Source organism: Haliaeetus leucocephalus, unplaced genomic scaffold, assembly GCF_000737465.1.
Source record: "Haliaeetus leucocephalus isolate CR32 unplaced genomic scaffold, Haliaeetus_leucocephalus-4.0 Scaffold819, whole genome shotgun sequence".
In the NCBI taxonomy this organism is placed as follows: domain Eukaryota; kingdom Metazoa; phylum Chordata; class Aves; order Accipitriformes; family Accipitridae; genus Haliaeetus; species Haliaeetus leucocephalus.
This window is the reverse complement of record NW_010973255.1, coordinates 3,449,682-3,593,860: the sequence shown is the minus strand read 5'-3', so window position 1 is coordinate 3,593,860 and position 144,179 is coordinate 3,449,682. Positions and strand designations below refer to the sequence as shown.

The 144,179-nt window shown below is 38.0% G+C and overlaps 1 protein-coding gene across 1 annotated transcript; it reads left to right on the top strand.

Moving 5' to 3' along the window:
- Positions 1–27,884: 27,884 nt before the first annotated feature.
- On the top strand, positions 27,885–143,732 carry ESR1 (estrogen receptor 1). Its single transcript, XM_010581893.1, has 8 exons — positions 27,885–28,514; positions 59,316–59,506; positions 73,352–73,468; positions 90,268–90,603; positions 116,332–116,470; positions 135,048–135,181; positions 141,804–141,987; positions 143,386–143,732. The coding sequence occupies exons 1-8, from the start codon at positions 28,087–28,089 to the stop codon at positions 143,618–143,620; spliced, it is 1,764 nt and encodes a 587-aa protein (XP_010580195.1). The 5' UTR covers positions 27,885–28,086; the 3' UTR covers positions 143,621–143,732.
- The last annotated feature ends 447 nt before the right edge of the window (positions 143,733–144,179 follow it).

The window sequence follows — 144,179 nt, the reverse complement described above, 5'->3', positions numbered from 1 at the left end:
AAAATGGAATTACACCACCAAAAGCTAACTTGATTTGTCTTTAACTTCTCTTATTTCTTTAATTAATCTCGATCCGTTTAAAATATAGAAATAAAAATACAACTCTCTTGCCTTTGGTAGGATTATGGTCACTATTTGGTTACTAAAGCTTATGAAGTTTCTTCCCAATATTACCAGTACTGCCTACAGTCTATTCATCTTAATGCTTCACTACCTCCTGATGCACACTGACTGTCATCTTTTCTCATGACTCTTAGATGTCAGATATGAAAATAATTTGCCCAAGCTTCTTTCTGACTTCCAGCCAGTTATACAACTAGATATTCTGCAGTGATAGACGGAAAGATGGATATATTTTTAGCTCCATTTCCACCACCGTGTCTTACTCATGCAAATAACACCTGTGCATGTTTTAGGGTAATCTGTAGGATTTGCTAAGTAATGGGCAGGAATCCATGCGGATTCATTTTCTAAGAACCTGTGGGATAATAGAAAGTTTGCTCTGTGCTGCTGGGTGCCCTAAGGAGTTATCCCCCAGGAGGGGTATCTGTGGTCTGCCATTTTTTTCAATCCAGTCCCTCTTTGCTTTCATTTAAGTGATGCAGTTACTTCCTATTTTCCAGGGAGAAAGTATAACTCTTCTACTAGTTCTTATCCTTTACTCCTTTCCCCCTTTTTTATTGTGGGTGAGGAACATACTGCTGAATGCTTGGGAAAAAAGTAATGTGGAAGACAGAGTTATCAGACACAAGAAGAGAAATTTAGGACAGAGAATAGGAGAGAGAAGTAAAATACGGCTTGGGTCAGCATGGACATTTTAAAAGATGTCCAGACATCACGGTAGTGAATATATCATGAACACTTATTTAGATAAGTCAAAAAGGACAAGTAAGTGTTAATTTTGCCGGAGCTTTTGTGGGCTAGATCAGCCCTTTTAGTTGTGAGGTGTTTGTGCTCCTGTCCTATGGTATGTTCATGGCTGAGGAGCCCCCAGTTTGGATCTGTGTCTGTCCTGTTAGCTGTATAAAGGCAACGCTTATGATGGGCTGCCATTTTGCTTTCCTGTGCTCAAGGGCTCATGTAGCTGTGTATTGTTATGCCCCTGATTTCACTTCTCTTAACTTAGCACTTGCCCTTGTTTAATTTTAATCATAGTGTTCAGCACTGTTTGCAAACATGAAGCAGTTATGTCTTCTGTCCTCTTGAATGTGAGAATGTCATTATGACCGTGGGTCACTTTGGGCTGCCTGTCACCTGTAGCTGTGGAAATGAGTTACTGTAATCAAGACTGGGTTTAGCTAGGCCCTCAGAAATTAAGTCTGTATTGAGCGATACTCTTGCTTTTGTGGCATTGTTTCTGCCCTTTATGATTGCATGCAAGTTTTGCAAAACTTTTTTGCTCCTGGTAATAATCACTTGGAAGTAGTCTGCAGCTTTTAAATGTTTCCAGAAGAATTTCTTTACTCTTGCTTTAGAGAAGTTTCTCTCCAGGAAGTGCCTCAGGACCTTGTGCGAACATGTCTGGTTTCTACAAAATATTCAGCTAGAGGGAAGACTCTTCCTGTGCTCCAAGGAGAACAGTGTTTACAAGGGTATATCTGCAAGACTGAATTCTGTGGATGATACAGAGACTTAGTGGCATGTTTCCCCTCTAGTTTCAGATTTCTCTGGTTTTGATAAACTAGTTAAAAATACATCATATAACCTTGCTAATTCTTGCCCATATACTTGGCTTTTAAAAAATGCTATTCTCCTATGTGTTTTCATCAATGGATGTAGAACGTTTCTGAACTACTTTTCTCACATATGTAAGATGTGGTCTGCTTAGACCTTGCTGTCCTATAATCCATGAGATCAAAGACATTTGATTTCATCTCTGAAACAGAAGTTAAGTAGTATATTAGGCTAAGCAAACAGTTTGATTCGAATGAACTCCAAGAACAAAAGAATGGCTACACTGGGTCAGATCAAATGTTTATGTAGCATGATGTCCTGTGGTAAAAGTGGATGCATATTTAAGGATATAAGAATAGAATCAATTTATGATAATATTTCCCCAAGAATAATCTTCCAGCATCCAGCAGTTTGCAGCTCGGAGGCTTCCTGAGTTAGTGGCAGTATCTTTCTTTTCCTATGTATTACTAGCAGTGTGAATAAGGGGTGGCCTGGAAGACGAATAGGGTAACAAAGAGCTGGACTGCCAAGTTTTAGTGACTGGTAGTGAAGGAAGGTAGAAAATGGTAGAACCTCCTAATTTTGACATGAAGGAAAACAAGTCAGTACACTGTGCTCAAAACATGGTTGCAAGAGAAACAAGTCATACTGTCAGACTAGACTTCTGTCTGTGTAAGCTTCATAACACCATTCTTAAAACAATTTCAAATGCTAGAGCTTTGCAAATAAGAATAATAGTATTGTTGTGGAAAGGGTGCTATAGGCAGACATCTGCAAGTAAGGTACGTGTTGTTTGTTTATTTATTTATTTATTCTCCTGCCTTAATGAACCACACTCGTGAACTATGAGAATGAAGGTGGCCTCTTGTTTCAGAGGACGGAAGTTCCAGGGTCTCCCACAGCAATTTCTACCTCAGAGACTTTATTTGTCAGAGGCCAGTTAGGCTAGTACACTTGTGCCAATTATCTTTCTCTTAAGAGCCATGGATGGCTACTCTATTTCCCTCTAAACCATAAGGTCGACATTACTGCTAACAACAGTTATTACTACTGTGCTCCAGAATTTAGACGTTTATTTCCATTAAAGAGGCAGTTTCAAAATGGTGTTCACTGGTAAAAAATACCCTTCCAAGTGATATTATACATGGTGTTAATTCAGTATTGTCATTGGGCAGAAGTATCTGCCAAAACCCATTGAAAGTGTTGAGTGAGAAAAAAGTATAGGCTTCAGTCTGTTTCGGACCAACAGTCATCTAATGCAGAAAACACAAAGCTTTCTGATCTCATTGCTCACTCAACAGCTCAAAATCTGCACAAATTCTTACTTTTTATTCCTCTTTTCATCTCAGACTCTTGGCACATATCCAAATACGTTGGCTGACTACCCTCCTCTATGAGGGCTACCTTTTATGCTTGTTAATATTTGCTTTCTCTTTTGGAACCACTGGAAAAGGGTACATTATACAATGTATTTACTAAGGGTTTTTTACTTCAAATTTGCTGTCGCTTCAGACCAATATTCTTAGAGGTTGAAATTTATTTATTCTGTATGTAGGAGGTTCCTCTTACAAACCAGACTTGTCGTTAATAAGTGGTTATCTATCACTTAGCCCCTCCCTGCCCTGTCCAAATGAAAGTTAACATCCATTATTGTTAGAATATACGACTGGCAGAGCCATAGCAATTAGTTTGATAGCTTAGTCCTGAAATGATTTCTCAAATTTTGTAATAATTTCTGTCCTTATACTGATTTTAAAAAACATCTTTACAACATTCAGATTTCCTGCAATACACTGTGATAACAATATCCTACAACTAAATACTCCAAGACAACTTTTCCAGTGGTGAAATCAAAGGTAAGCACAGGTGATTTACATCTACCTATTCCTAATTTGGACAGCTGCCCATTTTCCTATACAAAATAGCTCATCTTATGGCTTTTTTTTTTTTTTTAATTTATAACTCTACTGCTCCAGGGCATACCACTTTCTGCTTCATTGCTTTCCTCCAGTGGATCACCCTCAGAACACTCTACTATGTTGTATTTTCTGCAAATTTGACTACACTAGGAAAGCTAACTGAAATAGTTGTCATCGTTCATTTCATTAAAGCTTTTTAATGGGTGATCTTCCCTACTTAATTCCTGCCCACCCTAGTAAAACTACCTTATTCTGATTTGGCTTAAATAACATGGGATTTTATCCTAGAACAACTGTTCTACATTTATTCTGAGTGGATAAATGTGTCTAAGGGGTTTTATTGTTTGTTTGGTTTTTGTTTTGGTTGTTTTTCCCCCTGAATTTGTACTTCAAGTGGTAGTGGTGATGACGTATATTCAGTGAGTGCCAGCTGTTATACAAATTCCTCCCTTTTGCAGTTTTTCTAGAGAATGTTCTTTTTCTCATTCAAATGGACTACTTTTATAACCAAGATTGCTAGTTCCTGAGTTGTTTCCTAGTCTTCGTTTTTAAGGTCTTAAAAAGTTCTAATTTAAGTTTGAAGCCAAACTACTATTGTCTTCAAAGGGATCAGAATGAATTAGCTTAAAGCAATGTGCTGTTGCACATATGCTTTCCATTCTCAACATTGATTTTTACCACTAGTCATAATGCTCTGTCATAAATGCTGATTCCAGGGGCACTGTAGCAGTAATACACTACTTTGGCTGCTGAAAGCATAAATTCTGGGCAAATTTTTGCATGTCCCAATTCTCTCTTAGTCATTGAGGTATCATTGTGACAATAATGCTTTAGTATAGTCTTCAAAGTAAAAGCCTGCAAACCCTTCAGAGAGTTAGTGAGTTAGGCCAGGAAAGGAGTATGGTAATCAATTTGCCTATCTACAGTGACTCGTAGTGAAGGAGAAGCAAACATATTTGTAGAGAAGCTTGTTCAATCTGATTGCGAATGCTCTTTTTATCCCCTTTTCACTAGGCTTTAATTAGCATGCAAGAAACTCTTCATTCACCTAGATGTTTTGGAGTAGCAGCAGTATTCCTCCGTGTAAAATTGTTTATTTGTACTGGACTGTACAATGATCCATCTGAGTAAATAAAAGTAGATAAGCCCTTAGGTTGTTCTCATATTATCTTTGTGGACCATACCAATGAACTAACTCAAAGTTAGTCTTCTCTAGAGTGGATGATTGCATCCATACCACATAGTGCTGGGACTCCTGCCACCCACGCGGCACTGAGGCACAATTCTTAACATCTTTTATGTCCTGGATAATGAGAGAGTTGTACCAGTGCACCTGAGTGATAAGACGTGCATTTTTTTGCCTGATTGCAGGTGAACAAGATGCAAGTCCTTCTGGGTTCAGGGTAACAGAGCTACTCTGGAAGGGGAAAACTAAACTGAGTATGTATACATGCTGTCTATCTAAAGGGAACCCTACAACAAATGGGGCTGTCAGCTGTGCTTGTGTTTCCTGGGAAACAGCAGAATTTGCAGTCCTTGCCCTGAGCTAGTTGGACTATTCCAGCAGTGATCCCGGGAATGAGATTAGAAGTACTTCACTGCAGCCCATCAGGGAAGCAGGACCTTGAGCGTGAATCATAGAATAAGCCAAGTGAATGTCGTATTTGCACATTTATTATAATCTTATTCTGTGTCTCAGGAAACAATGGTTCTGGAAAGAGCGTTGAGGGAACCAAGCGACCGTGATCTGCCTGTGCAATATTGTGACAAAAAGAGCTAATATAATCCTTGGATGTTGAAACAGGGAAACAGCATGAAGGATTGAGAAGAGTGCTCGAAGTATACCAGCACAGAAAATACTGTTTCATTTGTCTATGATTTTAGAAAATGTTGAAAAGTTGAAAAACAAAGACAAAAAATTACTTGAAATCTGGGAAGTCTAAGAGTGCAGGATCTCTGTTTTATCAGTTTCAAACCTTGATAACAGCTTTAAAGAGTTTTCACAGAAGCTTATGCACAAGCTTAAAGATTTTGCTAAACTGTGTTCGTAGTCATTACACAGTAGCAGTACACCTTTCCTTTTTTTCTGCACCCCTTCTTGTATTTATCAGATACCGATCTTTACAGGACATGATTTACTCTTGTGGATATGAATATTCCAATCAATCTTCCAACAGGGTAAGAGAGGAAGAGAGAACAGATGGAGCTTAAACAGTACAGCCAGATTTTAATTAGCAACTTTGAGTAACCACAATGCTACTAAATTATAATGAACCAGAAATGGATTTTAACTTGCAATATGTATATTTAGATGATGAAGTGGTATGGTTCTGTCTACATTAAGTTTTATAAACATTCAATTTTTGTTCCCAAAGTACTATTGCTCCTGGTATCCTTAGACACACTAGGGAAGGCAAATGTCCAATATTTTTGATGTTGAATCACTTATTCCAACTAGGATGGTAGAAAATGTTATCTGAAATGGTTGCAGAGCTATTGAACTGCATGGTGGCTCCCAACCTGGCTGAATGCTGTGGTGAGGGATGATGTCAGTGATTTGCAGATTTTTAGAATTTCTTTTTTTATATATTGAGAAAAGCCAATTATTATTAATAAGTTAAAATTGTGGCTGGAGTATAGGCAAAAGTTATTTTGTAACAATTGCCAAACAACAAAGTATTATTTTGAACTCAGTACTTTTCTTTTTTTCCTTTTTTCTTTTTTCCACTTGTGCATTCAGAATAAAGAATATTGTATATGGTAGTTTGCCTGGGGCTCTTTCAGTGTACCAGGAGGATTCCTGTATGGAAAATGACTGCTGTTGCTAAGTAGCCACAAGAAGAAAATTGCACAATTGGAAAATATGTCTTAGGGGAAAATATTTTTTATTTTATTATTAAACCACTTAGAGTGGCTCTCAGACTATTTTGACTAATCCTACCACTTCTTAGTGTAGTTTCGTATGGTTCAGCTGCAGATCCTCCAGTGAAATGCTGAGACAGATGACTGGGTTATAGTACAGTGGTATCTTCTCCTATGCTTTTATTTCTGTTTAACAGGAAGCATTTCCATTGATATTTACCAACTCTGAGCAGCAAAGATTGCAGAGTTGGCTGGCAGGAATATCTATTGAATAGTTTTTGGTTTTCAGAAGTTGCCTTTTTTCAGCTCCAGATTTCTTAGTTTTGTTAGAATTTCAGATCCTGCAAAATTACATTGTATGTAGTAGTGGCCTTTGAGTCATACACTTTATTGATGGATGATGTTCAATGAGGAAACCCACATAGACCAAGAAACTAGAAACCATTATCTCTTTTCTATGTTTCAGCCTGCTTTGTTACTAAATTGGTATGTGTTGGACAAACCCTGCAACTTTCCTGTGTTGTATAATGAAAAATATTCCTGACATTTAGTGTTTATAAACAGTTCCAAGTACTGTTTAGTGCTAGCATATAAATTGTACTGTGAGATTGGATGGGGTATTATGCACATATAGGATGTATACGAGATTGGGACATAGGGAAGTGAAAAATTTTGGATGTGTCACGCACAAAAGGGTCATGCATGAAAGTTTTTTATGAATTACTGCAGCCTACTTTTAGTGAGGATAAGTAAATAAACTAGCAGCAAGCTAGCCATTGTTTTTCAAAGTATTACAGTACTGGAGTACTGCTTTTATGATATATCAACCAAGGTTTGCAATTACATGTACAAATATAAAACTAAGCTAAGCTCTTAGTGATGTGGCAGATTTGCTTGAGAATTCCTTTGGTTTTGTCGCTCACCAAAATATTAAAGTTATCCTGGTAGTTTAGGCATAAAAATAACCATTAGTTGAAAATTTGGCAGGAAGCTAGTCATTAGTGAGGGTAAATATTCTGGTGAAAAATAGTTTCTGTTTTTCAGTTGGAGAACTGTAATTCATGTAAACGTAATACCTTAACCCCTTTGCCCGGAAAATATGAGAACACTCTGTAATTGCCTTCCTATGTTTTGCACGGAAGAGTTGCATGTGTTAGTATCATTGTCATCTAGGACTATAATGAGAATGCGGAAACTCTTTGTTTGACCTCACGCTTAGATATGTGTTCAAGGAAGGATGGGTCCAGAGAGGGTTATGAGAAGTATAAATCTTGTTTTGTATCTAATGATTTTGATCTAGTGATCTAATGAGCTTTTTTCCAGATGCTGTCTCTTTCACAGGCAGAAACTTTGCCTTAATGATGGCAAGGGATGGCTGTGTACCCTGTCCCCAGTAGGGTTCTGAGCTTGTTTTTCTCTCTTGGTGCTATGGAGTCTCCATAGCATGTATACTTTGCATGAAGCTGTTTGAGCTTAAATAGACCCCAAGATAAATCACTAGTCTTCCTGTATTCCTGAGGTTGCACATTAAAGTGTTCATCTAAAACTTATTTTGTGAGCTTTATATGAAAGCAGACTTTGAGTAAAGCACAAATAGTTCTGGGAGCAGGACCAAAATGCAAGTTTTTATTTTCCCCAGTGAAATTTCTAACCACCAGGCTACAGTCTTGTTTCTACTCATACTTTCATCACTTAAAAATGAAATAAAATCAAATAAGCAAATAACTTTTGTTACGCTTTCTTTTAGTGTATTGCTGTAAGTGTTAGACATGCTCAGAGCACTCCTTGCAAATTGTCCATAGAGAATTTTAATGCTGTTCTGCCTCTTTTTCATACCCCAGCCTGCCTTAGTCATGGAACTGGGCACCCGGCTGCGAAGGGAGGACAGCTTCAGTGTTGTACCAAAGGAGAAAAGCAATCATAGCCAGGACTTTGCGATAAAGCAGGGGGATAGATGTTTAATGACTCTAGATTCCTCCAGGGGTCTTCAGAGTTGGTTTGATGGGTCTTTTTGGATTCCAGTTTTTGACTTAATGAAGAGAAAGATAGGGACTGAGTGTTAAGTAGTTTTTCCAAAAAGACAATGACCCTTAGACCATGCAGTGAAGCTTCAAGAAACCAGATTCAGAACAAGCAAAAGGAGGTAATTTCTGAAGGCAGTAGGGATTTGTGATTCCCTGACAAAGGTTGTTATGGATCCAAACAGTTTGTACAGTTTGAAGGGAGAATTAAAACAACTTGGAAGATAGTTCCATTGAGGTTTATTGAATAGATAACTGGATTAGGCTCAGCAAATCCTGTGAGCAGAAAACAGAAGCTAGGAGAATATATAGGAGAAATATCATATTTACTTGTCCTGTTCTTTCTCTTCACTGAGCATCCATTTGTAGCCGCTGCTGCTGAAGACAGGATTACAGGGCTACAGGGATCCTGGATCTGGACCAATGTGGCTATTAGATATTTCACATCTCCTCCAGTCCACTTCCAGTCACCTCAGTCTGTTCTGTTTCTAGCTAGTTGTGCTCTTGTAATTAGTTCTGCAGGCCCATTTAGACATTATTGAGTAAAGGTTTCAAATTTAGGTATCAGTTTTCAACTAGTCAGCGTTTTACTTTTCCACAAAGCGCTACCTTTGTATGTCAGATATTCACATGCCTTCATATACTGATTTTGAATCATGTAAGGTTAGTAGATCTGAGCCTCCTTGGTGTCTCCAACACTATGCTTGTATCAGTTTTGGAGAACTGGTAGAGTGATTAAACTTTCTTGTAGTTTGGTTTGAATATCAGGTCTTTCAGTCAGTTGTAGACGATCAGGAAGTCTCCAAAGAAAATATGAATCAGTGTGAATAATTCAATGCAAAACATTGACAGTAGCCTGGAAAAGGAAAATTAATGCTTTTATTCTGCCTTTGATTTGTGAAATGAAAAGTCCACAGAAGAGAGCTCTATGCCAAATTTCAATTTTAACATTATCAAAATTTGCTATTTTTAAAGTAAAATGTGTTGATAATACAAGAAGAATACAAGTTCTCTTTGGAAAGTTAATAGTGGATATATCTCTTTCAGAAACCAAAGCATTCTTGAAAATACTTAACTGTTACTATCCTTTTTTTTAAAGGTGGATAGGTACTATGATGAATTCATGTTTACAAAAGCTGTCTTTAATTTATATGGGGTAGAAGTTAAATATGAATAACGTATTTAAAATTTATTTGTAGTTCCCTACAGGAAGTGGTAATAAAGCATATACTAGAAGAAAGACCTTAATGCCAAATGGAAACACAATCTGCATTGCCTATATCAGACTCTGAACATAGCAGGTCACACTTCACCTGAAAGATATACATAATGAAAGATATACGTAATGAAAGATAAAGGAAAGCCTTTTATCATGCTGGTAGAGAGATTCTTAAGGTGAGTGAACTTCTATAATAAGTAACACTTTTGCCTATGTTTATGGATAAGCTATACTGGCAAATTATTTAGACTCATCTTTTGCTGTTTGCTTTATAAATGTAAAAAGGGCATGAGTAGAAAATTTATAGCTTATGTCCCCCCAAACAGACCTCTTAGAGGTATACACACATATGTATGTATAAATATGGGCCATTGTGCAACTACTGATATACACATATATACACATACATATACCATATATATATACATGCATATATATACATATATACACACACATACTATAGGTGTGTGTATACACACACACGCACACACATATATATATAAAACAATAGAAGCACAATGGCCGACACATAACTGCTTTAGAGATCATAGGTCTCCTCTAACTACCTAGTTATATATGCGAGCCTCATGTAGTGCCTTGGGTATCCTAGAGTGACCCAAATGACATGAAATGGTTACATTTAAGCTACTGGTTTGTGCTGAAAAGGACTGTTGTTAAGTGTTAGGTATAACAGATTGTTAACTGTATGGATTGTATGGTATTTTTTCATGGCTCTGAAGGAACTTCTGTAGTCCCAAAAGCAAGGACTACTAACTTGACCTGGTATTATAACTCAGGAAAGGATACAATTTTGAGGTTTTTGGAAGAATATTTGGAAGTCAGTAAAACAAAGGTATTACGGATTGGCTTGACTATTACTTTAAGTAGTGCTGAGGAAGCCACATATGCAGGCTGGCTCTCCTCACTTATTTCTTCAGACTTCTCGTCAGTACAAGACAGTGATGTAACAAAGCCAAAAATTTGTAGATTCAGAAGTCTATCTTTGGCATTATAAGCTGATCCAGAACTTTGAAGGAAAAAAAAAATTGTTTGTAAACTTTTAGATATGGAAATCTAAGACTATTGAATAACATTTTAACATGTTGAAACTGCTCTAAATCTGTTACACATACAAAAATTTTGCGATGTTTTTTGACTCTGTTCACATCTAAAAGTGCTGACTTCTTCTGGTTTCCCTTAAAATGTGGGTTATTCAAGAGATTAATTTTTCTATCAGCATAATATATAATTACCTAGTGACAGGCTGTCAATGGAGCAAGACCTGAGTATGTAGCTAGAATTAAAAAAGGAGTTCCTGTGGAATTCAAAGATTCTGGAAAGCAAATGAGATGATGCTGGGACAGGCATTACTAGCCACTTAGCTGCAGATATCATCTCTTCAAATGAGCAGAAAGATGCATAACTTTGATAGTGTTTTCAAGCCTTCAGCTTCTGGGAGATGATCAGGCCTCAATTTTGATCAAAATTAATGTTCCTACCATTTCTGTCTTGAAGGCAGTAACCTCTTCTTCTGGAGGCTGATTTCTGTGATGCTACCTGTGCTTCCATATCTCTGAGATCAGATTATAATATCTAAAGTTTCATACTGGGATTGTTCACACTGTTCTCTTCTAATTGATTCTTTCCACATTACGTGTTTAAGAAATGTGAGCCTGTGAAACTTTACCTGCGAAAATACTTCACACTTCAAGTTGGTCATGTGGTAGTTTCAATCAGTAAGGATGTCTTGATGAAGCTGCTTTGCCTTAGGAGAAAGGAAGCTGGTGACATGAAGCTATTAAGTAACTTACCTAAGATATGAAGTAAATGGCTCAGCTGCTTGGATCTCATGCCCTCATATCTGTCCAGTGTAGGCCAGATGTGTTGGCTTGCAAACGCTATTGCAAGATCAGCATGTTTGGGGGTTTTTAGAAAGGGTGAAAAAAATAGTACTTTAGAAGGCTTTGGCTATTTTCAGGATTTTTGTAGAGTGCTAACTGAGCTTCAGGCCCTGTTTTATTTATTACAATGTTTGTAGCTGTAAATTTCTTTCAAGTACTCAACTCTCTGTTGATGGTTTTTAACATATTTAGGTAGAAATAAATAACATACTATAGGATTAGGTAGTTGCTGCCTCTAAACCTTTCCTTGAAATATGATGGGCTTTGATAGAAAGCCTGTTCTATTTTTGCCAAATATGATTTGAAATTTGCTGTATCTATTAAAGGAAGAGAGCGTAAAGTGCAAATGGGTACATTTTGTCGCTGCTCTGTAAAATGAACAAGTTTATCTAGAATGTGTTTAAAATGGTAAGGATATTCTCTTTTCCTTCATGGACTTCCATCCATGAGAGTGAAAAAAGTCAAATGTTCTTGGATAGAGGTGTTATAGCATATCCCTAGCCATTACTGACAATATATGGGAGGTTAAAATAAATGACAGTTCCTTCAAAGCAGAAAAACCGAGCACTTGAAAAAATAAAAATCATTCAACTTTGTTGGAGTTCAGACATTGCTGCTACACGATCTTTTAGGGTGTGTTTTGCTTAGATTTGTAGAATGTAAGCAATCATTGAGAGATTCTTGTCACAAAATTAGTTGTTAATTCTGTCAGTGAGGCTCTGTAACAGCATTTGCTCTTGTATTTCCTCAGAATCAACATTTCAAAGCAGAAATAGGATAAAGTGATACTACCTACCAGCGGATTTTTTTTTTTCTTTTAATAAGAAGGGTCATATTATGTTAACATAGCACTGTTGAAAATGTATTCCTGGATAATCCTATTAACTTTACAGGGATCATTTATTAATTGATTTAACTGAGGACACAGTCATGCTCACCATGCAAATTTGTCAGTTACTTCTTAAGTTTAGATAAAGTCCCTTCACTTTTATCAAGGGCAGTTTTCTGCGGTTTGGATACCTCAGATAAAAGAAGTAACCATCTGCATTCAGCATACATTTCTGTTTTGTCACAGAGCAGAATTAGATTTTTCATAGTGCTTTTATTTTTCACGTAAGAGTATGTTTTATGTTATTTGATCATGAACAATGAACAGCAAGTTAAGAATACTACATGGGGAAGAGAGGGTTGAACTGCCTGGGAAAATAAGCTGGGTCTGAAATGGTGAAACAAGAATTTCCACCAATAAAATTATATGCTGGATATTTTTGGAGCATGGGTCCCACACAGTGAAGTTGGTGATATCTTTACAAGTCATCAGTGGACTGATAAGCAATCATTTTTGTGTATTGCCCAAAATACAACCTGACAACCATTGCAGTCTCTGAGTATACATAGCATCTACACTTGACTTAAAACTGCTGTAATATTGTTAAGCATATTGAAATTACATAATGTGAACGAGTTTAACTTGTGTCTCATTTCTAAAACCGATAAAACTGATTTATGGTATAAGCTCAAGAAAAACACCTATTCAGGTAAATTTCAGGTACGTGCCCTAAAATCATTCTGTCGGTGGATATATTTCAGAACCACACACAGACATTCAGTGGATCAGTCTCTCAAAAATAGTTCACTGAAACATTTGTAAAAGAATACAAACTAATTTTCATCCAGACTAGAACTGTGAATACTGGAGGATAAAATTTTGCATGGAAAGAGTAACTTTCATCTGCTTCCAAATGATTTATTGATGTATGCTATGGGTCAGGACCCAGACTACATAAGAAAAGGCATTCTAGCAGTTTTTAATATCTGAAGACTGAAATGTGGGGATTTTTGTTGGGGTACATTTTAGTGCACAAACTGTTATTTAGGTAGAATTAGAATGCTATGTAATACTCATACTGTTATTTGGAATGCTAAAACATATTGCAGGGATTGCTGGTAAAAGCATAGAAGCAGTCCTCAGTGAGTAGTCATGGGTATTATGCATGTGCTTTCTGGGTAGCACAGATTTTGCAGACTGGAGTTCATATGACATCTTTGGAGCTCTTTCGGTTAATAAGCAGTGACCGTATGATGGTGGAGAGCAAGGACAAGTATTTTTCTCCTTCAGTAGCAGATGCAGGCTTTCAATGGTAGTATGATAATGAATATTCTTGTAATTTGATCTACTCATATTGAATCTTTCTCTGAAAAAATAGAAATATAGGCGTACAGGAATACTGCTATATTAGAGCAAAGTGTTGATCTGTCAGCTGTAGTATTTTGTTTCCAACAGCCTTTTTAATCCTATGTGGAACTACCTTTAACTCTGAAGAAAAAAAATGTCTTAATATTCTTAATATTTTGGATGAACAATTTTTGATCTTTCTGTCACTCAACCTGTAATTATTAGTTATTGAAATCAACAATATGCTTTATTTCACTTTTTAAAATTAAATAGTAGATATTCTAGATATATTTCTCTTCTAGTAAAAAAAAATCAGGACTCAGTGTCACTGTGGAATTGAGTCAAATAATTTTAGTAGTAATTATGTATATTATTCTTTTTCAATGTTGGCCAATTAAAAATATTTAGAAGTCCCATTTAAAAGTGGTTTACCTTGCTGCTTGGTTTTTTTACATAGAAATGTGGAAAAAAAAAAGAACTGAACATCCTCATAAAAACCTGTGAAAAGCAAAATACTTCTTGATCCTTAAGGAGGGACCATCTTTTCTTTTACAAACATTGAATCTTTAGATAAAACAAAATTGTTTGTTAAGGACACTATAGTATAATACAGATAATAGAAAATAAATAAGCCATGTAACAGGTGTATGTAATCCATGGTGTATTTGATTCAATTTCTTCATGACCAATCTGAACGTGTGGTGGACAGATTGCCCTTTGGCAGTTTGAATCCTTTCTGCTTTGGCTTGTTCTCTTTGAGTGCACTTTTAAATTAATCTAAGGGTTAGCTGCTGCTGAACAAGGCGGTCTCCCTCTTCACTCTGGCCGTGTGCTCTTGCAGCTTCTCCTGAGCTGGCTCAAGAGCTGCACCAGTACGATACTTACCTTTCAGAAAACAACCAAAGCTTTTTGTTAATGTCAGTCTCCAGACAGGAAACATGGAAAGAGGTGGGAATGCAAAGGCAGGAGGAGGGATACCATGACTTTTGTCAACAGTTCACTGCTAAATCACTTGCGCTGTATTGCAAAACTATTCTTTTTAAAATCCTGACAAGCATGAAAGATTGACTTTCCAGGCTGGCTTTCAGGAAGTTGAATTCCCTGAACACTGAAACAGGGATCTGTTTCCTCTGTGCCTTGCAAATGGTCCCTTGACCATTTTGGGTCAGAAGTGCCCAGTGACTCACTGTGCATGCTTAAGTCAGGCTGATGCTGCTGGGAGTGAGGCATGCCCAGGCTTTAACAGTCTGCATTGCTCTTGAACTTTGGCACCTAACAAGCAGGTTGCAAACCAATCTTTTGGATGAAACTTAAAATCCAGGGGCTTTAGCTATAAACATAAATCAAATACACCCAAGATTATTCCCAGGCAGCTGGACCAATTGTCCTGGAATAGTTTGCATCTGTGCTAATAGTTTCCATGAAGTGGTGGATGGATGCAAAATAAATAATGAGAATGGTCCTGTAATTTTTTAATGTCTCAAGCTCAGGAATAGTTTGGCATGTGCCAAACAGCACTACTCTAAACTTATTCCAGGGAGTATTGCAACAGTTAATAGTACAACTGCAGAAAGTCTGCAGGTATGTCATATTTTCACTAGAATAGAAGCAGCCTGGAGTTTCATCTACCTGTAGCTTACTAAAGGCAGTACTTCCCTGAGGAAGACGCTTTCAGCATCTTCATTGTCACCTCTTTATTGCTCAGCCACCTCTGATAAGGGTGGCTGACACTGGCCTCTGCATGTTCACCTCCTTGTAGGGGCTCCAGCCTTCCTGGTTGCCATTACCCCTGTCACCACATTGGTTCTGGGCTGTAGTGTGTCACCAGTCCATATAGGTCTAATGATGCCAGGACTATTTGTACTCAGGAGAGGAGAATCAATACAGTGGAGAGTCTACACTTCTGAGCATTTTTGTTCCCTGTCAAGAGGCCTTTCCAAGCATACCTATCCTATTTGAAGAAGTGTAGTAGAAAGAATCGTGCAATATTACTGCCTGAATTAGTTCACGTATTACAAAGTACAAAGACAGTAACTTGGTATACAAAGCAATATAACCATATTGGTGTTATGCCATCTGTGAGACAGGGGATGGTCATCCAGAGCATGGGACCATGCTAGCAGCAGTCTTTCTTCACATTCCAGCGCTCAGACATGTAAAGATAGCTTGGGAGTCTATGTATCAGTTGACTTTACATAGTACAGATCTGCCCTTTCCCTCTGTTATGTTGCACAAGTGATGCATTGCTGAGGTTTTGATTATGGCAAGATCTCATTTAGGAATTATTAGGAATAATCCTATCCCTTAGTTACACAATAAGGACTCAAATTTCTTGATATTTTTCAGGAAAAAAAAATACTTAAAAAATTTAAATTAATTTACCACAAGTGTAAGAGTCTGTGATAGCAGTGTTTGCAGCTGTAACCTCACTGCTTTGGAAAAATGGCAACTAGTTAATACTAACTCTGGTTTTCCTATAGTTTCAAATCAAGTCAAATATCAATATTCTTATGTTGGACATCTCTAATGCCAATCATTGCTGTTCATTCTTTCTGTTTTTCTCATTCATACTAATAGCTAATAACTTTTTCTGTGGCCTGTAGACCATTGTGCTAAATGAGTATGTGGAACCGTGTATTTCACACACCCTTAGGAATAGGAAACCTATTGCTCTCATGGGTTTCTGAACTTATAGGAAAGCCTGTATTGCAAAAGAACCATTGCATTAAATTATTGACTGCTCTGTTTCAGGAAGACCTCCATCTTGTTGCACAAAACAATGAAAATGGTGGAAGAACAAATAAAGATAGGGGAATGCTGAAATAATAAATAACTTTGACCTTTTTTTTCCTTTTTTTTTTTCTTTTTTTCTGTTGGCATCCAGTTACTTCCTTTGATCTTCCCTGCCTTAAACAAGCTAATATCTGCCAAGAGAGTGCAACTGTTACTGAATCACTAAGGTCCTATTTGTTCCGCTTGACAGATGACAATGCATTTTTGTCTTTCTTCAAAAGCATAGAAGTGACTTTGAAAGCTTTCACCAACCAGAAGCCTAGGTTTTTTCCTATCCCGCTTTTCCTTTTTTTTTTTTTTTTCCTTGGGTGGTTTTTTTTTCTCATGTCTTTGAGACAGACTGTACTGCAGATGGTTGTGACACCATTTTCTGTTTGATGCTGGTTAGACAACACTGAAGTTGTATGATTTGGTTGTCGCTCATGATTGTTCTGGCAAGACCTGAAGTGTTCAGCACCAGTAACATATATTGCTGCTTCAGTTACATTGTGGCTAGTTTGTGAGTGTCCTTTGCAATTGCCTACTTTGTAACTCCCTGATTTTTTGAACAATTGTTGTTAGTGCTCATTCTTTAGTTCTGTATAGGTTTTTTGTATTTGCAGTTGTTGAATTGTTTGATAGCTTGATCAAAAGATTTTATATTTAGAGTTTAGAAAACAGACTTCAGTTTTATTAAACAATGCAACCTCATAATGGAAACAAGAGATACATATATATTTGAATTTTATGAAGAAATGGAGAAACTCTTTCTCTAAGGGTGCTATTGTCAGCCACTAGTATAAGCCTGAATATTTAAATCTAGGCTATTAAGTAAACATTCTTTGTTCTAAGTATAGATTGTACTTAGCACAACAAGAACCTAATTTCTGATGGTGATCTTGGGTGCTCCTGAGTACAAAAAATAATCACTATAGAACTGAGAGTTTTGCCTTGCTTTTTGGTTCAGATTCCATTGGCCATGCCTGTAGGTTTGTTAGGTCAGTTTTAAAATTGGACTTCTTCTCTGGAGTAAGGAGTATACGTTATATCACAGAAACAGAATTTTGGAAAGCTTGCAACTTATTCCCAAAGAATGAGATATAACCTCTGTGGCTGTTAATTTTGGACTTCTCTGATGGTCGGAAATGATGGGTGTGTGAGGATCAGAGACTTAGGCCCTGATCCAGAAAAGCACTTAAACTAATTTTTAACTTAGTTCATCACAATCAGTTCCACTGAAGACAGTGACTGATTCATGTTATCATATAAGATACAGTGCAACCTTATTTAGGACTATATATTTAATAAAATCCCTATCATTTTTTTTTCAAATAAAAAATGTAAAAGTATCAGAAAATGTCTTATAAGGACTCATTTCAAGATCTTCCGGGTCCTGCATGTCTTCACTATAACTGTTACAGAAGAAGTTGCTAATTAGCTGCAAAATGCATCTTTTAATATAGATGGTACATTTCTGGTACTTAAATGGAACCATATCTTCTGAGGGAACCTCTTTACCAAGACTTCTCTTCTAGAAGGGCTGAATTTTTGTTAGAATTAAGAAATATTTTGTTAATTGGTGATTGAGAATTTTAAAAAGTATACCAGAACAGAAGACAGCTCCCAGTTACAAAGGCCTGTTGAATGATTCACTCATGACATCTTTCCCTACAACATCTACCACAGTTTTTCTATCTAGAATATTGAATTTGCTGTTTCACTTGGGGTCTGCACAGGATGACTGCAGCCAGTACCTTCCCTGCTGGACATGAAAATTTTTATTGAACGTTTGCTGTCTGACTGCTTTTCTAGAGTATGTTCTAGATAGATGACCAGTGGCAGCAATGAGCCACTCAGATGTGGCTGTAGTTGTTGCTGGACCGATGGTGGCAATAAAAAGCCAGTTCTTGACATCAAGGAGAGAATACAGAAAAATGTACAGCAACACTGATTAGTTCAACAACTGACATCCCTTGTGGACTTTTCCTTTTGGACTTGAGGTTTGTGAGAACAGGCCAAGAAGTAAATTGACACACCTTGCTTGTGTGGCACTGGCAACAGTCCAATGGCTGTGGGATAATCTCTAATTGGGTAGAGAGAAGCTAAAGTACACAAAAGGACTTGATGTGCTGGCTGCAGATTATTCACAGATATATGTAGCCATGCTTGCAATAGCAGAGAAGATTGATTGTGGAATAACTAAAGCAAATCCAATTCTCTGAAGATGCCCAGAAAATGAGGGACTTCTGCTACCAGCATCTGGTAGACAAGAACGGGATGCTGAAGCACCAAGACTTTTCCAAGCCATTTGGGTGAAGAGTTATCTTGGCCTCACGGTCACAGTAAGTATAACTTCTTGAGGTGATAGCTTTAGCCTCACCACAAGGACCTTTCAGTTGGAGGATCAGCTTCTAGGTAGGAAATATGAATGTGTGAGGTGTTAAAACCAAATGTAATATATTTGAATACCATTACTGGAGAGTAATAGAGGGAAGAAACTAGATCATGCCATAATATTGATTCTACCCTGTCTTCTGGTTTGGGGTTAGTCTCTACCTTCTAAATGCTTGGACCTTGGACACTGGTCATTTTGCTGTACATGTCACTGCATCATATGTATGTATGCAAAAACATTGACGGGGGGAATTAGACCCATGGAATGACATTTCAGTATGAGTCTTTTGAGGAAGATGGTCATTTCCATCAAAAGAGGCAGCTGGTTTTGTTTTGTGGAAGCCACAAAAGATGGCTTAGTCTTGGTGACTGTTCAAACATATGTGTGCCATTGACTACTGAGAACAGGTAGGTCCATTACTGGGGCAATGGGCAGCAAAGGTATTTTGGATAAGGACTGGAGCAGTTTACAGAAATGCTGAGAAGGTACAGTGAGGCTAATAGATCCCCCCCCCCCGCATCCAACTCAGATTATGATAAGGAACTGACACTCTAATACATTGATCAGGCCAGTGAGTAGATGAATTGAGGGAAAGGGTAAATTTGTCTATGGAGATTCCTTAATTCCTATCTAATCTAGGGAAAATAGCAGACCAATTAAAAAAGGCAAATGACTTGATGAAAGAGCAGCAGAAGGGTTGAAATCGTGAAATGGGATCTTGATATCAGGCATCTGTGGTGAATGGGAAAATAGGCCATCATTGAAGCAATTAATATCTTCTGAGTATTTTGTTGCAGATCTGTGTATTAGATGCATAGAATCATAAAATAAATTAGAAGGGATATTAAGATGTCACCTAGTCCAAACTCCTCCTCAAAGAAGATATTTTTAGATCAGGTTGCTCAGGGACTTGTCCAATTGAGTATTGGACTCAAAGTTCAGTCTCATCCTCAAAGGACAGGGAGTTCCCAGCATCTCTGGACAGCCTGTTCCAGTATTTGACCACTCTCACAGTAAAAATTTATACTTAATATCTAATCTGAATTTCCCATAGTCCAACTTGTGTCCTATTGCCTCTTGGACTGTTGCTGTGCACCTCCAAGAAAAGTCTGGCTCTGTATTTTCTGTATTCTCTGATCAGATGGTTTTAGATAGCAATAAGGTCTCCCCGAGTCTTTTTTCCTACAATTTGAGCAGGCTCTGCTACCTGAGGCTGTCATATATCCCGACCAGATTGTTTCTTGTACTGGGAGACCCAAAAGGGTGTAAGGGTAACAGGAAGGCCACACATTAATAGGTCTAATTTGAGGCCTCTTCTTTAAGTGTGGAGATTATAAAATGGCCAAGCACTTGTGGTTCTCTTTAGTTCTCCTTCTGTTAGTAAATGTGTCTTGTGAAAAAATGGAGCTGGATCTGTTTTAGGTATCAGTTGCAGTGTAACTTGAAACTAGAGCAAGAGATATGAAAAAAGTAGTCTTATAGTGCGGTATTTGAGAGGAGAGAGCTGAGAGAGTTTACCTGAGGAGAACATCATCATGAATATTTTGCATGCCCATGGGTGCACTTGCACAACAGCACCTGCATGCACACATTTAAACCTGAAGTCTGAGAGGCTCTTGTTGCTCAGTACACAGTCAAGAATTTGGCAGGAAAATGAGTCTTGAGAAATAATACTGTGAGTGAGGCCAATTAATTATGAAATACGACTGATTAGCAAATGGAGCTGACATCCACTAAGCAAACGTGCTGAAACAATGGAAGATGCTGGGGGAAGGGGTGGGGGCAAAGGCAGGGGGAAGAAAAATGTTTGTATGTGTTCCACATGCTCTACCACTCTTCCATGTCAAAACCACGATATTTTTTAATTAATCCTGGTATCTGGAAGATGTTTTTTCCACATAGATTCCTGTATTACTAACATTCAAATTGGTCTGTATAGTTCAACAGAGGTACAAACCATCTTTTAAGTGATCTGAAGAGCTGTGTTATACTGTATGTTATACTAATGGTACTTCATCTGTAGGGGTGGAGTACTGGAGTGTGTGCCACTTAGCCTGAAATCACCCCAGGGGGACTTCAAGGTTAAACTAAATAAAGAATTTACAAGTGTGGAATACAGGCTTCACAGTTACAAATTTATAATGGTATCTAAGAGGCTTCTTCATGCTTTCACGCCTTGAATCTCATAAACAAAACTTGTCAGTTTTGTTAATATCACCACACAAATGGGATTAAGCATGTGTCTCATTTCTGACCATTTTTGGGAGCCCAGACATGGTAATATTTGTTCATTTTGAAGATGTCTCACCCTTAAGCCAATCTCAATAGATACAAAGCTGTCTTCCTTCTGAAGACTTTCAAAGTTTTCTTGCTAGGCTGTTTCCAGAACACTAACTCATGGGGATCAGTCACTCCATTCAATTTGTCTTTGATATAAACAGAACAAATGAATATGAACATGGGATACTAAGCTCCAGTTTTGCATGTTGGAGCTCATTCTTGTTTTTAGATGAAACTAGATCCATGAGAAATAGTCTGTTAAGATGTTGTGTTTGTGATTAAGCAGGGAATGTTGCTTAATGTGAAATCACAGTACTGTTGCTTTTCTACCAGTGAATATCTTCGTTCAGAAGTGGTTAACCTTTTGTGTAGGAAAGTAGAGAAATGTCTTTTTTTATTCTGTTTTGCCGCCTCCGCGAAAACATCTGCTAACTCTTTGAAACATCAGTATTTGCTAATATCTTTTGAGTTTGTCCAGAGTGCTCAGGTATTTTGGCCCGTTTTATGTATGTAGTAAGTCATTTATTCTGAGTTGGGCACAATTATTTAGTCTTATCCTCTCCCATCTTTCTTAGGTACAAAAAACTGAAGAAATGCACAAGACAGTTATATTACAGCATGCCTTCTACTCCTTTAGGAAAGGGTATGTTTCTACATATTGTTTTCTAATGCTGATTTGAAAAGGCAGGTGGTGCCCCATTTTGGTGTCCGGAAATTCAGTCTGTACATCTGGGACTGAAATTCAGTATTATAACTGACACAATAATCTGCATTTAAGCCCAGACTCTTACTCTGCCCTAGAAGAGTAATGAAAGGGGAAAACTTTCTGTATCTATACCAGTCTGGAGGGTAGCACATCATTCACTCTTTTGGGAAGTTTTGTGCCCAGCCTAATCAGGACTAGGATCTGAGAGAGAAGAGAGCAGGCTCAGTCAGGAGAGAACTTTTAGAAATCTTAACTCTTAAAAACTTGCAATTTTTCAAGGACTGAAAAATTGGCCAAAGGTGGATGGACTTTCAGAGGAATAGTAAAAGGCAGTTTTGTGACACAGCTTCAGCTCCCTGCCAGATTCAAAGTTCCTGCTCCAAAATCCTCATCTGCTACAGCAGAAAGGGTTTCTCATTTCAAAAAAGGGTTTCTAGAAATCTTTAAGGAGGGAAAAGCAAAAAAATTTCTTACCAATTGGTTCAGATACTTCCAAATTATTCTCTCTGAGCTCATCACTGACTTGTAAAATTTCCACCTGAATAGCTAAAATCTGATAGTATCATAAATAGCTGTAAACAAAGTCTTAAAATTTAAAGCATCAGAATACTTTACCAAAAGGCTATGCTGACATCCCAGCATAATTTTTCTCTTGATTACACAGCTAATTTCAAAGTATGTAACAGATCTTTTCACACAAAGTATAGGTAAAACTGAAGTTATATTTAAATGTTGTAACTTAATAAACATATGTGTAGAACAATTGTATTCCACAGTTCCCTGTTTGGAATAAGAACTATTTTGAGCAAATGTTCTCAAATTCTCTACCTGCATTTGCCATGTGAAAGCAGAAGGTCCCATTTCAACAGTAAACCCAACCTAAAACATAAATTTAGAATGAAAAATCTTGGGTCCAGCCTTTCAGTGCCATGGCTGGTTTCGGTAAATTATTTGGGGGTAGGGGAAAAAAAAGGTATACATCTTTGTATCAACTTATAAAACTTTAAATGTCAAAAACTCCCAATAACTTGTGTGAAGCACTTATCTCTACTAAGAGCCTAAGGAATTTTTAAACATACCTTTTGCTTTGCCTAGTGGTATCAAGGGCTTTATTTTTTTTTTTTTTTCCAGAGAAGATTTATAAAGCAGTGGGGTAGATGGTGCTGTTCTCCAGCTGTCTATCTTGAGGAGTTTCCTCACTGGACTAAACACAACATAATTTCTCTGTAATGTTACAGTGGAATCTTGGAAAAACATAATGTTCCTCCTGTTATGTGCAATAGATTCTTCTTTAATTGCAGCAGCTAAAAAAAGCTCCTATCTTTATAGCTGTGTAACCAAAGTGACGAAGTTTATGGTCTCTCACTGTCAGCAGGTTTATGGAAAATTTATAGTATATGTTCTAAGTTCTAAGTTTACCATTTTTTGTTGGAATACTTACTAAAACTAGTGCTGAAAAAGCCCAAGATAGGATTAAGAGTTTTGCAATCTTTAAAGATTCCTATAATTTGAATAGTCTTTGTGTAGTGTTTTTACTTTGATCTCCTTTTCCCTAAAACTGTTATTTTATCTTGTCCAGAATCAAGAATCTGTTCAGGCTGTTTCTTCCTCCTTTTCTTTTTTTTTCCTCCATATAAACTGAACGTATTTTGTTACCATTCCCTGACTGACTTTCAGGACTTCTAGTTAATAGAAAATTACTGATGGCACTGGAAATCCCCAAACCTTCTTTTGGTTATTTAGATAAGTTAGAGTAATATTTTTGTTTTTAGTTTTTAGTGATTTTCCAGTTTTGAAGTGAAAATATGTTCATGTTGTCTGTTATAGTAAGAATCCTGAATTTGATTCAGTAACCTCCTGTTTGTAGCTGGTAAGGGTGTTGGACTGATGGTCCAGTTGAGCCAAACTGCACTATGCATGCCTCTGTTAGCTTAATCTGATCGCTCTAGTCATTTGTTAACAACAACAAAGAAAAAGAAGAGAAAAAAGACAGAAATATAAAAACTAGAAGCAAACTGTTCAATGAATTGAAATGAGCAGAACTTGCCTTTAGAAACATATCTAAATATTCTTCAGCTGTAAATGATGCTAATTTAATCACAGAGCCACAGATATGTGATTTAGTTTTAATGTTACTACATTTGGTATTTTATTAGTGTAATTTAGAGTAAATTCCTCACTCTGGAAAATCTGAGTTGGGTACTGGAACTCTGACATATCTAGAAAAGGAAAATAGAAAGTTTGACATTTTAAAAAGGGGAACACAGGATTTCATCAGTCACTTCTATTCATTTAATCAATTCATTTCTCATTTCCAGCTCATGTCTGAATCCTCACCCTTTCAAAAACTCGTTTCTTGAATCAGTCTCACTAAAAATCACTGTGTATGAAGATGCAATTTCTGCTTTGATCTTCCTTGCCAGCATGTCTGTAGTGCTCCTTAGCCACAGTGGCCTGTCCCCTCCTGTTTCTTCAGTATTCCTTAACTGCTATTCTCTCTTTCCTTCTTGTTTCTTCCCTATTTTAACACATGCATATGTACCGTGTATGCATATATCTGGATGGATCAAAGCCAGCATTAATTTTATTTGTATATTCTCAAACTTCAGAAATATAGCAAAAACCCAATCTATACCTGACATAAATTTAGCAAATCTTCAGATTTTGTAGAACCAGTTTCCCTCTATTTATTATGGGTGTCTGAGGAAGACTGGGATAGGCGACTTTCTCCTGTAGAGTGTGCTTGGTAACTCCAAAACAATGTTGGGCCTTCATTTAGGTGAAAGAAATACATAGGGCAGCTTGGTTGCAGTTGAATATACATTAGTGGAGAAATTACCAAATCTGAAAAGGTAGATTTCCCATTGACTATTTTTTGAACAATTCTGGCTAGCTCTGGAAATGACGATGCTGCAGCCAATTCATGGGGTTTTTTTTATTCTCTGTCGTACCTACTCGTGATTTTAAAAAAAAATACACAGTGAATGAGGCAAGCCCTTCTGTATGAGATCTGCATATTTTTAAAAGCATACATGAAGTGGGATTTAGTGAAAACAAATTTTTGCATAAACTCCATGTCCAGTAGTAAAAAGTACCAAATATTATTGTTATATTCTGTACACATTTCCATATTGTGCTCGTAACATGTAAAACGTGACATCTAATAGATCAGAGTGATTAGACTGGGTGGTGGAGTAAGTCCTGGCCTTTAAGCACAGAGTTCAGGTTTTAGAAACTTAGCTCTCATTTTTCTGGGGGGCGGGGCCATAAGCAGATGCATCTAATGCCATCTCTAAAGCAGGGTGAATTAGCAGCATGTGTTAATTTGGAGCAAGCAGGATAGTCATCACCATGCAGGACAAGAAAAATACCCCCCTCTGATAATCTGTTGCATTTCATAGCTTTTTTATATCTAAAAATCCCATATATGGTATGCAGAATCAAAATCTGATTTTTTGCAGTATACACAAATAAAAAATTCAACTTCTTCATGGGATTTGGCTTGACTAACCCCCCCACCTCACCCTCGCCCTTTCTTGTTCTCTTGCTCTTCTTCCACAGAAAAAAGTAAGCCAAGGATGCTACCACAGGGATTCCAAGCCAGCCTCTAAGATCTTGTTGGTGGCACTCACATTTTTTTTTCTTCTGAGATATGTCCCAGGCTGTGTGCTGCACGGATACTGCAGCTTTCTATTGCTGAGCACTTTTAGGGGACAGGACTGTAACTTTCCACACTGGCAGTGTGTTTTAATGCTGTTTGCATATGGCGGAAATTTTAAATATTTGTCTCTCTGAAAACACACAACCCTCCCAAAATAATTAAATGTGTTTTAAAAAACTGCATGCAAGGAGCACTGAGGTTGCACAGGACGTACTCAGAAGTCAACTGTCCGTGTGCACGCTTATATCTTCTGTCTTCTGCATAACTATTATGCTGGAGCATATTATTGCATGTCAATATAGTAATTGTAACATAGCATACATGTTGGATAATGCTTTAAATAAAAAATTTAAAGTCTATTTTGTAAAACACTATAGAAGTGGGTACTTCTTATGGCAGGCAGCTTCACATTCATTCTCAGATTATGCAGTTTAATATGAGATAATGCTTTTTCTATGTATTGCTGAAGCTTGAAATGAAATCTATAAGAGTGACTGACCTTAAATCGTAACTGCCATTCATTTCAGTCTGTGTAGTCCAGCAGACTGGTTGCTGAGAGCTGTGCTTGCTTGCTGTTTTGTGATTCTCTGCAGATGCACATTTGCCCACTATATGCAAACATGCACACGCTCTTTTTTTTCTCTCACACTGTCTGGCATATTTTCAGAATAACTCTTTGAAGACTTTCTGAACTGCTGGGTATGATCGTCTGATTATTATTTTTTTAACTGGTAACATGTTTAGTCCAGTGTTGTTTAAACAAGCTTATCTCTTTGATCAAAGTCTACAATCTGAAATTTGAACAGGGTAGGGAGGGTGGCTGGGTGGGTGAGGAAATCTATCAAGTACATATTTACGTGCGTGCTGCTGTCTTAGCTGTGTGCCTGTGGAGGTAAAAATGTATATTGCTTCAGAATAATCTTGCATATATAAATGACTTTGGCTATTTTAGTAGAAGTTCTGAAAGCATAGTATTATTACTAAAATAAACCCAGTTTTAGTAAACTTTTCTTGAAGCTATTAGTGACCTGCATATTCAGTTTTTCGGTTTCTTGGGTTTTTTGAAGGTTATGCCGAATAACTGTGGAGTTGTTTAAGTATAGCATAGACTTTGCTAGTACTCAAAGCATACTAACTGGAGCCCATATATTAATGTGTTTAAGGTTGGCATTAGCCTATTTCACTGACTGAACCACAGACCACAGCAATAAAGCTAGAGAGCTTGAAACAGTTTCTGGAGGTTTTCATTTAGCTAGTTCAGGAGAACTGGTTTGTGCAAAGTTAAAATTATATGGAATGAGATTGCAAGATGAAGCATGCATGCCACACCTTTTCATTATGTTCTCCCTCTTCCCTTTTTTTTTTTTTCTAAATATAACTTTGAGAGGCATTTCAGTTTATTTTAAAGCTGATCCTATTTGATTATTTTAGATTACTTGATTTTCTAGTCTGATTTCAAAATTCAAGTTTGCTGAGCTTTTGTTTGCAGGACTAGGAAAAAGAATTTCCTGTATTCAATTCATGTATCATGCAATCAAATAATTTTTTCCTAACTTTTAGGATCTTCCTGGGCAAAGTCTGAATGATGCTTTATTTCATCATTTTACAGCCTAAAAAGAAGCAGACTGAAATTTCTAGGCTAATCTAAAGCTTTTCCTTGCTTTCTAATGTTACCATTACACCCTAATAACTTCATGTTTCTATTACTGACGGAACTATATTGTAAATCTTTTCTTCTACATAGATATCATATACACGTTAAATTTGTTAGCTGGTTTTATCGACTGCGGCTTGTTGCACACACACAGAGGCGCACACGCTTGCACGCACACATTCTGCTTTGCCCTGTCTCAGTTACAGCACAGTCCTACTCAGGGTCATTACAATGTACACATTACATATTTCTAGCAAACATGAAAATGAATCAAACAAGAGGAGAGATAAGCACAGATAGATTGGAGCCTGCTGAGGAAATAAAAGGCAGTAATCTGCCTGACCACTGGACTACTCTTCCTGGTTGGATTTAAGTGTTCTTTCCTGTTAGTTGCCGTGGAGCGCTGGCTGCCCCGAAGTGAAAAATTAAACGACTAGTAAGAATGAAGTAACATTTAGTGAGACAATTGTTTGGTATAACTCCAAAACTAATTGTTTCTGAAGTGATGTTTGAACCAACGTCGGCACAAGGCAAGAGCTCCTGGCTCACAGCCAGCACCTTGTAATGCATATTAGTGCAGATGAGGAGTTCCTAAAAGTTAGAGAGAGGGAGAGGGAGGGAGGGAGAGAGAGAGAGAATGTGCGTTTTCAGTGCTCACTCTGCATTTGTTTGTATCCTCCTCCTCGCCGAGATTAGAGGGATACCTGTGTAGTGCTGCTTTATAATGATTTCTGCTGAGCCTCAGAATAGGTTGTGGTATTTTTTTTAGGTGGACTGCCAGCTGCCGATCTCGCTGTTGACAGTAAAAGCAGATATGTTCCTTGCTCACTGCCATTAGCACTGACCATGACTCTTCACACCAAAACCTCTGGAGTTACACTGCTGCACCAGATTCAAGGCACCGAACTGGAGACACTGAGCAGACCTCAGCTGAAGATTCCCCTGGAAAGATCGCTCAGCGACATGTACGTGGAGAGCAACAAGACAGGAGTTTTTAACTACCCCGAAGGGGCCACTTATGATTTTGGTACTACAGCTCCAGTGTACAGCTCTACTACTCTCAGTTATGCCCCTACTTCTGAATCTTTTGGGTCCAGCAGCCTGGCAGGATTTCACTCACTGAACAATGTCCCACCAAGCCCAGTGGTGTTCTTGCAAACAGCGCCTCAGCTTTCACCCTTCATCCATCATCATAGCCAACAGGTACCCTATTACCTTGAGAATGAACAGGGCAGCTTTGGGATGAGGGAAGCTGCTCCTCCGGCCTTCTACAGGTAAATGCTACAGATAATTTTTCTTTCTTCTTTAAGCAGATGAACAGAGAAAATTAGAATGTGGAAATATGTATGCCCTAATCTTTTCTTTTTGTGTAAAGGACCATGTGGTTTAATTGAATCGTCCATGATATCTAAACTATAAAAGAATACCGTAGAATAAAACAAAACCGTAATTCACAGCCCACTGACTGCAAGCTGTAAATTTTGAAAACTGTCCGTAAATGAGAAACAAACTGGATGATGAATATAAATGTTTCCTGGGAAAACATGAAATCATAATTGATTAAAGAATGGCAAACCACCTCCCTGTTGTAATATATTAGAATTACTGTCTGAAGTATACTAAAAAGACTTCCACTGTCACACTTCTGGAGGTGAGTGGTTGTTTGTTCAGCTCTTAGCTGGTAGTAAGAGTATTTTTCTCCTCTGGTTTCCTTTACAGTGTGAGAAGTGGCTTATATAGGAAGTAATTCAGAAGCACAATATCCTTCCTAATCAAACTGTTAAAGTTGACTCAGTGACAGTATTTCAGTCAGTAACCACCTTCATGAGCTATCCTAAGAAGAGCTGTGTACATATTAACCTGCATTTTTCATTGGAGGGTGATATATATTAACCATAAATCTGGCATGTTGCATTTCAAAAGATAAGATTTTGGGGGTTTTTGTATTTTTGTCCCTGAATGGAAGGGTTATTGTTTTTGTCTGGAATAGAAAGATAAAAGTATCTTTGAAGGTGGGGGAGGGAATAATTTTCCTTGGTTTAAATATTTATTGTCAGTTGTGAAAACATTTATGTAATTTTTGAAGTAAGTGATAGAAAGTGATAGAACTGTAGCTTCCAAGAAAATATAGTCATACACACCAAGACCCACAGTGGTAATGTTTGTGCAAGGTTAATAGCATAATTTTGCATCAGCCTGTTATACTGGGCTTCAGAGAAGCAAAGTAAAGAGTTAGGTGTATTTTTTTTTTTCCTAAACTCTGTCTGTATCTGTTTATTGGAGAGATACAGGTGAGTTTGCTAGAAATGGAACGCCTCTGAAAAAATAAAAGCAAGTTGTTTTTTTCCCTGTTGAGGGTCAGACTCTGCCAGACTTACTTGCACAATATAACACTTTACTGTGAACAGCAACGTATGGTCTTAAAGATAGTTTAAGTCAGCCCGACTAAGAATCTGGTAGCAGAATCTGGTCAAAAAACCCAGATGATAGTTGCACTTTTTGCAAACGATTTATTAGTTTTGTGGAGCGGATGGAGTTAAGACTGGTGAAATGGTAGATAACGGCTATGTCAGACTGTCCAATACAGTGATCCGTTAACTGAATTGGTTCAAACAAAATGCATTTTACTGCAACCAAATACAATACCTCTAGGGAGACTGAATACATGTCAGAGCATAAAGATCTTGAATGATTACTAGTGACTTGAGAGTAAAACTGCACTTTGCATTAGATTAAAGGTTTTTTTTACACGAATGTCCCATGCAAACCTATGGTGAAAAGTGTCTAAGCGACCTCAGATATGTAAACAGTGGAGTAGTGAGTTTGTGAAGTTGAAATATACAGACAGAAAATGTACTACAGTTGGGGTATTTTACTTGAGGAGGAATCAAAACCAAGAATCACCTGGAAATACAAGTTGAACTATGGAAATAATGTCCTTTTATTTTTAAACAGTGAATTGAGGTGAGACACTTCAAAATAAAATTAACATACTTTATTAGTTTAACTACTGGAGCAATTGTTTAAGGCCAGTGCTGGATTCCCCATTTCCTGACACTTGTGATGAAGGATGGGCGTCTCCCTTGAAGATGTGTTTTAGCCATATGCAGCTGATGAGGCTTAATGCAGCAGTAATTAGGTGAATTTATGATCTTGGATATGCAGGTGGTTTATCTGTCTATGGTGTTATACAAGTGATTTAATGGTCCCTTCCAGCCATAATTCTGTAAAGCGCGTCTTATGTGGTAATAAGAAACGTGTATCAAAGTGCTTGCTGTGATTATCTTTTGTTAACAGACGTAGTACTGTTGGAATTAAATTGATAAAATCTTTGCCTTTTTTCCTTTTCATTTTTGCAAGATTCTATTTACAAAGTTATCACCCTTACAACATTAAATATTAGGTCTTTATTCTTGTGTTTTGGCACAAATCCAATCACCAATAGGCCGTTAAAAATAATTTGAACAGATGCTCAGCATTTGGGAAATATTTATATATCTAATCATGGGGTTTAAGAACAAATTCTTTGAAAAATATCGTAATGCATGAATTTCCAATTTGCTTTATTCATTTGGCTAATCTCATTGGTTTCAACTGGGTTAGGGCAGAAAAGGGAGCATGGGGCAGTGTAATCTGGCAATGAATAAATTGATGCTGGAGATTGGAAGATGTCTAACTACCAAAATGGTGAGTTTCTGGAACAACCTATCACCAGGATTGGTAAAGGCAAAAATTCTCAAACCGAAGGCCCTAACAAAATTTAAAAAGGATCATGATCCGTTTATGATATGGCTGCCTGCTTCTATAGTAAGTAATGTAACCTAAGACCCAGAAGACTCCTCTGCAATTCTCGTTTAACTTGCTGTGTGACAGAGTCGTGCTGTTTGGCATGTAAGACAGAAATATTTGCATTGCATCATCCTATTATATTCTGGATTTGAGATGCAAATGCTGCATTCAGTGGTACAAGTGCCTAGAACAATAGATAATCGCTGTAGGTTGGAGCTGAAATTATATTTTGTTAATACTTGGATAAAATGTTAAAAATCTTCAGTCACAAAACTCAAAACTTACTGCATGTGATAAGGAAAATTTTAATGTCATTTGATTTTGTTAATAAGTATTCAAAATCGTACTGCCTATAGACATATGTAGCTACAAGTGTATTAATTCTGAAGTTACATTTTATTTCTTTCAGATAATGTTTCCTTTTCCAAAAGGCTTTGTCTCTTATTGCAAAATAATGACAGGCTTCTGTATCTCGCTGAAGAACATAATGATACATAAAGAAAAGAATGACTTTGTAAAGAATACAAACCCCATACCAATCTCCTCATTTCTGGAGTGTCCAAATCATGGGACATCAAAATTTGAGAAAAAAAGAAGGGGCTTAATTCAAATTGTGCTGTCTTTAACTTGACCCCTTTTATGTCTGACCGTGTGGCTGTTTTTATAGGGAGCCAAACTAAAATACCTTTCCCTTATCTTACAATGTCTGTATCTTCCAGTAAAAGGAAGAAGACATAGCACCAGTTATGTTTTTAATTCTCTTCAAATCTCACTTATTTTATTTTCTTGATCATTTTTATAGTAGGGTTTTTTTTTTTAATTATTAAATACTGTCTAATAGTTGATTATTATTACAGGAAATCTTGTAGTCATGGATATTACAGTAAATTAATTGAAAGATTTCTTTTGTTCTTTACTACTGAATTTGAGTTCTGGTCTTTTCTTGGCAGGTTTTTGTTCATTCAGGGAAACACCAAGAAGCCTTTCGGTAGCTAATTTACCTCAGTAAATTCCTACAAGCAACAGCAAAGACGAATCCTTTTTTGATCTGCCAGTGTGTGATGTTCCTGTGTCATCCCATTGACCCTGCACTTCTCAGATCTGAAGTAAAATCGTGCCTGTATTTCAGGCTCTCTGTAGCCTGTGTTTGGTGCTGCTTCCAAATTTGGCCAAAAACCATGTAAAAATGGACTGCACCTACCAGCTACCTGATGAGGGAGTTGTCTGGCAGTCTGTAGTGAGTGACAGAGGCAGGGCAAATCAGTGTACAAACAGAAATACTAGATGAAAAATCATTCATTGCTCCCTCACATTTGGTGGCTAGTTTGTGAGTGTCTTCTAGTACCACAGGCTCTAGGTTTAGATTAATATAATAAAGTATTTATTTAGCTTTAGTCCCAATTATCATACTGAAACTGACTCTGAATAATTTTAAACCTGCTGTTCCAATCAATATGATCACAGCTTTAATTTTTAATGCTTGCTAAAATTGAGAAAGATCACAAATGTAGGTCGATCCCTCTTCTGCTGTAATTTATATATCCATCAGTCTGGAAAACAGTTACTTATCCCAATATGTGTTGTTTTTTTTTACCTTGCCTGATTCATTATGAATCTTTCTAGCTGCTCATGTTGAGTTCTAAACAAGAAGGATTTTTTCAAAATTTAAAATGTTACAGTGAATGCAAAATGCAAAGATAATCTATCTTTTTTTATTGTAGTATGAGGTATTCCAGAACATGGAGTACTATGTAATGTAGTGTTTTGTTTTTTGTTTTGTTTATTTTTCTCTAAAGCATCAATCTGCTCTCAGGGTCCTCTCTTGAACAGTTCAAGTGTTCAGGCAGTTTCTTGAACACTCAGAGCATTCCTGTTTTCAGAGCTTGTACTGATATCTCTGTCAATTTTACAGCAATACATGACTGTAATGAAAGAGACAGGAAAGCATTGAGTTATCCCATTTCTTGGAAATGTTGTAAAGATAAACCTGTTAAATGTTCTGAGATACTCACACATTACAGTTATGAGGGACTTGTACAAACCAACTTTGCTGTTTCTGCAGCTCTTCTTAGAGAATGTGCTGATGTGGATCCTGCTGCAAGTGTGCTTGCACCATAAAGTCGCCAACCCATATTGTTGAGGTGCCTCTACATGTGTTCTGTGCCTCCTTGTGCCCCTGAATAAGGCTGGACAGCACTGGAAAGGGGTAAAGGAGCTGTTATGCCTCCTCATTATCCTCCTTTCTGCCAAGGCACAGAGATGGATCTTATCTGCTCTCTCTGACCTTCCCTTTCAAAGTTTTCTTCTTATTGAAGAAAACTTTCTTCACTTCTGTATTTTTTGCATAAACCACAGACTCAGGAAGTGCTCCATATACCAAGTCCGTTACATGTGGATTTACAGCTTGTGGCTAAAGGCCATAGTTGTTCAGGCAGCTCATGTGGACGGGGTTCATCTGATTAAATGTAGACACCTGGGTCTTTATTCAGTTTTCCACCCCTTAGGCATCTGGTGCCATTTGAGAGGCCATAAGGTCAGATGGAGCTAGCAGATATGACACAGGACCTACTGTATAGCTATACCTTTCTGGAGTAGGAGGTGAGTGTCCGTGAGGGTCATCACCTAGAACACCTCAAATGGCGTGCGGCAGGGACAACAGCATCAAACATTCACATGGACTGCCGCCTTAGTCTGTGGGGACACAGAGAGAAAGAGGCACTGTGAACGCACACATGGTCTCTCTCTGAGGTACCTGATTACAACAGACCAGGTGCATTAGGCTTTAAAAGTGCAAGTTTCTCTTTCTATAACATAAAAGATGGCTAAAGTGACTCATTCTGGTACAGATACTTACTGGATGAAGATGGATGCCCAGTGATGTCCAAAGTTATGTGAAATTAATCCCACCTGTACGCCTCCTGTTTCTAAAGAGTCAAAGTGGTCACCATCTGTAATGTCCCTTCAGCCAGACACTGCAATATGTCCCTTGAGAGGAAGATGGGGAATTGACTCTGTGTCATTGGCCTTGATCCCTCTTGGTCTGAGGCTATTGAAACAACAAACACTGCTGGCCATATCCGCTCTGATAGGGAAAGCATTAGTTGCTGGCACCAGTTCCTTCAGCAATTGCAAAGTGAACATCAAATGCCAGCATTTTTTATTAAACCAACAAGAAAGGCCAACCAGAGCTAAGGCATAGCTCCAAACAAACACAGAGGAGAAGAGTCCTGCAACTGAAGTGCATCCAGTTCTTCTAAGAAATTGAGATTTGGTAATTTTGGTAATTTGATATTGTTGACAATGAAACACTGAAACTAATCATGAGCTCCGTGGTCTGTCTGCAGGGAGTTTTCTGTTATCTATTCATGCATCAGAACTGAAATTAGAGCAGAGATGCTGTTCTTCAACATTCTCATTTAAAATGCTGCTTTCATTGTATTTATTACAGGTGCTGTTTGTAAAATTTGCTGTACAGAGAGAAGTCACATCTGAGGTTGTACACTATCCCTATGTATTTGGGTGGCCTTTCCAGTGAACTGCCAAAGGTCATGATTTACCACAGCTCATTAGGAACTCTGATCAATGTGTCACTGGGCAAGGCAAGGCATTTCTGCTTTTCTGCCAAGCTCAGATTCCAGTTGATGGGAGGGTTCTTACATCATCTGACTCTGTTCCCCTGTACTCGGCACTGGTGAGGCCGTACCTCGAGTCCTGTGTTCAGTTTTGGGCCCCTCACTACAGGAAAGACACTGAGGTGCTGGAGCGTGTCCAGAGAAGGGCAACCAAATTGGTGAGGGGCCTGGAGCACAAGTCTTATGAGGAGCAGCTGAGGGAACTGGGGTTGTTTAGTCTGGAGAAGAGGAGGTTGAGGGGAGACCTTATTGCTCTCTACAACTACCTGAAGGGGGGTTGTAGTGAGGTGGGTGCTGGTCTCTTCTGTCAGGTGGCTGGAGATAGGACAAGAGGAAATGGCCTCAAGTTGAGGCAAGGGAGATTTAGGTTAGATATTAGGAAAAAATTTTTTACTGAGAGGGTTGTCAAACATTGGAATGGGCTGCCCAGGGAAGTGGTTGAGTCACCATCCCTGGAGGTATTCAAAAAGCGAGTGGACAGGGCACTTCAGGACATGGTTTAGTGGGCATGGTTGATGGTTGGACTCAATGATCTTGAAGGTCTTTTCCAACCTAAATGATTCTAAGATATTACTTCTTCTGGTGCACGACTATGAATGTGTGAGATACTGCTTGACATATTTAATCTAGCTCATACTCAGAGTGATACCTGCTAGAGACAAGAAGATCACAAATCTGCAGGATAATTTTCTTCCTTGACAAGATATTGATAACAATATTGGATTCAGGAGTGATCTGGGCATTTTATTTTAACCTTTTACTAGAAAAAGAAAATATGGTCCTCAGAAAACACAGAGCTTAAATATGACCGTCCTTACCATAAACCCTATTTGATAGATGTCCATAACAATTGCAGTGGTTTTCCAACAATTGTAGTGACAGTTGTAACTTATGACACAACAGCCAGCATCTATATAAATGAGAAAAGATGCCTTCCTTTTCCTCACTTCATGGAAGCCATCAGTAATAGTAAAAAATAACAGTAAAGGTTGAAAGTCAGAAGTAACTAAGAGGACTTCTTAAACAAGCAGTTGGTGACTAACCGTGAACAGCCATGCATGTAACCACTTCACGTCTAGTGGGTGGAATTTCAGCCGACAATGACTGTTCAAGAGTGCAGTCCATCTCAAATCAGACAACATGGCCGCAATATGTTGCATTCTGTTTCCATATGCTGCTGTCTCACAACGCTGCCAGGTCTCGAAACCTACCTCCCCAGGACCCAGGCAAGAGCATCTGTGCAGAGTAACTGTTGGATGCTACAGGGGACAGCCTTCTTCTCCCTTTGAGGATGACACACCAGTGAGCATCTAGGTAGCATTGGGCTGCATTTAATGCCCATGCATTTCACTTCCCATTTGTAAGCTATGTGAGTAAGTAGTGTATTTATCCATCTTGATCATCATATCCAAATAAGGAAACTGCTTTTAATTGATTTTCTAGGGAAAAGCAGTATTTCTCCTTTGAAGATTTTTTCAGTGTCTCATCAACCTGTGGTGTAAATGTCTAATTTGATTGCTACTTCCAGTCTTCCCTCCCTCTTATTTTATTCCTTGTTATCATGCAGAAACACTGCTTTGATGACCACAGCATACTTCAGTGCTGATTTGTGCTGCTAAGACATGACTATGGAAAACTTTCTAGGATGCTACAAAGGGGGTGTCAAAGCTAGGAAGAAATGGGAAGAGAAATTTGCTGCAACACTGGAAAAGTCTCAGCTCATGCTAAATAAAAATAGTTAGGAAGATGCTGTGCAGAAAGCAGCAGCTGCAGAAGATGACACAGCATAAAATTTAGACCCCAAATCTTAAATCACAGGACGGGGAAACTCATAATATGCTTTCCAGATAGCCTCCACTGCAGTTTTTACATAAAGTCCTGTTAAAAATTGAATATATACTGCCTACTGCTTTCTTTCTATTTCCCTTTTTTTTGTTGCGTTGTTGTTGTTGGTTTTGTTAGTTTGTTTGTTTTTGTGGTGGGTTTTTTCACTTTAAATGTAATTCAGGTTTGTGAGACAAGATCTATTAATTCATAAATCCATGAAAAATATTCCAGTCTTTAGAAACTTACTTTTTTTTCTTCTTCAAGTTGATCTGTAAACAGATGGAAGCTTAGAAGGTGCTAACTCTAAAAATTGTCATTTAATCTTACTATTGAAAACAAGTACTGTAAAATCTGATCTTTGGCAAAACTAAAATGTCACGTAATACCTTGTCATCTGTGTTTTCAGTTTATAAAGCTACTAAGCATTCTTAAAATATTTTTTTTGCTAAGCCATCTTGATCAAACAGTATCTAGTGATTATTCTGTAACTTGTATCAGCTGGTGTCTAAAGAAAGTTAATTCAAATAAGTGTTCCCTACTTTGGTTATTAGTTACAACTTGAACTTGACAGTAAGATCCCTGTTTCAAATTACACATCACAGAATCCTTGTATCCAGGAAACCATAGTGGTGGCAAAGAATACTATGCCTGAGAGTGTGCACCAAATCTAGGTATCTTTGGGGAGCTAGTATGTCAAAGAACAGCTTTGTCTGTTTGCTTCCATTCTGCAGTAAAATGATACTGCTCCCTCAGCCAAATTGATAAACACAAGCAAAGAAAAAGGTGTATGTTGCCAATATACGAGCTGCTGTAGCACATTCATTACCTTGCGATAGTTTTGGATTGTTTAGAATGTATGGGTTGAAAAGTATTTATAGCTTTGTCTTGCCATGCTATGAGAAATGTAATCCTAATTTTCACCTACAGGGGTATCAATAAGAGATAAAGCAGGCAAATCCTGGAAATGGTGGTTCAGCTGAGTATTAAATATCTGAGAGCATTCTAATTAGGTTCATGGAGAAAGGTAGTGAGATAGAAACCTATATAAAAAAACATAGCTGAAAGTTTTAATGGCAACAGTATCAGAACCAGTACAATGGTAAGAGGCATGTATTAAGAATCTGCCAGGCATATTGCAGCTTAAGGAGTCAAACATTGCTAAAGCAGGCTGTGCATTGATAAGTTAAGTTACTATTAAGTTACTATTCTTGATCCAAGCAATAAAAAAACCCAACCAAATTGGAAAAAAATTTGATTCTGCAGAGAAATTTTTAAACACCCAGGAGCAAAACTCCACTTTATTTACACAGTTTTAGTAACGCTGCTTATTATTAAGTCTGCCTAGCTTCCTCTCTTTTTTGGTTACTTATGTTGTCCAGCTTTGGCTCATATTTTCAGTGTTAGATGGTTGTCTCGGGTAAATTTTTTTTTTTTAACATTTTGACAAAAAGGGCTCAACTTTCTAAGCATCATGAAGGGAAAAGAAAATTTTGCTATACTCATGCACCCCCCCCCTTTCCCTTTTTCATTGGACAGCCTAGACACCTTTGTATTATAGATATAGCTCTGATATTTGGTAGTGTGGGGATGCTGTCAAATCAGGGTTATTTTTGTTTGATTTTTCCCCAGAAAACCTACTCAAATTTAAACTACAAACTCTTGAAGCACCTCACTATTCACAGTGGGATTTTTTTTTGCATTTGATAACTAAATTATATGAAGTTTCATGTGTCGTGCATGCTCCATCCTCTCTCAGTGATTATATATTGACTTGATTGCAAAAGCCTCCTTCTCTGACAAAATGTGTGAGGTTACTTCATTGCACAGCTGCACGGCTTGTGAACGGGACTTTCTCTGCAATTATTACTGTGGGCTGAGATGAGTTACTGGGAGATGAGAATCACAGAGTAATGTAAGTTTGAAGGGGCCTCTGGAGATTATCTGGTCAACACCCTGCTCAAAGCAGGGCTAACTTCAAAGTTAGATCAAGTTGCTCAGGCCCTTATCCAGGTGAGTTTTGTAGATACCTGGGAACTGAGACTCCACATCCACACAGGACAATCCGTTACAGTGCCGAACCACTCTCGCTGTGAAAAACTTTTTCTTAATGTACAATCACAATATGCTTTGCCCAACATTGTGCCAGGTGTCTCTTGTCCTTTCACTGTGTGCCTCCAAGAAGAGTCTGGTTCTGTCTCCTTTGAAGTCTTCCAATATATAGTTGAAGACAGCAAAATCCTGCCTTAGCCTTCTCTTCAGAAGACCAACCAAATTCAGTTCTCTCAGCATCTTCTCATATGTCATTTGTTCCAGCCCCCTCCTCATCTTGGTGGCTGTCCACTGGACTTGCTCAGGTTTGTCAAAGATCGTCTTCAGCTTGGAAGCCCTGAACTGGAAACAGTCTTGCAAGTGCCAAGAAGAGGGGAACAAGCTCTGCTCTCAGTCTCTTGTCTATGTTTATATTAGTACAGCCCAGGAGGTGTTTGGTTTTCCTTGCTGCCAGGGCACACTGCTGACTCCTGTTCAACTTGTCCACCAGCACCCACAGGTCATCCTCTGCAGAGCTGCTTTCCAGCCCCTTCTGTATTTTATGCAGGGGATGATTCCATCCCAGGTGCATGGCTCTGCAGTTTCCAGTGCTGAACTTCATGAGATTCCTGTTGGGCCATTTCTCCAGCGTGTTGAGGTCCTTCTGATTGGCAGTTTTGCTTTGCAGCATATCCACAGCTCTGCTTCCCCCCTCCCCCTTCAGTTTGGTATCAGTCATTAAATTGCTAGGGGTGCAATTTCTCCCTTCATCCCTGTTGTTAATAAAATATTCACCTCAGTATTGATTGCACAGGAGTGCTACTAGTACCTGGCCAAATTTGAACTGCTGATAAAAATCTGCTGAGACTAGCAGTCCAGCCATTTTACACCTACATTATAGTTCACCTGTGCAGCCCATATCTCCCTACATCGGGAATAAGAAAAATGGTCTCTCTTCTGCTTTCACTGTCCTTCTGCTTCATCTGTGTTAGTTCTAAAGAGTTTGGCAAAAGTCACAACAGCAAAACGCAGTAAAAACCTAAGCTTGCAGGATGGGAAGATGGGATGAGGAGTAAATAAAGGTGGTCTCGTCAAAGAACACAATGGGGCCAGTGAAGAAATCTGGTGGATCTGATAAGACAGAAACTTTGAATCTCTGGTGAGGTGCTGTGGCAGGCTGTTGTGAACTGACAGACAACATGGATGAAGAAAAGAGGGAGTGCTCTAGTAGGAGAAAGTAGATATTGTATAAGGACCTGGAAGAGTTTGGGGTGGACCAGAAAAGTAGAGTTGAAGGAGAAACTCCAGAAGGCTGAGCTGGAGATAACGAGTAGAATTTAAAGCTACTTAAGGACTGAGATGAGGATTGGGGACAGGGGCTATGAACAGGACTGAAACAGAACAAGTGCTTGTTGCAGAGCATGGGGAAATAAAAAAGGCTGACAGGGAGAAACAGGGAATATGAAACTGGGCCTGTGTAGAGCTATCTTCCTCCCAACAGGTATGTCCAACTCTTGCATTTTATTCCTGTCTATTACTGATTTACCCAGAAGGTAATGGATTAGCTGGGCTGTTGGTTCATTCAGTAGCCCAAGGGGCAGATATGAGCTTCCATCACTCCTGAAACACCAGCTGCCACTCAGAAGAACTCAGTGAGATCCTGTTTTGGGTGTTGATTGTTTAATTTCTTTAAAGCCTTAGTATTTCTCACGCGTATAAAGTTATGTCAATAAGATTGTAACATCAGCCTTCCCAAAGCTGAAACACGCCAGAACTAAATTTGTGTGCATATATCTTTCTCTGCCTCATGTCCTAACGTGAAATGAAGATACTACTGCTTTTCCACACAGGACCCCTATAAATAAACATTCATTGGCGAGTGTGAAGTGACCAACTGTTATAATGAAGAGTGCTATTGAAAAATCACATGTGGAAAAATGACAAGAATGTTTTCAGAGCAGGCTTGAATAAGAAAGAAGACACGAGGCTACATGTGAGCAAGGGTTAAAACATCTGAAGTATTGAGTAGGTATTCAGTCAGTGAGTATGATTTTGGAAACCAAGAATGGTATTACTAAATACAGTATCTGAAATAGAAAAGAAATCATTTCCGGGCTTGTTAAACACGCATACCCAGCATTTTTCTCAGAAATAATACAGCATAAATATATTTCCATTTCAGTCCTTATATGGAATATGTGTTCAGCTACCTTGTATTTATTTATTTCATAGGTAGGTAAGGGATGACTGCACAGAATCAAGGAGTTAATGTACCAGTTTTTCATGTACTCTAATTTGCTTCTGACATGAGCTCTGAGACATGACTCTCAGTTCATTGTATTCCGTACTTAAGATGAAGGATTCTGCTGGTTTCATTTCAGCAAAGCACTGAAGATCTTACTCTTCAGAGGGAGAGGTGCATTTCAGTACAAAAATCAGTACAAAAGCAACTATTAAATGCTGTCTGTACCACTTTTTTTCCAAAACCATTTAAGAAAATTACCTAGGCCAAGATCGCCTTTTTAAGAAGATCTAAAATGTCGCTGTGTGGCTAGCACCAGCTTCTTTATTATTTATTAAATGGCAGCATTAGGTATTAATAGCTTCAAGCTGTTTTCATGTATGACCCATTTTCTGACTCAGACATGCCTTGTTTCCTCTCTCTCTAATTCACTTTATTGTCAACAAATGTGGATCTGTCTGAAAATGGCAAGCAACCTGAAAGATTCATTGCCTAAGAGACTGGCCCCGCTTCTGCACTGTCCCTCCAGGTTGTTCCAGAAATAAAACCCAGGAGAGCAGAGCAAAATGAGTTGTCTTGTTTATTACAGGGGAGATTCGGCAAGAAATAAGCGAGAACAGGTCTCCAGTAGCTCCATTTCATGACTTCTGATGAGAACCATGTTTAAGTCATGTAGCAGCCTAAAATGAACGGAGTGTGGAGGTGGTCTTTGTAGGGTAGACTTGATACCAGATTACTTGGGGAAAGTCTCCTTGTCCCAGAGAAATTCCTCAGGTCTGTGTCTGCCAACAACTTGGTCCTTTTCTGATGACATCAAGGGGCAGATTTTAAAAAAATAAGGACAAGGTTTGTGTCCTATGGCCAATTCTGAATCCCAGATTCAAAATCAGAGTTTTCATTGCAACTTAATCTATCTGAGTGTGAGAGACATTCAAGACTGTTTTTGTGAGAACTGAGACTCCTTAAAAAGTGTAATGCTAGACATAAGTTAGTCCAGGAAAAATATGCCAAGTAGAAATAAAAAAAAAGAAATACGGATCTAATGGAAAGGAAGTATTTCAGTGCTTAATAAATCTGAAATCACTAGCTTTACTGTACACGTCAATCATCTCAGCATAGTCAAGGAATGGAGGTTTTATTTACTGCACACTGTAAATCATTATGTGGGAATCACTACAGAAATGTTTAGAACAGGTATTTCTGCAACTGGGAAATGAACAGTGTGCTGTCCAGGTTTTTTGTCTGTGTTAGGTTTTACACTAAAATTGTCATGGGGAACAATTAATTGACGCTACTTTTATTCCTTAGATTCCCATTTTGGTACAATCAGCAGTCTCAAGCTATTTTTTTTGCCTGTTTAATCCTTGGATGTTCTGAGCACGTGAGGTACTATGTTTCTACCATTAGACACGTGCGCAGCTGCTCTGTAGAAGGAATGAGACTTGTACAAGATGGTGCAGTAAAAAAATTAATTTATACTTGCAGTCAGAGGTTCTGAGATAACTCTGAAGTTCAGCACAGATTCAGATACACAGAAAATCACATATTCATCCTCATATTGTTAGCTGAAGTCTAATACTGAACTGAATTAGCACCCCATTAGAGAAGAGTAATTCCTATTGAATATAATTTTGCATAGATCTGATCTATAAGCCCATTTCAACCGTAGTTCCCGACCAAATGAATCTGTAATGATGAGAGCATACTGCATCCATAAAAAAAATTGAAATATTATGATTCATTAATTTATCAATGCTACCTTATTACATCCTTGTAGTTACTGCAGCATATTTTTGAGGGGAATTGATGGATTTTTAAAGCAGAAATAAAATATTGCATTAGGAATCTTGCTGCTAAACTTGAAATTACCATTTTTAAACCTTTTTTTTTTTTCAGGATAGTAGTAGCAATTGCTTAAGCTCTTAGGACAGAATTTGAGTCAGCTCAATTTCTTGTCTGAGAATATGCCCTTTTGCTTTTTACATCTGCACATTTATATCAAAGAGTTTAGCTGAATTCCATCTGACAAGTTCAGAAAAATATCTCCTGTCTCCCTAAACAAAAGAGAACCCAAACCATTTGTTAGAAGGTGCTTTGAATATGAATCAAATCTAAACCAAAACCTACCTGCAGGTACCTATTCATACATTGTAAGTTCAACAAAGAGTTGATGCCTGTTGTATTTGGTGGATATTTGTGGGTCTGCAGCGCTGCATCATATCAAGGGTGGGATGCTCTTTGTCTCTTTTTTCCTATGGCTTTTTCTCATCTCCTGACTCACTACCATGTGCAGCAGCAAGCCTTCTCTTATGCACCATGATGCAGAGTTACGTGTACTTACCTTTTCAGAGCCTGCTGCTGTGCGTACACTTGCACTGTTGTTCAGTTCCTGTGGGATGTGTGCTCCAGAGAGTGGAGCTGGAGAGGAGCTGAGCTCTTGGGTAGGAATGCAAAGGGTTCTCCATATTTTATCAGCAAGTGAAAACAGGAATCAAGAAAATGTCTCGTGGCAGTTCCCACTGGGATTTGTGGAGCAGTGCTGAGGCTGGAGAATGAAGACATAATTAAGAAATCTTCAGTCAGAATCTCTGCACTTGCTTTCTTATCTTTCCATTTTACATATTATATTTTCCAAGATAACCTGGTTGAAACTGGTTTTGGATTCTGGATTTGGAAACAGACTGTTATGGGTTAGAATTATTTAGCTTGGTGATCTGTGAATCTATATAAATATGTATGTGAAATCAAGTGACTATGGTTTCAAGCTTGGATACTAATGCTACATGCTTGAATTAAAAAATAAGTACCCGAGATGCTAGATGGAGCCATATGAAGAAAGACAGTATGATTTTAAAACTGTTATTGACATTTCAAAATATTTTTATTAAGGTTAGAACAAAATTAAAACCGAAACAGAAGTAAATCAAAGAATAGAGGCCTTTGGGCAATAATTCAAATATTGACCTATTTGCCTTACAGGATACTTTTGATATACTTTTGAATACATGGGCTGTTTGAAACTCAAACAACCTGGTGTTGTGTCCTGACCTGCTGCTCATTCAGATCACTTTCTGGAAGAGTAATGTCTGAAATATAGAGTGTTGGCGACTTTGGGGACCACTTTGGTGTGAGGAAATGCAAAATCTGTTAGGTTGTTTTGAAGAAAGATGAGTCGTAGCTGCTGGCTAATGCCATGAGGGGCTGAGTGGCTGTGAGGGGATCCTGCCAGCCTTCCCAGAGCAGCGGTGAGGAGGGATGTGCTGCAGTCAGCCGCCAGCCTCAGCCCCACAGAACTGCTGCTTCCCTGGCGAGGCTTGGGCTGGACCACGGTGGATTAATAGGTTTGTCATGCCAAGCTTAGTGTAACATCCACTTCCAACATTCAGCTGTGTGCAACAGAGAATGTTTTGGCTAGAAATGAGTAAATAGATGGTTTTTCTGCCTTAGGTAGCCATTAAAGAATATTATGCAACAAATGGAACTTGAAACCTGGGTGGTTTTTTTTCCACTTTCATTTATGAGAAGCGTGCATATCTGGAAAAGAAAAAAAAGGTAAGATTCAGCAGGGGTTCCTTGTCTAGTACACTGGTATTACGTGTGTACCATGTGAACAGGTAATAATATGTTTTTAAATGTCATGACAGAAGTGCAGCTGCTGTGTCCATAATACTGTACATTTAATTCTGCGTGAATTTGTCTAACTGATAGACTTTTTCCTTCCTTTGTAATTTATAGGGCAGGGAGTAATTACTGTCTACCAATAATAAAAAGTGAGAAGATTAATGAGGTGCTATAACATGGCTCCTCTGAAGCATTTGAGCTTATTTTCTGTTGCTGTGAGGAATAAGAAATGACACAAATAGATGACATGGACTTGCCAAAACAAAATGCAACTTCTTAATGTCTTGAAACAAAATTACCACCAACACAAAAGGCAAGTGCATGGATTCCTCACAGACATAATTTCTTACACTTTGCTGCATAAGTTACCCCAAAAATATGTCAACAAGCAGTTTTGCAAACACATATTATGTGCAGTTGGCTACATGAATGTATTTCCTACCTTTCATGAGCCATGTTCTCTATGCTTACTACTGACTGCCTAGTCAGCATATGCAAATTTATCTGTGAACATTATTTGAATGAATAATTTAGCCACTTTGGGATAATTTAGACAATGTAGATATATAAAACTTACTATTTACTGTTTGATCAGTACTGATGATTGAGGCACCTGCACATGAAGACAGAAAGATCTGCAGTCTACAAGCAGAAAAGAGAAGATACAGAGGAATGAGGAAAAGAACAGTGCAGTTTTTCAGTCTGCTATTTTAATACTTTATACTGTTGTAATTTAACCATTAGTCTGATCAACCGAAAGCTTCCACTTCAAGAGTTTTTCCCCTGCCACATTTCTGGTCACGATTCCTGTGGCTGCATTAGTAAGCCAATGTGACTACACAGCCTGGATCCTTCCTTCTTCACTCTGCATTTTCTGGCCTCCTCCCTTGCTTCAGTTCTTGTGGACTGTGTGTTGAACGGCATTAATTTGCTACTCTGGGCCTAAGTGTCTATCGCCAGAAATGAAGGAAGCGTGAGACCGCCCAGTCTGGCAGCAGTTTGCAGTTACTACTTGGACATAAAGAAAAATAACAGCCTTTGTAGCCTGTAACAGTAAATTTTCAGAAGTGATGTCTAGGGGTTACTTAGAGAGGTGCCGAACACCCGTGACTCTCCTTGAAGGGAAGGAGAGCTGTAGGATCTAAAAAATTTAAAATCAGTTTGAAAATCGGTTTGGCAAGGGTGTCTCAAATTGTATCCTCTATGTAACAATCAGTTCAGGTTCTATTTCTTAATAATTTTATTTGCTCTTTCTTACACTTTCAACTACATTTTTAGCATATGTAATTTTCTGTTTCTGGAGATCCTCTATGACAAATGTAATAGATATTTTATATTTTATTTCACTGTGTGTCAACAGCGCGTGGCCTTATAAAGCTGGCACGCACCGAACAACTAGGCTACCTGGCATTGCCAGACTTCACTGCTCTGTTTCAAACTCTAACGTGTCTATCACACTAATATTCAAAGAATGAATGGGCATGCAAAGTTGAATTCAGCACTTTCCAGAGGACAAGTGTGAGTCAAGTACCTCAGCTGGAGCAATGTTTCCCCACAAACTACCCAGATTTTGTGAGGCATCATATTTCTGTGTATATCTGACTTGCCTCTATTTTGACTGAAAGGACAAACTAAACCATGCTGCTTTGAGGTTTGTGTCATCCCTGCTAGGGTCCAGACGTCTCAAGAATGAAACTTGACATAATTTGTTGTAACAGAGGAAGAAGAGTATACAACAAGCTACAAAGCGTGGGTATTCCGTTGTCCTGACAGCACTAGAGTGCTGTGAACACTTTTAGCAGCCCAACTCTGCAGGTGGAATGTGGCCCTTCTTGTATGCAGTGACTGGTTGGTATGATGTGTTTTCAGACCAGCTATTTGTTTGCCTTCTGTCATGCTTTTGCCACCTGTCCTTTGGTCGGTAACACTCAGCCATGTGCTTTTGGCACCTGTGCTGCACTTGTTATGCTTTCAAGAGTATGACTTTCAAGTTATGTTTGAATTTCTGGGATGCATATTCCTTGTACATGGGCATCAGCTAAGACTGGTGCCTTTGCCTTTTCAGCTGTCAATCACGTGTCGCAGCACAACATGTGGTGTACCAGTCTTGGACTGGTTTTGTCTGCTGCTGATACTGCAGGGTAGCCGTGGCCTGCAAGGAAGTTAATCTGCCTGTGTTACTGGGATTGTGTGGATCCCATGTACTAGTAGTTTGGTTTGATGAAACTGATTTAAGCCCAAATGGGTCCTTATGTTTAGGAACTCTTTTTTATTTTCACCGGGCTCTAGAATGTGCACTGTTACTCCAAGGACTGCAAAGGCTCTCTTCCTGGGGTTTACTGTTTTGGGGCAAGAACAAGGAGCTGTGGATAAACCACATCTTCTGGGGCAAGTCCACAAGCTTTTTTACATGCAGGTGTCAGATTTTCCCAAGTGCCTAGTTCCTTCCCTGCTGCCCATATCCTGTCTTTGGGCTTGGCACCTCTGCGTAGTCTTTTTCTTGTATTCTTGCTAGCAGCTGGCATAGAGTGGCTTGTGGATGGCCTGGGTGGTAAACTCTTTGGGAAAAGGTTTTGTCTCTTCTCTCTGCTTTATATCAGTTGGTTCAAGAGGTCTGCATGCACTTTGATGAACTGAAAGGCACTACTTTAAGTAGTCTTTTATTTCACCAGGGTTTATTTTCCTGTGGCCTAGAGCCCTCTGATTTCTTTGTTGGGACCATATGTGGCTGTACCAGTGTTTTGCTTCAGAAGTTCACTTTCAAATGCAGCATACCCCTTAAAGTTACATCTTCAGTTTAAAATGTCATTTTAAAGAAAAATAGCCATTTGAAATGATAGATTGGTTTAGATTGGAATTTTGGAAACAACGTTATCTAAATTGTAATGTTGTGTTATACAATCTTCATTCCTTTTTAATATATTTTTTGAGGTTGGTGTAAAAGAGAACATTTATGTCTTTCAAGTATTTTTCTTTAAAAATGTCTTGTTTATTGTTGGTCATTGAAAGATTTTCCAAGGAATTTAATGAAGCTTTGGGTAATTGGTTAAACTGCAGTCTTAATGTGTGCATCTGAAATATTTGGAAAGAGGGATTGCCCAAGAAGAAAAGAAATACACGAACCCATAAAAGTCCTATAAAGGCATGCTAAAGGAAGATTTATGACTGTTTCCTGTATTTTTGCTGGCATTTACCTTTGAAATAGTCTGGAGGTAAGTTTAAGGATCTGACAGTACTTCCTGAAACATCTTTTTCTAAACTATTAAGTGCATTTAACCTTTTCTTTTCAGATAGTAGGATTGTGCTTGTTTATCTGAATGTTAGAAAAGAAAAAAAATAAATAACCTAATGACTGAGTAATTCTGAAGAAAGTTTGCTTAGGAACAGTGAAACCTGGAGAAAAGACTTCTGGATATGTTATATTCTTATATGAAAGGCTGAACTTCAGCTTTTTCACAAAAGCCATATTTTAATTCTAAGACTCATGTAAGAAATGCAGTGGTACAACTTTTCAGCTTAGTCTTTGAGGCTTAGCATAACTTTAATGGAGACGAGGGTGACTAGATATTTCTAAATGTGTGAAAACTGTAGAGGATATATACCAGAGACTGTCAGCTGAAGCTGGCCTTTTGTTTTTTTTTCATGCTTCCAGCTTTTCAAACATTTTTTATTCTTCAGATTGTTTACACTAAAGTGAGATGCCCTGTGTCCAAGCTTCCAGTGTTTGCCTGCCAGGCCCTCCACTTTGACACACTTGTGGGCACAGCTGATTGCCACACTCAGGCCCCTGTTGCTTCTGTCCCCAGAGCCACATGGCCACACACCAACTTGGTATTGCTGCCAGAAAATCATATCTATGTGGTGCCTGGAAGCACTTTGTCTATCAGGAGATTTTTCATCAAATTTGGCACACTTTTAGACAGTGGATTAAGGTTTTTTCCTCAGGTGAGATGACTCTTCATACACCAGAGTCTGTGGGATTGCCTAACTGAATGCGAGAGCTGGTGTCAGAGGCAGATTGTGCCCAGGCAAAAATGTGCGTGGCAGGAGGCTGAAATGGGCAAAGAAACCCCGAGCAAGTTGATTGGTCATTATTTTGGATCCTGGGGAATTGGATCAAAATATTTATTTCACTTGATGTTGTTCCTTAAAGAGTGAGAGGATCATTGGGTGATCAGGGATTGCAAAGATACATCAAAACAATAATTTGCAGAGATTTTACTCCAAAGATAAAATAGTACCATTAATTTTTAAATAAGCAAATGGTATCTGCCAGTTGTTAAAAGCAGCAGAGATCTGTAAATGGGCCACTTGAAATGTAAGTATGTAAGAGAATGTTGTTCTAGTGCTGCTTACCACAACAGAATCTGAAACATTAAATATTTCTCAAATTCACTAAGGGTCAGTGCAGTGCCCAGCCTTTGGGAAAGAGAAATCTAATGCACAAGCACAATAACTAGGGAATTACTAAGTAGGGAAAAGGGCTGCAGAATAAAAAATAATCTAAGGGGTAGAGAAACTCATAAGCTAAGTATAAGTCAACAGAGTATCTTTTGCAGAAAAGGCAAATTTTATTCTGTGAACAGAAAAAGAGATTAACAGATCAACATGCTGTTTTAGGAGAGACTGGCAAGGTCTCTTTCAGAGTTTTATGCCCACTAAGGGGCAAGCAAAGTCCTCATGAGAACAGCAAGAGGATGGGAGGATGAGAGAGGAGACTGGAAGGAAGGCTAGAGGCTGAGAGGTGGCATAGCAGGACCCTTACAAAGGAAAATATATACTAAGAGGGCAAGAGCTGGATTGTTCTCCAGGCTAACTGGAAATAGCTAAGAACAAATGAGCTTACTTTCCAGCAGAGAGGATTTAGGCTGGACGTTAGGTAGTGAAGCAGCAAACAGACCACAGAGAGAGGCTTAATTATTGGAAATGTAAGGGCAAGTTAAAACAAGTTCTCATGTGGCGGGTCTTGGTATATAGTCTCCTAGGTGATACTCTGTCCTTGCTTTACTGAATGCTAATATATAGTGATTGCAGAGTATGTAATTTCTGTAGGTCTGTTTATGGCACTTTCACATTGAGACTGCAGGGCAGTTTGACTACTGGTAGTTAGCAGCAACTTCAGCTTCTGCTTAACACTGCAGAACTGTACCTGTGGATGTGTCTGTAGATTCTTTTTATTACATACATATTTATTTCTTTGTAAATGTGCATTGCAGGAAAAGAAATATTTTGGTGTTTGAATATCTTTCTTTCAAAACTTTTTAAAATCAGGATTTCTGCAAAATGAAAATACCACAGAAAATATTTTTTCCTTGAAAATTAAAAAAGAGGAATTTTTATTTTCAGAATCTAGATTTCTATGCTGATTTCAATCGCCTTCAAAATATTAATAAGAGGACAGTGTTTTTTCTTATTTCAGAAGTGAAATTCTGGCAAGAAATATTACAGCATTTATCCCATATTATGGCTTGCATGGCATCTCTCAATTGGTTCTTCAAAGATGTGTTTCTGGCCCCCATTTTATCCCATGGGCAAAGCATCCTGGCATACAGAACCTCAGGGCTCCAATGGGAATGGTTACTGTGATGAAGGCTTGCCTTATAAGAGGTACAGTCCCAGTTCAGAGGAGAAAAGACGGAAGAACAAATCATATAAGGCAAGACCCTATACACAAATGAAATTTCAAAACTTTGAAGGTATTATTAAAAAATATTTGTGGTGGTGGGGGTTTTTTGTTTGTGGTTTTTTTTTTTTAGACTTTAAATTTTTTTAATTCTGTTTGGGCTGACTTGAAACATCATAGTTTTTCTTGTTGACAGTCCATAGCACTTATAATGAGCACTACAGAATTTCAGAAATTTTAAGTTCAGCCTTGGTAAAAAATATAGAATTTTGTCCTTTTATGATTAAAGAGTTACATGTGGTCAATAAATGGCAATACTAAGGTCCCTCAATCCTTCTTTAGTTACAAATCTCAGAATGTGCTTGTGGAGCTGGTGGGGCAGGTCAAAGGAAAGTAGGACTATATATTAACAGGAGCTAAGTAATCATGGCAGACTGGGTTACAAAGGTACAGAGAGAGGCAGAAGAATGGAACCTTCCTGCCCAGGACACAATGAAAATAAGTAGTGATGGAGGGAGAAGGAGAGCTTTGGATGAGGTGCCTGTGGGGAGTCTGGGAGAAGTAGCCAGGCAGAGTGAAGCCAGGCACTGGAGGAGATGACTTGGTCCTTTCTGGACAGGGAGACTGAGACTGGAGGGAAAAGCCCAAAGGTGGAGGTAAGTGTAAGAATGGAACAAGAGGAGCTGGGTGGGTCAAGTGAGAGCGCTTGACAAAGAACAGCGGTGGAAGGACGGAGCAGACATTCCCACTGACAGCAGTGGCAGCAGCTTCTCTGTATTTACCAGTTTTTACTTCTTCTCCTAAACTAGAGTAGAATAAAGGACTTGTGGTGTCACTATTTGCAGCTGATGGCAGGTAGCACTCGCATCCTTCCTCTGCTGCTCAGGAACGAGAGATCTGCCATCGCCTGCTGTGTTAAGGCAAGTGATAAGTGCATCAACTTGTCCCAGCCCTGCTGTCTGTGACTATAAATATGAGGCACAAGGATAATATTTTTGTTTTTCTGGATGTCTTTTTTTAGAACATGAGAAGCTACATGCAGAAAAAATGTTATTTGTAAAATTGCATTTTTAATAAGCCCAAATTAAGGTGACCTGTGCAAAGCTTATTTGGTCCCTTTGTTTCTCTGTGATTATTATTATTATAATTATTTTCATAATTATAAGGTAATCATAAGTGGATTGCTGTTTCAATATATGAAAAGGATCAACTCTGGAACGTGTCATGCTCATACAATGAAATGTCTGTTGTAAATTCTCTACTCATTTCTCACAAAGACTTGTATCTAAAAAAGGGATGAGGCAAAAATTTCAAGAAGTATTATGTGAAGGCAGCTGATTTCTGGCCTGAAGACCTAAATTCTCTGTCTAATTCTGCCACAAATGTTTCCATGAAGTTCAGAAATAATTTAAATCAAACTCCTCACAAGTAGTCTTGTGTTGTATTGTAATTTTCTTTGTGCTGAATGGAAATCCCTACAGTCTGATTTATGTAAGTGTTTAACATTCACCCTTGCAATTGCAGACAAGGGAAGTAGCACTCTGAACATTCAATTTAATGGTGGGTACTTAAAAAACTCAGATTGCACATAATTCAGTATATACTTTTAACCTTAATCTCTCTCAGCCTTATTTTTTTTACTTGCCACTCACAAAAGAATTGGAAGAATACATTCATTAGCACCTGTCAACTACTAAAATGCTATAGTGGCATGGAAATACTGCAAAGAAATTGATTCTGATGCTATAGCTGAATTTGGATAGTGTGCTGACAGTAAGGCATCAGACACTGAACAGTCAGGAAAGAACCCCCCAAAGACAGAATAGCTACTCATCTAATAAATTCTTTTTATTCTATGCACTGATGAGCTGTTGCCCTGTGAAAAGTGTGGTTGTATAATTAAAGATAACACACACATGCACACTAGGGATAAATGAAGGTTTCAGTTGCATTTGTAAGGTGCAGTTCAGCCATGTGCTATATTTAAAATCTTAATCTTCTTTTAATGTATATTCATATAAAGCATGCATGTAGGTGTTTCTGCATTCACCTTATATACAGGAAGGAATTATTAACTTTCTGTGCATAAGAAAAAAACCCCAGAAAATTGCCATTGCTTGAAAACTGTTTGAATTCTTGGCTACACCATGAGGTACATCTACACCACCACTCTTCACTTAAGACTGATAGAAAAGACCCTGTAAGTGAGTTGTAGTTTAGATTCCAACAGCACTAAGAAATAGAATGAAATGGAACTAATTTCTAAGTATTTATTCCAAAGTTTTTTTTGGTATGAGTTTAAATTTCAGACCTGCTGAACTGACAAATAGATTGAGCACTTTCCTCTTTTGAACCCACCCCCTACTCCCTGCCATCCCCCAAAAAATCTTCCACATTTTTCAGAATGTTGGGCAAACTTCTATGTTGTCAAGGGGATCAGCTGCAAAATTATTAGCTCACATTTATAAACCATAGAAAACTGATCCCAGGAGTGGAAGCACAGAGAGGGAAATATTGAAAACTTCCAAATTCAGGTACTAAGCACGTGAATGGAAGAGAAGCCTGGGCTCCCTTCCCCTCCTGTCAATAGAACCCCCAGGAAATATGGCTGGAGATTCCATGGACCACACAGTGACTGTGCATAGACACACCTCTCTAGCTAGACTTTAATCCAGGCTGCAAATATTAGTGACAGATCTGAGAAAAAAATTAAAGTTGTAAAAAAATGAAATTTTAAGGGACTGAGATGTGCAAATTTATATGACTTTAGTAAATAGCTTTAGAGAAGATTTTTCTTCCCACATGGCATGGTTTAATTTTGGCACATACGAAAGTAGTATTTCAATCACTCATTTTAAAATTAATCAGACTTAAGGATGAAGGAAGATGATAAAACTAATGTCAAAGGAAATGTTTTATTTCATGTTGAATAAAAAGTTTTGGTGACCTAAGAAGACATGCTTTTGTTTTCATGTTGACAGAGCCTGTCCTCAACACTACCATTTCTTCGTCAATATTGAGCTATTTTTCCTAAGTTATTTTACTCTAGTTACCAAATGAAATTGTATTTTATTCTAGTTCTAAAGAAAACATTCCAGTCTTCTGACTATAAAATACATTTTCTGATATGTTGTGAAATACTGTCAATATTTTAAGATTATTTTGTTGTTCAACTTTCATATAACTTCATTTATTTTCAGTTTTTTCTTAAATTTCTCTCCCATAGTTATCTTTTTTTCTTTTTCCTGCACTGAGGCCTGTCCTGTTTTCAGCTGGTTTCCTTGCCATTTTTTTTCTTAGTTGGCCTTCACATATATATCCTGCTGTTTTTAAAGTAGTTCTTCATATTGTCTCTCCTCGTTCCCTTATGTCGATTGTTTCTTCATCTTGTCCATTCACTACACTAGCTTAGGATCTTCTACACAGGTAGTCCTGTTAGGTGTCCCTGCACTCACCCTGAAGAAGAAGAGGAGATATGAGCCAAATCCATGAAATGAATGAGCTGAAGTGACCAGAGGAGCATTTCTCCAGCGTGAAGGTCTCCTCCTGTGTTGTTGTCACAGGTGGCAAGGGAGCTGCTCTGCGGCTCTGCTCTGGTGGCCGCCTTGGTTGCACTCTGTATTTCCCTTGGGGGAAAGACTCGTGAAGGCACAGGGAGCAGTGCAATGCTGTGGGAGAGGGAAGAGAAGGGGCTGGCCATGCAGTCAATATAGAGGTCTGAATCCCAGGCAGCTCCTTCTCATCCTACAGTTTATTTTCACCCAGGAGCGTCAAACTTTCACAGCTATGTTTATCCCATATAGAAATTGTGGATGAACTTAAATGTCATGTTTAGTGAGGTAGGCACTAAGCTGGAAGCGACATCGTCATTGTCTAAGGGAAATGCTTATTACTCTCATTTTTGATGCTGCAGCCAGAAACATTAACTTGCTGATGATCAGGGAATAAACTGAGGATAGTGAAGCAAGAAAGGCCTGCATATATATTAGTTACCTAAACAAGGCCAGGGCCTGGGTGCAAACATCAGCACAATGGCTCTCATGGCTCGATAGCTTCACACTCCCAGGCATGGTTTGGCCTGGCTGAGTAATCCCTCCCGGGGCATGGATCAGGCAGGAGCTATGCAAGGGTCCTTCTCCCTTGGTAGCATAGACAAAACCATCCTGTTTCGGGGAGGAAGAGACGTTCGCTGTGTGAGTGAAACGTGCTCAGAGCCAGGAATTGGGAATCACTTGCAATCAGGCCCCAGGGTGAGCCCCCGCTGATCTTCATCGTCAGTGGAGGGTCAGCCAAGGAGCGATGCCAGCTTCCAGTCCCGTTGCTGGAACCTACCCTCACTGCTGTAGCCCATCTTGTGCCAACACTGGCTCAGTATGGGGCCACCTTTCGAGGTCCCATGTAGCCTAAAATACCCTGTGATTCTGTTTGTTTGATATACAACTCCATGCAAGATTTTCTCTCTCCACCCTCAAGTTGTATTTAGCTTAATTACAACCCTAGGCATTTTGGGATATTTATTTTAAGCCAACATTCTCATTTGGATGGCATATGATTTTTTTTTTTTTTTTTCAGATTCATTGGAGCTACTTTCTGAGAGTACGGTTTTGAGGGACTTACTGTACTTAGCAATTTTCTGTTTATTTGTATACTTAGTCATTCCTATCACAGTACTTCTCCTTGATGTCTTTTAAGTATTTTCAAGCACTTAATTCTGTTCAAATAATCCTTCATAAATTTTTTGCCCCATATGGAATTTCGCATTGTAACAGCAAGTTAATTAATTTTATATTGAATAGCAGAATGGTGTTATAATAAGTAAGTCCAATGTGTGGAAAGGCATTCATGCTAGACCTTGACTGCATTTGAAATGGCCGTTGGTTTTGAGGCTTTTTACACTAGGAAATTCCGTCCATTCTGGTAAGAAAGATTTAGCAGCTGCAGATGAAAGTTTCTTGTATGAAATTAAATTCAGAAAACTAGAATTTCTTAAGGTGTCTCCTTTAACTGTTTAAATAACTTTTCCCTTAAGCCCTCCTACCTATGAAATCTCTTTATTTCAGATAAAGCTGGGGTTATGAATAAATTAGTCCTTATGTCGCTGTTGGGTGGATTGTGTACTGTGGGTTATCCTAAACTCATCCTGCCTGCCAGTCAGATTACCATGATGTAAAAAACTGAGTTTACATTACAAAACTGTAATCCCCTCATGTACACATTCTTTTTACCTTACAGTCAATATGGGGTTAATGATCTCTTGGTTGATTCAGAGTTGCAGGTGACGAGTGAATGTTTAAAAGAGGAGTCTTGTTTGCTAACACATTTATTGAAGAGTGGACTCAGCACGACATAGGTGGCAAAACATGAATGTGAGTGTGGAAGACAAGTTTGTCCTGCTCTATAGGTTCCAAAACGCTTTCCATTTTATGTCTGCTATGTTATTACATTTGGAATTGAGCAGTAAATTCTGAGTATTTTTGCATTCTAATCTGTTCTGTTTTGGCGGGGGCCTTGGAGGGAGGGCTTTATCTGGGGTTTTCTTTCTTTTTGATTTGTGTTTCTCTTTGATAAACATAGCTGACAAGAACTTTTGGTCTCTTTTTTGTGTTATTGTTTGCATAGATTACAAAGGAAAGTGTTGAAAAGGTTCTGCTCTTGTATTTTGAGAGTGATGATCTTGCCAAAGTTATTAAAGTAGGGTTAGGTTGTTGCACTATGTTCTCCAGAAGGCTAACCCTTGAAACCTAACTGAAAACTGGATGAAGAGCGGACTTATTTTTTGTCAAGGCACAGCATCAGTGGTCTGTGATGTGCACTAACTAGCAGTTGATTTCAGGATGAAATTTGAGATGTTATTTTGATTTAGCAAGCTCTGTGTTGTCGGGATACTCTTTTCCCCAAAAGATTTCTTCCTCACCTCCTAGAGGTGAGGTACTAGAGTTTAATTATTACCAGCTTTCACTTCCATTGTATAAATGGAAAGGGGTGGCAGGTTGTTATTTCTGGGGAAGATGGGGCTAGGAGTATTTTAGTGTGCATCCCACTGTGGTTCACAAGAGCCTGAATGTGATGACTCTACAAGGCCAGTTTGCAAAACCTTGCTCAAGTGGTATCCGAGTGGCACTGATTTTGGGGGTGGGAAGCCAGCAAGGCCATCTTTAGATTCATTTTGCTTTGCGAAGGTCTGCGTTAACAGATTTACAGTGCTTTTTCAATGTAACATGTCCGTGTGCACGAAGGCAATGGAGGATTAAGTCAAATATGAAATGCCTGGGCATTATGGGCAGGCGTGAGCAGTGGCATTGCTCCCGTCTGTCTGTGATCCCTTCTGTCTCGGATTCTGTGTGTGCTTACAGGGAGCAGGACGTTGTCTCATTGCTTCTGCCTGCAGCCTCCCTCTGAAAAAGTGGTCTCGTTGCGTGACTGAGGATGGACAGAACCTGTGGGACAGACTCCCCGCAAGCAGCATGGCAAAATATGTCTGTCTTTACTGCATCTTCCTTGATAGTGTTTATGCATCTTATTTTCTTTGGAGTATACATTTTTAATGAGATTTCTTATCTGTTCTAGATAGGGGGAAAAAAAAAAGCTTCCCCCCCTGATATTTTTCAGTCATTTTTATTATTCTTAAATATAATTTTTATATAAATATATTTGTGAACCTAGTCTTGATCTGAGTAAGGATAAATATTCTGAAAAGATGAAAACTTAAATTATCTGGGCTGAGTGATGACTGATACTTTTTGGTATTTCTTTACTCTGTTTTGGTTTTATCTATTAGTTGAAGTGTTTTCCTTTGTATCCGACTAGGAAACTAGGATTGCTTTAGTAAGCGTGTGTGTGTGTGCGTGGTGTTGGAAAATTACTACACACCTGCAAAAATATGAGGTTGTTTTGGAACTTGAAATTTGGTTCATTTGACTGTTTTTTAAAGTGCTTTTTCTAAAAGATAACTTAAAAACTAGACTTTATAAAATTGTAATTTATTTGTACTTCTTATTAATATGAAAATAATTTTGGGAACCTTATCTTGTATAACATGCACAATTGTAACAGTTTTGAAAAAAATAAGATAAAAATTATTAATATCTGTCAGGTGGTCATGTATACCTAACAGACTAGTTTATCACTGTTAAAATTATATTGACAGTTATTTGATTTCTTCCTGTTTTACTTCAAATATTTAAAACATTCTTGTAGTTATATACACCTAAAAGTCTATTTTTTAAAAAAGCCCTATTGTCAGTTAATTTAAAGTTATACTGAGGATGGATTAGGTGATCTAGCTGCAGGCAGGGGAGAATGGGATGGAGAAGACAAGAAACTACAGCTTTGATCAGTGATCAGTAGAAAATAAAGAAGTCAATTAAATAAGACACTGGGGTAAAGCAAATTCAAAGGAAGTTTCAGAACCTGGAGAAGAGTAAAAAAAACTATCTAGGTTTGGTGGGCTGGAAAAGGTAGTTACATGAACAATGTATGTGTTTTATCCATAACAATTTATTAATGATATTGTTTTCACCTTTTAACATCTAAAATATGCAAGGAATTTTTTTTTCCCTGCCTAGTTTGTTAAACTCATGTCAGAATTGTGACATTCTCCAGTTTCCCCATCTCACTAAAAAGCCAGAGTTGTGCCATGTCAGCACTTCATCATTTGCAGTTTCTTCTGTCTTGCACAAGTCTCAAGGAAACAAAAGTTATTTAAATAATTGTTCAAAATTAGCTGGTATATAAGGCTTGGTAAAGAACTTTGGGTTTAAAAAATGCAGTTTTCCTGAATTATGCCAGTAGCAGTTTCTGCCACCTAACATGGCAAATCCTCATGTTTCTCTAGTAACTGATACTCATTCAAAGCTGTTCAATGAAAATGTATCATATTCAGGGACAGAAATTATATATAAAAAGTCTCAAGGGGATGGCTGGCAGCACGTGTGAGAGCGTCCAGGTGGCTTTGGCTGGCAGAAAGCTTTTGGGCATTGAGATGGACTGTGGCAGATGATATCAGGGAAATTTGGCTAGATGGTAGTTGAACATACGTAGAGTAATCAGAAAGCTGCTGGGGAGTATTGGTTTGGAGTAGGCAGGTGCTGTTGGTGCCAGATGCCTTGGTTCATCAAAACAAAGGAAGTTTTGCTGCCCTGAAGAAGGGAATAAGGTAAAATTAGGTATGTAGGAAAAAATCTGAAAGAGAGAGCCCCCAGTCTCCTAGGCTCAAACCCAGGATATGTTTGTTTGAGAAAATGTTGGGACTCTGGGGAGATAAGAGCCACTCATTTACTAACCAGCAATTAAAACATGCATGGTAAGTGGTTAATTACTGTAAACAGTAGGATTCTTCATGCTTTAGCTTGTGTGATGCTGTCACATCCAATTGCACTTGTCTGCTGGACAATTTGTAGTGCAGACTGTTACTGGAAAACTTGTTTTGCAAGAGCTGTTTGCCTTCCAGGAGCAATCCCAGAGTTCATTGCTAGTTCCCTTGGTAATTTCACATCCTCTCATCTTCTTGAATATTGTTTACCATGCCTGCAGCAGCTACCCATAGTAACCTCTTACCAGATTCACTAGATGTGAATTCATTGCCATTTACACTATAGATTTGTTTGGTTTTCATTCAGCAGCATACTGCACATGTGGGTCAGGTGTATGCTGAGTACGTCTAGTACATGTCTACTAACGTACATTACTAGAACAAAAATTGTTTGTCAACAATTCTTAATACTTTCTGCCTTTTCTTGTGCTAAAACCACTTCTTAATTTTTATGAAAGTGGTATTGTAATGAGAAGAGAGACTGGTTTATGCAGTATTATATCTTTGACAATGTAAGGAAAGTTTGCATCTCTAATTGGGCAATAATACTTGAAAATAGCCTGGTTAATAATTCAAGTGACTTGCAAATTCAGATACAAACATTAAGTGATTTTTGCCTCAGATTCAGAAACTGCCTTCTGATACTGCAGTCATGCTGAACCCTTCGGACAGGAGCAGGTACACAAAAAAAAATGCTGATTTTTTTTTTTTTTTTTTTTTATTCCTTTGTGATGTCTCGAGAAAAATGGATTAATTTATCAAATAGCTTTTTAATGTTTCGAGGTAAAATGCCTAACAATATCAGGTTGATTTCTGAGAAATTATTCTCTATCTTACTGGTTCTATACCTTTCCAACTAGAACAGGGCAGGGGGCGATGAAAGATTGTTTTTTGTCCACCTGTCATTTCAAAACTAGATTTGCTCTTCTTTCTTACAATCTGCAGGAGTGGATGAGACTTAACCTCGCTGAAAGAATTATGCTTGTTTTTTGCTATGAACAGGCCAAGCTCTGATAACAGGCGCCACAGCATCCGGGAGAGGATGTCCAGTACCAACGATAAAGGGAGCCTGTCCATGGAGTCCACCAAGGAGACCCGGTACTGTGCTGTCTGCAACGACTACGCTTCAGGCTACCATTATGGGGTCTGGTCTTGTGAGGGCTGCAAAGCTTTTTTCAAAAGGAGTATTCAAGGTAATAAACTGTTCAAGTGAATCACTTTTACTCTTTACTCTTGAGGAAACTGCGAAGCTACTTCAGATTGCAGCCTGAGCTCAGGACAATGACATATATTGGGTTTTCATTAGCAGCTGCTGTGCTCTCTTATATATTTTTAGCTCTGTGTTTGGTGAATGCTTCTAGCAGGTATATAATATGCTGTTATTCAGTCCAAGATTAATGAGGGAAAGAAAAGCTTCTGTATGCTCTCTTTGGTTTAGGTATGTCTGACCATGGAGGCAGTGAGAAATCTAATTTAAAAATCCATATTGGATCAAGATGACCACTCTTTCAGACTATGTATATCTCTTTTTAAGATTAGTTCTTATCAAAACCATTTTTTTTTGATAATTCCCTGTCAGATGAAGATTAATTCATGTCGATTGATTTATTATTCTTAATATAGTGTTCCATTAGCAAAATGATTCAATCCAAATCTCAGCTCCTTGAAGATGTGAGATGTCTTTTGAGAAGCAGTGTTGAAAAGGAAGGTCTCCTTGATGAAGTAGCATTTGTATCTGTCAGCAAAGCAGGGCTTTGAACTATACTCAGAATTGTTTAGTTCTCAGTCTTGTCATGGCTACAACTATACTGCGCAAGGTGTCCAGTGGAGTAAAGGGCACCTAACAGAAACAATGTTAATTACTGTGACTGAGATAATTCTTGATTTAAATGCCTGTCAGTCAGTGGAATGGAAACTTTTTTGTGTTGTTCAACATCTCCTAAACTGAGTAAGAAGCAAGTATGACTCTACTGAAAATATGGGCACTGTTCAGTATCTAAGTCTTATTTTGGAGGAGAAAATAAAACAGATTTCTTCCTTTCCAAACAGAAAACTAGTAAAGTACTACGCTTTAGTTTTTTAAATCACCATGTGATATATAGGCACAAAAATTCCTGTCGCTCCTTTTTTGAAGCAAACACAGTGAGGAACAGTTTTCACCTCCTATCACACGGTGTGATTATTGCCTGTTTTGTTGCATGACTACCACTGAGGTGAGTTAAATAAGAAAGACTTCCAGCATTCAGCTCAGAATTTTCCCTGCCTTAAAGAAAAAAGTGAAAGATTGGCTGTGGGGTAGACATTGATGAAATTATTTGAATATCAGTGATTAGTTAATAGTTACTTGTATTTCTGCTTTTCCAGACTCATCAAAATGATTTTTAGAAAAGGTTACAGCCAGAGGTCAACAATAAGCAACACTGGAGGGAGAAAGAGTGAAATGCTTTTCTTTTAACATCAGAATGATTTACTTAAACTTGTGATGTAGGGAGAAAAGCTCCCTTACTGAGCGTTTTTCGTTATTTTTTGTTTTGAGTTCCCCTGACCAAATCAGAATTATTCTTAAAATTTTGAAATTCTGTCCTTGTACTCATACTGAACTAAGTCAGCAACAAAGTGAAAACTGAAATATTCTTAAGCAAAAGTAAGAGTTAGTTATCAACTAGTTGTACAGCACAGATCTTCAGCTTTTGACCATTATGGAGAAAGAAATGAATCTGACTGTTTCATTGAGTTCCATGGTTCTATGTCAGCGATTGGGTGGTTTTGCCCTCGTCTCCATGCAGACAAATGTTGTGGTCCTCCACAATGTATCTGTTATCCATTTGTGCTACAGTACATGCTAATTATTAAATTTAGTTCTTACTACATTTATATACTTAACATAATTTTTAAGTAAGTAAGCCTTAAAAATTAAAAAGCTTAAGTTTCCAGTGTCCTGTAAAATGCCTTTCTTTAAGTCATGTTTGCTCTAATTTAAGCCAATTGCTTCTTGCCCTATCCCTTGTGGGCATGAAGAAGGCTTGTTACAACAACCTTTTACACAGTTGAAGACTGTTATCATATCTTTCCTCAGTCTTTTCTTTTTTAGACTAAACAAACCCACTTCTTTCAGTAGAACATGTTTTCTAGACTTCTGATCCTGTTTGTTAAACTCGTCTGTACTTTCTTCAGCTGTGGTTAACAGCTATCATAAAAGATGACATCCACTAATATCAAGAAAGTAATTCAAGAATATGAGTACTTTTGAGACAATTGTGATCACTTTATCACAGATGGTATGAAAAGTCCTCTAAAGAACTTTTAAAGTCATAGGTACCCACTCTTGATGAACTAAAGGATTTTTTAAATTTCCTACTGGATCTGGAAAAGATCTTTACCTCAGCATTTACATGTTCTCGTTAGACATGTATCCAATTTACGAAAATGACAGTAAATTTTAGATTGAGAATACATGAGAAAACATGCCATTTACATTGCAGATGGTAATAATTTTAAATAGGTTGTGATCAGATATCTAGGAATGAATACTACTAATGTGTAGGTGTATGTGTAGAAGAATATGTGGACTAAATATTATTATATCTGTATTGTATATATGATATGCATTCCTAAAAAATGGACAAAAATTTCCTGGGAATCATGTAGTTAAACTGTGTTGAGGTACACAGGACTTGCCTGTATTAACAAAGTAACACAGAATGCTTTCAGCAAAGATTTTTGTTGCTGCTTATAGTGTGTCTTTAAATGTTTTGCTGTTCTGTATTTCTCAGTATGTACATAGATGCAGAGATGATTGGTCGTTTTTAGACTTCTCACCAGAGATTTCATAGCAGAATTGCTATAGTGAAGTTTGATGTTCTTAATGGACTGTAGTCAAACATTCTATATGGTTCTTAATAGAACCACAGGAAAAAGTGAGCACAGACATGACCAATGAATGATCTGTATGGGGTAATCCATTTCCTCCCTGTGTATCTGTTATCCTCAGTGATATCTGAGATATCTATGCTTACTTGCATAAGTATATATTTAAATTTTGTGAAAACTCACATCTGCATTGGACCTTACCCGAGGTGGAGATGGATAGCTTTATTTTTTCCCAGGGGAGCTGGAATGGTTCTGGAAATATTTTGTAAATTTTAAATGCTAAGTTCCTTTTCTTTGCTGTCAAACAGTTAAAACTTAAAAGGCAACCTAAATTAGTAACTGTATCTCAGTATGTCCAACTGCTCAATTTTGTTTAAACAACAGGCGGTTGGTGGAAAATCTCAACTGCCTCCTGAAACTTCCCATGTCAGTCTATTTTGTTAGTTTTTGTCCCAAAAGTGATTTGGGACCTTGTTTTGAGAAAACTCTGTGCAGACTGATATTAATGCCTAATGTTTCATGGGAGAGGAAAATCATATGACACCAAGAACACTGTGTTGCCTGGTGATAGAAGAGTGCTTTATTCTTCGCCCAGCATATGTAACCTTCAAGAGCGTACTTGGTCAACTGACTTGAATCCATAAGCATAACAAGCAGTCACATCACAGCATTCTCTACTTCTCTACTAAAATATTTATGGATTTTGAGACCAAGAAGGGCCATTAGATCATTAAGTCTGATCTTCTCTCAAGATAAACTTTATATGCTATCTATGTACAAAGCCCGATAAGTTGATGGAGGTAAATCTTTTTGAAGATGCCCAGCCTTGATCTGTGGGCTCAAGAGCTTTCTTAACATGATTGTTTATTCTAACGGTTTTTCCTCCCATCTGCTAAAAAATTACCTTTCTAACTTGAATTACTTTGGCTTTTAAGTCACATCCACGAACCAGACTTAGTATCTATTATCTCTCTCCTGTGGGAAGTTCTTATAACTTAAGTTGTTACAATCAAATCATCTTGATACTTGAAGTGAACTAAAATGTTTCAGTCTCCTGCTGTGTATATTTCCGAGTCCTTTTTCTTTGCACCTTTTTCTAGTTCCCCGACACCCATAATAGCCTCTTTAAAATTTAGATGTCAGAATTGGATGAAATATTTCAACATCAGCCTTACAAATGCCATTTACAGGTTAAAAATCCCCTTGTGACTCACACATTCTTTTCCTCTCCTTCTAATTCTCTTGTTTTTTTGGATAGCCACCAAAGGGTATAGGACAGGAAGGAATTGCTCTTACCATCTCTGGCAAGCATCCAACAAATGCCTACATATGGGGGGCTGAGAACCCCCAATGGGAGCACAAGGGATTTAGAACAAATGAGGGGTAACTCCTTACACTGGAGGGTATCTTGATCTCAGAATTGCTGAAGTATTTTAGAACTCCCCATTTCTATTTCCCTGCCTCCTTCATATACCCTTCTGATGTTTTTCAGGTGCACCTTCTCTGCCTTTTCTCACAGCTGTATACTCAGAAAAAAATCTGGGATATTTCACAAATATTCAGTTAAGAATTACTGCATGATGGGAGGCAGTACCAGTCCAGCAAGAGCTGGCTGGCATCTGAGAATGGATGAATAGCCATGCTGAGGGATTCCAGAGGCCTGCCATTAAGGTCTTGATCACAGAGATATCGTCGTCTCTGAAGTGCAGGAATTCTTGAAGCTGGGAAGTATTTTAGTTGTGTGGCTTGAACATGGATTTTATTTAATAGTTATGCCTTCTGACCATCAAGTAGGAGAGTTTTGGCAGTAGACTTTGAGTGTTATCAATTGTTTTAACTTCACAGCGGTAGAGCTGTACTTTGTTGAAAGTATGTAGTTCAAACTTTAATGCTAGGAGTGGTGGTAATATATACATATTTTTGTCTGAGTTGGAGAGAAATTAACTGGTAAAACATGCCTAATAAGTGGGTGTTTAGGTAATGCTGCAGTGCAGCAATTGCAATATAGTCGATCTGGGAGGTTTCTGAGATCTTCCCTTTAACTTTCCATTATTTCTTCTGTTTTCATGGTATTTTTGTAATCTGTTTGATAACAGCTGCAAATGCTGCACAGATTCTGCAGCCAAGAAAACAGAAACTCCCTAATAAGACTGCTTGTACACTTATTCTATGAGTTGTCAGCAGAAAGAGCAAAACTACAAAACATGAACCTAAGTAAGACTAGCAGAGGCGATCACAGCCAATAAACAGGGGCCTGCAGACCGGTATATAGTCTCAGGGCAGAAAACACATGGTTCCAGTTTGAGAGGTAGCTGACTGTTGGAAGTTTGAAGGTTAGAAAATGTGTGTTCGGAAAGTCCACCATGGTTTATCCATCACTGGGACTGCTCTAACAGCCTGTGGTCAGCCAGGTTCTTATTTTGATTTATTTTTGTGATTTTAGTAGTTTTCCTCTAGAGCCCCTTGAGTTAAACACATGCTCTGATCGTTGTCCCTTAATGTGCATTTTTAATATCAGCAGTCTAATTGACAGTAATCTTGTTTCAGAAACTTGGATGTTATTGAAAGGCAAGAGTAAATACCTCTTTTTTCCTAGTAAGGCAATTTTGAATGTGGTACTCTTCCAGCAGTTTTGAAGTCCTGCATTCAGCATGAGTGTGGCAGTGACTTAAGATGCTCGCATCCAAGATAATTCCCTATTTTTCATGGTCTAAGCAATTCATAGGGCTGCAGTGGACCTTGAACCCTAGTGCATCTGTCTGTCCTGTGACAGGATAAACTGTTGCCAATTCTTTACATATGTTTATTGAACTGCTTCTTAAAAACCTGTAGCCTGATCCAATGTTTTATTCTCTTTATCTCTGAAGGTTACTATGAAGTTTGAATCTGCCTTCCTGCAGGTTAAGCTCATCACTTATTTTCCTGTCTATCATACCACAGAAGAAAAGTTGTTCTCTTTCCTTCTGCAACAGCCTTTAAAGCTGGAAGATTGCTATCACAGTTTAAAAAAAAAAAAAAAAATTATTCTGTTTTACCTAACCTGAAGAAACAGTTTATTCAGCCTTTTCTCATCGGTATTGTTTTCTAGACTTCTTATTTTCTAGTTGCTCTACTTTGGAGATTCTCCATTTTGTCCCATTTTCTTTTTTTCTTGAAGCATGATTTCCTTCTATATGATGCTTTATGAGTACTGAACAGAGCAATAGGATTAACTTAAAAGCCAGCCGGTGGTATATGTCTACATCCATCACACTGTAAGGTTTGCCTTATTTACAAAAACCTGACACTGTTCAGTCATAACCAGTGTGCGATGCAGAATAAACTCAAGCATACTTTTCTAGAGAAGAAACCATTTCTTTCCCATCTTGTTTTGTGCATCTGTTTATTCCTGTTTTAATGCAGTGATTTGTTCTGGTCCTTACTTTTGCACTGTTTTTTTCCCATGTGCTATCTCCAGTTTGCCAAGATAATTTGGAATTCTTGTCCTGTAGACTCCTGCCATTTATTTCAGATTTATTTCTGTCTGACTAGCAGAGTAGTCTGGTCTTTTCTCTGCTCTTCTAACACGTATAAATGTCATCTACTGATGAATAACATTTAATAAAATAAATACTCCAGTCCATTAGCCATCAGTGAGGAAAACACAGTATAGAACTGGATCCAGGACAGACACTATGGAGCCTCATTCAGTATCAGCATCCATTGTAACAGTGAATTCTGATAGTTTTCTGAAATAATCTAAACTATATTTTCATAGCTGACATATCAAATGTCACGCCAGGCAATGTTGAAAGCCTTCTAGAAGCTGGGCAACACACTATACCAGAAAGTAAAGAACACTCACTGATTGTTATCTGATTTTATAAATGGTCACTGGTTCTTCCTCTGCCAAGTCCAAAGCTTTTCCCACCTCCTAGCCAAAATTCCTAACCCTTAGAAGCTGTACTTAATGTATCCTGTATTATTAGCCTTAATGGTGTTTTACTTCCTCTGGAATATGATTATTGTGCCATATCAAGCAATGAAAAAAATTAAGCATATTTCTTGCTGCAAGTATTTAATGAATATTTCATTTGGAAACTCACATTATTTCTAGCTTAGGGCTGAGCCTGTCAGGGGGGAGAGGGGGTGGCAGTGGGGGGAAGAGCTTTACATTTACAAATTGCAAGAGAACGTATTTGTTTGTCCAGTGGGAAAGTGCTTAACTGTTCCACTTGGTTTTAGAGAGCGTGAAGGAAAATACTTTTCTGTAACCTCATTTACCTCAGGTGGCTTTGTTGATCTAAAGGGGCTCCATAAGTTTCACTCCCATGAACTTTCAGACTTTGTGTAAGTTGTCTTTTACAGTCACTTTTGAAAAGTGGAAATCGTACTAGAGAGAACTGTGTCAGATGACTAAAACAATAAATGTACTGGAAGTGCATGAAGTGACCTTTGACATAATTTATTTCCAAAAGGAGGCTATTAACAAACTTTATTGAAGTATGTGTACTAGTTCAGAGTTACTGTAAAAGAACTAGTGTGACAATTAACTGCTGGTATAATTTAGTAACAAATGTAATAAATATCTCATTGTCTGAATTCTTTGAATAAGATTATGTATTTCTTTCAAACATTTGATTTAATTTAGTCACAAATTGTTGAAATAGTTGGACTTCCTTTGTTATAAGCAACACAGTTTTTCCCCACTCTCAGATGTGGCTAGAGATATGCAGGACAACAGACTAAGTTATTTTTGTTGACCCTTCTGATTACAAAATGGATGAACCTTAGAGCACGGATGACGTTAGGGTATAAGTGAGCAAACCAAAGAGCACAGATAGATATCAGTAAATGAAAGAAGAGCATAACTAGGTTTTACTTTACATGAGAAAGTAGTACATAGGCAGAAAAGGGGCTTTTTATCAAAATACTGATATTAAAGATTAGTATAATAATTTAACAAACCAGGAGCTGACTGTACTGCAGTTTCAGTTTCACAGACTTCAATGCAGAAAACTCACTGTGCTTAGAAATGCCCTCATCCACTGCATGCTCTGTGCAGTGACAATCCCGTGCCCTGCCATCACCCCAGTAAAATACAAATACCAGCACTTTCTTTACAGGCATAATGTGAGGATAAATACATTACAGCTCCTTGCAAATTTTATGATATCAAGAATGACTCAGGTACCAAAGATCCAAATATAAAATAAGACTAGCTAAACTTATTCAATAGGTCCCATCACAATCCAAAACCTGATGTTATACCTGGAATAAAAATGGAGTTATATTAATTTTCTTATTGTTAACAATTGATTGGATGTTAAGTGCACAAGCGATGTGCGACATTTTTAACTTTTTGGCCTCTTTATATTAGTTGTGGGAGTTTTCTGTAGTAGAATTCCACCCCTTCCCATTTTAGCTCAAATAAACTGGGAAGCTAAAAACACAAGGCATTTCATTCAAAGTCTGTGGGAATAAGATAGCCATGGCTTGCCTACGACTCTCTCTGAAAATGCTTTTTGTCTCTGGAGGGATCATATTGAGATGGTTGTGAGTAATACAATGTGGGAGTTTTTCCTTTAACACAGTTGTTGGTTTAATCATGTGCCAACGATTTAAAACAATTGTGGTTTATCAGATAGGGAAACAGAAACTAGATGTCACACTCCTTGCCAGATTTTGTGGAGAATGGGATCTGGATTGGTGTCTTTTTTTATTTGTCATGAGGAAAATAAATACTCCCTATTTTGTTACCTTGTCTAAAATTAAAAAAATGTGGGAATGGAAAGAGTAGATGAAACACCAATTGAAATTTTCGCACTAAGGTCAATAATAAAAACTTTGAAATTATCTGCTGGAGTAGAAAATATAATTTTGTATTTATATATCTATAAAGTTAAATAGTGTTTTACTTTTTGTATGTCACTCTTTCTCAATGTATATGTTCATACATTATTAAACTGGTGAGATGGCAGCGGGTTTGGTATCCTCATGCAATGCCCATTCTCATTCTTCTTTCTTCATTTTTCCTGTTAGCTGAAATAGTATATGGAAAGGTTAAAGGAAAGGTTGGTATCATAATCATTTGGCTTGAATTAACTGCTCATGTGAACAGTGCTATACCTATGTGAAGGCAAGAAGATTCCACTAGAAGGTGAACAGTCAGTGTGGGAGCTACATGACACAGCTGAAGGACGTAATACAGGGTATATAGATTTTAACCTTTCCTCCTTTCTCATTCTTCAGTGGTTCTGTGATCTTTCTTTCCGAGGTATGTGTAGAAGAACTTCCTCACTGGATGCAAAGGAAGTATGTTTTACAATCTTCTAGGCCCTTTTCCTTAATGTCACATGTAGTAATGCGTTGCTAGTTTAAAACCAGAAAATTATTAATCTTCTCAGCATCGTTGGGTAGTTGCTAAGAGAACCCAAATTCCAAATCCGAAGACCTTGTCTGAGGGTAATTAAGCTGTGAATTTGAGTGTCAGTGCTTATAAAGGAATTAGACATAACCACCTGTTCTTTTGTGAAACCTGTTAGGAAAGAGTGAGATTTTAAAATCAATCAGTGCAGTTTTATCGGGTCACTTTAACTTAACATTGGTATAACTTTTTATTTTACATTCAACATTTGTTCATACTGGGTTAGCATGTGCAATGTCCAGGTGCTATTTTTTTTCTTTTTGCTGTTTATGAAAACTTTCCATGTGCTGTTGAGGCTATTCTTTCCAAGGCTTTGTTTTTCATCTGCAGTATTCCTGCTTGTCACTTGCTTGGCACCTAAGGTGTAGATAAAGTCTATACTCCAGCCTTCCCTTCACCTACATATATGAAATTCTGCTAACTTCACTGACAGAATAAGATCATACAAGGACCTGGTGCTTCCACAGGTAATGGCTAACCTGGCAGATGCCTTATGCAACAGATAAAGAATGATTTAAGAAATATGTGTGACATGACGATTGAAAATAAAAGAATAATTTAAGGAAAAGCACGTATTGGTAAAAGGATAATTATTGCTGGCTTTGTTTGAAATGTATAATGAGTCAATTCAACTACATCAGTTTAGGTGTCATACAAAATTCACCTGACAACTATGTTCCTTTATTGGCTTTGTAGAATTGACATTAAGCATTCTTAAGCTGGCATGGCAACATGTTGGTTTCTTTAGTTAATTTTGTCATACAACTTTCGTACTGCTTAAACTAATCATTCCCTTGGGTTAATCTTGACAGTTAGTGGAATATAATATGGCAACTGTTTGCACATTTATGAAAAAAAAATATTTCTGTGTTGTGTTAATTGCTCTTGATATATTAATTTTCATCCTTGCTGGTCAAGTACAAAATGAACTCAGCTCTTCAAAGGTGCAATTCAGTGAAATACTCAAGCATGTACTTAACTTTAACCATATATACTGTTCTGGGACTACTTACTAGAAGTACACAGATGCTTAAATGTTCTGCTGAATGTAGTAACACTTAAATTTAAAGAAATATGGGTATTTTGCTGACTGAAGCCCTCACAGATAAATCATCCACCCACTCTGAATGTATGCTGTTGCGTACACCACAGTTATTTTGAGAACCCTTAGATGGACAGTGATGAGTCTCTGAACATAAATACTAGCCACATGACTCATGGTGACGAGGGAAAGTCAGACTGCATGTGCAGTAGGAAAAAGCTCTGATTATGATAGGCTGGGTTAGAATAAACTCAAAATCATCCAATCATCCTAATTTCAGCCATTATCTTCTTGTTGACACTTTGCTTCCTCATCCTCCCCCCTCCACTGCTGGTTGTTGTCATACAGATTGTCACATCTAAAATTAGCGTTTTGAGAAAAGAGCCAGATCTTTGTAGCCTGTTCTGGAAAGACCTTAGCATATAATAAAGTGCTATAAAACCACTTAATGTTATTTCTATTGTTTTAAAATGTACAATGTGTGAGATATCATAAGAAAAACAGACCACCCCTCCTCAAGCTCCTCCAATAGCTCCCTTAAACTCTTCCTCTAGCTCATGACAGTACTAGTCATATATACAGGGGGATTAAAACTAGGGGCTCTACCCTATTAAACTCACTGCCTTTAATTTTGTGCAGGTTATCTGATAATTTACTTAAAAAAACCCCAAAACACCAAAACCACAATAAGACCATAGAGTCCAAGTGGCATGTGCTTCCCTTTATAAGTATCAGTGATCACTGATTACATTTTTTCCTCTTGGTATTCCTGTGATACCAACTATTCAAATGGCCCAATTAGCCTCTCTTTTACCATGTATTACTCTTTTTGGATATCATGAAAATGAAGTGCAGGGCACATGGGCACCTGTTGATATGTTCCACTTTCATGTTGCCGATTCCCACCAGACAGGTTGTTCAGAATCAACTTTGCCGAGAGATGAGCTTTAAGGATAAAATAAAAGGCAGAACAGTTAAAAGGCAATTCACTTCACAGCAGAGTTATTGAGTTATACTCAATATATATTATATATATAACATAATTATACTATTTCATTGTAAAATAAAACTTGTCTTTGTGTGTTACCTATTACTTAGTTGTGTTGCTCTACCTTTTTCCTTCCGTGCCACTCCAAGCTAGACTGCCCTAGTCTGTGTCTGTGCCTTGCAAAGGAAACTTCCTTCCTCACTTCCTGTGACTGGATACTGGAAATCAGGTTCCTGCCTTCCTTCTTCCCTTTCTTTCTTTCTTTCTTCTTCCCTGATTAATCTGATAATAATTTCTACTGTGTACTCTAATTATCAAACATTTTCTTCTCATTGTTTTTCCAGTCTCCTGAAGGCATGTTAAACTAAACCAAAAATTATGAGAAATATTAAATGCATTATCTTATTCCTAGATTACAGCAAATATGAAGTCTAAATAATGACATTACTATGGCACTCATAATCTGAAGAAGTATGTCTCTCACACACAGATCCTTCTTTTTTTGCCTTCAAAACTTTACAGGTTTTATTCTATGAAGTCTGTTAAGCACTTTGAAAGAAGGGTGGCTTGCATAAGGTGCAGGTCATGCACATGAAAGCAGACTAATTATGCTAACCTTTAAACAGTATATTTGAGGTAAAACTTTTCAATGTGAAAATATGATAATATTAATCATGTTAATTTCAGTAGGAACTGTGGATCTATCATAAATAGGATTATTTTATGTGCTATTCTACACACCAAATGCCTATTCCCAAATGCTTACAGTTTGCATAAGGAAATCTAGGCTTAAAGGAAAAGAAAAAACTGTCACCTACATAAGCACTGTGAAAAAGGATGGCTGCCCTGCTGATACTGATACCACTTGATTTTTTATTTTTGCGTACTGTCACTTTTTTTTTTTTTTTGAGAGTTGAACCTTATGAGCATCAGCCAGTCCAGCAAAGGTGGTAAGCATGTGTTCGGCTTTGACCTAAGTGGGAACATTTATCTGCTTATTTTACAGACAACTAAACAGTGTTCTGAATTATTTGTGGAATTCAGAGCCTGCACTTGCTGCCCTTGTCAATTTACCCTTTAACTTCACTAGGAAGAAGATCAGATACTTTGTCAAAGTCTTTCTTTGTTTTTTAAAAGAGTAATTAAAGTTTTCTGTCTTTCTCTCATGCTATTTCAGAGCTTGGCTTATAAAACAAGGCTCGTGATTGAGTTCAGGTGTTACAATCTTTTGCTGCTGTTTAGTGTGACCTACTAAAAGTGTATTTTCTTAAAAACATGGCTTTCCCTTTTTGCTTTTTTTCCCTGTAGATATTACATTTTTGTATGGTTGAGGCTGTTTTCTTTGACTCGATTTTTTTTTCCTTACATGTGAAATGTTTTGAATCAGATATACAACAGTCTGTGTCCTACCAGAGGAACTGAAAATTAAAATGGTCTTTCATGCTGAGGTTGAGGTAGTGTTTCTGTTTTACCTTTTTGTTTCAGTCCTGGTGCAAAGCCTGAGGATTCAGATTTTTCCAGTATTATACTGTTCTGACAAGTAGAGCTAAAAAAATAATAATTCTGTCTATTTGAGACAGTGTGTAGTCAGCTGTCACCATATTAAAAAGTTTACAGTTTGGCTGCTTATTTTGATTGGATCCCAGTTACGTAGCATTAGAAAGCAGATGTTCCTGGTGTAATCTGATAGTAATTTTTACTCTATTTTCTAATTTCTACTCAAGGATAGATGATTTGATGAGACCAAGGCCTCTGTCAAACCTGCACTCTACTCAACCTTAAGCTGATCCCTTGACCTGAAAGAAAGAACAAACAGTTCTGCAGTAAAATTGTTTCATTGTGTGCTGTACCTTAGTTGTGTTTAGATGAATACAGAGAACCAAGATCATTTTGGATAGTCTTTTTTGCCCTTGCTAAGCTTTATCTATGGTCAGAAAATAATTTTATAGCAGGTTTAAGCACACATTTTTTAAGAGAAAATTGTAATAGAGGCTTGTTGGCAGTAACAGATTATGGTAGGCTGAAAATGTTTGTAATGAGAGTTGAGATGTAGAGGGTACTAAATGAGGAACTGGAGCTCTGAAGGAAAAGGTACCAGTACCAAACTCAGTTGCAGCACATGGTAATTTAAGAATTTGTCACGACAAAAGGTTTTTGCATAGATCAGTAGACGTGCAATTGGAATTAGAGACTGATTTATCCGTGAGATACAATAAATCAATGGTTGTTCCTTCTTTTTTATGTTGTTGATGTTTGTTTCTTAAGTGCCCCAGATTGTGGTAGATATCAGAAAATGTTCTGTGCGTAGCCCTCTAATTCTATAAACCTCTAACCATTTTGTGCAGTCTATTGGTTAAACACCAACACAGGCACATGAACCAGGTGGCACTGTATTTCTCAGGCTAAAAGCAAGGAAGTTAAGGGGCTTGTTCATGCTAATCTATCCTCTTTTGTGATTTCTTTAATTGTTCATTATTTTAATTATTCTACAGAAGTTGTAATTTGTGGTTTTAATAGTACTTTTAAAGAACTTGTGAATAAATGTATTGTGAATAGATGTTAGTTTCACTATCGGTATCAATACTTTTATGATAGGTTATGATGGTAACCCTGCTTTCCCCCCCGAGATGTTAGGTGCTGTACTAAATACTCAATGAAAATAAAAGAGTGTTATCGGCAGTTTTGTTATGTCTGTGTCTAACTGTGTCCTTACTTTCCCTCTGGTTTTACAGGGCACAACGACTACATGTGTCCTGCTACTAACCAGTGCACCATCGACAAGAACAGAAGAAAGAGTTGCCAGGCTTGCCGACTAAGAAAATGCTATGAAGTGGGAATGATGAAAGGTGGTACGTACACAGCAATCAACAAATCCTCAGCATTGCTGTCTGCTTTCCTGTCTTTTAACTTCACTGGACAGCTGATATGGTTCCTAAAGGAGGAAGCAACTAGTTTTATTGAGCTGAAGTGTGTTAAATCATAGAGCGATTAAATAAAGAATAAAAAACTCCCAAATACCATGTTATTAATCTTACCCAAATTTGCACCAAAATTAATAGGAACGTTGACTTTGATGGAGTTAGGATTCTTCTGTTAATATTTTTAATTCATTATTTTTTTGGTCTCTCATGGTAGACTCCAGATCATGATGAATGAAACTTAACCCAAGATTTTGCAGCATTTTGCAATTCAGTGTGAAAAGTACTGGTAGTCTCAGAAGAGTACATATTAATTAAAATAAACTTCTGAATATGTAATACTTTTTCTGTGAATTCTGGAAGGGAAAGTCTATTCCTCCATTCCAGTACTGTACATGCATTTTATATGTGAATTAATTTCACCCAACAATATTAAAGGCTCACTCAATTTATAAAAACTGAGATAAATGCCACTTTCTTGGAACATACTTATGTAATAGTGATGTCAGAAAAGAAGAATCAGATACTGAATGCTTAGGCTGAAGGAATACCACTAAATTACTTTATTTAGATACACAGTGTTTAACTTTTGGAGGCAAAATTAGAAATACATGACAATATTGAAAAATTGCTAAGGTGTGTTCTTAGATGGCAGAGTTCTTTTGTAACAGTTTTGGAACAATCATGATACCTGCCTTTCTCCTCTATGTTACAGTACCTGATGTTTGTCAAAAGCAGACAGTTAGTCATTTTTAATCCTTTTGAAAAAGCCATGCTCCTAAGAATCAGGAATATGTAAGAACAGGAAATCATAAAGTTTCATATTCGCTCTAAAGCAGAAGAAAACCTTGTTGTAGCCTACTAAAAATTTCAGACTGCTTTTATTAATGAAAAACAATCACTAGCTTTATTGAAACCTACTTCTATAGGAAAACTTAACAAACTAGTAAGTGGTCAGAAGAGAAAGGATTAGAACCCATGACTTATGTGTGAAAGGAGCTAATTGTTAAATTACAGATTGGTTCTCCCTTCCTTTGGCACACCTAATGCTTACTTATTCCACAAAAAATCTGGGGCTAGAGAGAGGAGTAGCTCATCATGCTTATCCTTCCTGCAACAAAGGATTGTTTGTAAGTCCAGTCTGTGGAGTCAAGGTAGGCAAAGTCTGGGAATCTTGGGAGAAGGAGTAAAGGGGAAAGAGTAATGGAAAACTAGTCTGTTGCTGCACTTTGAGGCTGAATCTACATTTTTCTCAACTCAGGGATTAGGCAAGAGCTGAGACTGATTTTGTTAATCTCAGTTTTGGGATGCAAGCAGGAGGAAGGTGTCAAATCTCTTTTTAGTTCTAACACTTAAGACAGTAGATGATTTTCTTCATAAGGTTTAGTTTATGGATCCAGAGTTTTCTTGTTTCTGTCTTAACATCCTGGTGTATACGGCTAGAAATCTTTAAAGTAAAATGTATGTAGTTAGTATCACAGCCATGGTCTGGAGAAGTTAAAGTTTGAGATAAGACAAACTAAAATCAGGAAATTCCATACATAAATTTGCCATGCAGCTTTCACTTCGACCTTTGTACATATGGTAGATCATAGTTAAAATATATCATTATGTTTTATGTTGATGATATTACATCTTTCCTTTGGCACGTTTCCATCCATTTATACTCATACGTATTTAATTAGTGTTCCACTGTACCAGTTTGATGTTTTTCATACCTCTTCTCTAAGATACATGATGTAATAGGTTTTTCACTATTCCATACATAATTGTTTCAATCACATGAAAATGGCACAGAATTCTCAGCTAGCATTCTGTAGATTAAAGAAGTCTAAATAAAGGCTCCAATTTTGCCCAAATTTTATTTCTAATATAGATGTTCTGGAATTTTCATTTCATACAGTGGCCGTCACCTGACTAAAGTCCTGTGGATTTCAGTCTTTCCTTTTACAATGCTGTAAGATTTCTATAGTCACTACAGCAACTGGTAGTTCAAAAATAGTTGATGTTGTATTCGTTTTTTGGTTGGTTTTTTTTTTTTTAAACTTAGCTCACAATTTACAAACAAGATCAGATGCATAAATTCTGCCTGCTCCTATGGGGCCACTAATAATGCACTGAAGTCCACCACTGGATCATAGGCAAGAGTTTAAGAATATTTATTTTATGAAGTCTGAGTAAGATTTCTCGAGATCCCTCAGTTGCAGGTTATAAATCTAACATGCCTGCAGATGAAGTATTCAAGAAAGGTAAATTTAATGTAGGATAAAGTAAAGCATTAAATGTTCTGCTGAATTCATTACCTATCCCGTATTGTCCACATAGCTGTGGGAGAAAGAAATCCTTTTCTTTATGTAGTACCTGATAATTGTCACATTTCTCTCAGGTGAAAATGAAGATTAAGTAAATGTTCATGGTATGCCATCTGGTTAACTTCTAAAGTGTTAACTTTTAAATGTTTTTAAATATTTTTGGTTGTTTTTTTGTTTTCTCCAAGGAGATCTCTCAGATCTATTAAAACAGAAAAGCTTTTTATAATAACACTTTCCTTCAACATACTTGAATCACGTAGCGCTGTGGTTAACTCACGGTCCACTTTTTTCTCTAATAATTTATAGTTCTCTTGATTGAATCTTTTAATTTAAATAATCTCCTTTTGTTCATATTGAAGGATTTGCCTTGTTTGAAGGCATTAATTTTATCATACATTTGAAAAATATTCAGTTGTGTCATGTCTCAATTGAGAGAGACACAATTTGCTTATGATGATGTACCTTTTAGACATAGTGGAAAACAGCCGTAATCTTTCTTTTCTCTAAAGGTAATATCAGTTTTCCTTCTGCACTAAATTAGCTGAGGTTGCTTAATAAATTGTGAAAGCTGCTAACTCGTGCCTTTTATCCGTCATTTAACTTCTGGGCAATAGCTGATAGTAATTATTGAGTTTCAGTAAATACGGAGGAAGCTAGATAAAATCTTGATTAAATGCCTCCGGTTAATTTTAAACATAGGTTATAAGCTATGGTTGCTGAGGTTTTTCTCATAGAAGATCACTTAATTCAGCACAAAGAAGTTCATATATATTATTTTTAACAGAGTGGACACAACTGAAATATGGTTTTGGGGCTTCATTCAGAAAAAATGCAGGCTTCAAGTAGCTCTTGAGCTGTGCTGTAGGAACAGTTATTTATGAGTTTCTGTGGAAATTTTATCATTTTTTTCCCCACTGTTCTTTCATCTTTTAAAAACTTCTTTCAGTACTGAAGAATTATTTTCTTTCTCTCCTCTTATGTTTGCAAGTGGTTTCTTCTGCATCTGTTACTGTGCTGCTGCTTCAAGAGACGATTAGACTGCCAGAATCTCTGCTGATGTAGTCAGAATCTGAGGCAGAATTTATAGCTGCTACATTTTGTCCAAATGCTTCACTCTCTCTTTCTGAATAAGTCAAAAAGACCTTAAAATTGTATATTATTATTTAGTCTGTGCACCCCTTTTGTATGTGAGGATAAAGCGGTCAGATTGAATAAGCTCCTTGTCACATTCCTCTTTCTTCTGGTAGGGTAGCAGGGAAGAGCCTTGTTTTTGTTTGTGAGCCACTGATGCTTTCTTGAAGAATGTTTCTGTTCTGGTTTGGAGAAGTATATTCCAACTTACTATTTCACATGATGGGGAGTGCCAGCTTCCAAATGGAGTTTTTACAGCAGCTGCAATCCTGAAGCTCTAACTGTATGTATGGTCCAGGTGATCTCTGCTCCAATACAGATCCAGTTTTCCATTTCTTCATTGTTTTAATGGCTTTCTGATGACTTGGCTCTGAAGGGCCTTATTCTCTGAAATCAAAAGCAGATTATTTTTATTGTTATTTATTAATTATTTTTATAGTGTGTTAAATGAAAGGGGATTTCTAGTTACTAGCATGCTACATTCTTCCTCGCCTTTCATGTGTGACAAGGCAGATTTAACATCAAGTGCTCAGTAGGATCAAAGCAACAGAGTGCTAGTGGACAAAAATTTGCCATAATGTTAAATGCTGGATCCTTAATGAAAAATCAGTTATTGACCTGGTAGTCCATTTTTAGCCACCCTAAGACCTACATAATTCTCTTAATTGTCGAATGCTGATGGTTTCCCAACCTCAAGTTCTATGAAATGTGGCGGTCAAGGATTTGAGTGCTCGTGTGTTAGATCCAGATGGAGATCATGTATACGACCAGGGGTTTTTACTGTCTTTGAACAGCCTAAAATTTCGTGTTGTAGAAAGAAGATTCTGAGTGCTGTTTCTAAGATTCTGAGTGTTGTTTCTTCTGATAATGAAATTACAGCTTTACAGCACACTTGAAGCCTACAGCCTTCAGTGTTGCCCTCGCAAAGTATCTGAGAACCCTCCAGAGATTACTGTGGTACAGCCTAGGGAATAAAAGTCTGTGTTTGCCATAGCAGTGTGCTATAACTACATGCCAGGTGCCTGTAGAAACGTTCATTAAATTCTAGAGATTGGAGTCCAGAGACTGGAGGCTTTCAGTTTTTCTCTTACATTCTCTTGAAATAGTTACCCACCTGTAATGACATGGGAATTCAGGCTGGTTCAGTGTGACAGTGTTGCTGAAGTTTAAGATAAAATTTTACAGGGAAAAGAAAAAAACATTTGGCAAATTTGACATCCTCCCAGAAAAGAACCTTGCTGAGTTTTGTCTTTAAATGGAGAGTGCTATGCTTCCTTGCTGAATGCTATATTTGTTCCTGCTAAAAGGCTAGAAAGTTATTAAAATAATTCTCAAAAGCAGAGGTAAATCGATTTCTGATGCAACCACTGGAAGGGCTCCAGACATTCTAGTTTTCCATGTAATTATCTTTTAATGAATAATTATATTAAAAATAGAAATTAGTGAAGGAAGGAAGATGGATTAACAATGTAAAGCTATTTTGGTTTGTCTGAGGAGAACCTTTATGGTTATTTATTAGACATACTGTTCAGTCCTCAGCCAAATAACTGTGTAGGTGGCGCCTGATAAATGTATGAGGGAATGTACATTTTTAAGATGTAATTGATCGGCTGAAAGCATGTACTCAAGCAGCATTTGAAGCAAAGTTTTGTGAGTTTAGAACAGACTTCTGGAAAAGAAGATGGAATTGAAACCAGACCACACATGCAAAGTAGATTGCTGCCATTGAATTGTCCCAAAATATAATATTCCACTGTTCTTCCCCCAAAATAAGAAAGAGACCATTGTTGTAAACACGTTTTGCAAAAATACTTTATCTTCCTACTCCACTTCACAGAATGATCTGAGCTAGAAGGAACTCCAGGAGGTCTCTTGTCAGGCCACCTGCTCAAAGCAAGTTCAACACTGAATTTAGTCAAGGTTGTTTAAGACCTCTTAGAGCCAGGTGGAAATGGGATAACCTGTCTTATGCTTATTTATATGCTATAGCTAGTTATGTAAAAAAATTTTAACACTGCAGAATTTTTGATGTTTTAGTCCTGAACACTTGTTTGAGATTGTAAAGCTAATTATAGCTGCATATTTGTTTACATTTGTTTTTTTGGCCTATACATACTTAAAAATTCCTAATTAGGAGTTATTTTAGTTGTGATATTACTTGGGAATAGATACAGCAATGAGATATTCCCCATTTAAATTGCTGATTAATTTGAAATGAAGTCTAAGATCCTTGCTGCGTCGCCACCTCTGTCTGTCACTTGTTCATACTACATGCACCTCGGGGTGTCACTGTGCATTCACTGCCTTTCAGCAAGCCTATGCAGGTCGGAACAGTTGGTGTCTTCTCCTTGCTGAGCTTGAGAAACTCCTAGAGTACTAGAGCTTCTGGTTCTTCACTTGCTTAGGCATTTACAGTTCAATTCTTGCACTATCAGTACTGATATATCAGGCCAAATAGCTTCAATACCCTAATCATCCAATTTCTAAAATGTAGTAGTTACAATGTCTTGCTGTCTGAGAATTATACTAATGGAGTCATACTCCTAAAACTACTTGGCTTTTCCAAATCATGATTGATGTATGGTTCCTGTAAAGGCTTTATTGTGACCCCTGAAATGTTTATGGCTTCACTGTAAATATTGTCTAGAAATGGGGTTGTTGCTATACTTACTGTAGCCAAAACTTAGTATGATTTGCACAGGAGTGTCAGCACTGAAGGAGATTCAGCTGAACGATGGATTAATTGAACTTCTCTTGCTTCTCTTCTATATGTCCTCTGATGCTCTTTAAAACATGTGCTATGGATGCCAAAAATTGAATGCCAAATACAGATTAGGATGAACCATGTCTTGCACCCTCATCTGTAATTAGTAGATCATTGGTTCTCAAACTGTGAATTATGAATAGTCATTAGAGACCCCAAATTACATTTGCCTGCTTGTTAACAGCATTTTTTGTCACCAGGTCTTTAAAAACTTTACATGGAAGACCAGTTTTATGATCTGCATTGTAGCTGATAGGGATACTGGGGCTCTGTGATATGTAATGTGACTTGATCACAGAGCAAACCAGTGGCAGAGCTGGGACTTGAACCAGAATATCTGAATGCAAGCCCTAGGCCCTGCATCCCCCTCCTGTGGCTTCTCTCCCTGCCTCCCCCCACCCCTTTTAATAGAAGGTAGTCCTGATTATAGAGGAGAAAAAATCTCCAGCTTGGAAAAAGATGAGAGATATTTTTTGAAAAAAACCACCCACATAAACAGACATACAGCATTCATCAACCACTCAGGAGTAGAAAAAATTGCAACATCCAGGTGCACAGACCAAACTCAAATCTGTTATTTATTTATACTACTGAGTGTCTAGATATCCTTGTCAGAAACCAGGCTATTAAGCACTGTCACTTGAGGCAGGCCTGTCTGTTCAACATTAGACATTTAATTCTGATTAATTTTTTTTTAAGATTTCACACAATGTTTCTCATTTAAAGTAATTGTTAACCCACCTGGGTTTTCAGCACAATTTACATTTCTGTTTGATTTTCTAAAAGAGAAATGGATATGAAATAAAGGGGCTGATTGTCTGAATCATATTCAAAAGAAGTAATTTATTAAGCCTATAAAATTTGAATTTGGAAAGTGGTGTTACTTTCCTGTGACCAAATAATGTATTTATGTAGAGATAACCAAAACCTCAAAGCTCTCAAAACCTCAAAGCTCTCAAAATCACCTTGGGAGGACCATCATGCCAAGATACATTACAATATTAGGACCTACATTGCAGTCATAGCTTCAGCAATCTCCATCTGTTACAAATCTATCAAGAATGTAATTACAGTCCTGACCTCTACTTATGTACAGCTTTTAGGGGAAGCTGTAGGATTTTCTTTTATTGCCAATGAAGCATCAAAAAACTATTGAATTCAGTGCAGTTGTGCCTAATGAGCTCTAGCTGCAAAGCAAAATTACTCTAAGAGGTCATTAGGAGACAGCTACCTTGCTTGCATCTACCTTTTAGACTCTAAAACCAGTTGTGCTTAGATGACACTCAGGTTTGTGCCCTAAGAGAACTGTTGGCTTGCTCACCCTGTTTTCCTTTTGCAATCACTTGCTTTTGCCAACAGCAGCAATGACACCAAAGTGAGTCTGGACTGAGTCACAGAGTTCTTCTCAAGCAGTTTAGTAAATCCCTCCTGTATTAGGTTATTTGAGAGAGGCTTTTGGATTTCTAGCCTCTTCAGCTCTCACTTCAGTTTCAGAAAGGTTCTCCTACTCCCCATATAAAGGGTTTCTGGCATAGAAAAATCTGGTTTCTTTCTTTGTGAATACTGGTATAAAGGATTTGGGTGGCTTCTCTGCCATGGCCTGTTCTTCTCTGCATGCTCCTTTAATACTCTGATCATCAACTGGGCTATAGACTCTCTGGCTTTCTGAAGGATGCCTTCTTACTTATAATCTCTTTTACTTACCACATACATTTAGTTTTTTATTCTCAAGCAGGGTTTGTTTTACAAAACACCAGATATTCCTTCTCTCTGGCAATTTTCAACATAATTCTGATGAGATAGATCAGCCTTGAAGAGTAACAAAACTGTTTAGAAGAGAACGTGTTTCCAAGCACTACTGAAATACTCCTTGGACAAACTGACAAAATTATAGGCTGTGAACGCTGCAAGGCTGTGCGTGTATATAGAAGTGTCAAATGTCTCTTATCATCTGGGGTCTGCTGACGAGGAGCAGAACTGTGGACAAAGAGACTCAGGTTCAAAGGTTGCTCCAGACTGGCAGGTTACCTGGTAAACCATTTACTGATCACAGTTTCCAAAACCAGTCCCAGATCCATCTTTTTGTTGTCCTCTTAGGAAAAAAAACCAAAAGCCATTCCTTCCTGCCATGATTTTTTTTCCCCTCAGAATGTGGCCACAAACTGTTGATTGCACAGTTCCCACACCATCCTCACAGTCACTATCCCCACTCTGACCTTCTTCCCCAAATTTAATTATGGGCCAAATGTCTTAATTTTGTAATCCTGTTTAGCCTAGGTGTTGCAGCCTTCTCCTGTGCATAAGGCTGTCCTTTCCCATAACGTTCCCACCAGCCCTGTTCTGCACCTCTTTCTCCTAGGAGCCGCAGCAGCTGTGTTGCTGAAATGGAAAGGAAGCAGTAAAAGGAAAAGTCTGCATTACTAGGAAGCCACAAATAGGGAAGAAAGTCTTCAAAGCTAAAAACTCATTTCTGAGCAAACAGTTTTTAAGTAGGAGCTTCTTCCCTGGGTTAAAAGTTACTTATTTTGCAAAATAGTTCTAGGAAGACGTGAACAACGTTGATACAAATGAGGAGCTATTGCTTACGTGCTTGCTGCCTAGAAACTCAGCTCTCGTTCTCCAGTTCTGGCACTTAGCTTGCCTTTATGTTTTGACCTGTCAAGTTTCCAAATCTACTTTGTTTCTACCAGTTCAAATGCTTGAAATGCCATCCAAATGTCTGTCAAGTATAAAGCTAATTCGTAGCGTACTGACTATTGCGAGGATTTGCAGAGTGCTGCCCATGTGCCATTAGTGGTACAGCTCAGTTATGTGCCAATGACTTGAGCAGTAATTGCATTCTTGTGCCCATGGCTGGGGCAGTGACTGATGCTGTTATCACCACCTGGCACTGGTAGTAACGGGAATGTAGTGAACAGTAGTGAAACGTTTTCAGTGTCATCGGTGGGGTTTCTAAGCAGCTAGGGGACAAAAAAAAGCCAGTTATTGTGATAGAGATTATTTTTGTCTATGATTTGAAATATTCTGACTAATTAATATTTAGTCCAACAGCATGCTGTTTCTCTGATGGTACTTTGTCAAAAAGGGGGCACAGGATTTAACGGTTCATGGATTTGTTATTTCCCTGGACTTTCCCTCTAAACCTGCTGTCTTCTGGTAACCTAAGGAAGTAGAGAAGGTAAAATGCAATTGGAGTGAATATAAGTTTTCCTGCAGCAGTAGAAAACTACTGTGCCATTACTCAAATTGTGACTGTATGTAAACACACCAATATTAAAACCATCTTCTGTTATTTCATTAAAAAGCCTTTCTATTGTCACGGAATCACAATGTGGAAGCCAAGACTGCATCTACAGATAACCCGTTTGTTTGCATGCATCAGGGCTAGCACATGCTTGAAAAAAACCCAACACCTTTTTGTGTGCCTAAAGTTTTAGACTGAAATGTTTGTTAAGTAGTACATGCATACGAACATGAGATGGGTAAGGCTTACCAGAGGTGATTGAAGTGTTGCTTTTAATCTTCTTGCTTGCTCGCTGCGTGATTTTAAGTCTTCATACATTGATTTTAATATTTTGGGTTTTTGAGAAGCTAAAACAATTATGAATAAAAGAACCTGAGATCTTCAGGTGAAAGACATTAACATGTGTTCTAATAACAGAGTACCTGAGATCTCATGGCTTTATCATGGCTACAACCTATAAGCAGTTACATGTTTTTCTACTCATATCATGTTTATGATTATATATGTTATGACAACTACAGAATCTACTAAAAGCAGAATTTTACTGTAGCTCAATGAAAAATTATATGAATTTTACTGTAGATTTTATGAAAAAAAAAAAGCCCCAAATAAACAATACTCCCCTAATCTGTGTTTCTATAGAGAGAGACAAGTGACTAGTTCTTTCTGTCAAGGCATTGCCCATGAAAGGAGGTAAGGATTAGGAAGTTATTCTTTTAGTTCTTTAAAAATCTGTAGTGCAGTATAAACTCAGCAAGTGCAAGGAGAGGATGCAGTTAAAATTTTTGGATGGAAAAGGCACATGGATATACTGACTGCTATATCCTAAAGCAAGTATTTTATGAAGATAGACTTATTCGTTTCAGTCATTGCATAACAAGAAAAGACAATATCATGTCATCCTTCTGAAATGAGAAAGATACATTGGAAAAAAAAGGTATTAGTAATTAACCTGAATGCAGTGTATCACCTCTGCAAGTGTATAAAATGATGAAAAATTATGCAGGCAGCAACTAGAATTACTTGCCAATCCAGTAATTATGTCCTGGTAATTAAATATATCCTAGAAGCATTAATTAATCCTATTGCCTACATCAGTTTGGTTGTTTTCCCCCCTTCAGATCTCCATCAATTCTCTTTCTGGCTGTTTCAGTTTTTCTTTGTATCTGTTCTGCTTTCCTGTAAATTCTTAGGTGCTACAGCCCTATATTCCAGGGCTAGAAGGAGAAGCGGCAGAGCAGTTAGTTCAAAGCTGAGTATTAAAATAAGGAACAGTAACACATATTTTTCTTCTTCTCCCTCATTTTCCTTCAAATATCAGCTCCTGAGTTGGAATGAGAGCTCTCACCAATCACCTTTTCCCAAATATTTCCTCAGGAGGCAAACCAAAATCTTACTTAATTATACACATAGAAAGCTTATGGAATAACAGGTAAAATTAGTTTATAAAATGTGAAATAAAACCTTATATTCCCAATAGATGTTATATAGCAGTTTCTAGGACAAAATACTGTCTCATCCCACTGTATGGACCTAGAATTCTGAAGTCAAGTGTGCCACCACTTCTGGTTGTGCAGCATGGGCCTCCTGCACCCATCTTGGAGATTGCTCTGCTCTTGCACCTTTATTGACAGAGAGTTAAAAAAAGGAATTGCTTCAGAAGTGAATATATTTTTGTGGTCCAGCTACAAAATGATAATAAACTTCTAGATTTCTTGAAAGAAGGTAGTGATTTTAAATTATCTTAGTTTCACGTTGCTGTAGTGTTCTTCTAAGATAAACAGCATTGGACTAAGCCAGTTTTACTGAAGGGGATATTCTGAGAAAAATACCGCAGCTGCAACAACCATATCACTTATCGCAAGACAAGAGATATTGTTCCTGTGTAAATTCACAATTTGTGTAATTGCATTCTGCCTACTTACATTTTTCTATACAATAAAATAGGTATGTCCTCTCCCAAACTAGAACAGTGTTGTCGGGTGGCTTGTGTGTGTCGTGCAATGACAGCTACAACTAACTTGATGGAAAATAAATCTCTGTGTATGATATGTACAGTCATAATGTTTATTACTTAAGTATATTAATGGTTGATTAAAGTTGCAAAGTGAAATTCTTAAATGTTAGAAAATACAGAAACTATCGGCATGACCTACACTGAACCACCTTATCATATGATCTTATTAGTATCCTTTGCCCTCCAGAAAATTGCAAAACTTCATTTCTGTTGCCACTGTTAAATATGTATCATGATACTAGTAACCAATTTTGCAGATTGTTTGCAAGGTGAAGCAGAGAGATGTATTTGAAACAGAAACTAAAGAAAGTCCAAAGATTTTAGGTTGTGGACATTCCTCAGGGCTGATGTCTCACCCTTTCTGAGGTGACCCAGGAGATCGCAGCTCAAGGAGACTTTGTGGTTGTGAGACTGGGCTCCACAGGTAAAGTGCCTGGAGCCTTCTCAATGATTGATGACCACTAATACAGATAGTCAAAAAAATTATTTGCTGAAAATCTGTATACTAAAATGTGGTTAGGGGACTAGACCTCTGAAGACTTTTGGGGTAGGTTTCATTCCAAAAATATTGGGGAATGGGTTTTTTTTTCTGCATTTGCAGGTAAACAAGATAAGGTTAAACATACAATTGACCTGAGCGTTTTAACCTTCAAAGAAAGATACTCTTTGTAGAAAATAACTTCATTGTAGTTTTTGCTTGCAGCTATTGGAAAGCGGTTCAGAACTCCAGCAAAACTGAAATGGAACATGAAGAGATGGGTTAATAAATAGGCTGCAAGTGCATAGACTTTACAATGACAGGCAGATGCAGTTTCCATATTAACATCCACCCCTCGTGTGAACAAGCAGAGTGAATGCTGCGCATATGAGGGAAAGAGAGGATGAAGGTCTTTTGCATTTTTTTGTATCATGTTAATGAAAATGGCACAATAAGTATTCCAGATAGCAGGTGGGTGTTGCAAACAAGACAAAAAGCAATAGCTGTTCTGTTTAGGATTTCCAGAATACTGAACAATAGGAAGGACATAAAAATATCTTGGCTGTTTCACTTTTATCAAATAACCAGGTTTTTTTCAGCCTTAGTGCCAAGAAAAGTTTATTGGGTTTTATCATATTTGTTCCATTTATTACAAATAATAAGCATTCTTTACTTGACAAATATTCCTACAAAATTTCTAATAATAAAGAAATTGAAGAATATTATACAAAGGAGTTGATAGGAAATATACTTAAGTAGAATAGAATTTGAGTTTGTACATATATCTTTAAATCTAAAATGCATAATTCTATGGCCAACACAGAGCAAAGCAAATTTTATACTACTTGTTCTCGTCCTCTTCTTCCTCTAAATAGTCTTGAGTATTTTATATAATACTGAAGATATAAAGGTATTTTGTTCTTAGCAATAGGTAGGAAGAAGCTGCCTGTTGGATGGCTGAGATTCAATGTTTATGCACTACATTCCTAATTTAGGATTTTTTTTTTTAATAATCTGGAATTTATTTTTTGTTTTGTTTTAATCACACGTTAGAAAACACTAGTAAAGTATTTCATTTGGTTAACATTGCCTCCACAGTCCATATGCAATTTTATTGATGATGAGGTTCTACTGACTGGAGTATATAACTACTCAGCAGTTTTGAAACCTGCTTCTGTATCTAAAATGATAATTTACATATAAAGCTTTATAAAACTGCTTTTGAAAATCTTGGCTCTTGTAGCTTTAAAACTCAAGTGGAAACTGTTTTAGAGCTTTTGCAAGATACAGAGTACTTCCATTTTTGGTAGAATATTGTTTTTCTTAACATTTGGCAATTCAGGTTCCTTTATTGGCTGAACTGTGGAATCAAAATTAAGGTATTCGTATATTTTAAAAAAACTTACAGGATCATTGCACTTTTGGCAATGAAATTGTATCTTGATAGAGTTGTGTTTTTTTGGAATTAGTGACTGCATCACTATTATCTCTTTTTAACAGAGATAAAATTTGATTAAGCTGAAGGAGATTTGGAGGCACTTGCATTTTTCAGAGAGATACTAACTCTTATTTGGTCCAAGAAAATGAATAATAAAATCACTATGTTGCTTGTCCATCTAGGGGTTAGGTGAAGAGTTAGTAGTAATTTCTATAAATCTCTGATGAGCATGATGCTTGAACAGAGTCAAAGACCTTGCTGTCTGTGATCATAAAAGCTGCTGATGTGATGCAGAAGGAATGCATACTCTTTACTGCCTTTTTTTCAGATCTGGTCTCTACAAAATCCAGTGTAGGCTTACCGTTCTTGGTTGGCTGGTTAACTGATATTTTTTAAATCCCGAAATAAAAATGTAAAAATAAATTTGTGTGGGGCATGTCCTCCAAACTGGTTATGTTCAGCTTTGCTCAATGCATCACATTTTTTTCAAGGTGAAGTAAAGCCAGTGGGAAGCTTGCAGACAAGTTAAAAATAAAACTAGTGCTCTTATTTGGAATCTAGTTGATTTGTAAGCAGCTAAATGTGGTTACATTAGCCACCTTCCCTCTGTTATGTCAAATTCTCATCACATCCTTGTTTTACTTAACAAAGCAAGCCTGGAATAAATAAAAAAGCAAAACCAAAAAAATCCTCTCTGATCACCCAGTAATCTATGCTATGCAGACTTAGGCCAAAGGTGCCATATTTGTGTTTATTAACCCTTAATGGGTTCTTTTCTGCATCAAATTTGACCTACAGCTTTTTGTTTCTGCATGGTGTGAAAGAGAACATCTTCTTGTCTATTCTGAAACTTGCACGGGGTAGTTTTGTTTGATACCGTCTTGTATTAGAGGTGTCACTGTTCGTACTTATTCATCTTCTTGCTACTCCTGTTTTTGTAGTCTTGTATCTGGCGTACAGGCCAAGCAGACGTAGTCAATTTAACTGTATCTTGCACTAAACTTGTTTCACACTTCAGATTATCTTGTCTTTCTCATTTCTTTTTTATCTCTTTTTAAGATGGGAAGAACAGAACTGCATACAGTATTCATAGTAGTGTGCCTCATGAGTTAATAAAATCTGTGATTTATGAAGTCGCTCTGTCCTCCCTTCCTCTCCTAGTAATTTCTAGTCTTCTATTTACTTTCTAAACTAACTTATCTGATGTTTTTATAGTATTATTCTAACCCCAGGATCTTTCTTCTGAATTATGTCAGTTCTGAGTCCATCTATTTATGAGTATGTTGAACAGTACAGGCCCCAAGTATACCTTTAACTCTTCAAAAGAAAATTGCTAGGTAAGCAGCTGTAGAATTTGGGATGTGAGGATGTTAACAAATGCTTTAGTGTGTATGAACTGTGTAGTTTTGTTCACATGATTATGTCTGCATGTTTTACAGGGCAATTTTAATTAAAAAACATTACATTGACATAAAGCATACAACAAATCTGTTACAGATAGAGCATGCATACTATTGAGTACTGCAATGAAGTAAGCTACCAATGAGAATAACTCCAGAATGACGTTTTGCCAAAATAAGTCTTTTTCTTAATAGCAGGGATCTCCCCCTCCTCTCCTAAATAAATACTCCTGTCCTAAATAGAAACGTTTAGTGGTAGGAAAAATTGGTATTGCTGAATGAAAAATGGGAGCAGCAATGCACTTGAGACTTTTGGCTTACAACTAGTTTAAAGAATGGGAAAATGTAGAGAGATTAAGTAGTAAGAGTGATGAAAGATTTATTGAACTTGCTTTATCTGGAAAGATTAATAGAAGAGAATCAGGAAGCCTACTAGATTTTGAATGAATTGGATGTAAAGTGCTTAATCTTCAAGTACTAATTCAGTGAAAATATCACCATAGCCTAAGAAAGAGGCAAACAGATCTAAGGATCCTCTCTGTTTCTTTGAGATTAGGAAAGGACACCTGCTGATATGATCCAACATTTATATGAAGGAATATTGGATGTAAGATGAAGATGTTGCTAACAAAGACTGGGAACCTAAAGGTTTAAATTATTGTGGTGTGGAAAAAGCTGAAGCAAAGATTGTGTTTCCCACTCCCCCATGCATCAGAAAGACCTGTATTGATCACTTGCAATTGCCAGCACTTCTCAAGCTGGTTTTGGTTTTTGTTTGTTTGTTCTTTTTAATTGTTTTCTCTGTTTCTTGAATAGGTTGCCTCCTTCTTTTCTATAGATACTACTTCTTTTGATTTTCAAACTGGGACTAGTGCTGCTTTTCCATATTGCATGAGAACTCCAGAACAAGCCCCATCATAAATTGCCTTCCCCTCATAGCTCAATTCCTTGTGTGCTTTCCTTACTACTTGCTTGTCCCTCACCCCCATTTGATGACTGATTTAAGTTTTTAACTCAGCCTCAGAATGCCTGTGCCTCCTCCACTCAGAGCCAGACTTAATCTTCCCTTTATGGCTGGAGTCCACGTGGGTGTCATCCTTATATTTTTCTTGTAACCTTTCACAAAGGGAGATTTTGTTCCACTTTAAGGTCTCATGTTGTTGTTCTAATAGGTATGGCTGACTTGATAATATCCCGAGGTTCAGGGTCATACAGTGCTAAGCACACTGCAGAAATGTGCGGTAATGACAAAGACAGTTTCTGTTGCAGTTATTACAGCCTTTTGACAGAAGGTCTCCCACATTAGATTCTGAGGTTGCAATTATCTTTCCTTTTCTTACTTTCGTTTATTGACTTGTACGGCATTCTTTATTGCTGTGTAAGCTCATCTTATAATGGGAATTTGTTTGGATGGTTTTTATGTAATTATGAAGATCACAGGCTCAGGAATAGGATGATGTTTAGTTAAAACAATTGGTGAACTTGAGCAAAACTTTCTTGGATAGTTTTTGAAAGCTACTTCCATGATCCATCTGGCCCAATCAAATCATTAAGTTATTGATCTTTTATAGAATAATAGTCTGCTACAGGTTGGGACATACGTTGAAGTTTGTGCTGTAAAGAAATACTTATTTATTCCCAATTACTGACTTCCTTTTGTGGGGCTAAGGCAGCTATACAGTGTCACTAGTCTAGAGCCCTGTGTAAGCCCAAATGATCTGAATTTTAGGAAGGAGTGCACTATTCCTGACACTATACTTTTAAAAATAGTTTTGCTCTCCAACTACTGACGTAAGATTCCATATATAGAAAGAAGTCTTCAGAAAACAAATCAAGAGTTAATGCTACCTGGATCTATCAACAGCAGCTGCTGATTGGCTGAAGCTATGTGTATGTAATACGTATGTTCAAGGAAAGGAGTTCATTATGTTCTTGTGTGCCTCTAGGAATCCGGAAAGACCGCAGAGGTGGGCGAATGATGAAACAAAAACGTCAAAGAGAGGAGCAGGATTCCAGGAACGGTGAGGCTTCTTCTACAGATCTGCGAGCTCCCACCCTTTGGACAAGTCCACTGGTCGTCAAACATAACAAGAAGAACAGTCCAGCCCTGTCACTGACAGCAGAACAGATGGTCAGTGCCTTGCTGGAAGCTGAGCCACCCATAGTTTATTCTGAATATGACCCAAATAGACCATTCAACGAAGCCTCTATGATGACCCTGTTGACCAACCTTGCAGACAGAGAATTAGTGCACATGATCAACTGGGCAAAGAGAGTTCCAGGTAAGCAAAAAAAAGCCCCAGTGGACTATAAAAGCCTCCACATGACAAATCAATAGAAAAAAGACATATCAGTTTTCACACTACATGTTCTAATTTCATGCAAATTGTTCACTTAAGTATAAATGCATACAAAATCACAAATTTTATATTGATAAAAAACTACAGCGCAATGTAAGTGACTTTCTTCAAAAGATTTATTCAAGAAAAGATATTTCCCCACTTTATAGAGTGTTGGACAGTTTTTTGATTGTAAATCCTTTTTTCCAGATAATATCCAGCAAAATTGAAGGTAAAAATAGATTACTCAAAGCCAAATCGAATCAATTTATCTAATCAAGTTATGTTAATTATGTAGATCCCTTTTGAAAAAAGGGTTGCTCTCATGTCTGTAATGTAAGCCATAAATTCAGCATCACTACTGAGCCTATAAGTATTAGTATTATTTATTTAATTGCCAGTTTATCTTTTTGACCATAAATTACAGATCTTTGGGTCTGAAAATAGAGCCAGAATAGTAATTTTTGTACAAAATTTTTTTCCTACTGCAACTAGACATTTTTATCATTTTGGTGCATCACGGTTGCTGAGCTATGACCCCTCTTTTCTGGAAGGGAATTACAGAATTGTGGAAAGTATGTAACATTTTTGGTGAATATATGTCACACATTCATTCATGTTGTTTAATTAATTTATATCAATGAAATGAGAGAGTAGTTTTGTAATTAAAGTTCTACAAGACTACTTTTCATAAGTTAACTTTTGAATATTTATTCAATATTATTGCACATGCTGTACTTTTAGCTTTGTAAAAATACCAGCATACACGGTAATTTATAGTTTATAATTCACTGGGATTCTGATCTCTTAAATTTTTACTGTAGTCATTTATTTCATTAAAGTTATGTAGCTGCTTTATGAAGGGATGTTAGAGAACACTGCCACAGCTCTCACTCACATAGTGCATTACCTCAAAAGCATTACACCCAGGTTATGCCATTTTTCTGTTTTCCTTCATTTAAACTTGGCAAGACTCTTCCTGGTAAATCAATAACCCATAAAATCTGAGTCTTTTCCAGCCCTCATGGGTTCCCTTTTTACCACTTTTCACATGTCACTTTGTGGGCTCGAGCTATGATCAATGAGAACGTGTGTGTGTTTCATTTCTCATCGTATCTTATAAGAAATCACCTGAGAATTTTATTCTTGACAAACTCACAGTGGTTAAGGCCTGATCCACAGTCTGTTCAAGTCAAGGGCAGGTTCTCCTGTTAATTTAGGTATGCTTTGGATCATGCCTTTACAAAATGCTTTTGAAAAATGAACATATGTCCACAGTGTTAAAACTATTCACTATCAAAACAGCTAGATTCAAATGACTTTTCTACTGATTTTAGAGGTATAATTAGTTTAAAGCGGTTAAAATCCATTAATTTGCCTTCAGCATGAATATACCACATTTAAAATTCATTATGTTGTCCAGCTGGAAACATTTGTCTTCCATGACATTTGATTTTGATAGTTAATGTAATTAATGAAAATGTGTTTAAACACAAAGCAACACTGTTAGGGAACTCAGATCTGTTTTTTATTAAAAAATTTCTCTAAAACTTGTCACAAGATGATTACAGCTGGTAAAGATAAAAAACCTGCTTGGTTTACCAAATATATCTTTTATTTCCTAAGCAAGCTTCTGAAATTGGAAAATCAAGTGTATAAGGTTATCAACTATTTATGTATATCCAATGTATTTTACATTTAAATAAATGTGCCTGTCAAATGCCAAAATAGCTCCTAAGGAGAAACGAAGCCAAATGACTCTATGTATATGCATTAATAAGTACTCTAACAGGTGAGGTTTGATTTAAAACTGGTGAGCTTTGGTTAAAAAAAACCCAATTCCCTTGCCAGAGTTTGGTCTCTTAGGCACTGTACAAACAATCATACCAAAGGGAAGTCCTAAAGCAGGAGAGAGAGAATATGAATAGTTTGGGGATTGTGAAAGTGCTGGACACCTAGGTGGTTCTTGGTGTTGTGGCTTGGAGGACGGTATGCATGATCTAAAGCAGAAATTAAAGTATTTGAGAAAGTTGATTTAAAGGAATTCAGGCCCAATTTTTTATCTACCTCTCAAATTGGGTCCTCTGAGAGTAGGAATTTTGGAGCTAGGTGCTTAAATTTTTTTTTTTTTTTTTGGATCTCTCATTTGGTCCCTAGAAGAGGTTTGAGTGTTCTTAGTTGCTGACATTAAATCTTAAAGTACTGATCACTCCAAAGATAGGGTCTTTGCTTGGACTGTTTGCCTAAGTTTCCTTCTGCTGGAATGTACTGGCAATAAATGTACATTAAGAGAAATGTGTCTGGCAATGTAAGTCGTATTTTCACCTCCACAGTATGTTGCCTTTGAATACTCCATTATTACTAGGAATTACGCAATACCGCTTAATTAGAGAGGATTTTCATATACTTTATGCATAAACAGAAGAACCGAATAACTTTTTTCTGTTAGGTGAAGTATTTTGTGCAACAGCATTGTGGGATTCCACTCAGTTATTTTCTCAGCTAATTTACTAAGGTTTCAGGCTTTGGAATCAAGGATAAAACCCATCTTTTTCTAAAAAGCCAGTGTGCTTTTTACCAATAGAAAAAAGCAGTTGCAGGAAACAGCCTCTCCTGTGCACACCTCTCAAGCCTTGGAAACATTGCACAAGCTCTTTTAGCTACATGCAGGCACTTAGTTGATGGAAAACAAGGAGCAAAGTCAATACAAGTGGCTGGGTTGAAAGCATATTTGTTGAGGAAGGAAGAAATTGATATTAACAGAGCAGAAATGCAATGAATATACAGCTTACAAATAAGTGTAAGGAGTTTCAGAGACATGTTTGGAGTTTATTTTGCTGTGTAGGCTTTAAAGAAGAGGGAATGTGTCAAAGCAACTAGTAAAGACATTGGTTTGGTCAGCCAGTCTTTCTGATGATGTATATAGATGGACATGGAAGAAGAAACTGCTAATTAGAAGGTGTACTGGATAGAAGTGAATTTATGTAGCAAAAAGGAGTAATGAAAATTACTTTATGATGGACTGTGTAGTATAATGTAGGCAGAGATCTGTTATAAAGACATGCTGAGGACAATGTCCAAAATGAGGTGAATATCTTTGCAAACGTGCCCTGATTGGGACAGTGAGAACTGGTCTAAATCTTTTATGGCAACTTGTTCAGCATTAGTTCAAACTTGCTTAAATTGACTCTGCAATCTTGGTGGTGTTAACAAATTGGTGGGGAAAAGAGAACTTGTAACAAGTTCTTGCGCATGACCTTAAAGAATGATCTTCAATATTTAAGGATAGCATGATTGTTAGCTGAGGTCATAACAAAGTTCTCCCATGACAATGCAATTCATAATATGCCAAGTGCATAAAAGCTCGTTTTCATTTTTCTTTGAAATGTTGGCCACTGATACAAATGGGTCTGCCAGATTACATGAACAAAAATCTTGTACGGTGTCCTATGACATATACAAAAAATTCAGGATGCCTCACAGGACTTGTTCTTTACATGGCCTAATGGGGATTTTGGCTTAAGTCCTCCCAGATGGCCTCTGTAAGGCACCAGCGGTGCCTTCTGTTTACCCCAGCCAGCTGGAATAGCAAGCAGCTGCACATAAGGCGGGTGCAAACAGACTGTCTTGGGCTAGACTTTACATACACATGTAAGTTGAGCCTTTTACCATTTAATTGGGACAAATCACTAAAAATCACATGTAGGCAAGGTATCAGCATAGATGAATGAATGTTCTGCTCATTTCTGAATCACGTATTCCTGAAAGATATGGCTTTCTCTTTTTCTTCTTGGTTTACATTACATCTTGGGGATATAGTACCACCTGCACTCTCATAGAACAAGGCATTTTAGTTTAGTGAATTTTCATCATGGTCTTAGATGCATTGAGCAAAACCATTATTTGCTTTTCTACAGAAATGCTGATAAGTCAAAGGAATTAACTTACTGTATTTCATTATTTACTTACTGTGTATATCATTTAATAACTATATTTGGAGTATTGTATTCTCTAAAGGAAGCTGGAATTTTTAATGTAATCATCAACAATTTTTTGTGTGCAGAAGCTCTTGAGATGGTAAGAGACATTACAAGCTCATACAGTGAGCTCATGGTAAAGTGTGTAGCTTTAAGGAAATTTTGTTGCAAGGGTGAAATCTTTGGCACTGCTGCTACAGTCTTGTATAACTATTTACTACCAGTACAGTAGCTGTACAACTTAATAGCCCTAAAATGGTACGCTGGGCATACAAGCTTTGAAGTTCTGAGATGATTCACGGTGCTGCACTTATTTTATGGCTTCATGAACCGAGGAGATAAACATTTTGGCACAGATTTTTTTTATTTCAAAGCCACAGAAGTTGCTATTTTCTTAAGATATTGTTTTCCTATTTGACCTTCTAAACTGCTCTGTTTGTTAAATTAGGAACAGTGTGTAAAGAGGCCAACAATAGCCACAATTTTACACTGCACTTCAGTGACACCAAACCTTGGAAAAAAGAAAAAAAAATCAGCTTGCAGTGGAAGGAAAGAAGTCTTACACAAGAGTGGTGTGTGTTAATAACCCTTTAGGTGCAGGACAGTTTACAGAGCTTCTAAGTGTAGTGATCCTCCTGGCAATAATTTCCATTTAGCTTAAAAAAATGAATGGCTTGCAATTCCTACAATAATTTTTAATAAACCTTCCAAAATATCTGCTTTATAGTCTCTTCTCCTTTGACTAATGGGCTTGCTGTGACGCCTCTGCTCATCTGTTTAATCTGTTGAAGTGATACTCTAACTGCTCCCCTGACTTCATAGGGGAAAAAAAGAGGAAGCAAATAGGTCTGTAAGCAAAAGAGAAATGATAACAAGCATCTGGATCTTAATTTGTGGCTGCTTTTTGCTAATTTAATTTTTGTGAAGTTTCAATTCATTACCATGAACGTAAGAGATAAGAATCAATCCTTATAGTGAAAGAAGGTAATCACTTACCATTTGAATTTGAACATCAGACTGAGGTATCATGCAATAGCATGATTATGCAGGGCAGCAGAATTAAAATTGTTGAACATGAAATAAAAGCTTTCCATTCTTGTGTTTTCTTAGTCTGGGAAGCATCTTTAGTCTTTCATGTCTACATTGTGTAAAACCAAACAAACTCCCCTTTCCGTCCTCCTCCCGAGCTTCTGGATGCTGTATGAGACAAACCCACTCTTGCAAGTAGCTTTTATTTTTATTATATACAGGATTGTCTTTTCATGCTTTTGAGGCACAGTGAGGTCTATTTCCTCCTGCAGAGAAATTTAAATGAGAGAAAAGGACGAGACCATGTGACACAATGGTTTGCCAGTGAGAGACTGAGAGGAAGACATTGATTATAAAGGACAGGGAGACATCTGACAGAGTTATGCACATCGGGACCTTGTGTCAGACAGGGAAAAGCCAAAGCCAAGAAAGAACAGTTCAGCAGAAGTGCTTGGAAAGGAACAAAAACCTTGGCTGCAGGTACCTATGGGAACAAAGATGCAGGCAGTGCTTTCACTAGTTGAAGACTGCAAGAAAATGATAGCAGGAGAAAAAAGAATCAGAGTCTGAATAACAACTGTGATACTGGAAAATTAAGAGGTATCCTAATACAATGGTTTTCAAACCCTAGGGAGTCCCTAGAGTTAGGGATATAGAAGTGGAGATAAATGCATCAGGACTAGGGTTAGCAAGCTAACCAGCATCAAGGAGACTTCAACTGGAAGGAAATGTAGAGAGAACATGCAAGATGACCAGAAGAAGAAGATACTGGGAATCAGTCAGATGAGCCAACAGCTCAGCAGCTCAGTCCTGGGCTTCTTACTCATTCCTAGGGCTCCTGCTGGAGGACAGTAATTTGTTCAGGGGCACTTTGATGGAGAAGGGTCTGGCTGGTGTCTGTTCCCACTGCCACAGAAAGAGCCTTGGGATGTTGTCTACTAGCTATCCCTGTACCACTTCCTCTTCCAAGCCACAGTCTTTGAGCTTCACACCCCACTCTTTCCCCAGGAGTTTCCTGGCAGTGGCGATTACAAGAATATATTCAAACTGGGTCACTTCATTTGCACAAATTTTCAATCAAGGGAAAAAGAATTAGGAAAGGAAAAGTAGTTTGAGAACCACTTTGAATCTTTAAAAAAATGTTTCAGTGAGCTCAGAAGTATATCCTTGAAGGTTTTCTAACACATATCTTGCAATATTTCATAATTTTTTGTTTACTTTTACTAGATTTTTTTACAAACTCCAAAAGCTAATTCTGTAGTTTTACAGATTTTATTTCTTTGTCCAGAAGAAGAAAGAGATTCTGAAGAATGAGTCAGGTGTTGATGCTGTTATGCAAGTGCATCTGCTTGTATCCCTTTTAGTAATATTCTGTGGCCACAATTAAAAGCTCTACTTCATATGTGAGGTGATATTTCATTCAAAAGCGTGATAAATGTCAGTAATACTTTCTAATATTACAAAAATCCAATGTTAGAGTAATTCATAGAGAGTGCTATATTGTTCTCTCATTCACAGATGTAATTACTTTGCGTAGAGAAGTGACTGCCAAAAGCTATTGAATCAAGCATGTTATCCAACCTTCTAGCCTCCTTGAGTTTAGGAAAGCTGTAATAAGATACGAGTTTATAAACAAATATAGAATGAAAGTGACTGTCTTTTACTTATGTTGCATAACTGTAGTTGTTCTCTGTGCACAGGACCAAAAAAAATGTCTGTGGCCTTTCTCTTAAGTAAATGAGTTTCTGTTAAGATGGAGGTGAATGTGTGCAACATGCTGTGAAAATTCACTTTTTTTTTTTCCAGATAATGTGTGCTTCATATATTTAGAAAAAAAGGAAATATAGCTAACAACATTCTTCATAACATTTGTCCAATAAATCAATAATGGTTGGAACCCCAGTATTTCTTTTAAAGTGCTATAATATTTGTTTTCTTAGAGATGGCTTAGTTCCCTTCTTTGTTTGTGGAAGTGAATAGTCTAAAAAACACTACAGGCATCCAAAGCCATCTATTTATTAGCTCAGCACAATAATTGTGTTCTACTCTAGGTAATTGTTTTAAAACCAGCCTTCGTTAGAGTGGTGAATGTCAAATACACCTCTCCATCTAAATATCCCTGAACGGATTATGTGCTGCAATTTAAATTTAAATCTGAAGACAAACTTAGCCTGTAAATCTCTTGTTTCTACAAGTATGCACATATCCAAATACGTTTATTAAGATCATGGAACTACTCCACATATGTAAACTTCCTTATGTACACAGTGGCTTTAAAATCAAGACCCAAAGTGCTATTGCAAGGCTGACTATTCAGAACCTTCCAGTTTAAGAAATATTTGAATTCCAAAATTTTGAATTTTGGGACTTCCCAACAAGCTGTCTCAAAGAGCAAATATCTGCAGTACCCAAAATTGACTTTCTGTAAGTAATCTTGTTTACCTGTTTGTCATATACTGGCAGATGAGAAATAACACCCAACAGGTAAGAAGGAGCTAACATTCTTTTAAAAAGAACTGCTTACATATTGGAGTTCATTGGGCATTCAGAAACATACAAGTTCATTTGATAATAAATGTTTGAAGATGAAATTCTATTGGCCTTGGCAAACAAAGAGGCAAAAATGAGCATCTATGGTAATAACGTTTGTATTTTTAGCCAAAACTTAAGGAAATTAAATACTTAAACTGTAATATTTCATTTCTAAAAGAAGCGTTCCTTTTATAAAAACATTTCCTGCTATTTTTCTTTAGCTGATAAGTAATTTACACTCTTGGATGAACATATCTATCTTAGAGACTTCAGCTATGCTGAACCCTGGAGCTTTCCAAGAAACGCTTGTTAATTTCCACTCTAAGTAAACAGTAAGTAATGATCCTTCCTGATTTATTTATTTCTTATAATAATTTACGAAAAGAATATGCGATTGTTGGAAAGCACTGATGCGATATGTATGTGCATGCACACATATCCATTGTTCCCTGTTCACATAATTCACATAAATTGGCCCTTTTTACTTGATGTTTAATAACTTCAGCCTAATTCTTTTAGTTTCTCTCCAGTACTACATCTCTGAGCACAATCAGCTGTAATTCCAGTTTAGAGGTTATTTTAATATCATCTGTATTAGTTTTCTGTTCAAGTGAGTCATTCACTAAAATCTCACATCGGATAAATAGGAGTTTTTAAGATACATAGAAATAATTAGGAAAGATTTATTACAGACTTCTTCTGGATAGGCTCTTACCCTGTCTGTATGCTGCAATGGTGCATTATATGACACATCTGTTACGCAACTCATTTATTTTCTTTTATTATCTCTCCAGGAAATGAACTGTGTGTGTGTAGAGTGTGTTGTTTTGTCTGCGTGCTAGTTATGGACTGCTGCAAATTTAAGCTAGTGAAAGCAAGTTAAAGCATATCCCACAGTGGAATGGGGAATGAGAAATCTGCGATTGCCTTGTTCCTCTGGGAGTTTGTTCTCGGCTACAAGTGCCCATAAGAAAATATTGCCTTCCCTCTTCCTTATGGAAAGTTTTGTTCCTTCTAAGAAACATAGCTGTCCACCACAGTCCTCAGCAGGGAGATGGAGATAAATTATTTATCGCCGCAGTTAGCCTCTGGGTCTAGACCTAAAGCTTCTTAAGCCTCTTAAAAAGAGGAGTTCTGGAAACAGGAGGAAGGAATCAAGATCTTGTCTTTGACTCAGCGTCCTGCTCCCTTTCTGCACCTGAGAGGGGCACTGCTCAGGATGTCGGGGGTACCCAGAGATTCTCCCAGGTATCTGGTATTCCTTGTGAGTAGGCTGACCTCAGAAAAAGAAAATGCACGTTGTCAGAAATGTCAGTGATGGCAGTGATTTTTGTCTCTGCAGCTTGAGATTTTTGGTTTGGAGTTTTTTCAGTTAATCCAGTAGGAAATCATGAGACGCAGAATCAGGGCTAATACACAGACAAGGGGAAAAGTATTGTTCAAAATCTCACTTAGACTCTAGACAAAATGTAGTGTGTTCCCTGTCAAATTACATTCTGGGGTGTTTGAGGCGATTGAGAAAATTAAAATTCAAGAAATCTTATTTTACTTGATTCACAAAGATAAGCAATGTGGCATACTAGGTTAATTAGAAAATTTCCAGAGAATATTAAATCTTATCAATAGCCTAATAATGAAGCATCTTCTGCAACAGCTGCTGTCCCTCAGAAAACATGGCTGCAAATAAAGGAGCGGCTATACAGACTGCTGGCAAGTGAGCCAAGTGTTTACTAAAACACTGAACAGTCTCTAACTGGGTATGTTCATTGTATTAGAAACTACTGACCAGCATAAAGCTAAAATTGTCATATTGCCATACTAATATAAATGAATATAGTAGTATTGCTTGTCTGACCTATTTGAGAAATCTCCTTTGATTGATACAAAGGTAATATTTCTTGTTTCACATTTGTAGGACGTACTTTGTGGGATTGTAGTTTCACAAGTTTTTCTTCCAGTTGCAGCGCCAGCTAGAGTGGTTCCCACCTTTGTGCTTCCCACTGCATTGGGACAGCTGTGCAATTAGCAGGATTGATCTGGGTTAAAAATAAACCTTTTGTGTGTGTGGTTTGGGTTGCCTATAACTCGTGTGAGTTCCCCAGTCCAGTTCACTGCAAAATAGTTGAGCCAGTTGTAATGGGAGGATGACAGTATACTGAGAACGAACAAGCAAGTATTAATATAAGTGTGCTGGAAAGAAATGTTTCTGTATCTGTACTGTCAATAGTAACATACAGCTCTAACTCAAGCCTTTTTCGAATTTAATTTCTCTTTATTTGCACTTCAACACAGAGGTCTTTTCCCATCTGTCCTGTACAAAAGGCAAGAATCTTCTAGTTACTGGCACCATTTACAGCCTTTATCCTGTTTGCTGAAGTAGATGTTGTATAGCTTCTACTTTGCATATTTCTGCTTGATCTGTAATATGTTCTGTAATGCTCTGCCAGAGCTGTGAGGGGCTGGAGAGTCAAAGGGAAGGGGAAGTATGGTAATTTCCCCCTCACCCAAGACGCATCCTAGTTCATACAAGGTCTTCAGTTTGCATCCATCCCTGGGGTACAAGAAACTTTACTTCCCAGAAGGCAAAGACTGGTTGTTCACTTACCCGTGCTATTTGGAAGATAGATGAACCCTGGGGCTTTCTTTTTGCTGAGTTACCTTGTGGTTGGTTGCCCATTCTAGTGCATATTTTTCGGAAGTTGTTCTCCTGTCTTTGTCTTCCAGGAAGGCAGCAAATTCTTCTGGAAGTTCTTTGGGCTAAGTTTGCACTGTACAGGTAGTAGTGACCCGAAGCATGTGGCAGAATTTTTGGAATCAGCAGTTGGTTTTTATTCTTCTTCTGCAGGGCGGGATTTTGAAAGGTCTGTGGAAAAGGAAAGCTCTAGTGTATTTTATTCAGTGATGGTAGAATTAACCACTGGTATTAATTGGTTAATGTGTCACACATTTTAAAAGCAGTGTACATTGGCAGGTTCTCAGCTGACAGAGAAGAGCTGCCCATGACAACCTAGCATATTTATCAATGCTACTTGTGACTTCAATTTTTTATTCCCACTTGGTATTCATATAAACAGAGTTATGGAGAATCATTGACTCTGATATGATTACCAAATGCACTTCCCCCCCTCCCCCTCCAAGTATACACATAGAGTTATGTTCTTTTACACTGGGCCTTTTGGGAAGAATGTTGCTTTACCAGTGGGAAACACTAGTTTTGCTCCTGGCTGTGCCAACGCCTCCCTGTGTTAGTTTTGTTTAACTCTTTTATAATGTGCCACAGTGTATCCATCCCTAAATTCCTATCTCAGGACTTTATCTGCTGCATGGGAAAGCTGTGAAGCATGCTAAATATCCCTGTTGTGAAACAAAAAACCCCCAACTTGAAGATTCTTGGCCTACAGGTATAAATAGGAATTAAATCAGCTTTTTTTTTAATATTATGCTCATTATGCTCCTGTTTTATGCCTCACCTGTATGCCTCTCTTCCCAAAAATGTGGCTTATATCTTGCAGAAGTTTTATATGCAGCTTTATCTAGGTGTTACACAAAGCTATCCTGAAAAGTGATCTTTGATACCACTAAGTATGTTTAAGGAAAAATTAATAATAACGAAGTCTGAAATAATGTAGTATGTTAAAATATGTAGTTTATTTGAAATCAGTCACGTTTGTCAGCTCTCTTCTTTGATTTTGTACCTTGTTCCACTCTATACTATTTTTTTTTAATTTTTTTTTAATGCAGCCACTTCTAATCAAGTGTTTGAGAAAGATCCTGATATTCAAATGAGACACTGCCAGGCAACATAAATACATTTCCCTTACTGTCTTATTTCAGCAGACTGTTCAGTCAGTGTGCTCTTTTCTTTAAACTCCAGATGAGGCTTTTTGTACCTTCTTTATCAGTAGTTGGGTTTCTGAGGGATTTTGGTAAAACTCGATCACTGCAGTCTGATGAATTCAGATCTGCTCTTCTTCAGCTGACAGTCAATAATTGTTACCAGCTTTCCTAGGAGATATTTTATTTACAAGTAATGTTGTGGAGTAACTTTTAAGTGGTGATTTCAAGTAGGTGGGAGACAGAGGTATTAGCCTGTCAGAAACTGCTCTGAAAAAATTCAATAATGGGATGTCAGAAGTAGTTCAGTATAATGCCAATGAGCTGGTTTCCCCCTTCCTAATAAGCTGCCTGCTTGGCACTGTGTCTCTCAGCTTCCAAGTCTCTGAGCAGATTAATAACACTTGATGTTTATAGGGGTAGGACTTTACTTAAGTGTGTTTGTAGATGCTTATAAACATATGTGAGCTGTAGAAGTATATAACAAGAACCCAAGAACCTTCCGGATATCATCAAATGTGGGCAACATCATTTAGGTAGCAATCAAATGATCTTTGTTACCTCAGGGCTCCTACACCAAACACAGTTGTTCTGCCTGTGAGGACAGGAGCCTTCGGCCTGAAAAAGTCCTCTATATATGAGCCAAATTGTGCCTTGAGGGTCAGTATGGTGATGCTATTCATAAAACGGTCTCCTAGTCTGTCTGAACTGTGTGAAGTGGCTCTATTTCCTGATCCAAGCTAAAGGTTTTATTCTCGTCCATGAGGAGTTCTGTCAAACTCACGTTCCGTATGCAGGTAAAAGAAAAAAGAAAAACAAACTAATCAAATTTTCTCTCTAAATGAGAAAGATGAAAACTACTGTTTCTTTACCCGTTTGAAAAAAATATCAAATTATAATTCCAGCGGAACTTGCTGAATTTTAAATTACACATTTTTTCTTCTAATCTTTAATTTCTGCTGCTGTATTTATTAGAAGATATTGCTGTGATTTTTTTAATGTAATAGAATTCCATGCAATTTTCCAGTCCTGACAAAGGATGACAAATAGGGTTTATAGGTTCACTTACTTTGGATGAGCTTGTACACTGTTCCAAAGCTTTTCCAGATGTCTCCATCAGAGTTGTGCGAATAATTAATTTCTTTGTTTTGTGGCAGATCCAAACAATAAAAAAAAGAATCATTTCCACTTAATACAAAATTACATTTTTTGACAGTTTTGCTTTTTCAGGTGAAATGAAACATTTTATTCAATATGAAAGAATAGAGTTCATTAAGATTTCAAATATTTTAGTCACCTGTTTAAAATGAAGTGAAGACAATTTTGGAAAAAAGGGTCCTAGATTTCCTAGACGTTTCGGTACTTTTCACAACGCTGAACAGGAATAGGAGGCTGGTGGAGTGCTGAAAACTAAGATGAGGTAGCTGAGAGGGACAATCTGTTCTCCCTGGTAGAAGCCAGCCTGGTTTTATTTGTTTATTTTCATTTTGTGAAATCTGACATGTCCTCCAGGGTGTTTTAAACTCATCAAGCTGGCACTTTCCAATGTAAAATGCTCTGTCAGATGCTTCCAACCAGCTCTAGCTTCAGCATATGTCTTAGCGAGCAGTATAGGAGCTTGAGTACAAGGTGGTCGTTCTCCAGGTGCAACACCCGTGTTTTGTATGCACACCCGAGCCTGCTCCATGGAACATGCAACAGTTTCCTAAGGTTACCTGAGGCTTTGCAGTGCTGAAATGTGCCTTGGATCTGTTACCCATTGAAGGAGAGTGTGCAAGAAAAGGGGATTAAGTGAATGATGTGTTTTCTGGAAACATGCTGTTTGCTAACTCACTAGGTTTCCCTGGACAAGAAAATTAATATAAATGGCCAGCTGCATTCCAGTGTCTTGCTTTCTCTGTAATGTATTCCTTTGCTCTGTCATATGATGACACTCCCACACAGCTGTTAAAATGCTCTTGTTGTTGTAGTGGTTAAAGGAAATTGCTGCAATTAATTTTGCTGTCTTTCTTCTCTTTGATGTGTCATTAGAATTTCTTGGATAATTTTTCAGAGATTGGGTTCTGTTCAAAACCAGTCATGTAGGGGTGAAAAGAATAGGAGGGAAAATAAACATTTGAGCCTTATTTGTAGATGCTTGTGTTTCTGTTTTGGTGTAGGTACAAGTCAATGTAATGAACATGAAACAATACATATACATACATAGTTTCCGTTACTCACACACAAGTGCAATAGACAAAAATAAGACTTATCCAAAAGTGAACAATATGAAGAAATAAAATGGATGCAGGTGCCTTAGTCAAACTAGTTTTATTTCCTAATGACTATAAAGAATGACCAGACCATGAACTCTGAGGTTATGCTTCATTTCTTGGGTACAGCACATTATGTTCTGAGCAATTTCTATTTGTAGTCTTGAAGCAGTTTTAATCTTCCTGTTCACTACAGACTTGACAGTTTTTCCCTCTTTTCCTTGGGTTGCAAAATAATCCTCCTTTCTGCTAGTTCCAGATGCTGCTGCAATGAATGTTAATTGGTTCAGTGGTGAGTACAGTAGATCCTGGGATGGCATAGACAGTGAAGCAGAAAGCCTAGTGCTTTGTTCACTGGATTTTATGAATGAAGAAGGGTAGAGGGTAGCCCTCCCAAGTTCATCATGTGAAAGTCATTGTAGTCAAAAAAGGCGTTAAATTCAAAAGGGACATTTCTCAAGCTTACAGGCATGGGTGGAGATATAAATTGAAATGGTGAAACTTTAATTCTTAAAGACTTTAACAAAATTATTGAAAATAATCAAAAGTATAAACCCAAGATTTTAGGGACATTCAGAAAGAATAGGGTTAATAATCATTAATTTCAGCTTCTAATTTCTTCAATAAAAAAATAACGTCAGTTTAGAAGTGTGGCTGAATCTGATCATTGTTTGTGTTACCTTGCAAAGGTAATTTTATCTCTTTTCCAAAATGTTCTTGCTTGTGTTATGATGACCTTCAGGTTTTTCATGTAGGTCTCATACTTAATGGAACAAAAAAGATGAAAAATGGAACAATGGAGATATTTTTATACTCTATTTGTGGCAAAAATGAGGTGCAGAGCTGTAGAAGTGTGCTGCCTGTGGTGGAGTAGGTCTCCAGGCTCACTTTAACCGAGTTTTGTTCACTTGCCACCCCTCTCCTGCCACCCATATGGCCGTTAGACCGTGCAACATATCTGCATTGCCTCTGTTCACCCTGAGGTTTTTCAGAGCCCTCTTCCGCTAGCAAGGTCCGTCTCCCGGGGCCGCGGCGGACGTCGGGCGTGTGATGCTGCCCGAGCCAGGGGGGAGCGGGGCTGCAGAGCCCCGCACGGAACATCGCCCGCCTTGCTGCTCTCGCTGATTCTGCTAAAGTGCTGCCCAATCCAACGTGCCTTTGCCAACTCAAGTGCTTATGAAATTAGCAAAAGGATGTAGTAAAAGCATGTAGGTGTACTCTGTAAAAGAGGAAAACAACTGGGAGGTCTCACAGGTTGATCTTTGGTTTTAGAATTCTCCCCTGGTAAGTGTGTATTGAAGTGATTGCTTGAAACCTCACCGAGGCATGCTGGGGTAGTTTAAAAAGCTGTGAAAGACTCTACTTCAGTCTGCTTCCTCCTCCTCCTCCTGCTTAAAAACTGTGATTGCTTAAAGAGATTGCTTCAAGAATGATTGCTTAAAGAGACCTTTTGCCTCAAGTGATTTTTCTTGACAGCCACAAACCCATCACTTATTTACACACGATTTGGGTCGTGACTGGAGCACAGCCTGGAACTTTAGTGAGGAGGTCAAACAAATGCTGAGAAACCTCATGCTCCCTTGGATGCAGCTGAACATACAAAAAAACCCCAAGCCATGCTGGACATGACCTCAAGTCTCAGGACAGGTTTACACAATACGTAAACCATCCGAGGTGGTTGGTGCTCCCTAGCTGCCTGTCGCTCAGCTTTCACGCTCCTCCTTCTTGCCGGGTTATTTCATCAGTTGGCTGAACACTTAAACCAGCAGAACAGACCAGAAGAGTAGCAGCCCTGGTGGAGCGGGGAGGGGGATGAGGGGGAAGAATGAGGTAGAGAGGACAGCTTGTATTTATGAGTGTAACTTTTGAGTTCGTAAAAGTCCGGCAAGAATGCATAATCAGTACCATAAATGATTTTAGCTGCATCTGCTTTTGATGGAAAACATTTTGTGTAGCAGTGACCTCTTACAAAAATGACAAATTAAAAGAAAACTCTCAAACCTACTTGCAATTGGCCTGAGTACTGGTATAAATGTAACATAATGTAATTAACTGTTGCAGAGACAATAAAGAAAAGATGTATTACTTCATACTGTGTAGTTCAGTCAGCAGCTAATAAATTTTGCATAGTATCCTTCCTCACCTGTGCAGGGAAAGATTCAGATGACACCCTTCAAAACAAAAGCCTTCACATGCAGCTGATGGTCTGTTCCTACACTTAAAATCACTGGGAAGGGCTGCCGTTGTCCATTCTCAGTATACAGACAATGTCCTGTGCATTTTATTTGCAAGCCTCAACTGCCTGAGAAATAGCAGAGCTCTCAGTGGTAAAACAACCATCAAGTAGCATCTTATTGTTGTCAAAGCTCAGCCTGAGTCTCAGACGTCTGGATTACAGTCCAGGGATGAATGATAATTAACATGCTTTAAATAACTGCTATAAAGTGCTGCAGGAATTTGGCGTGTAATAATGAATATCGCTTTTTGTTGATCATTTGAAGTGCTTGCTTTTTGTGCAGAAAATATACATATGTCTCCTTTCTTGCTTTATAAAAACAGTATGATAAACTTTCACTAGCTAACTGGCAGGTAGACTTCACTAGCAATGATCTTATATCGTAGTTGTTGTTGTTATAATTATTATTAGTAGTAAGATTTGTTGTTATTTTAATAACTTTCAAAACTGCTTGTTTAGAGGGGAAAGCAAGCTTAGGCCTGGGATTTTTTTATATAGGCAGTTACCTTGCCTAGATTAGTGAGTGTTTTAAAACCAATTAAGAACTAATGCTTAGTTCCCTGCATCCAGGTTTTCTGCTCACACTTTAAACAATTCCCCCCCCCCCCCCCCAACTTGGTAAGACTTTCTCTCCTCTTTCACTTTGAGAAAAGTTCAGTTGCTTCTGGTTTTTTTTGGTTTTTACCTTTTTACTGATTTGCAAGAAAGAGAGCTTGCACTTGAGTTCAAGGAGGCTTCTCCACCCCAAAGACTTTTGTGGCTGAAAGGACTAGAGAGTGTGCTAAGAGCCTGCCACATCTCCATCCTAATCCTGCCTCCTCCTGGATGGGGCACTTAACCTCCCTGTGTTCTCTCTATAAAATACATTTAATAATACTTAATGGCTTTACTTCCCTTTGAAAATGTAAAGTGCTATGTGAGTGCCAATTACTTTTATTATGTTCCCTGATGGAAGGCCTCAACATATTTGTGTTAACTGGTACTGCTAATGCACTTTCTGGAATAATCTTTGCTTAACAAAGTGAAACACTTGCAAAATAAAAACTGTGTTTTAGTCAGGGCAGACACAGTGACACATGCAAGGGAAGTCAGGACATGAAAGCGCTCAGCTTCACTGGGTACGTCTGTGCTGCGTGTCAGCCATAGGCTTGAGCTACAATGCAACCCAGCTTGTGTTCTTTCCAAGCTGCGTCTGCGCCAGGGAGAGCACAGCGAGGGAGAATCATCGAGCTTTGGACACACGGCCTGACCATCCACCGGCATAAGACAGATTTTCCCAGGCAATCAAATACTGCAGAATAACGTGCTCGGGCTGCTGTTCAGTGAGAACTTGCTGTCCCCAAAACTCAGAGGAGCACTCCAAAGCTGGGGGCTGGCTCCAGGGCTGGGTCTTCCCACCACCCCCCCGGGCCAGCACGTGGCCCATCTCCCCAGGAGCAGCACCAGCTGGTGCTGGGCCGTGGACTTCCGATGCTCCTCTCGGGCAAGACAGCAGTATTTCATAAAAATGTGGCAAGCGTTTGTCAGGAGAAAAGAATGTATGTCTGACCAGTGGCTATTATCTGTCGCTACCCTGAAGTGTTTCCACGGTCCTAAATCCAGATTGTGCTTGGTCCAAAGTATTGACTTTGAGTCAATCAACTTCCACTTGGCTAAATTCTTTACAAGCTCACTTTGGCATAGGAAAGTTGAAAGAGGACAGTATCTATTAGGTCCGATGTATGCAGGGTACATTCAGTCGTAGTTTAGACTGGTGTCTGAAGAGGGAGACTGGTATCTGGAGAGGGAAGGAGAGATTCCTGCCCTGAATGAGGCATTGGCTATATGGACCAGGAGTGGCCTCAGGAGCAGTTTAGTCTCCTCATCCTGAAAAGATATGGACTGGACAGACCTAAAAAAAAAAAAAAAAAGTATGCACTTTTTGTGTAAGCAGAAAGCATTGAGTCAAGTAGTGATAACTTTATGCATTCCTGGAAAACAGTTGAAACGGTTCCCATTTATCTGAGAAATGCATTTTGGAATCGTCACGGTGCAGCTTTTAGGTGCAAGCAGAACAGACCAGCTCCTAGAAATGGGATTTGAAATAAAAGCGACAAATGTGACATCCCTGCAGCATCCCACTCCGGGGATAGCATCAGGTGGGGAGTTTGGCTGGGGTGGTACACCCATCAGACTGTAAGACAGGTCTTCTAAGGTGAGCTCAGGGAGGATGGAAACCTCCCACGGAGGAGAAGGGGAAAAAGCTTTCTTGATCTTGACTCTCAGTACAAATACAGAACGTGAAAGCAGGGCCTCATCATCCTTCTGACTTTTTGGGTTTTGCCCAAAACCCCAAACATTCCTAACTCATATTATGTTTATGCTTGTAAATTGTAATTGTTATTTTTCAGAAAGAGGTTTAGAACCATTAGAGCTGAAAATGGCAAATGTGAAATAAAATTTTGAAAAGGAATTAACAGTAATTAAGAGCAGATGCTGTTCTTTCTGATCTCATTTCATTTCTAACAGATTGTTTAGGCTTAGAGGAGACAGCGTATAAATTTGGATTGGTGTTCTGCTATATTATAATTATACAGGCAGTGAAATAGAGAGTTCTGAAAGAGCAGACAAAGTATTTAGAGGCTCTTACAATTGTGCCACTTGCTCTGTGTTTGCCTTTCTGACTTTCTTCCCTGGAACTCAGCGAATTCTAGTTAAATTTTTTCTGACCTCACTTACAGAAACAAAGTAATGTCCCTTTAAAAAAAAAATCAAATAATGAAACTACTTTTTTTTTTTTTTAGCAGAATATTTGGATTGAAAATATTGGATTTTAGAGATTTTTGATCTTCAGCCTTCATAATAGGTCTTGATTTAAAACACTGGAGTTGTGTAAACAATTAAGCCAATATACCCATGTCATACTTTAAGTGCCCTCAGGAGGGAAAACTTAATAAAGGTTTCTTATAATTTTGGTCTGAAGATCTGTGGAAAGAAGTAGCAATAAGTAGCATTATAGGAATAGCTGTGTGAATACTGAGACTCATGGAAAACAGTGTTTGTGATTCTCTGATGTCCTTATCCTTGGACTCTGGTTTGCCCTGCTGTTGCTGTGTACAGACAAGGCTATAGTCAAGGTGTGAGTTTTAGCCACTTTTTAGCTTTTAGCCATCTCTTAACTAAGAGGTTTCAGAGCTCAGCCTTAAGGGCTGAAGAGGCTGAGTGATCCATGCACATTCAGACCAAAATGTCATCTTATGTGCTAGGTAAAAGTGTAGATGTGGTCTCACCTTTCTGCTTGAAGTGGAGATGTCGGGCACCGAGCTCCTGGCACTAGAGCAAGCACAGGTTTTACATCTTGATCAAACAGGGGTGACTGAGCTATTGGTCCTCCAATGTGCTTTAGGATAGGAGAAACAGGTGCTGCTTCTCCTCTTCCTGGCTCTTTCTTGAGAACAGAACTTGCTGTAGGAATTATTTTTCTGTTTGTCTGTTTTATCAACTTAGATATTTTTGTCTATATAAACCTCTCTTAATTTGGTCGCTTTATTGAATGGTTGCTAGCTATTAGGTTGCAGCACTCACCATTACTTCCCTGCTGTCTTTGCCAACCTAATTAGTGTTTTTTCCAAATGAGGCCTATTACATGACCGTTGCATAGCTGAGATACTGTATTGAGTTGTAAATAACAGCCTTTTTCTGTGGTTATTGCCACTTTTCAAAACACCGCATTAAGATAGAAAAAAAACAGTGGTTCACCTGCGCGAATTTAAGACATGCGATGTGGGAATGTTCCGATTTCCCACAACGTTTTTGTATAATATAGCATCCCAGATTTTTTGCTATAGGAGATATTAGAAAAATTGGTGTTGCTATCAAGTTAAAGGCTTTCCAGACAAGCAGGCAGGACATTTAGGAAAGAGATAAGCTTGAGTTCAATGGTTAGGCCTATGTTGTTCAGCATATTCATAAGTTAGCTGGAAAAAAAGGCCCGAATAACAGTGATAAAAATGGGGATGACATTAAGTTGACTAAGGTCATGAAGACAAGGGCAGATTGAAAAATGGTGCGTAGTCTCACTGTCTCTGAAACAATATAGTTGAACTGGAAAATGGTCCGAGAAGGACAAGATGAGTTCAAAGGTGAACAGGATAACTCATGTGAGCAATGACTGAATATACTAAAAATGTTTGGAAAAGAGAAGATTAGCAGTGAGATGATGACCTAGGGAATGATGGTATCTTCCAATAAAATAACTAGATGCATTAAATGAAAGTAAGAGATTTTTCTTCCAGAACAACAGGAGATTATCATTTTCCTAGTGTTAACTCAGAGCATGAAACTTCTTACTGGAGAGTACTATTTCCAGAGTATATAAAAAATCTGAAGTGGATTAAATGCCTAAATGGGTTCAAAAAGCATCTGGGCAAACTTGGAGGAAAAAATGTTAGGGGACATTAAGCACAAAAAGACCATCTTTGCCTCTGGAAATCCCTGAGCCGCATACCACGGGAGCCTGAGAAAGCTTTCTGTAGAAGCATATGTTTGTCCTGCTGTATGTTTTGCCATAAGCATCTGGTATCAGTTGCTGTTGTAAATGGGATACTTTGGTAGATGGACCTTTGATATTGCTTTTAAAACTTTTTATTGCTTTTGCTTTACTTTCCTTCAAAGCACCTGGAGACAGAGTTATTCTTTATTGTACAAAGTTGTTTATTGGCTTGCAAAAATTAGCTGAAATTTATATTTCAGGTACCATGGTAATTAAGACATATGGTATAAACATATAGGATTACAGCTGGATCAGATGAAAAAAGAAGATTGCCTTATCATTTGTTGTGGGAAGAGGAATAGTCTGGACACCTTGTAGCTGTGTCTTAATATTAGTAGAAGCTGCAAAATGATGATAATTAAATGATCCCCAAATGATAGTAAGTATCCACTGGAGGACTTACTGTTGTAGGATTGAATCTGCAATGACACTGGATACTGGGTCTCAGAGAACGTTAATTGCTAGAGAAATTGTTTTTGATGAAATAGAAAGCTACTTAGTAGGTCAAAAGTCTTTAAGGCAAATTATAAGTTTATTAGATTCAAAATATTTGATTGGTTAAATTTTTTATATATATATATTTGTTGTTGTTGATTATTTCAGAGGACTGCAGGGTTCACAATGTGTGTTACAGTAGCAATAAATTAAAACCATCTGAGCTTTATGTTGTTCCTTACTGCAGCCCAACAACCTTGTCCATAAACCATTTCTCTGTTGCTGTCAGGGGTATATGTGTTACCTAATACTACTTCCAACAGTCCTTGTGTTCTTTCATGGCAACCCTTCCCTTTCTGCAACTGCCCAGACTCCCAGTTTACAAAGAGATTTGCTCATACCTGTTGCGGATAGTTGCTGCCTTCCTTTTTTAGGATGGTCATACAGTTTTGGATTCCCAAGTCTAATGTCACCTCTAGAGAGTCATGCTTGCCAAGACAGGGCTTTTTGTAGATTTTCCTCCATGGACCCACTGCTGCTTCAGGGTGTCTTATTGCCTGGAAGAGAGGGATTTTTATCATATTGTCACTGATGTGGCACATAGTGCTGTTTTATATTAGAGAGGATAATCAGCTTAATTTGAACATTATTGTTCTGTGTTCTACACGTAACATAAATTTATTTGTCACCTACTCTTAGCTGGGCGCTCAGAAGACCTTTCTGGCTTTTCAGAAGTTCAGATTTCCGTGTTTATACAAGAGTTTGTGGAACAGATATTGTGTTCTGTGTCGGCAATCACTCAAAAATACTGTTAATTTATCTGTATATGAAAAAAGGATGGTCCAGCCATGGCTTTTATTCTGTAAGTGTCTTTCTCCTGCCAAGCACACGATAGATGAATAGCTTAATGGCAGTCTAGGTCTTGTAGGTTTTGGCCACACAAGGATTTTGATATGTCTTATAAGGTCATGCAATTGTTCAGTCTGGTGTATGGTATCAGATGTAGGTCATATCCATAAGCTGCAATTCATTAATTAATTTATTAACAGTGAAGGTTTTTACTTTTCCTTAAAGCACAGTAACCAAAAATTTAAAATTCAAAAATACTTCTTTCAAAACTTGCCAGCATTAAAAGAACCCTGATATTTGAGAATGCAGTGCACATCTACACATAATTTCAGCGGCATTAAAATGCAGCATGTTCTGAGTGATGAAGTGACTAATGGTTTATTCATCATTTAATTTAACCTTCTGTAACATTTCTCTGAATTAGTTTGCTTGAACAAGAGTATGTCTTAAAAATAATAATTAAAATGTGATTATGTTTCTAATGATAGCAAATGCATGGAAACTTAGTATGTTGCTTAGAAAATAACTACTTCTGTTGTTAACAACGGCCCCTCTTTTGTAGTCTGACTTGGAGCAGGTTTAGCTTCCAGCATGGGCTTTTGTATGTTATGCCATTACCTTTTGCAATGCTGTTCTCTTTTTCTTTAGATATTTACCCACTGAAGTCCTTTAGCCCCTTTAGCTTCACAAAGAGTAACTAAATTCCTCTTATTCCTCACTAGAGGGCATGTTTTTCAATGCTTTATTCATGTTGATATTTCTTTATCATTCTGTCCAACTTCTCATCCCACTTGAAGACTAGTTACCAGATTCAGGTAACACAGAGGTAATTTAACTTCCTTACTCTCTCAGAGTTTCCCTGGCTTTTTATAAAGTTAATTGTCTTTATTAGATGTAACTTCCCACTGGAAGCTCAAAGTGGGCTGATTTGTCTCCATCATTTCCAAGTCCTCTTCATAGCTGCTACTGTTTCCATCCTGTATATAAGCTTAATGTTCTTGGTTTTAAATGTATGTCTGTATTTTTTATGATTAAGCTAGCGAGTGATTATATTGCTTACACTATCAACCTGCTTTTTGCATTATTTTCCACATGCCATCATGACATCTGAATCATGATTTCTGGTTTTTTCCATGTCGCCATTAAAAAAATTGTCTAGGGTAAAGAAGTAAATGGTATGGCATTCTTCTAGAAACACTTCAGTTCAGGTCATTACCCTTTTGCCATTACATACTGAGATGTGTCATTGAAAATACTTGAATTCAGTTAATCTGTTGCATGTTTTTACAAAATCAAATGTCTCATAGAAGTCTGTTTCATCAAAACTATTATTTTTCCAACTAAACTTATAATGTCACCTAAAAAGCCATCAAGGTAATTTGATCAGGTTTTTTTATGAATTACAGTTGATGTGGATTATTATATTAAAAACTTTTAAACCTGCATTAATCAGAGTTTGTGTTAGCTGTTTTGTTATAGAACCCAAAGTAGATGTCAGGCTGACAGATCATTTAATGCTTTAAACTATGGACTCACAGTCAGTTTTCTTTTTCATCCTAGTTTTTTGAAAATTCCTTAGCTTCACTGAAATCAGAGTTAATATTCTGTACCAATAATACTGTTGGCCAATCCTTTTAGGACTCTGTAATGCAAAGTACTCACGTTTAAGTACTTTAAAAGATGTAGCATTCTTGGGCAGTATATTTCTATTCTCAGAGCAGGCTGACAAAATATCCCTCCTCTACAATACTAGTGAGCTAATTTATTAGGTTTCTTTTCTTCTTTCTCTTTAGTTTTTGTGCAGATTACTTAGCTTCAGTGCAATCTGAAATTTCATATGTGGGGATGGGGAAAAATAGAGCTACTAAAAAGATAGGGCTTAAAAGGTGTTTGAGAACAGGTGTAATAAAAATAGAGACCAAGACGGTGTGAACAAAGCAAAGCATTTTGGCATCCAGAATATTGTAGAATAAGCAGAGTTTTACAGAAAAGTGAATTGCCACAGTTGTAACAAGCTCAGTTTTTCTGCAACAATTGAAGCAATCTCCTGCAGAATAGTGTGTAGCCACGTGAAATGATGGCAATATAACTGACTTAAAATGCACTGCTTCCAAACTTCAGACACCACACGGTGGTGTGGTCCCTGTGTTGCTGTGGTACTCTTCAAGCATGGATAAAACCACTATATTATTATGTGCTGTCATACTAAGGCAATACTTAATAGGAAACATGGTGTTTGTTATTTGTTCTCCATATATAGACAGCAGTTTCTTTCCGCCAATTTCATTCTTGAGTGCTGTAATCAATGCTTTGTAATTAAGAATGTTGCTCTTAAGCTTCAGCTCTATTGTTTCAGGCTGTTTGGTGACTCAGGCAAATGCCATTCCATCAGTCTGTGACATCTGAAAGTCATTTTTGCATTTGCTAATAAAGGAAGAATACAGGAAAAGAAAACTTTTTGTTTTTAATAGTAGTAACCACTTTCATAAAAATAGCAGGTACTACAACTGTCTAAATTCACTCCTAGTGATTCATAGATGAGTTGTTTTATTTCAGACATGTCAAAGCTGTTTCCTTTTTTCAGTGGTTCTTTATGAGTAGACTGATTACCTCTCTCAAATGTTTTCATTAAAAATAATTATATCAACAACTGTTTTGCAGAACATAACAATATTTTCTAAGTTATTGTGAACTATATTTTGTTCCTTCTCTTCCTCTTTGTTATTTGAAAAATATATTTCATAGCACAACACTTAACTTTAAAAATATGTGCCCTTTTTATTTTTTCCTTTTTTTTCAAGATAGTACTCAAGAGTATGTCAGGTGTATTCCTCGAAACTGACTCAGAATATACCTCTAGTGAGGACACAACACAGAAGCAAAATCACTGCCATTTATTGGGCTGGTAAGGTAGTTCACCCTGTAATTTGTAGTCTGAAGACCAATATGAATCAAATACAATTGAAAACATGAAAAAAAAGAAAGTTGAATAATGTGTTTCACTCATAACACTGAATAAAAGATAAATAAGATCTGTTTTAAGGGAACTTCTACACATTTCACTTTAGCAAGTTCATGCTAATTTTAAAGAATAAATTACGCTAGGATCTAATAAATTGTATTATGGAATCTCCCCTTTGCTTATATCTTTGGATTGAAAGTAACGTTCATGAAAAGTGAGAATCTCAAATAGAGAATAATACAACCTGTTCCATGAAATGCACACAGGAATGACCACTGTTGTTATGCTTTCATATCTACCTTCATCATTATTCTTTCATATTCATATTTTAGTATTGCTATAAGCAACCTCTTCATTTTGCATTCATTGTTTCTAGCGTTGTTTAAATATGGAGTAGGAGAGGTCACCTCCTTCCTGCAGGTGCTATAGTCCAATGGAAATATAAACAAGCAGTTCATCACCGAATTCTGATTGCATAGTGATCAGCATTTGTTCCCCAGTTTATTCAAAATGCTGTATTGTGTCCTCTTCCACAGAGATACAGCACTTGCAGTATGGTGAATTGTCCACGAGTCTGTAAAACAGCATTCCACCAGGAAACATGGCCTGGGGTTAGCTGATCAGAGCTATCCTTTCATTTTATAGGAGGCACTTTTCCATTTTCCCTCCGTCATGCCACAGGCAGCAAGGCGCTGGAGCAGCCGGCGGCTGCCCCTTTCTGCAGCTTTCCCAGGCCACTACAGCAGGCGTGGGGATGGAGATGCTCACCTCACTCTCGCCCTGCTCTGGGGGCAGGGGATGGGCAGTACACAACCGGGGGGCCAGAAAGTGCTGACAGTTCTGTAGGGTGGAGCCACGGTGGACCTACGAATAGACAAAACTCAGCCCAAAATGTAAAGAGAACAAATGTCTGGTTTATTGCTTTTTCTTTTTGCTTATCCAGCTCCAATGCACTTTTTAACCTGACTCTCTGAATAATGTTGTTCCGCTTACAAAACTGGGGTGGTTTTACTCTCTCCTATTTATTCTTTCAGGATTTGTGGATTTAACACTCCATGATCAGGTCCATCTACTGGAATGTGCCTGGTTAGAGATACTGATGATTGGCTTAGTCTGGCGCTCCATGGAACACCCAGGAAAGCTTTTATTTGCACCTAACCTATTATTGGACAGGTCAGTCTGCATGTTGCTGTGAATTATTGAAGTTAATTTATTTCTACTGCAATGAGATTAATTTTTAGCTCCTAGCCATCTCACCAATACTACCATTTGACAGTACTTCATAAGTTAGAGCAGGGCTATAGTAGGTGAGGCTGGAAAAGGAACTCTAGAAACCCTAGAAATGCTCTGGAATGTGACGCTGGTCATTTATTAGACAAGTAACACGTCTGAAATTTACCTGCTGCTGGAAGAACTTTCAAAGGCAGCAAAAAATTTCTCAGATAATCTGTACTGTTTGTTGCAAAACTAATTTAAATTAAAATTAAATACTGAACCCTAATCACTTTAATTCAGATAATTAATTCTGCTTATTTAAAATCCTCTTAGTTATTCTTAGTTAGAATGGGTTTATCGAAGCAGCCAGGCAAAAGTTTGGAAGAAAATCCTGGTAGAGTCTCAACTGCCATCTTATTTATTTGTAGAGAAAACATTAAGGTGTGGGTTTGTTGTTGTTGTTGGTTTTTTTTTCCCTCCTGAAAGCTGGAGTCAGGTATGTAAAACACACACCTGCTTGCTGCCCTAAGCCTTTTTTAGCCAGTCTTGCTAATATGTTGTATGTGTTTCTAAGTGAGAGAGAAAAATATGTTTCTCTGCCATACAACAATATCCTGGATTTGAGCTGGCACAAATAGAAGCAAGAAGGTTGATAGATTTTTAACATATATTCTAGCTACCTTAATGCAAACTCAAGTTCTCCTTTTTTTCCAGTCACAAAAAATTTCAGCCTTGGGAAAGAGTGTTAAAAGAGAATAACCAGTGAGCAGGGGTTTTGGCAAATGACTGGCAAATCTAGAAAAAGTGAGTTAGGATAGAGTCATCCTAGCTATTGGTAGTTCTCTTCAGTTGAAGACAACCGCCCACATAGCAGAGTTGGCAGGAGAGAGATTATACGTGCACTTCAGTGCCGAGTCTGGCATCTTGTCTAAACTGAAGTGAAGGAAGAGCTGAACTGAGTAAGTGGCGAGGCAACTAGGAGCTGGGCAAGCTTCTGATCTCATCATGGAACTGCAGGGGCAGCGAGCTACAGCAGAGGCATGGCAACAAAAAGTCAAGGGCAGTGCCTTCAGCTACTGCAACCATTAGCTGGCTGAATGAATCAAAACTCTTATTAGCAGAAGAACATCTTTTGAGCAGCTTGCTCTGTTAACTGTGGGGTACTGAGTTTTCATGTTTACATTTGTGCAGTGTTAATCCTTTGATTCCCCTGCCCTCTATTTGCTAAAAAATAAGGTTTACTTTTTGTATTTTAGTAAAATATAAATGATAATGCCTAACAGTAAAAAAATATAATATTTCATAGGAATAGAGAAGTATTTATTGCCTTAGGAAAAACCCTATTCCACCTGTGTAAGCACATAATCTGTGAGCTATGGAACTAGATATGTATAAAACACATCCTCATTTTGTGTACAGAAAATATCTGCTGGCCTAAATGTAAGTATAGTCTTCTCAAGAAAACACAACAGTTTTAAAATAATTTCTTAGTGCACATAAGAAGTAAAATTTACTACTGTAGGAAAGTAAGTATAGCATATTACTGAAAACTACTATAAGTTGCAATATAGCTTCCAAAGACCAACCCATCTGTTCCACGTTCTGTAATACAGGTTGTAAGAAAAAATTAAAAACTGAAAAGCAGAGCCAGAGTACCATTTTTCCTCCTCTTAGCTAAGAAAAACAGCTAGGAAAACATTTGAAACTTTGGTTTTCCTCAACTAAAAATCCCCATGCTCTGAATAAAATGGAGTCTGAGCAGTTTAAGCCAACTCTGCTGGATTAAAGAAAACAATTGCATGCAACTGGAACCACATTTTTTTACTTTAAGGCTCAAAACCCAATTAACTTCATAATCAAAACAGGCTCTTTGTTTTCTGACTTTCAAACATGACTGCTTCTAAAAAATTTAGATCTATTACATCTTCTCATTTTCAAATAATAAGAAACATGTTTCTAAGGCGTCATATACTTGCCTCACTCCACTTGGTAGGGATATTTGCTGAAACTAAAATAATAAATTATTTGACTCTGGGGAGCAGTGATATGCTAATTAGTTAAAACTCTGTTGATTTACTAGTTAATTAGTGCTAGCAATAGTTTGATGTGATAATTTGATTTAGGCAAGTTGCCTTTTGAGAATGTTATAGGGCAAAAGTATATTGTTTGTCAGATTTGAGATGGCAGGACACAGACTGATTCAAAGCCTGTTTAACTCAATGGAGTCCTTCCACTGCATCAAATATTTGGGCAAATGCTACAAGAGTGCAAAAATTGTTTGATGTATTATTGTTGTTGATCTAAATAATGAAAGCATTTGAATGGCTAAAATAATGGAAAAGATGGGTGCTGTAGTACAATTTCCTTTAATCTGTTCTTCACTCCTTACCCTTCAGCATGTTCTTTTCAGGATACTCCTTTTCAGTGTTTTCATCCACAGCATTCTGTCCTGAACCCCCATCACACTTTCCCTGTTACCTGATCTACGGGGTTAACAGCATCTGCGAATATTAATTTAGCTACTGCCTATAATCCAGAGTCACCAACTACAGATGGTAAAACCTAGATCTGCCTCTAACCTGTGTTTTTCTGGACTTACTGCAAATTCAGTATTGTTAATTTGTTCACCACATTTTGCATATGCCTCTACCTCTCTCTGATCATTCTGTGGCAGACAGCCTCTCTGATTTGCACATCCCTTTAATTTTTTTACATTCAGTTTTCTCCTGTCTCTAACAGATTCTTTCTGTCTAGAATCTTGGAGATAGATAGTAATTTGTATACATCTCTACATAAAGCTCAGGTCACTTCAAGTTTTATTATGCAGCTTTTTTATCTTTTGGCTAGATAAATACAGTCTTTTCTTGTTCATATCTGTCTGAAATGCCATAAAAATAACTTTCCAACTTTGCTCTTTTTTTGAACAAATCTGACTTTTCTTCTCCCAGCTCACTCCTCCTACTTGGGTCATATTAAACATGAGCTTGTCTTGACTCCGAAGATCTTTTAGAGACTGTCTTTTCTCAGTCTGTGAGGGTCAACTTGTTACATTTTCAAATAAATACCCCTATAATTTTGCTATGCAACAATTCACACTTAGAAGACGCCTTGAAAATATCTGTAAAGCAGCCCTTTGTTATTCATTTTAAGTTCCTTCTTAAAATTTTGCTTTGCCTAAAAGAAATATTATACAACAATTAAGCTGCCAGTATGTGTAGACTACTGCCTTCTGTATGGATGAATATCATCACATTAGGCCTTTCTATTCTCACTCTGCCTTGTAATTAGATAGGGTATTCTGTGGGGTAATGCACTCTTTCTTATTCTGTTAATGCACTCTCTAAACACTTCAGTCTTGGTTCAAAATCAGGACTTTTAGCAGTCTGCCCATTACATATAACTGGTACATTTTTACAGTGTACAACTGATGCTATTAAAAAAGATCAAATGAAAATAATTATAGATTAGAAAAATAGGCCCAATCAGGAAATACAATGGCACACTCACAGTGCTTGCAATTAATGTACACTACCTGATACAATCAAAGCAAGCCCAAGATAAATGCAAATCTTTTATATTCTGTTTCTGAAAATTAGTATCCTGTATAAGGCAAATCTAGAAGTAAAGGCTTAGGTCTCTAATGGGACAAACCAGATGTTTTCTGTCTGGAGGGTTCCCAAGAAACCAGACTTTAAAAATGTCATTAGACCAGGGCTGAAATTTGTCAGGCCTGATGATAGGCTGTTTATAATTTTGAAGAAAATGTAACATGTCTTCAGGAATGAGGGAAGTCATATTTTATTATGTTTTAAAGGATTTGTTATATTCAGATATCAGGCAGACCAGAGGTCACTCAAATGTTTGAAACATAATTGTGAAGAAACTCATGGTAGAAATAGCTGATTTGCTAAGGTGGATGACTTCTCACCTGAAACATCCTCAGTATCAGCAAAATGGGAAACCTACTGCTGCGTTTTAAAAAGGTGGGTGAAACTTCTGCCCACTAAGCCTGGTGACCATTGTAAAGAAACTGAGGTTGAGGTGTGAATAAACATGCCATAGTGGTAAAGAGTCATCGTGCATTTTGTAAGGGGAAACCATGTGCCATGAATACATTGGTGTTCTTTGAAGAAATTAAAAAGCAAGTGGATGAGGGAGATCTTGTTTGATTTCCAAAAAGTATTAAACAAGATCCAAATTTGATGCAGACAAATGTGAACTGTTGCATATAGGAGAAAAATAATCCTAATCTTCATAAATTGCATCCTGAGTTGATCTTACCATCTCACTGTTTACAGCATTCAGTTCTGCGGAACCAACAGTTCTTTGCTCGCCAGCAGTCAAAAAGTAAATAGACTTCAGCTTTCCCCAAAGAATCATTACAACAGGAAAAAGAAATAGTACAGATCATTGTTATTTCACTATTTAAATCTGTGCTACATCTGGAAAACCTTGCCTTTCTGATTTTCCTTATCTTAACAGGAATATTGAAAAAACAGGAAAGGTACTCAGAGGGCTTACACAGGCAATCAAAGAGGGAGATGAGCTTTGGTACAAAGAATAACTAAACAAACAGACTGACTTCTCTGCCTGTGATGCCCAATAGAAGAAGGGAAACAAAACAGAGATGGCAGGAATTGCATAAAGTCATGAGCACATTGGGAAGATGCATGGCAATCCACAAGTTAATTTCTCTTCTGATCTAGCACTAGAGGTAATCACTTGAAATCAGAAGATGTAAATGCCCATAGGTTTAGCCCAGAGCTAAGTATACCTTTGATATGAGCCAGTATGGCTGTTGTCATGTTATCTTCTAATGTTATTTTTTATCGTAATTGCAAGAAATGTCTAGCAGCAAAAAATCAGTCTAGGGACTTATAAAATTTCAGTTAAATTTAGTCAGTATTTCCATGTTTCTACCAGGTTATTTCCTTCTTTCTATGGAGAAATCTAGTCTGCTCTTAATTTTTTTTGTTTATTTGGAAACTCCTGTTCACTTCCTCTTCCACTGCTTGATAGAGCTTTTTCATTTTTTCAGAAGACATTGAAGAATTTTCCCTTTACTGACTTTCATATTGAGCAATGGCAGGAGGCCATGGATCTCTTTAAACTGCAGCTAGCATGAATAGCGTAAAGACTTACAGTATTCGCTGTAATTATTCAGCTGAATAATTTACTGTTTTCATGGCTTTGGTCTGAAAGTTTCTCACCACATCTGAAAAGAATCTTTAGGTTTTCTGTGCAGATAGTGCTTTCCAACGTTTTGATAAACAGAAGATTAGATACAATAGAAGAGCATCAGGATGAAATCTGAATATGTTTTGCTAGTCCCTCACCTTGTAAAATGTTCCAAATGTCTGAAGACATCACAATTCTCTGTCACTTGAGTAAATGCACGACATTCTTTTTTGGCACTGTGTAGCTGTGGATGCATTAATTACCATTGACGACTTAGAGAAATGGAAGCAAAGTGTTCACAGATGCTTGATTCAGAATGCTCCAATGACCTGCTGCTCTTACTTATTTCAAAGGGAAAAAGCCCATAGGCAACAAGTATATCCAAATTTGCACTTCAAAATAAATTTGAAAAACAATTGTACATCTCATTTTCTTCCCATCCCTAATAGCAATAGATTCTGTGCTGGAAACCCAACTTACTTACACAATTATCCTGTCATCAGGCTACTTACCTGATAGAGCTGAATGGATCAACTTGTAAAGAGTTACGGAATCTCTTGAAATAATTAAATTTCTCTTTCATCTTTCACTTTACTGTTGGATATTGAGATGTATTATTATACTGTAGGTCCCAGAGAATGAAAAAAATATTACAAGAAACAGAATTATATATCTTAAAACAATGCCAAATGAATAATTTCTCTTTATTGTAAATCAGTCTTCACCGTGCCTTGGAGCAAAATTCAAAGACTACCTGATTTTGTAATTCAAACAACCTAAACGTAAATCAGGAGGACCCTTCCAGAGTTTGGTGAGGTGCTGGATAATGCTTAAAGTGATGAACTCTAAAAAAAAAAAAAAAGAAAGAAAAACCCCTCTCATTATGATCTTTCCAATTTTCAGCTGTTAGAAAAAGAGGTTCCCTGGGTGGGTTTGTAGGCACAGAACAGAAGTTTTCAGAGAGAATGAAATAATTTCTGGATTCAAGAATGCCCCTACACAAATTCTAAGACTGCTTGTTCATCTAGTCACTCTGACCTTGGAACTTGGGCCCAGTTCTAGGTCATGTTGAATTGTGATGCTGATCTTTCAAAAATTAAACTTTCTTTGCATTTCTGATATGAAGAGAATTTTGAATTATTTTTGGCTTTAAGGTGTTTCATACTGAATGTAAATTAAACTGCAAAAGGCCTTCCTGTCAACAAGAATAACTTTTTCAGCCAATTATTGTAACTTTATTATTCCCAAATGGAGAGCCTTCATAATAATTTTCTAATCTAAATCTCAAATGCAACAAAAAATAATCAGTGTTCTTAGAATTTTTATAGCAACATTTTAGAGCTTTTTCCCTATCTGACATATTTATGGATCCATTTCACATCATATGTTACCAAGAAAAAAAATAATTAGAAAGGTACCTAGTAGTCAATTGTCTGTATGTTTCAGACCTGATTCACCACTGCTGAAATGTATAGTGTACTCTTACTTTATCTGCCTAGGTAGGTGATCCTTTGTTGATCTAGTCAGGAGAGACACTTAGTCATGACTACATGGCTGTAAGGGCAGAGTGATCAAGGGCATGGGAGCCCAGGTGGTCAATCCACTGGGGCGGCTGAGGAGAAAGGGCTTGAAGAAGAGTGGACAGATCCTGCAGGTCACCAACTGGTTGCATAGCTGGTGTCAACAACAGGGATTCAACTTTTATGATCATGGAACCTGCTCTGAGGATTGAGGATGGCTAGGAAGAGATGGGATCAGCCTCATCAAGTGGGGCGAAAGCATAATTTCCACAGGCTGGCTAACCTAGTGAGGGAGCTTTAAACCAGGAATGACAGGGAAGGAAGATAATGACCCACAATCAAGTGAGGAAGGTGGTAGACTGGGCTGGCAAGAAAAGAGTTCAGTGGGATGCAGATAAGAGAGATGTTGTAATCAACACAACGTAGCAGTAGGAGCCCCCCCCCTCTCCCCCCAAGCGTGTGTATGCACACAAATACAGAAGTGCCTACAGGACAGCATGAAGGGGAGAGCTACATACATTTTCTGGGAAATCAGTGCAACTGGGTGCTCTCTGTGCCACCAATGCTCCCTCATGGCAAAGAAAGCCAATAGCCTCCTGGGCTGCATTAGGAAAAGCATTACTGGCAGCTAGAGGTAGGTGATCCTTCCTCACTGCTCAGCCATGCTGAAGCAAATCTGGAGTGCTATGTCCAGTTCTGAGGTCCCCAGTACAAGATAGAAATGTCCGTACTGGAGTGCGTCCAGCAAAGGGCGTTAAGGATGACTGATGGTCTGGAGCATCTCGCATACGAGGAGAGGCTGAGAAGACCCAGATCTGATCAGTGTGTTTAAATATCTGATGGTGGGGGAAAGTAAAGAAGACAGAGCAAGATTCTTCTCAGTCACAGGACAAGAGGTTGTGGAGTCTCAATCCTTGGAGATACTGAAAACACAACAAGATATGGTCCTGAGCAAGCTGCTGTAGGTGGCCCTGCTCTGAGCAGGGGCATTGAACTAGATGATCTCCAGACAGCCTGCCCAACTTCAGCAGTTCTGGTATTCTGTGAGTAACTGTAGCTGAAAACCACTTTAAACTAGATTTTTGGGGTTTTGTTTTGTTTTGGAGTTTGTTTTCTTTTTTAATTTATATATGTCCTACTCCATATTTATTGCAAATATTTGACAAAGATTACTTTTAAATCTTGAACTTACTTTAAAACTTTTGAGCGCATTTTAGCCAGCAATTGATCCAAACCTCTGGTCTAACATGCTTATATCAATAAAGAAACAAAGGGCTCTTTATAGTACACTCCAGGAACAGCAAGATGTAATACCACCCATCGACTGTAGTCTATAAAGTTCTTCAGGGTGTGTCATTTGAAAGCCAGTGTTCAGGGAGAAATGGGATGAGTAAAAGATGTTGCTACCTCTGAATTACTTTGCTACCATCCTTAGTAATTAAGGCTCACGAACAAGTCATTTTTTTTTTAAAAAAGCACACAGAAAACAACACAACAGAACCACTAGAGAACAAGCCTTGTATCTTTATTTTCTCTGTTTCTGAAGCTCTCACCTTCACGCCCACCTACTGCTTACTGATTCGTGTGACCGTACAAGTCTAACTATTGTGATCAAATCACCCATTTTTTAAAGCAAAATGCTATTTAACCTTATAAGTACTGACACAGAATAATAAATAAGCTAGGCATTTCTCTTCATCAGCAGGCCTTGCATTTGATACTCTGGTTTAGTTCACTTGTAATAGTCTCTGCTTTTCTCTTTGCTTCCTGTTCTTTGGAGATTGCTGGTTTGTTCTAGAGCTAAGGTGGCTAATTTTTTGTCAGATTTTATTTTTTTTCTGCTTACTTTTCCTCTAACCTTTTCCACAATCTCCACAGTTACTGGTTAAATGCAGGATGGTCTGAAGTAAAATTTCACTGTTAATAACCATTTCCTCATCTTTTAATTATTGATAAAGCATAGCATTGTAGAAAAGGGGAAATCCTCAGTTAAAGTAGCCCTCCAATGCCTTCCTGGAAGCCTTTAAGACATACCAATGGATGGTCTTGATTTGGTCTTAAAACCTTGGAGATGGAGCTTTCCTGACACTCTGCTTCCTTAAGCTGTTCTAGTGCATCACTTTAAATAGGAGTAGAAAGTGTTTATCAATGTCTGTTAATAGAACTAATGTATATACAACACATTAATGTATATAAAAATCATCTCTTGTCTTGAAGACAGGCACCACCTATGCATAAAGCCTGCAATAATATTCTAATGGATAGAACATAAAAAAATGTTAAAGAGTTTGACAATTATTTAGTGCTTCAGAAATAGCACAGGATATAATGGTTCTGCTCTGTCTTTTACCTATCCCCAGTCTTCCTGAATTTCCTCTCTTATTTGGCTTTATTTTAACATCTCTCATTTGGTGTGTGAATTAGCTACCACTTTTGTTTCAGAGCTAGCTCAAGGAGCAACCAAAAGAGACATCAGAAAAGATTAGCAAACCTCAGAGGATGGTGGACTGGTAGTTTTGTCAGTACTGGAAGAGGTAGGAATTTCCTATTTGAGCCTCACTCTCAATCCTAATTTTTGCTTTGTTGCCATAGAAGAGAGCGAGCTGTGCTGCGTGGAAACTGCTGCTGTGCATGGGCAACCATTTTTTTCAACCTGTTTTGGGGAAGTGATGATGCCAACAGAGTAACTCAAAGGGCAGGTTATGTGAAAAGGTATAAACATAACCACCCAGCTCAGCGGAGGAAAAGAGCACCTTGCTCTTAGAGGTCCCTTCTGCTCCTGCCTCTTTTCCTCCCTCAAAATTATGTTTGGAACTGATATTTCAGTTTTATTTCTTATTTGGCAAATGTCTGTTTCAAGAAACTCTTGAAGGGAAAAAACCTGATTCCATGTTGAATTATGCTAATTCCAGTCCAGTACTTCTCCAATTGCCCAGCTGTGAGTGATTCTCAGACTGTGATTCATGCATTGACACTAATGGCACATATTTTTGAGTAAGTAGCCAAAAATATTCGATTTGTTTAAACAACAATTACTGCAACAGTGTTGTAAATCAATTGAAAAAGATTTTAGTGAACTACCCCCCAGCCCCCAAAAAGAAGCAAAAAAAAGGAAGCAAAATTAATACTTCAAGGTAACTTTCTGAAAAATATACGTGCTCTCACTTTAGGATTCCTCACTCTGAATTTGTGTCCTTGCCTCTGGATGGATAGGCATTCTTCCTTGCCTATGCCATGACTGAATAAGCTAATGAATTAGAAATAAATCCTAACTAAATATAATGGAAGTATGAGAATGAGATGTAAGGAAGATAAAATGCTGAGAAGATATGCATTGAGAATGAATATACTATAATGAATAGAAAAGATTGTACTCCTTCCAAACCTTTCCCCAAAATACAATCCAAGCTTAAACCGATGAAGAGATTTTGAACTATGAGAAACTTAGGTTAACTTTCAAATTTTATTTTTGCTTCTCTATTTTATGTTCTGTGCCAGATTTATGCATAAACTGAAGCCAAAGGGCTGTAATACGGTGATGGAATTTTTTTACTGCTGCATTAGTACATCAAACCTTATTTGTATGATTTAAGGATTGCTTTTATTCTTCACTCAGGTGCTGACTGCATGTTTGGATTCTTGCTTAAAAAGCTCCACACCAGTAATAAATCCTTGCATCTAATTGTACCCTCTGAAACTAAACTCTTTCAGGAACTTCTCCAAGAATTTACTTTAGAAACAAAAATTTTGGTTGGAGATCATTTTGTCCAACCTGCTTCTTGAAGCAAGACCATTGCCAACACCAGCTTAGGCCAGCTATGACTTTGTCTAGCTTTCTTGAAAGTCTCTAAGGATGGAGACCACAGCCTTTCTCAGTACCCGTTTCAGGGTTGCGCCACCTTCCGACAATCCAGCCCGAAACTTCCAAGCTGTAGTTTACAGCAGTTCCCTTTTGATTTACCATTCACTGCTGAGAAGACCTTGGTTTTACCCTGTTTGTAATGTCCCTTCAAGCAGTTGTAGACTGCAGTTTTGTCTGTCCCCTCCCCTACATACTTTGCTTCCTTCTCACCAGACTGAACAGACCCAGTCACTCAACCCTTCCTTGTAGGCCACATGCTGCTTGCCTCTGAGCATCTCCACAGCAGGAGGAGGCATCCAACATCCTTTTTGAGCTGAGAGGCCTGAAACTGGACACAAGCACAGCTTCAGCAGGACCAAGTAGAGGTGGGGGGAAAATAATTTCTCTTGTTAGGAAGAATGTGGCCAGAACAACATAATTTGCATGCAATTTGCCTTATCCACAAAGCGAGAATGCTTTTGGCTTGTATTTTTTTTTGGTTTCATTTTCCAGGAGGGCTGCTGCTCAACCCAGTGTTTTTCCAACCTGTACTGATGCACAGGTTTATTTGGCCCTGGGTGCAGAATTTTGTACTTCTTGTTGAATTTTGCGAGGTTTCTGTTGGTTCACTCCTCCAGGGTCCCTCTAGCACTGAGGTGGTTCTATGTAGTGTATCAACCTCCCCCCAGCCCCAGCTTAGTATCATCCACAAATTTGAAGATGAACCTTTTATCACCATCCAGATTATTGATAAATATATTAAACAGCATTGGCTTCAGAGTCAACCTCTGGAGTACTTACTACCTACCACAAACCAGGCATTGAGCCATTACTGCTACACTTGGGGTCTGGTGATCCAGCCTATCTAAGTGATAGATAGTAGCCTAATGAATACATTGACCAACTACTTCAGCACGTTGCAGTGAACCCCATTGGCTACAAAGATTGGAATTACTCTCCAGAGTAATTACTAATTCTCCAAGTAATTCCCTAACCTGTCAGTATGCTTCTGTCGGCTTTACTAGTGAAATATAACACACACAAAAAAGAAAAGCTGTTGAGTGTTTCAGTCTATTACATTTAGTCAGTCACCAGGTTTTCTCCCCCATTTGTCAAATCTTTGTTCTCACTGAAATTCCATTTGTTGCTGCTATACTTGTAAAATCCCTTCTTGGCACCCTCTGTGTCCCTCACTAGTTTCAGGTGTAAATGCTCAAACAGTGCTTTGGCACTCTTCCTTTGCTGCCTGCTTTTATTTCTATTTATTATATCAACCTTGCCTCTTAGTTCATTAAGGGGCTCCTTGCATAGCCAAGTGGATCTTCTGTTGAAATACTTGGTCTTCCTCTACAGTGGGATAGGCTTGTTCCTGAGCTCTCAATAAGTTTTCCTTAAAATGTTGTCTAGTTCCCTTGACACTTTTCCCTACCATGTCACCAAGAATAATCTGCCTAGTAATTCCCTAAATAAACTGCAGTCTGTTCTTCTGAAACCCAGAGTCATAGTTCCCTTGTTTGCATTCCCAGCCTACCTCTGGATCCTGAGCTCAATGACATCTCATGGTTGCTGCAGCCAAATTTCCTACCTGTGGCCACATTCATGAACAATTTCTTATTGTTTGTAAGGAGCAGGTCAATACAGCATTGCCCTTGGTTGGCCGCTGTGCTGTTTGTATTGGGAAGCTATCATCAACAAAGTCCAGAAACTCCCTGGATTACTTGCACAATGCTATGTTGACCTTCCAGCCAACGATTGTAGTCTATCCATATAGAAAATCCTCCACAAGACTGTAGACCAGTGATTGGGAGACTTCAATGTGTTAGAGAAACATTTATCCACTTTATACTCTTGGTCAAACAGTTTGTAACAATCCCCACCCCACCCCCAGTCATCAGTGTTAATTTCTCCTCTGACCTATACACAGAGTCTCCTGACATATGTGGTTCTGGTTTCTTATGGTCTGTGCAATCAAGGTCTCCCTTTATGTAGAGCTCAAGTTCTTATCCTTTTCTTCCTTACTTGTCCTTTCTAATCAAGCTGTACCCATCCATGACCATTCTCCAATCATATGTGCTATCTGATCTGATCTGTACAGTATCCTACCAAGCCTCTGTGTTTTCAGTCTCATCACAGCTGGCTGACTGTGTATAGACTTCCAGTTCTCCTTCTGTGTAAGAGCACAGGCATTAGAGTTAAGTCTGTGAATACCCTCCCTTCTAAATGGGGATATGAAAGTTGTCCCTGCAGCTTTCTCTCAATCCTGCCTCCCCTGTTTCCTGACCTACCTTTAGGCTTAGGAACACAAGACAAGCCTTGTTTAGAGGCTTCCTCACCAATTTATTAAGTCCATTTGTGAAGATGACCTTCCCTCTCCTAGTCTGGTGGATCCCATCTGTTCTTGGCACTACCTTGTCATCAAATGAAGTACTGTGATCAAAGAAGCCAGAGAGACAACAAATACACAGTCAGGCTTTGCTTTGATGGGTGCATCTGTGCCTAATTGGGCTTTTCCTTTTGAATGGAAAGTTTGATGAAAACATCCCGAGTCCCTGTTCGCCTCACCTAAACACTCTTCACTGGTAATGTTTACTTCTCTGTCGTTTGTTCCTGTGTTTCTGTAAAAGACACTCCTGATATCTAGGGTTTTCCCAAGGCTTAAATAAAATCTAGGTTCTTATTCCTACGTACAGCGTTCAAGGAGCAGAGGACTGAGTTAGTAAAAGAGGACTGAGTCATGAATCACTTGTCACATACAAGTCCATGGGATGGGCTGCATCCAAGAGTGTTGGATGATGTCATTGCAAGGCTGTTCTCTATCATCTTTAAAAGGCTGTGGAGACCAGGAGAGGTCCTCAATTACTGGCGAAAGGCTTATGTTGCACCCACCTCCAAAAGAAGAAAGAGACAGGCTGGGAACTACAGGTTGGTCAGTCAGCATCACTTCTATCATGAGGAAAATCATAGAGTGAGTTCTCTTGGAAGTTGTTTATGCGAACAGGAAGGAGAAGATGGTGAGTGTGAATTAGCATAGATTTAGGGTATATTGTGCTTGACCAACCTAATTGCCTTCTATGATAAAATGACTAGGTCTCTTGTTAATGATTCACACTCTACATTGATACTAGTTACAGTTGGAGTTCCTCAGGGGTCTATCCTAGGACATGTCCTGTTAAATGTTTTTGTCCATGACCTGGAGGAGGAGATGGAGCACACTGTCTTCAAATCTGCAGGTGACACCAGAGTAGGGGGTGCAGTTGATATGTTCGAGGGCAGAGCTACCATACAGATGGAACTAGACAGGCTGGAGGAATGGGCTGACAGGAACCTCATGAAATTCAGCCAGGAGAAATGCAAAGTCCTGCACCTGTGATGGACTTAAGCCACTGCTACTGTTCAAGCTGGGGCCTAACTAGCTGGGGAACAGCTCTGCTGGAAAGGACCTGGGGTGATGGTGAACAGCAATCTGTGCGTGCGCCAGTACTGCAACACGGCAGCAATGAAGGTCAACAGTATCTGGGGCTGTATCAGTGGTAGTATAGGCAGCAGAGCAAGGGAAGTGATTATTCCACTTTTATCTGGTACTCATTAGACCATACCTGGAACACCACGTCCAGCTTTGTGCCCCTCATTACAGGGAAGATATTAATAAACCTCAGTAAACCTAATGGAGAGCCACCAAGGTGGGAGCACATGCCTTGTGGCTGAGAGAAGTGGATTTGTTCAGCCTGGAGAAGAGATGGCTTTTGAGCATGCCTAACCTAAATTCTGCAAGGAGATTATCAAGGCTCTTTATTAAGATGCCCAATGGGAGACTGAGAACAAGAGTCATAAATTGTAGCAGAGGAGGTTCTGACTGGATATAGAGGAGAAGAAAACATGATGATGAAAATAATTAAGCTGAGAGAGGTTGTGCAGTCTCCATCCTTGGAGGTTTTCAAGACCAGACTTGCATAAAGCCTTGAGTGAGCTGACGCAGCTTTGAGTGGGAGGTTGGACTAAACATATCCTGAGTTGCCTTCCAGTCTGGATGATGTTGTGATTCTGTAGACTTAGTGAAGTTAATGCACATAGTACTTTTATGCAGTAACTTAAGACCTTTAAGTTGCATGCTTTAACTTTCCTAAACATTTCCAAATAACTAAGCATTAAGTATTCTTCTGACAATATACTCTGATGCTTTGCAGTAAACAAGCTTTTATTGTTTTGTTTTCAGTAAGCTGAGAGTACACAGAGACAACAGCATGATGGTGAGATAAGGACAATTTTCAAATCTATTGCTTAATTTGTCCTCCAGGAAAGTTATCTAGGCCTTCCTAGATAGGCCCTCCTATCAACTGGGCATATAGCTGTGAAGATGTGATAATACTATCAGCTTACGTTAGAAAGTTAGAAGGCAATTCAGGAGAACTGGAGATTCCTATTGCAGATAGTTTTTGTTGGTTAACAAAGAAAATCAGTATTGTAGCCTAGATAATAACAAGATTTGATTAGAAGCCTGCAGTTCAAAGATACTAAGCTCCGCAGTTCCCACTGATTTCAGTGGAGATGGATCTGCTGCCTAACTCTGAAAACACAGCAGAAATTTTTAAATTGTTTCTTGCACACATGAATACCTAGAGCTAGCTTTCTAACTTCATCTGAAGTACTTAACTCTGCCTAAAGAGATACCCTTCTTTTTCTTATGGAGTAGCCTAGTATTTCACATCAGCAGGTAGGAAAGCAAATGAGATTAGAAAGTATCTAGAATCTCTTAATTAATTTACATCATTTTTATTTATCATCTACCATACGAGTTCAGTTGGTGGGAAATAGACGCACATGGAGATTTAGGCACATGGACTATGTATGTATTGCAGGACTAGAGATTTTTGTCCAGAGGTTGTACTTGTCAGCAAGAGGATCTTGATTGGAATATTGATCTTGTAAGCTACAGTCCATTGAACTATTTTTGTAAAAACTACCACCTGAGGATTATTCTTACTTGCTACCAAAACATCTTTTCCATCTTATGAGTCTCCACAAGGCATTTTAAAACGTCTCATTTTACAAATAACTTACTATTTCTTTTTAAATTGTGGTCTCGGCTGTGCAAATTTTGCAATTTGTTCAGACTGTGTAATATTTTGAATTGTTTTGAATACTGGCTGGCAGCAGTTTGATGTGTTTTAGGAAGCAAGTAAATGTCTTAGCTAGACATGAAGATGTGGGGTTTTTTTAAATACGTGTCATTTGCGATATGATCCACTGAAACTTTTTCTTTCTGTGTAATCCTGAAATTATAAATACTTAAGCTAAACTTTATTGGGGTACTATTTAAGCTAATGCAAAACTGTTAAAAGCTTTTAGTCCTCTGAAACTGTGCTTAAGTCTATATATACAAACTTAATCTTTCTCTAGTTATAGGCAAAAGTATTGTATCAGAAGCAGTGGAACTTGTCCCACTGTAAAAATTCATGTTTGTTTTACTTCCATAGGATTTAAATTTTAGCACACTGAACAGATTTTGAGGTAATAGTAATAGTTCATATTCTCATGCCTTGTTTTGAATGTCTGATTTTTGTTTGGTTTTTATTTGACAGTGGTGCTACTAAATACTACTTTGCCTTCGTTTATTTCATTGATGTCCAAACAGAGGAGGAATATACTTGGATCCAACCAGTTCAGTTTTTCAGCATTGTTTTGCCTAAGCAGGATTCATCAGGGCAGTAAGGTGGTTGTTGCTGAAGAGCTCTCTGCATCCAGCACTGAACAGTGTAACTGATTGGTCATCAAATCATTGAAAACTCCCCGTCTGAGTTCAGATTCAGCCTTCAGGCAAAAGAGACAGAACTATGAATTTCAGGAAAGCCATGTTCGGATATACCAGCTGAGATCAGTCCTTTAGTTCAGCTCATCGGTCAGGGCATTGTAAATGAGGGTGCAAAAGTCATCACACACTTTATGTGGAACATACCATTGAGTCTGCCTGCCTGCTAATCTTAAGACTTAGACTTTTACCCATGACCTTTTACATTGCACTTGTTACTACCGTCTGTGGGAACCTAATATGTGAAATTATCAATGGTGCTGGTCATGCCTGAAAAGCTGCTATAGTTTAAACCACCATTTCTTCAGCGAAATTTTTAAGATCCAGAAAAAGCCATAAAAGTTGCATTGCCAAAGTTGCAGCTTGTGACCGGGTGCCCGCCATGCAATGGAAATCAAGTTCTGAGTTAAGTGCTAGTGAAATGCACGGGGAGAATTAGGCACTTGTCAGGAGTGCTCAGCATGCAGCTGCCTGGTAGCCCATAGGGACCTGAGGTGAGATGGAGCAACCCATCCTCCTTATTAAACATATCTTTCCACTGTTTCCATTCCTAAGGCTGGATCATCTCTTTCTCACAGAAATGTCAGAGAATGTGTGCTGTTGTAAAAGTGACTGGAAAGCTTGCTTAGGACCCCACGTTTTCAAATATTACTGTATTTTAACCAAGACCCTGCTGGCTGTTTTAAGGGAGTGTCTCTCACTTTGTTTTCTTGATATTGTTCTGCTTTGTTTAAATATCTCTGAAAGCAGATGAAATAGCTTCTTTCATATGCTATAGTCACTGGCTCGTAGGCACTGGGCTGGGAAAAAGGGGATGTAGATTTAAATTCAAGCCCCAAATTTAACTGAATAGGGATTTGAACTTGAAAGGAGATCAGTGTACAAATGTTCACAGACACACCCTCTCCTTCTTTGACTCAGTTTTAGGTTTAGACACGATTGAGAACTGCAAAGAGTTTGCTCAAGCTGTAGTCAAAAAGGAAGATGACTGTTTTGTCAGAGGGTCTGGTGTGGGTTTGGACATTAGCTACAGGGTCTCAACAGCATGGCTGCATCAGGACTGAGGCAGAGGTGTCTGTACTGGTAGTCAGCATTGTTTTTGTCACAATGAGATTAGGAGAAGCTCAATCTGTGTTCACTTTACAAGTTACGTCTGATCATTTGAAAATTCTTTTGTATTTTCCTGGGGCAATGATCTTCAAAATTTTGTTCATAAAAGCCATATCTAAGAATGAGTATATTTTTAAACAGCAGATCTGATCACTCAAGTCTTACATGTTAAAATTTCACTCAGGAAGTCCTATTAAAAGTAAAGGAGGTAGTTTTTGGTAAAAGGTAGCAATGTAAATTATCTAAAATTCCATAACCAGAAAATCTGCAGACTAAATTTTCATTAAAAATAATTACAGTCTGCATTAATCCTTGAGCTGCAGGTTGGGTGTGCAAGATGAAAATTACTGAGTAAGAATACCTAGTATTGTGAGCAGAGGGAGGTGGTTAATTGCCATTACTAATGAACACTGAGATTTCCCAAATTTTAGCTTTGTTTAATGCTGTAATGTAAAAAGTTATCTGCTTTGTGGAATGAAGTGATAGTTTTAATCAAACTCAGTCATACAGACAAGATTTTGGCCTCATAAGTCTCTCTTGAGCTCATGAATAAGCTTATTCTTTAAGGAGACTTTATGCTGATATAAGAAAAATGGGAGAAGCATAATCTACAGACTGCGAGGCCAGGTAGAAACAAGTACAAAACGTTAGGGAGGGAGAAATGCAAAGAACTGGCACTATTTCAGTTAAAGGGGAAAAAAGGAAGAGGAAAGTAACACAAACAGAATACACAAAAAGCCCCCAGTCAAAATGTACTTTTAAACAAATCTTTTCCTCAATGTAAAGCTTTGGTTGAGTCAATCTCGTATGTTCCACCACAGTAATGCCTTGGTGATGAGTTTGTGAAATTGACATTTTGGGGGGAATATAGTATTTAATTATTTACTCATTTTATATGGGATACTGAGAACTGTGCTTTTGTAATCACACGTACACCAAATGAGCATAAAGTAGGAAGTCACGTGCTAGCTAGTGAACCGATGAAATCAAACTGGAGGGGAGTGATCCAGGGGGATGAAAAGCTCATGCTGCCATCAGGTTAAAGCTGTGAATATCTCCCCCTTGATGGTATTCACACAGGAATCAAGGGAAATGTGTAGAGGGCATGGTGGAAATCTTTGACATGCTGCTGGCTACTGCTGCTCGGTTTCGCATGATGAACCTTCAAGGGGAGGAATTTGTGTGCCTTAAGTCCATCATCCTGCTCAATTCTGGTAAGTGGTGTGCTTTGCTGTCACTCGGGTAATTGTGGTTGCTTCTGCACGTGACTTAATGCTGCTTGTTGTCGCTAATGATGTTTTCGTTTTGAGACAGCAGCAATCGAAAGGGGGCTGTCAACATAGATGCAGGCAGAACCACCAAGCAGGGATGGAAGCAGGCAAACCTGTTCAGTGGTGTAGGTGGCCCTCAGCAAATTAATGCAGTAAAGTAGTTGATTCACTGTGTACAGCTGATGTGAAGGGCGACCAGAGCAGTGTTTTGAACTAGGTGCTAGCAGGTCTTAAACCTCAGATTACAAGACACTGAAGTAGCTGGAGCCATGCTTAGGGCATCCAAAGGCAATGCTTAGTTGTAAATCTACACCTTCCTTTTTTGATGATGGCAAAATAAAGGGAAATAATGGCAAAAATGTGTCTGAGTTTATCACGGTTTAGTTTATATCAAAATACAGGCGTCTAAAACTGATGTCATCACCTTACACTTCCTTTATAGTCGATAAGTATTTTTGGGCTGTAAATCTCATTCTGAAATACACTTCAAAAATAAGTGACCAGATAACAAGTGTAGCTATGGATATGAATATGTAAAGTTAGCTCACTTGAATTCTGCATGAGATTATTGAAATAAGCAAATTCAAGTTGAGGCATGTGACAGAAAATTTCTGTTGCACACCAGGGGATCTTTTTCTGTTTGAGATGAGAAAAAACTCTGGACAATTTATTTTTAAATGCAGAAATGAGGCCCCTGGTGCTCTCATGGAAATGATAGAGGTCTAAAATAATAATGTAGGCACCAAAGTCAGCATTTTAGACCCAATCTCCGCTAAGTTGTTACCTAACGACTAAAGATGCCAGAGTTTCCCAACCTTGAGAATTTACACACTTGTTCTCCCCTTTTTCTGTTGGGTTTGAACTCGTAGATGGTATCAAGCTCTAGACAAAACACATGTGGAGAGCTGTATGTCCTTTTTATCTGGTGGTCTAACGTATCACTTGCCCAAGTTACATGAAATACGAATTCAGATAATTCCCACCAAAAGCTAACTCTAAGCACAGCAGACTTTGCTTTATTGATCAGGCACTTCTTCCTTTATGGAAACTTGGACCTGGTCTATGAAAAAAAAAAAAAAAAAAATCAAGCAAAATTATATATTTATACAATGAAATATAAAATATTTCATTTATGTTCTGTGAGATATTGATGTGGCTCAGGATTTGTTGTGATTGTCACCAGTTACCAAAATGTGACATCTGAGGCAAGCACCTGACATATTAGGAATGAAAGGCTATTGTTTTTATCTTGAATGCCAGGGTATGACAATTGTAATTTCTGTTTGACATTATATTTTCCTTTTATTGTCCTGATAATAATAACAGAATATTTCCCAGAGATAAAAGTTCTTCCCAAAAAGTGATGCTTCTCCAGATTTTTAGCTAATATGTTGTAATGTAGTTATTCTCTTAAATAAATCTACAATATGTAATTGGTTTATAGAAATATTGAATTAGAAAAAAAAATAAAATCGGAAGTTTGAATAAAACACATTAAATGTTCATGTCTTGAACATGAAGACTTCAAGTCATGTTGCTGAGAGTTTTTGTGCCACTACTGTGTTTAATATTGATCCAGAAAACTATATTTGTTATTTAGACAAAGCTCTGCCAGACACCACCAGCTATCCTTCATAAGCATGTCTTACTTTGTTAAAGGGATTTTTTGTTTCAAGCTTTCCCTAAGGAAAAATTGTGGGAAAAAAAAGAAGCCAGTGAAGTCAGTAATAATCAGAGAGATGGACCACTGACTGAGGCTAAGAGATATTAGATCTTCATTCCTTCAAGGTTCATATTCAGCAGGTTCAAATCAGTGGTGGTCTGTGTGGTAGAAGGTCAGAGTTGTTCTGATGATCTAATGAGTGATCTGAATTGAGGTGTGGATTTTGTTTTTACATTAAATTAAAGTTTATAGCTGCTCAGAAGTCTGGCATTTTTACAAGAGTCCTGACAATGATAGATCAGAGGGGATCATTCGGGTTGAGCTGTTACAGGTTCATAATGGATGCAATTCATACCATTGTTATGCAAAGTGTAATTTATTACTCTGGCTTGGATATTGTACTTATTGCAGTATATCTGAGTACACTGTAAACTGAATGTGTATGTATGTATGGCCACAGAATGTATGTCTGTACTTGTAATTGCCTTTATGCATAAAGGTAATTAATTTTACATTTCAGGTTTTGCATTCCTATAACCAACTAATTTTATAACTGTCTGAGGAGTTAACTGCTAGGTGGTGGGAATGTAGACATGAGTTTCTGACTGTGAGACCCTTTACATGCCCCAGTTAGGAAACTAGACTGCATTACAGAAATAAGTAGCATAATTTGGGGTATGTGTAATAATTGTGTAAGTGTTGTTTGTCATAGATACTCTAAAATGTCTTCTGGAGATGCTTTTCTTCACAGAATATAGCCAGCCTCCTTGGGCAAAGTGTTGGACGCACATGAAATATTAGGTGCTCTGAAGCCCATGGAGTACATGATGTATGAGAAGAGGCTGAGAGAGCTGGGTTTGTTCCTCCTGGAAAAGGGAAGGCTAAGGGAAGGTCTAACTGCAGTCCTCAGATAGCTGATGAACAGGTTATGGAGAAGCCAGGGCCAGACTCCTCTCCGAGGTGCAAGAGGAAAGGAGAAGCTGCAATGGAGACAAACCACAGCAAGGGGCATTCTGACTAGATGAACAGAACAAAAAATCTTCCCAGTAAGAGGTTAAACAGTGGTACAGGTTGGCCAGAAAGATGGTAGGGTCTCCATCCTCAGAGATACTCAAAACTCAGCTGGACAAAGCTCTAGGCAGCTTGTCCCAGCTCTGAAGTTGCCGGTATTTGAGCAGGAGGTTGAACTGGATGACCTCCAAGCCTCCCTTAACCTGATTTTTTTTTCTGAGCTTGCACATGTAAATATACACAAAGAAACAGCAGATAAACACACAATGAGTTTTTGGCCCTTTTGCTATTTGTATTATATATGTATACGATTAAATTAGCTGATCTCAAAATGATTTAAACAAGTGGGCTAATTAAACAAATTGGACTAATTATGCTGCATTTCATATTTAAATGCAGTCTGCATTTGCATTCTAAAGCTTTGTGTGGATTTAATTCACTGAGTGTACACAAACATTTCTTTATTAAATCCTTGGACATCTGTTTTAGTCTCTTCACATGAGTTAGTGCAGTTTCTTGCTTTTGTTGAACATTTATTTTCTCTTTTTTTTTTGCAACATCTTTCAAGGCTGTTTAATATCTTTACACTCCTTTTCCATGTGGTCTTGGGCAAAATGCAAGCGATTTTTTTTTTAGTTTCACTCAGTGCGTGTGGAAAAGATAGAAGGTTTTGTTTACAAAGCAAAATATACGTTTACTCTACTTCCAAATTTTTCGTGAGATATCAAGGCGACAGCATGTCTGTAACAAGGACGGCATTGTCTCTAGCTACATAACATACAAGAGGGTGCCCCTCCAAAGCTGCAGCATTAAATCTTTTGACTAAAAGCAAAATTGTATTTCTGAAGAACACATTCAGCTCAATAATAAAGGGCTGTTTCTTAACACTGGAAAATAAGTATTAGAGACATGAAAGGGCAACATGGTGCCAGATGTTTTACTTTTAAGTGTATCTGAAGAGAGGAGTGGTGCTATGTAGCAAAGCAACAGGCGTTCATTTTGGAGATGAAGATGTAGGTCATGTCTGCCTTAGCAGCTGATTTACCTAATTAGTTAGCTAGTTAGTACAGAGAGATGGAAAGATGTAGCTGATTTTATGCGTCCTGTAGATTCCATGTGACTGTTTGTTATTCTTTTCTCCTGATTTTTCCAGCTCCTGTTAAATTGTGCTTTTTATTTATTTCTTTATTTTGGGGGCTGGATGATTACATGAGTGCATGGTACAGAGCTGAATTTGCTTATAGCTCAGCCTGGCTTGCTACAGATCCAGAGCAATGGGGCACGGTGGAAGAGGAAGAAGAGCCTTGGGTATCGTTTTGTGAGCCTGAACTCTAAATGTAAAGATATTTTAAACTGGGGTTTATTGTGACAGAAAAGACGTAGAGGGCATTCTCCTCTACAGTAATATGCAAAAATATATCACTATATGTAGTGACATATATAAAATTATATCCCTATATGCCAACGGCTGGCACGGTAGCACTACAGTCCCCAAGGGCCCCTGTTCTGTGCATAGCTTTGTGCTATGGGCACAGACCAGTAGGCTTTACTAGTTAGCAGGGTGGTGCTTTCTCTATTCTTGCTCTTATTATGTTTTACAATACCAACCTACAGAAAGAGCTGAAAAACCACCTGGTAGCTATTCAATTTAGGCTTGCTTTCAGCTTCAGAGCTTGGAAGGACCTTTGAGACTGTTAAATTTAATTTTGCTGAGACAATTTTCTGCACTCTTGTTCCAAAGCTGCGCTTGTGTGTGTATGTGTGTGATGGATAGCTGGCATTTCTTTTAGGGAAATTTCTGGTCATTGGCCTGGGTCAGGAGCAATCACTGGGGGGCAAGAAAGGAAAACCAAATGTCATTTTTCTTGGCAGTTATTGACTGGAAATTGCCTGAAGTCTTTAGATTTTGGGGGAGTGCTTTTTTGATTTATACTTTTTAATAGCTTCTGGACTAGACCTAGGTGAGAAACAACTCCTCTCAACAGTTTTTTTGTATTCTTTTTCTGGTTTCAAAGTTATGAAGCTAAGGGGTACTGCTACAAGGGCACAACAGCATCCTCTGGCTGAAGTAAGCTGCTCTGGAGGCACTGTGGGTTTATGAGGCTAATGTTTCCTTCTAATGGACTGTGATTTGTCAGTAATATTTAAGAATCTTGCCCTTACAGGTACCTGCTAAGCTATAAGTCCTGGTATTGTCAGTAGGCATATGTGAGGGTAGTTAAGAGTCATTCAGCTGAGAAAAGCCCAAGAAGCATTTTCTCTTTGGTGAATTCATTTCAGTAAAATAATAATAATCATAAAAAGCTTAGTCAGAAAAGAGGCCATTGTACTATACATCTATATCAAATTTGAAGCAATATTCATTACCAAAATTAAGGGCTCTGACCGACAGTTTTCAGAAGTTGTGCTGTGTTTGAATTATTCTTTTGCTTTTTTAAAAGCAGTCTCTCTCTGAGACACTCATTCACAAACATTCACAAACACAAATTTGCATTTCTTTTTAGTACAGAAGACCCAAAGTCATAAAACCTACTTGTAGGTTACAAATCCAATGGTATAGTCCCCAGGCTGCAAACAGTACAAACAAGCTAGAGTATGTCTGTGTATGTGTGCATGTTAGTGTGTGTGTGTGTCTTTTTTCTTCGTATCACTAACTGTATTGCATATTGTGCTATATATGACACTTTAAAGAAAAGAAAAATGAAAAGTAATTCTAGAAACCAATTTTTTCCAAGGACAAAATCCAAATTTCTTCTTGCGTCTGTGAGCTGATGCAGAAGGGCCAAAGCACAGGATTTGTCAAGTACGTTATAGACACAGGGCAGTGAACACACCATGATCAAGCCACTTTGATTGTATTACCGTACATCCATCTTAAGCTTTTGCTGCCTCAGGACTGGATTAGAGTAATACGACCTGTTTGGAGTTATTGGCTCAAACCAGAAGATTAACTGGTGCCGAATGCAACAGCTGCCTTTTGGCAGCACAGTGCTGTTGTGACCTGACTCACGTTGGCTGTGTGCTGTCGTCCAGAACAAATTCAAGATAAAACCATGCGGAATAGGTTAGAATTTCCCATTTAGAAAGCTGATGTGTTTCATGCACCCCAAAATTACTACTGGCAAAAGCTCTTATGCCTGAGTTACAGTGATTATAGGAGATGTAGAGGGGCTGTTTGTTAGAGGGGAGGTTTGAAAGTTCCTTCTGGTCCAAAGCTTGAGGCTGCTCACTTCCAGCAGTAAGAAATGTAAGATGGCTGAATTTACACAGGTTGCTTTGGACATGGATTTTAAAGGAGAGTTGGGTTTGCAGGTGAAGCAGCACACCTTTCAAGGCTCTTGCTCGGTTGGGAGGGGTTTTTTGAGGTGAGTGTGCGTAAACAAACCCCGATTTTGTTTACATGATTTGTGGTAACGTATTATTCAGTTCTAGACTGACTAGCAAATCACCCCAAATCAAACATTAAACAGCAGAGAAAACGGCAAAAACTGCCAAAGGCCTGGGCTGGTCAGCAAGTATTGCAGAGCTCTCAAGGGGCAACAGCATCTCCTCAAGGTTTCGGAGTTGAGGAAGAGAGGAGTGCAGCCTGAAGGTAGGTCCAGCTGCTGGCTGTGGGTGTCATCCACCTCCTGGCCCAGACCTTGGATGGACCCAGGCAGGGAAGAGGCATCGCCTTCCTCCTCCTGCTTTGCCCACAGGGACCGAATCCAAGCTCCAGGGCCATTCAAAGCAGTGACCTGGCTGGCAAGCAGGAGGGTTAGCGCACAGTCAGCTCCCGTGGTTTAACACAGCTGAAGAGGTCAGCCACGAGGCATAATTTGGGCAAGTCTGACTCCATCAAAGTAATTTTTGTCTGTGGTTTGTTTGTTTTCTTTCCCCTTCCTACTCCAGGTGTGTACACTTTTCTTTCCAGCACCTTGAAATCTCTGGAAGAGAGAGACTATATCCACCGTGTTCTGGACAAAATCACAGACACTCTGATACACTTAATGGCTAAGTCGGGTCTTTCTCTGCAGCAGCAGCACAGGCGACTGGCTCAGCTCCTCCTCATCCTCTCTCACATCAGACATATGAGGTGAGAGCAAGCATGCAGTCAGCCCTCCTGCACCGGTCCCATGCAAGGGAGGTTTTGCAAATGCACACACACACTTTTCCTTCACAGGTGCAAACTGTGTAGAGCTGTTACAAAACCAAACAAAGAGAAGTCAACTTTCCATAAGGATGTATGGAATGTGTGCAAAACAGTACATTGGATTATGGTGTGAAAGGAGTAAACTTTTTCACCATCTGTTTCTTCTAGTTTTCTTTTCCTCTGCTTCTTGTTTTGATAGCGCTGTAAGCAGTATCTACTTGTAATGTTACGTGCATCTGGTATTCTTTTTGAAAAGTACCAAGCAGAATACTAATGTTGCAGTAGCCTAGTTCTGCAAATTTTAGTCGTCTCCTGTAAGATAAGGTTTAATAAAACTATCAATGTTATGTAGCCCCTTTTCACAAGTGGCTTGATTGCAGATCACTTTAGAAAAGAGATTAGGATCATTATGTGTATCTTATGAGTGAGGATAAATTCAGATCTACTGAATCCCAATCTAGAGGACTGTGCCCTTTGCTAATTAGAGGTGAGGTGTCTGAGGTGCTCTGTTAGCCACAGCAATGGTTCTCCCAAATGTAATTACCTCTTAAGGTAGCTGCTCAGTGGCTGGAGTGTTTACAAGATGACAAGTCTATACAAAGATACAGTACAGATTTTATTTTTATGAAGAGACAAGAGATGTTGTTACACAGATTTTCATTTTCATTATTTCAGTTAATAAAATTACAATTAGGGTAAGCACGACATCATAGCTACTAAAGCTGAAATGTGCAGATTTTACTTCCTGGGCTGATATACAGGTCTTCAGGAAAAAGTCAAGGGGTGTGTTAGTGTGGGTTTTTCACTTGTGTCTTTTTGTGGAGTTTTTTTGTCTTCATGTTATTCATCCTTTTTTTTCCCTAAGAAGAATTTGTACAATTAAGGAAGTTCCAGATGCACAGTGAAGTTAATTATTGTTTCCAGAGTTTTGTGAATGGATCCTATTACAAGTGAGCATTTACTAACAAAGTGGCTGAGGCTATTTTCTAGGAAAAGAATCTGATATTTTAGGCCTTGTTATGGGAAAGCCAAGATTCATCTCATCCACTTATTCACAGTGGCTAAATTAGGAGTCCATGTGCTCTACGTTACCTTTTAGGCAAAGGAGAGCAAAACCCCCACCTTTAGAAGGCACCTTGCTCATGGGCAGTCTGAAGCGCTCTTTTGAAAGTGCCGCCTTCTGCTAACTGTAGCAGGAGTGTACAGCAACTGCACTGTTAAGTAAGTTAGTTGTTTTGTACAAGGTGGAACTTATATGAACCTAACAAATATTATTAGGCGATAGCTTTTTCTTCCTATATCACATTTGGAAAGTAACTGTTGTTTTGTTACAACCCACAGCAACAAAGGAATGGAGCACCTGTACAATATGAAGTGTAAAAATGTAGTTCCACTCTATGATCTCTTGCTGGAGATGCTGGACGCTCACCGACTGCACGCCCCAGCAGCCAGGAGCGCTGCACCAGTGGAAGAGGAGAACCGGAGCCAGATGACAACTGCATCAGCCTCATCTCATTCCTTGCAGTCTTTTTATATAAACGGCAAAGAAGAGGAGAATGTGCAGAATACAATATAAACAGAAGTCAGCATATATAATGGTATGAGAAACCCAGCAGCGTACTACCTAAGTCATGCTTCATTTCGTCTGTAGTGCCACCTAGGTAAACACTCCAATGACAACAGTCACCTGCATTTTCCATTTGAGTGTTGGTCAAGTGCTTGCCTAAATTAATTGCTTATCCTAAATGGAAGACATTTCATTGCTATGGACAGTCAGCAAGGATTGTCAGGCTAACTTGATTTAAAATATGCAGTGATTTTATTTAATTTTGCATGTAAATTGGGTAAGTCCTAATCTAAACCAAACATTCATTTTACTATAAATTAATAGGCCATACCACCCATGCGTATTGGTATCTCCATGAGTGGTAGCCTTTGTTGATATTAACCTGAAATTCTGAGCTCGCTTAATCCTTTACTTGCTTGAAACTTTGAAGCAGTTTGGTAGAGATTCTGGGTTACTTTTTTTGGGGGGGGGGAAGGAGGGGTAAATGGAAACTTGGTTGGCATTTTAGTGTGCCACAGTGAAACTGCACTGTTAGTGACCACCTTGGTAGTTTAGGAAGATTCCTGCC

Coding starts and splice junctions, on each gene's coding strand:
- ESR1 (XM_010581893.1), top strand. CDS start 28,087: ATGACTCTTCACACCAAAACCTCTGGAGTTACACTGCTGCACCAGATT. Junction 90,604..116,331: donor CTGGGCAAAGAGAGTTCCAG/GTAAGCAAAAAA, acceptor TTATTCTTTCAG/GATTTGTGGATTTAACACTC. Junction 116,471..135,047: donor CCTAACCTATTATTGGACAG/GTCAGTCTGCAT, acceptor GTATTCACACAG/GAATCAAGGGAAATGTGTAG.